Source organism: Camellia sinensis, chromosome 14, assembly GCF_055761805.1.
Source record: "Camellia sinensis isolate YWXY chromosome 14, ASM5576180v1, whole genome shotgun sequence".
Classification (NCBI taxonomy): Eukaryota; Viridiplantae; Streptophyta; class Magnoliopsida; order Ericales; family Theaceae; genus Camellia; species Camellia sinensis.
In genome coordinates, this window is record NC_138974.1 from 95,472,496 (window position 1) to 95,616,674 (window position 144,179).

Below are 144,179 nucleotides of genomic sequence, written 5' to 3' on the forward strand. Positions count from 1 at the left end.
CTCAGTTTTTTGGTTTTTGTGTTTTTTTGTTTTTAGTGAATATTTTTAAAATTTTAAACATTTTTTTTACTTTTTTAGATGCACCTTAAATGTATCTAAAAAGTAAAAAAATTGTAAAAAAATATTTTAAAAATTTAATAAATACATAAAAATACAAAAAATATACTAAATTTTCGTATTTTTTTGTATTTTTGATATTTCGTGAATTTTTAAAAGGTTTTTTTTACAATTTTTTTACTTTTTAGGTATATTTATGTTAGGTATGTCTAAAAAGTAAAAAAAAAAATTGCTTAAACTATTAAAAAAATTCAGTAAAAACAAAAAAACACGAAAAGTAAGAAAGTAGAATTTTCTGAAAAGTGATTTGAAAAAACACAACCAAGCAAAATACCGTTGCTAAAAAAGTTTTGGCGATGGCAACTAACATTGTCACTAAAAGTGGAGCTTTTTCTATTTTTTTTGTGTTATGTTAAACCGTCGCAAAAACCATTGATTAGCTATAGCTACAAGAAAGCGACGGGTTGTAATTGTCGCAAATACTTTTTGTCACGCCCCCTTCTGCTACCCTCCATTTCTCGTTGCTACTCCGTCGTTAAAGCCTTTTGCGGCGATATGTGAACCTTTTGCGACGTTTAAGACCGTTGCAAAAGCTCCAATTTTTAGTAGTGTATATGGTGAATGCATTTGCACTGCTATTACCAAAACATACGTTTTTCCTTTTTTGAAACAATATTATGCCAGAGTTCAAATCACAATTTTATATCTTTGTTTCAAGAAAGAAAACAAGGCAATAAATACATACATTGAGACACTCTAAGTACGTGTCTGCAAGTAGACTATAAAAACACTATCAAAGTCACTTCACCTACAACTAACCGGAAGGAAGGCATCCTAACAATATGGATTTCTAGACTTCCACCACAGACACAAGGACCATCTTAATTAACCACAACCACACTCCCTAACTAGATTTAACACAAAATTCACTCCTTTTTCGCAAAATGACGCTTTTCAATGCATAATTATGAAACATTTGAGTAAATGCAATGTATGAGTAAATTGGTTTCAATTAACTTAGTTGCCATGCAATTTCTTCAACAAACAGTGTTATCCTCCATCGATAGCCAAAATAATTCTCTATTCAATATATTCAAAAATGGACAATATATAAATCAAGAGCGTAGCTCACCATTTCCAACAATATTTTCATTAAAATATTATCTCATTTATTTTCATATGATTCAAAGTTGTGATTCCACAATAAATCCCTTCTAATCAAAGGGTTTTGATAAAATGCTCTCAATTTTATTTTATTTTTTTTTCCAAAACCAACTCCTCGAATTGTCAATCCTAATCACCGTTTCAAAATTTTCAATTTGGGTTTTAAGAAACCTTAAGGAAACCCTTCCTTTATGCATCAAAACATACTATGATTAAACCCAAATCCCTCAAGGTGTAAATAAAATGCAAATCATTAAAGAACTCCTTACCTCAAAGCAATAGAAAAGAAGAACCATAATTAAAAAATCATGGGTGACGGAAACTTGATCTTTTCATATTAAAATACCCTCAACTTGCTCTACCTTAAAGCCCCAAGCACTAGGGGTAGGAAATAGGTGTAACTAAATGAAAACCAAGATACCGTTTGGTAACACTTCGTTTTTAGTTTTCTGTTTATATTTACAAAAATTTAAAAAACTCAAATAAAAACTTGTTTGGTAAAATTTTTGATTTATAAATAAGTGGTTTCAGTTTATAAATTTGGCTAAAAAATGAAAACACAAAAAACGTGTTTCCGTTTTGAGTTTTCAACTTTTTTTTTTTACCACCCAACACTAGTCACCACCCGCCACATTTTCCACCACTGTCTTTCGCCACCACTACTCACCACCCACACCGCCATCACCACCACCACCACCACCCACCTGCCACCCACTCGCCATCACCACCCACCCCTCGCCGCCGCCGCCGTCGCCACCACTGCCACTGCCGCCACCACCACCACCACCACTACCCACCACCCACCTGTCATCCAACCACCACCACCCACCACCCGCCACTACCATCCACCGCCCGCCACCACCCACTCGCTACCACCCACCACCAGCCACCGTCACCCACCATCACCACCCGCCACCACCCACCACTACCCGCCATCTGCCACCCACCCGCCATTGTCACCCACTCACCCACCACGACCACCTGCCACCACTACCCATCCGCCACCACCCACCACCCACCGCCCACCTGCTACCACCACCCGCCACCACCACCACCCATTAGCTACCACCCACCACCCGCCACCGTCACCCACCCATCCACCACCACCACCACTACCAGCCACCACCCGCCACCATCACCCACCCACCCATCACCACCAGTTACCCACCACCCACCGTCACCACTTTCCACCACCGTCTTCCGCCGCCACTTGCTACCATTTGCCATTTCTCACTCTTTTTTATATTTTTAAATTTTTTAAAACATTTTGTCAATTACCAAACGCGTTTGTAGTTTATGTTTTTCTAAAAATAAACAAAAACCAGTTTATAAAATTTTTGTAAATATAAACTGAAAACGTAAACGTTACCAAACATAAGTGTTTAGAGAGTTCAAAAGTTGAAAATGGCTATTTGAGAGAGAAAATGAGAAGATGAGCTCAAAGAAATAAATATTTTCAACCTTTTGGTGATATATATAGCTAGACGCTTTGCAGGCGCGAGAGACACAATCGCAGGTGCAAACAACAACATCGCGAGTGCGATTCCAAATCATTACCTACCCTCGCAGCCCCTCGTGGGCCACATAACTTCTCCATATTAAGGACCTGAAGGTATGTATGTATTGGTCATGGGCATGACTTGCCCATCGTGGCCTCCTTTGTGAGCCACCGCGGGCCACGCAATTCTGCTAGGCCAACAAACCTAAAGGTCATAATTGGTCATGGCTCTTGTCCCGTCCTCTCACGGGAGCGACCTAGCACCCTCGCGGGTGTGATACGAATGGTCGTGGGTGTGACCTTGCAAACAGTGGAAAAAAATGTTGCCAATGTGTTAAGTACAACCCAAGGTTCCCTGTGACAATTAAACTTACGGAAGAGACAATACATTCCAAAGCAACCACATTACCGAGAGTATGAAAGGATGGGTCTTAACTCGAGCCGCTATAGGCTTGACCAATCAATCATCACTCTAAATTTAAGGGGGAGAAATTACTCATTTAGTTCTTCATAAATTGCATTGCAATCAAGGTTCTGAAAAGCAGTTGCGGCCGCCGTAACGATGGCGGTGGCGCGGTTGCGGGGTGTAAAGGCCATAGCGTAACGATTGCGGTAACCAGAACCATGAATTTTTTTATTTTTCGCACAATTTGAAAAAAATTTACGGATAACATATTTTTTTCTGTGATCATATTCATTGGGTTTAAAATAAATATTGATCAATTTTTGTAAATTTTTAAGAATGATCCAATATATTTCATATTTTTAAATCATTATAAACTGAGTTTTTTTCATTTTGTTTTATTAATTAATGACTTTATATTATACAAAAAATCAATCACTAACTATTATATATAAGATAAACAATGACAAAAGTAAGAGAATAAATAAGACCTTAAATATATATATATATATAAATATTTTAACCAAGTCAAATAGATAATGACCACACTTATTATTAGTATTATTATTGTTATTATTATTATTATTATTATTATTAAATGATATATAGATAGACACGCACAAACAAAATGATTGAGTGATAGAAGCTGAATAGAATAACATAGGTCTTACAGTTTCAACAAATTAATTACATGTTTTTCATCTTCCCTCTTCTCTCTCTCTATCTCTATCTCTATCTCTTGCTCCTCCATTTTCTCTCTTTATCTTCCCCCTTCTCTCTATCCCTCTTCTCCCATTTTCAGCTTTTTTTTGTGTGTGTTTTTTCGAAAGAAGCAGTTCGGAATTGTTACGTAGCAGTGTGTAACAGGCCGTTACGGCTGTTACGACACCATTACGACCGCTACGGCAGCTGCTACGGCCGACACACCTGTGAATCTCAATCACACTGTAAAAGCAGTCATAACGGGTAGCGGTAACCACCACAACCGTTACGTAACGGCGTTAGGTAACGGTTGCGGCCGCTTTTCAAAACCTTGATTGCAATGAAAGATTTTTCACGGTTGTAGCTGTCATTTGTAAAATAAGAATAACAATTCTCTATTGTTTCTTTAAGAATATCTCCAATCTTTAATTTTTTTGATGATAAAATACTCAAAATTATATTTAATTATTTCATCAAATGGTTATTAAAAAAAATTAAATAAATAAATCATTTTATTAATTGCTTATCAAATTAAGGCGAGAAATATTTTTTTTCCATTAAATTGAGAATTTATCAAATCTTTAATCAAATTCGAATTTGAGAATTTATTTTTTCATTAGTTTTAACTTGTAAAATCCCAAACATTTTGGATAAATTTTTACATTTACTTGAAAAGAAATTCAAGATTGAGTGACACAACTATTGATACCGTTGTTCCGCCCACGCTTGCGAGTAGTATTCAACTTCAAGCCAGGTTCGAAAGCCTTGTGCAGCTTTTCCATGATTAAAAAGGGCTTGGATCACCCGTCCCCTTTTTCTGTGCCAATCACCAGTTCCATAACTCATATAACTCTGATTTCGCCACGTGTCTATTATGTAAAAATGGAAAAAAAACTTTATCAAAAACAAATCCTCCTGCTCCATTAACCTACCGTCAACTCTCATCTCACATAATACTCTCTCCTCTACTCCTCCCCTTCTATGCATCACCTCTCTGCCATCATCAACAACTCCCATCACATCTTCTCCATTTCCAACGTCAATTTTACTATTAATCACACTCATCATACTCTCTATTCTCTCTATAGGTAAAAATTAGCTGAATCAAATAAATTTCTAACAATAAATTGCGAAAAAGGCTGAAGGTGTTTCAATATGGACTATGAGAGTTTTTCTTTAAAACCAAAATCAACAAAAAAATAATAAATAAATAAAAGATTGCGCCTTCAATAAAAGAATTTTGGGTTTGGAGATTTTACCTTGCTGCTTTCACTTTATCTCCTTGATTGTATAATTTATATGTATGTATGTATTTGTATATATATATATATAAATATATTTGTATATATCTGCAGATATTGATTTGTTGCAGTGGCAGAAAAAGTGAATCCGAATACCTACTTAATCCGAATCTGATCCAAACTTATGAACCCTTTTCAATTATACTTATTTAAAATTCATATTAACCCATCCAAATCAATAAATGAGTTTAAATGGATTCCTCATTGTCAATCCAATTAAAATTGATAGGTTGGATCGACAATTGAAATTGGATTTACATAGATTGGATATGGATACCTATTTATTAAATGGGTAGTGTTGGATTGAATTACTTTAAATGTATAATTTATTTTGAATCGTTCAAACTTGCCCAATTGTTACCTATACCCATGTGAGTGCTCAATAATTGTGTCTCCAATATTGCTCTTGATATTTTGACGCCTGATCTGAAGTTGCAGTATCCAATATAGGGTATTTTTTTTAATATATATTTTTTGAGAAAATATTAACCGTACTTATGAGGCTACAATCATAATATATATTATGCAACCTCAGGGCTTCTGACATCTGATTTTTTATTTTATTTATTTATTTATTTATTAAGACACTTGTTAAAAATGTATTAAATGATTCTACTTACTCCCACTATTATAGAATGTCGTAAAGATTATTATTGTATTGTATTAAAGATTTTTTCTTTTCTGATGGAACCAAAATACCATTTTATTTATCTTTCTTTCCTCCTCCTCATTTTTTTTTTTTTTTTGGTAATTACCTCAGTGTTACTTTTTTTATTTTATTATTATCTACTTTTCTTATTCTTTCATTATTAATCACCATAAAAATATAGTACTATTTCATGAATTATAGTTAAGAAAATTTCAATTAAAAGATATGAAAAAAAATTGATATGAATACATAATTCATTTATTGAATTAGACAAATAATACATATGAATGAGTAAAATTTTACAAATTTTGTAAGTAGGGTCCACTTAAATTTTTTTTATTTGTTCATATATATATAATATGTTTGTTTTTATGATCGAATTCTGTGTTTTTTTTTAACTTGTTAATAAAAAAGGAGTCGTTATTCCTGCTTTACTTTACTCTAAATATATTTCCTTCTTTCTCTTTATAATACATAGAAAGTATGGTATTTGGAGCAAAGTGGCACGGGAATACTAATTATATGTAATAAGGATAAAGAAGGGAGTGCATTTAAAGTAAAGTGGAATGGAAATAGCAGCTCCCATAAAAACATATAATGGCAAGCCTTTAAACTGTCAATAATCTACTACTATTATAAAAGTGTAAAGAGCCTGTAATGTTTTTTACTCTTTTTTTTTTTTTTTTTTAAATCTCAATTTTATCCTCTCAATTCTACTATATTTTCTACAGGTCATAAAGAGTCTTATATAAACTAACTATCTCTTTATTTTTAGAGTTGAACACTTAAAAACGATATATCTACTCCCAAGAGTCCTAAATAAATATAAACAAACCATCTCCTTTTTTTATTAAAAAAAGAAAGCCGTCTCCCTCTTTTTTACGTTGATGATGATTGAAGAACAAAAAATAATTATTTTTCTCATTTTCTATGTCTTCTTCTATATTGATATACATAATATTTACAATTGTCCATTATGGATCAAATCATTGTGAATAATTTTGGTTGAATCTTAAAGTTGTATGCATTCGTTTGAATCTAAACAGAGGAAAACACTTGTGTTTTTAAAACAGAGATGTGTTGCATCTAAAAATTCACAAGTTATCTTCATAAACTTCCTAATTATATTTTATGAATTGTAATATTTTACATGGTACATTAATAACCAAGGTAAAAATTATGTGAGTTGCAAGAGAGAGAAAGAAATGTAGAGAGAGAAATATTTTTCAAACTTTTTGCTCCACAATTTTTCGAACCTCATATCATAAGAGAGGGTCCTCTATATATAGAAATATATAAAAGACTCTCGGAAATATCCAAACAAATACAGTTGGTATGGTGCATGCATCTGTGGAGACGGCTAGCCAAAAATATCTAGTTTTTGCATAAGTGGCTGGCCGACCACTAATAGGGGCTAACTGTACACCATTAGTAGCTGGCCGGCCACTGGTGGGCCTGCAGGTCTCAGATGGTCAAGCTTGAAAAGCTGCTGTTTTGGTCTAAAAAAAATGGTGCAAAGTTGGCATGTTTCTGAGGCTCAAAGTTGAGGCTTCCTGCTGAGGAATTCGAGCATTTGACATGCATATACAAATTCATCATCGGGTGATCACTCCGTGGCGCCCAAGTCGTAAGGGCAGTAAAAAATGGAGTGTCTACAACTACAAGAATAGATCATGTCCTTAAACCCCAACCAATCCATCTCTTCTACAAAGAACCAGTTCATAAAAATATTTACAATGTCAATGAACTAGTTACATCCTTTTCCCTTCTGGATGGCATTTCATTCCTTCTCATCCAGAAAAGTCAATTATTTTTTATAAAGACATCTTCTTTCATCACTAGTCCATCTATGATCGAGCCAATGCTAGTAAAATCATTTACCATTCTTTATACATACACAATATTGTATCCATGGATGAATGAGGTCTCCATTTTCTCCTTCGTGACTTTCCCAATCACAAGATACGATATAGTTACTATGATTATATTGATGCCTGGTTTTAGATCATTCTCCACCAAAATGAGTCATACAGTCACTCCTAGTTCTTCCCTTTTGACCATAAATTCAAGTCAGAATTTCCTTCATGGTTTCTGAGATGGTGGTCTCAACATGGTGCCATCCCAGAAATTATTCCTATTAATTTAATGGAACAATTCAATTATTTCTCTTCATTTTATAAATTAAGTCAACATAAAAGTCAATTCCCTATATTGCTCCATTTTATGTCCAAATATAAAGTCCCTTGGCTATTTAAATGGCAATACAATATTTCCAACAAGCTAGTCAGTCGCTAGCGTTTTGTTAAATGGTGGGATGCTGATACATATATATTGGATGAGGTTGAGAAAGGCTGAAGCTGATGTAGACATCCAATATTTCCAAGATGCTCAGGACCCATATGCCTAAAACAGTCATTGGATGTCTACATCAGCTTCAGTCACTACTCTTACTTTGAGAAAGGCTGCTGATATATATATATTGATTCCACATCAGTCAACTGTGCAGACACGAGTTATTGATTCCCCATCAGTCAACTATGTAGTCACGAGAGAGAGAGAGGAAAAAAAGAGTTAAAAGTAGACAGCTTTCCATCAATCATCGAAAGTTGCCCACAGGACTCATGTGCCTCCTACTTCCCAACTTTTGAAGTCATAAGCCTCACATTGTGCCTCTTACTCTCCAACTGTTGAAGTCACAAGCCTCACAGTCATCTGCTTGGCATATAAAAGAGCTTCTCTAGTCAGGGAGAAGGAAGAATTTTCAGGAATTGAGAATCCACCTGCTTTTCACTCTTGATCTTCACTCTCAAAAAATTGCATTCGAGTTGTATTTTGAAGTTATGTATTTTGAAGCTAGGCTTTCAAGTTATTTTCAGTGAACAATTTACGATTGTAAGTTAGTCTTATTTCAGTTATCTGTCTTTTAAATCTATCTTTTAATTATTCTATTTCATTTATCTGTCTTTTAATTATTGTTATTGTTTTAATTTTATATCTATCTTTTAATGTCTTGCTTCCACCCTAATTGGTATATATATATATATATATATTATGATTGTAAGAGTTGTATGAATAGAAACAAGCCATATCGTTAATGCAATTTCTATATAATTTGTTGATTGACCATTTCGATTGTACATCTCATTTTGCATAATTGAAGTTGTATGGAAGTTTACTACCAAATATTTTATTTTTCTTTTTTGACTTTTTTTTTTAGGTGGATAGGCGTTTTTTTTTTTTCCCTATTTCTTTGAGACTCATAAGGATTCATTTGGGATATAGGTTGACTTTTTGGCTTTTTGGCTATTTTAGTCTGGGGCTAAAAAGCCTTATTTGGGATGGACTTTTTGACTTTTTTTACTTTTGTGAGAGAAAAGATAAAACGATTATGGTTTGGATGTGACATTTTATCTTATTAGGCTAAAAAGTCTATTTTGTCTTTTTGTGGCTATTTTAGCCAAAAACCCCCATTTTAGCTTATGCCAAATGTTAATCATATTGTTTAATTTTGATGATGTTTAAAATATTATTTGAAAAGTTTGGATTTTTTTAATATACATATTCTATATTATTTGACACAAAATAATATCTGTTTAAAATTGATTAGTTGTATTATTTCGACAAAATTCATTGATTGGTTGGCTGGCTGGTCACTATTCACTTTTTGACAAAATTAAAATTGATTAGTTGTATCATTTTGACAAATGTGATTTTAGTGGGTTGTCATCTTTTGACAAATTTAATATACTCACATGAGATGGTTGGTAGATTTAAAATCTATCTAGCAATCACAAAAATATTTGATTTGTGTAACATACACAAGTGGTATTTGATAGCAAATCAGACTTTTTATTCAAATATATGTATACATTACTTGTATGTTGTTTATAATATATTAATTATAAGTATGGGGTGCAGACCGTGCCATGGGATGCACTTTTTACATGCATATATATATATATATATATTGATATAATAAAAAAGAAAAAGTAATCAAGTTCAAATTTGTGTGGTGTATCAGTAATATATATATATATATAGTCAAAGTCTTGAAAGTAATATAATATAATGATTACAGGTGAAAACTTATTTAATTTTTCTTTGTAAACAAATCCTTGAAGATGTTTTGCCTGCATAATGAAAAAGAAAAAGTTGCAAATTTGTTTGAATTTGCTTGCAAAAAGAAAAAGAAAAAGTTGCAAAATAGACACAATTTTCATGATGCTTTTGACTTCAAGGAACCCATAATGATGGAGCTTTGTGTTGATTTCTCATGATCCGAAGGAGCGTTTGTCTCTCTAACGGGTAGATTTTTTTGTATAAATAGAAGTGTTTTGTGTAGAGAAAAATCAAGAACTTAAAGAGAAAAAAAATCTGTGTGCTCTAAAAAATTTTGAGTATATTATATTCTGCTCTTTTACTTTCAGATCTAAGTGTAACATTTGTTCTTATACTTTCATATCTACTATTTGTGAGAGAATTATTGTAAAAGAGGGATTAAGTACCTCTTATTTTTATTCAATATTTTGTGAGAGATTTTTGTAAGGGTAAGGCATTTATAAGTTTTGTGCAAAATCCACAAGCTTGGTGAAGACTTGGTGGTGTATTAATTCATTTTGATAGTAAAGAAATTCTCAAGGAGGTTTCTTGGGGAGCGGACGTAGGATTGGCGTGCCGAACCACTATAAATTTCAATGTTTGATTTTTTTCTCCCTATCTTTCTTACTTTTATATTGATAATTATTATTCTGTTTTTTATTTGTTAAAATTTTGAATATTGTGTTTATAAATTTTAATATTGTAAAAATTTTGAATAACTTAATTCACCCCTCCCTCTTGGGCTGCCTACTTGGGATAACACAAACGAAGGCTAAATGTTGAAAAGATCATATTTTTTTAAATGATTTATTCAGGAAGTTTGACTCATATTTCTTGGGATTTTTTTTTTATTTATTTTTTTTTTTGTGTGTGTATGTGCGAGCGATGAATTTGACGTGTATATATATATATATTCTAATTTTTTTCCTATTTCAGGTTGTACATTTTAAATGTAAAGTGATAAAAAAATAATAAAATGAAATAGCTTTATTATTTTTCTTTGGGTTTATGTTTGGTTTTTTGCAATGCATTTTTAGATGTGTTTGCAATGCACGTCTTTCACTTTGCATAAAGGTCTCATGTATTTCTCTATAAGAGACAGAGCTTAGAGATGATGAATTGAAAATTCTTCACATTCAAGGAAAATGCATGAGATGTTTAAAAAAATAAATAAGAGAATCTATATTTACTTATTTTTTGCAATGCACTCCTTTCACTTGGTGTGTGTGTATATATATATATATATTTATAATATCACATAAAAGTCTCATGTCTCACTCTCTAAGAGACAAAGCTTGAAGAAATTCAATGATCTTTACATTCAAGGTAAATGCATGAGATATTTTGAAAAAAATAAATTACAAAATCTATATTGAAACTTTTTTTTATATATATTATAACTAGTATAATTACCCGTGCTATGCACGGGTATAAATAAATAATCAAAAATTAATTTTTAAAATTAAATAATAATCTAAAAAATTTATCTTCAATATTTAGCAAAAATGATTTAAAATTAATTAAATTTTATTCATTTTTATCACAGTTACATATAAGAGAATTTTTGTTTATTCTTATATCATTAATTGTGTGCTCTTAATAACAAATATATGTCATAATTTAAGTGGTAAAATTTTTAAAATAAATCACAAAAATTATATTTATGATAAAATATAAATACATTTCGTCTTATGAGTTTCGTAAATTTAATTTATCATATGATAGTGGTAAATTACATTTGTCAATATAGTAATTTTTTCATGTTTTGTGAAATCTAAAAATTATAATTTTTCTTATGTTATACGATTTACGTAAAAATGAATTAGGATTCATTTGTGATATTAAATTTGGGCTTAACATTAGATTTACACCAACTTGTCATTCACCAAATTATTAAAAATTGTCTTGTTCTGTTTCCAACTTATATGAATCGTTTGACCTATCTATTTATTAAATTAGTAAATTTATAATAAAAATAAGAAATACGGACTTATTTTATGCATACTTATTAAAAAGTTTGAATAATAGTTAATATATATATATATATATATATTTATGTTTAAAACAATTAAATGAATAGTTATATATATATTTATGTATAAAAAAAATTATTCAAGATAAAGCCACCCTAAGTTGTAGGTCATATTCTAGTCCTAATAAATTTAAATTTTATATTTAAATTATATCATAGTTTATCAGTTGGTTACTGATATGAACTAATTTGGGAGTTCTAATATTAGATTAAACACTAAAAAGTAACAAAGAAAATTTAGTTCAAGTCAATTTTTTTGTCAATAATTCTTGATTTAAGCCTAGTTCTTAGATAATCGTTTAGTTCATGTCCCATAGTAGACCTACTTATTTATTTAATTTTTAATTAGTAAATATATTTTTCTAAAAACTTTACAACAAAAATAGGAAATATGTACATATTTGTTTGGTATATTTATTAACAATTTCAAAATTAATTAAAAAATTATGTGCTTATTCTTAAAAGGATAAATTACATTGGTAATCCTTATATTTTAACTCGGGTTATTTTTGTCCTTGCAATTTTAATTTGCTATATTTTGACCCTAAATTTATAATTTTGTCTCAATTTGGTTCAATTATTATAATTGCTAGTGTTTTTTTTTATTTTTTTATTTTTTAAAATACACACATGAATAGCATCCGTTATACTTTTATAGACAAAATTATAAACGTGTTCAACTCAATAAGTTAATCTCAAACAACTCAATAATTATTTTCTTTTACAAATCTTAATCGGCATTATCAATTAGACCAAATTAATACAGAATCTAAAATTAGGGCTAAAAATCAAACTAATTGAAATTACAAAGACCAAATTGACATAAGAGACAAAATGCGGTACTATCGATGTAATTTACCCTTCTTAAAATATGTCTAATGTTGATTGTATCAATATTAAGATATATTTACATTTGAAAAACTATTTAACACCAGATTAGGCTAGAATCTGAATAAAAAATTAATGGCTTATTAAAAATATTTAATAATTATAAATTCAAATTTGATCAATTTTTCATTTAAAATTTTTCATAGAATTAGGTTGTTTGATAATTTTAATTTATAGTTCCAATTTTTCCTTGTATTTTTTTTTAAAAATATTTTAAAATTATATATAATTATAATTTCTTTTGAAATTCCTTTTCAATCTCAAATTAGTTATAACTTGAATTTAGTTAAAATTTATTTTTGACTTCTCATCTACAAAAACTAACAATAAACATAAATTAATTTTTTAAACACTGTAAAAAGGTAAATAAAGAAATATATTATCAATAATAATAATAACAAAACATATTTTAATTTATCATGTGACGTCTCACCACTGCATTGATAATAGAAACTAATAATAAAATTTATTACGATAATACAACAATAATATATCAAATGATAAGTAACATGTAATCACAATAATTTTTGATAGTTATACAAAAGTATCGAAAATTATATATAAAAAAACAATATATGATCCATATTCAATTTTTATATGGTAAAATTTACACTTAATCTCAACCACACATTAGTTTTCTAAATTAATTCATCATCCAAACTATTTACTATTCTTCTAATATTCAACTTTTCAAAATCTACCCAAACAATGCTCTGGCCAAGCTCATCATCACTCTTGTTGTTGCCATGCTTACCACCTCCACTAACCATTATGCAACTCTAGTCTAGTTTTTTTATTTTTGTAAATATAAAAAGACAATGTTGTGGAAATAAAAGGTAGCATTAGAGTTTGAAAGAGTTAAAAATGAAAAATAAAAAAAAAAATGCATGATTTTTTGTTTTCTTATTCCATATATGGGTGTTGATTTTTTTTTTTTAAATCCATAAATTATGGAAGTGTTCATTATTTAAAATTTTATTTATTGATGGGCAAGTCAATTAAATGTTTTTAATTTTTTACAAATAAAAAATTTTAAAATTTTGTTTAAGAAATTTAAAAAATGGCCAAATCATAAAGAACAATATAAGACGCCTTATTCTATATATATAAAAAACTCATAACTATATTATCAATTCACATATATCAAAAGAAATAATAACAACAATATAAAAAATACACAAACATTCACCCAAAAAAAAAAAAAACTTGAAATCAACTCCCAAAACAAAGATAGTTAACATATATATATTTATTATCAATTTAGTTGGGAAAAAAAATACATTGGAAAAAAAAGTCATAGAGGGGAAAAAAAATACTCACACGAAAATATAAATTTACAAAAAAAAAAAAAAAATCACAAACAACCAAACAAACAAACTTGAAATAAGTTTGGACTATTGACAAAGAGAGAGAATAACCATTGTATCATTACATTTGGGGAGGAGTTGGCCGGGTAAGAAAAAAGATCAAATATTGATTATTTTAAAAAGAGAATTATATTGAATTTTTTAATTTGATTGGGTTTTTAAAATTTTAGATTTATATTATTTTCGAAAAAGGTGAGAGTGGGATGAAGGAGGCTAACCATATTATTTTGAATTTTGAAATTCAAAATCATAAATAATTAGCGTCTTTATTTTTTTTTATTTGAATTGTTTTGATCAACATTATTTTTGGAAAGAGTGAGGGTGACTTATCATATTGTTTTGAATTTTTAAAATTCAAAATTGTACATAATTAAAACTTTTTTTGTTTTTGGATTTTTGACTTAAGGAAGTAACCAATAGATTTTTTCTTTTAATTTCTTTAAAAATTAACAAATTAATAAAAGTAGTTTGGAGTGTGGAACTTCCACAATCGTTGTTCTTAAAAAGACCATTTTCCTTGTATATATGTAGATTGATGTTAGTTTTGTAAGGCGAATATAAAGTACACGCTACTGTCCAGATCTATAGGGATGATTTAAGAAGTTGGTTAAAAACTGACTTTCTGATTTTTTTAATTTTTTTGCCTTTTTTATGTGAAAAGTAATGTGATCAAAATGAGTTAAAAACTGACTTTTAACTTTTTGAGCTTGTTCCCAAATGGCCCCCATAGTGACAAGAAAAATGCTTGGGAGCACTAAAAGAGGATCACTAAAGGGAGCACTAATGATGTGGCAGTGAGCCCCGCCCACTTTCTATGCCTTGTTTTTATTTTTTTATTATTTTTTTTGTCATTTCCAATGTATTAGTGTTATTAGTGATGTATTTTTTAGTGGTCTAAATCATTGTTGTAGTGACAATGTGAAAGTAATGGTAGAAAATAATTGAACATTATTTTAGTTAAATATTCTTTTTACTCTTACATTGATATGATATATGACATTTTTCACAATATATACATATATATATTATTTTATTTGTGTAAGGGAATGCCAAATCATCAAAATTATTGACTATTAAATAATAACTAAACTAATTTTTTTGAATTTTCATTTAAAAAAAATAAAAACACCAAATTAATAATTAAATTTGCTTTGGGTGAGATGAGAGAAAATTAAGTTATGAATTTTATAAAATTAAAAAATCACATGATATTAAATTCTATTTTTTAAAACTTTATACAACACTAATTTACAAATAAAATTTGTATTTACGAGGGACAATAATATTATTTAATTTTTTTGTCTTTTTTTTTACCTACAATGAAATTTTATTTATGCTGATTGCCATAATGAGAATTAAATCTAACTATTAAAACCTCTTAGTAGTTATATTTTTATCATCAATATATGTTATTGCTTTTGACATGAAATGTACATTAATGTCTTGTTTGTTAACTATACATTTTAATCAAAAAGCCAAAAAATAACTATAAATTATCACATTACTCTCTTTACTTTTCTGTACATCTTTTCATAAAAAAAATTAAAAAATTAATTTTCAGCCAAAAAGAAAAACAAATAAATAAATCAAACACGGGCTTCAGTTGCAATATATATTCCTATTTCGAAAGTAATAATAACCTTCCAGCCATATTCACAGAGGCATTCATAATGTATCAAACAGCATATACACAGGAAGCCAGACCAGCCCACACAAGGGAAGGTAATAATTCTACCCCCGAATAGCGTTCAACTTCAAGCCAGACTGCAAAGCCTTGTGCAGCTCATCCATGATAGAAAAGCCACATAATGCCGGTCTACCAAAAGACAAACAATCTTCAGGTAGCAATGATCTGAAAGAATCACTGTCATTGAAGCTTGCAAAATCACACTCATCCCTGTATCTTAAATCTGTGGAGAGGGAAGATTGCAAAAGGCAAAAATAAGCACAGGAAGTCAATTGAATAAAACTCCATTTACAGATATATATATATATATATTATATAAATATCTAAACAGTTGTGTGTATCATATAAACAATGAATGGATATTTGATTCTTACATTTCAAGAGGTAACCATCCCATTTCTTCTCATCGAAGAACAAAGAACTGCAATCATCCTGTGCAGCCTTCAAGAAAAATAAAATAATAATTATGGAAAAGTCACTCGTAATTGACATAATAGCAAGCTCAAGACCCCATGTTGCCAAGCAAAATATGCTGGAAAAAAGTAACACGGATAACTAACCAATATTTGTGTGCCAGTGGACATTTCCGTTTTGGTCAGTTATCCATAACAATGAAGATGGGAAGACCTAACAAAAAGGATACCCATATAAATATAGACCTTACCGTCCCTGTACGATCATTTTCTTGCTTTCCATAGAAAATTGCCAGAACCAAGTGCTCAAGTCCAACATTCTTATCACCTGCGAAATATATGCTCAGGTGTGAGGGGGGAACATGAATATGCATAAACCTACTGCATCCACCAACTGGACAAATCCAGTTTCCTCAACCGAACCCAAAGCAACATTAAGGCTGAACTAGCAATTTAATGCCTTAAATATTTCCAGAACAGCCCAACTTACCTCCATTTCAAAATAAAAAGATTCATAATATCCAGCGGCAAATTTATAATGAGTAAATTCAATAGGATGTTGAGGTCATTACAAAAATAGAAATCTAACCAAGAATGGTAGCTCTATCGCGCGATAACTTGTAAATGCTAAACGATGAGATCTTCGAAGCTAATTGACCCATATAATCTAGCATTCTACCATGGAGCATCATCTCAACACATCTACGAACACTTGAAAGTGAAAGGCCAAACAAAAGATGCTTTACACTGATGAAACGATCACCTTGCATTCTTCTCTCATGGTCAGCAATTTTAATCACTTCAATGAACTCATCTGTAAAAGGTCCAAAGCAACCATCTGATAAAGGAAAAATTACAGCTTCCTGGAAGTACAGCAACTGTAAAAAAACAAAAAATCAAAAAACAAAAAACACAAAACAAAACAAACGACATCATGAAAGGAGACATAAAATAGAAACCATAGAGAGAGCATTGCGAATGGGATTCAAGGCACCACGATCCAATTACCAATTTCATGTACACATTCTTACCAACAAAAATTACATGACCAAACAATGCAAGATAGGGCTGTCAAACAAAAACTGACTAATCCATAAACCAGTCTGAACTGGTTTTTTCTTTCAAAAACCAGTCCCCTGTCCAGGTCCAATTTATTTTTATTTTTTATAAACGTATTAAATCATTTAGACATGCGGTTTATTGCTCCCAGATTGGTGTGCAGTTCCTGGTTTTCCCCAAAATCGAACCAAACTAATCCATGTACACCCCTAATGCAAGAAGCTAAGGAATTCGATGAGACCAACAGAACCCCCACCCAGGATGCACTACAGTAACTGAAAACAGCCGAAATGAAGGCAGGAAAAATGATTAATCAAAAGTACACCACAAAAATATATGAACCACTTGAACATGCAGGGCATAGAACACATAAAATTAGGAAAACCTATGAAACAACAAGAACTAGTTTGTGGAGCTAGTGATAGGGGACGAGAACAAATTTTGTCGAAGCATAAACTGAAGATTAATTCAACAGTAACTTTATTTAGGAATTTGTATTCTATTTTTCCTTTTGTTCCCTTGCTGGTAGGGGTGAGAATTTGACATCCAACCCGTTAACACAACTCAAAATTTACACATAATTAGAGAGTTAGGGTTGGTCATTTATTTGACACAAACACAAACATTACACAACACGACACGACAACACGAATATTAAATTGGTTGATTTTGGGTTGAACACGCGTAAACTGAGCAAGATCCATACAATAATTCATGTCAGCATGTGGACATGAAGGAACCCACTATAAACCCAAACGCAACCTGTAGTAGCCATAGAATTTCAAATGTTTTATTCTTAGCCATTGAATTATATTTTGGTAAGGGAATATAACTTGTTTTAGCAGTTTTGGTAGATGTTTGGATATTACTGTGCGACAATCTATTAAGCACTGACACTTCAAAACAAGTGTCATAGAGGTATTGAACACAGGGACACGCCATCTGGTGTGCCGGTTTATTTAATTAATTTTTTTCAAGGGGCACGTCAGGTCCACATCAAGGACACTTTGGATTGTTTGTAAAATATTGAATTACTTGTTTGTGGATGTAGAATTAATTTACGTAGTAAATAAAATATAATATATCGTCGTGTCCATGCTGTGTCCGTATCCGCATTTAAACGCAAAGTACCTAAAGGTAATACAGAAATTCCATCACCTTCATTAAAACAGTTACAACTATCATTACCATACGGGAGGTCGATAAAAGTTCCTCAAACTGCATCATTACTCGGGGAAAATCAATATAATTTACCCAAATAACAACTCTATTCATTTTTACTTTAAAAATAAATTTTTATTTTATTTTAGTATAAGAAATCATTTCACACATTCTATAAATGAGAAAAGAAGTGAGAACAAAAAGTCCAACATCAATTTTAGAAAGTCAAACATCTAAATAAATTTTCAAAAATTGTTCTTAAAATTAAGAATTCCATGCTTGCATAAGCAAAAAACATGTATAACCCCAACTGTGCAAAGTTAGTCCAGTTATACAAACAATTTTAAAAATAATAATAGCAAAAGTTAGGATGTGTGTTATACACATGTCAAGAAGTGTCCAACATGAACATGCCAAAATCTTAATAGTGTATGTGCAACTTAGGAACTCAAGAAAGGCCATTTCAAATATGGAACAGAAAACCACCAAAAAAAAGAGTATAAAGAGAGAAAAATGCATAAAACAAGCACTTTGATTCATCCATTTACATAAAGTTGTAACATTTCCACACACACAAGACAAATTAAGTGAAAGGGGGTGGGCGGAAAGAGCAGAGAGAGGGTGATACTGCTGATGCTTTCATAGCAGCCAATTAATAGAGCCCAACGAATAAGCCATCAGCTAAAACTGAGCATGCAAAAGTAACATCCTCAGCGAGAAACACATCATCTGCTGTATTAGGTAAACAATTACGTAGCAATTGAATGTCAACGCCCCCCAAAGCCTCTAAAACCAAAGAATCAAGAATACGATAACTTTTCTCAGTTGTCAACTCCAAGGTAAGCTGCATTTTACAATCTTCCTGGTTTTCAATGGACAACATATCAGACATATGATTAAAATTGATCACTTAAATTTTAAGAAAGTAAAAATAATATAGAACCTTACCAAAAAAATAAAAAAACTGACAAAGAAACCAAAGCGAAACAGAAAAATGTGCTCCAACTACTAAATTAACAAACAATGAGTGTTTAGAACACGTCGTGCTGAAGCTGCAACTCATGTCAGCAGAAGATTTGGACAGCAGCACCAGATTCTATAGAATAGAACTTGAAGTACTAATTACGATGTTAATTTAGCGTAACTCTTTTGGTAATTTTCATATTTGCTATCATGGGCTGTAAGGGTCGCCCATGGGTCGTCATGTGGGTCAAGTTAATAAATTAATTTTTAGTTATGTTTCTTATTTGGTCTTAAATAGGTTTTGAAAGTCAAAGTTTTAGTCGTTTACTTTTTTTGTTCTAGTTGGTCTAGGAAATCTTCGAATTTTATATTAAGTCATGTAATGCTTTTGATTCAATGGAATTGATATTTTAGGCTCCGTTTTTGTTTAGAAAGAAACGAATGATAGAAAATGAAAATGGTAAAAAGTGAAGTGAAAGAGAGGGAAAAAAATGAAATTTTATTTTCTTGCATGCATTTGAATAGATAAAAAAAAATAATAAATAAATAAATTGCAAGAAAAGGATGGAAACAAATGTAATCACCGCATAACAGGGGGTTGTTAAGAGAAGTATGGACAAAGAGGGAAACAAAATACTCTTCGTCAAGTTTTGTGGGAAAATGTATATTTTGCAAAAAAAATTGTAAGCTTAACTAACAAGCTAATTTGAGTTGTACAGGAAACTTAGTTTCCATTACTTTCGAGAACTCTTTACCTAAAGAGATACAAAATTATTTTTCTCTTTTTTCTTTGACTTTCATGTATTCTCTGTCTAACCTAATTGGGCCTTAGAGAATTTGAAGCTTTCTTATGGATTGTGTAATGCAATCAAACCTTAAGTGTGATGCCTAAGGCCTCAATGAGTGATTCCTAGGAACTATCTTCTCCTTTCTCTCATTTATTTTCTGCACTTCAACAGCCCAAATACTGTTTTATGGGTACCTGTTCACAGCCCTAAAACAGCCCCAAAAAATCTCATCTTTTCATGCTTAAACTCTTACCATTTATTATACCCTAAACAAACCTTACCTGTCCGTACTCTTATTGCAATTTCAGCTATAACACCCAATTAAAATCAGCCCCAAAGCTAACTGTTGTTGCTATCCGTACTTCTAAATTGGTAAATTAAACTTTGCCCCCTTAAGTTAGACCATTTTCCCACTTTGGCCGGCCCTATGGTTTTTTTTTTCACTTTAGCCCTTCACGTTTCAAAATTTTCCCAATTTACTCCTGAAGCTAACTTCCTTCCAAATTCAGGCGGAAACTGTCACGTGGGGCCACAAATACACAAGTTAGATCCAAAACCTCAAACCCAAAACCCAACCCCAGCCCACCCAACCTTCCAAACCCACAGCTCCCCACTAAATAGCCTCCCACCATCTCCCCCTTAGCATCTGAACCCTCCACCGCCCCAACCTCAATCTCTCCCTTCTGTCCCCAACCACCAACAACATCGAAATCAAGGCTAACACCACCAGATCTACAGCCATAGCAATCACCATTAACACCGCACACTGCCCATAACCTCCATCCTCATCTCTGTCTTTAACTTGCAGTGACGAACAGTGAGATCAGCAAGTAACTCTAACGTAAAGACCTGCAACCACATCGAGATCGAGATAGGGGAGGGGTTGGAGGTTAAAGAACAGAAAGAGAGATAGGGCAATAGACGTTAAGGGAGGTGGAGTAAGGAATGGTGGCAGTGGAAGCAAGGGTGGTTAGGAACAATTTCCAACTTCAACCTGAATTCTCAGCTCATTAGTGCATACAAAAGAATGAAAAGAATTATTTGGCTTTTCCCATACTAGCATATCACCTGTGCTATGCACGGATTGTATTTACAATTATCCATATATGTGAATTGTGATTTTTAAATGTTTTTTTTTTTTTTTTTAAATGTCTTCTTTTTTTTTTCTTTTTTATATTATATTAAAGTTTAATATTTTGATAATAATCATATGTGTTAAGACTTTTCAAGGAATTAAATGTCTTTTTTTTTATTATATTATATTAAAGTTTAATATTTTGATAATAATCATATGTATTGGACTTTTCAAGAAAAATTTTTTATACTTGTTTTTAATACATTAAAATGCTATTATGAGGGATAATAATCATATGTGTTGGGACTTTTCAAGGAATTCATGTGTTGGATTTCAAATAATTTTTTTTATGCTTATTCTTAATGCACTAAAGTGTTATTATGAGGGTAAGACTTGGGGGTTGGGAGAAATTAACAAATGCTAAGGTTTTTTTTTTTTTTTAAATCAAAAAATCAGGAAATTTAGATTGGGAGATTGGAGCTCTCACAAGGCTTGGGGTTAAAAACCCCCTTTTGCTTTATATATAGTATAGATGTATATATAATAGATTCATGATACAATTTAAGAAATGATATAAATAAGAAATAATACTAAATTAATGATTGACACAATCACAGATTATATACATAGGCGGTTTTTGGGAAGGAGATTGAGAGGCTATTTTAGCCTCATTCAAATAGCCAAAAAGTTGTACTGTAGCTAAGTTTTTTCTTTTTTAATCAAAAACTGACGCAGACAAATTCATGACTGTGCAGGGCAGATTTGAAATTATGTTTTTGCCCTTATAATTTTTGACTAACCCACCAACTTAGCATTTCAACACATAGGGGCAATTTAGTCATTTCATATCCCAACAAATCAATCATCACGTCAGGCACAACTTTTTGGCAATAATTTAATTATTTTTTATCTCAATATCATTTCAAACACATTTTTCAATACAACAATCAAGCAAAAAATTCAATCCATCTTCCCAAACACAAAAACTAAAATAACATACTAACATAGCCAAAAAGCCTAAAAGATAGCCACTTCCCAAACACCCACATAATACTAAAAATAAAAAGATTTTATATACTCTAATTTCTATATTCAACACTCCCCCTCAAGCTGGTGTGAAGATATTCAACAATCGCAGCTTGCCAATGGATGACTGGAAGAAGCCAAAAAAAACTCAACAGCTAGTCTAAATAAATGCTACCGAACAAATCTGGTAGTTCACTAAATAAAAAAAAGTCAAAAAGTGCTACCACACCCTAAAAAAGGGGGGGGGGGAGGGGGAAGAACTACCCTAGAAAAAGCTGACCAAAATCAATGTTAGGACAGTTTAAAGAGGTCATGTCGGACCATTGTAGGAACTGACCGAAATCAATGTCGGGACAGTTTAAGAGGTCATGTCGGACCATTGTAGAGACTAACTGGATGTTGAACCAGCAAGTATGATACATACGTAACTTATGATGTGGTGCTAAACGATGATGGCAATAGATGACTCTGTGCGCCAAGGGGCGGCTTATTAGAAAACACACCAGGGGGCGGCTTAGGTGGTGCACTAAGGGAGTAACTTGGGTTGTGTGCCAGAGGGGGTGACTTGGATTGTGCGCCAGATAGGGCACCTTAGGTGATTCACATGGTATATCACCATGCTCACCATGATATAGGTATAATACCCCTCAAACTCAAATAGGTTTGAAGATGGAAACCTATTTGAGGTTGAAATAGAGGGAAAGACAAAGTGAAACAGAAACACACCAGAAAATGGATTGCGAGTAAAAAAATATATGATTGAGATATTTGAGATAGGAATAAACTAGTGGATAAATGAAGAGATCACCACGAAGTGATACTGAAAGAAAATATGGCAGTGGAATGGGTTGAGATCTGGCGAGCAGCCAAGGCAAGTCTGTCGCCTGCTGGTGAAACAAAATTACTAGGTACTTGACCTAGCTCTAGCACCAAATGCTACCTGAGACCAAATTCCCAATTTGATAGTATCTAAATGCCGTCGAAACAAGCCTCAAGAAAATTTATAATAAATTGATGGTATGCTTATCTAGTTTCCATAGGGTTAGGGAGATACTATAAAATATTAAATCCAAACAATGCATTAAAAATTGGCTTGACAACTATCATACTTCAAAAATATCTTAGAAGTCAATCAACCAGCAGAACCAAAATGAATTACCACAATGAACATTCAAGAATGCATTTATTTCACAACCTAGAAACCAAAATAAAATAAAAAATTACCTCGACTTCTTTTTTGGCACTACATGGATATAGCTGCATCAAGACAAATATTTAAATGAGAAACATACAAACTAACAATAATTATTAAAGCCAGAGCAATTGCTAGGAATGAGGAAGAAAGATTCTTACCTGTGTTCTGTCATCATAAATATCATGTTCCCGCAGTTTGGAAAATTGATCAGCTTTCACCTTTCTTTCGGCACTACATTTATGTTGCTGCATAAAGACAATATTGATTTTTTTTTTTTCATAATAAACAACAATGAAATATTTCTAAACTTAAATATTATAAGTCCATTTGGATAAACATGAATTTCAAATTAAGGGATTTAAGGTTAAATTTTATAAAAATATTGGAGAATAACTATTATAAGTAGATTGGAAAATTATAAAAGAAAATAAGTCGAAATAGAAATGATATATTTATTAGGAAAATTCTATAAAAACTTATTGCAAAAAAGTGTGTATTGCATGTCGTAGTTACGATCTTTATAGTCTTTGGTTATGACACATTATGGTATTAATTATGACTCATTGTAGTATTGGTTATAACTTAGTTATAATTTCTTATGACTGTTATTTTGGTTATGACTCATTGTGATGTTAGTTATGACCTATTGGGATTATTTTTAGGTTATGACCGAAGATGTGGTGTTTGGTTATTATTTATTATGGTCCTTTTAGTTATAACCAAAAACGATTTAGTTCTAACACTTTATGGTATTAACACCACGAAATATCATAACTTGTATATGATATACCCTTTTGTGGAGTGTATGGTAGAAGGACTCATGTTAGTAGAATCTTTGTAATTAGAAAGAAAATCCTTAATAGAAGGGACATCATCACCATTTTAAGGAGGGCACTGTTACAATTTTATGAAGGATATATATAATTTATATATGTTAGGGTACTAACAGAATTATCAAAAATCCGGGGGATGGAATATTCTTACCCCTAGTCCTACTGTAGATCCGTCCCTGATACATTCTAACAATTATTAAAGCCAAAGCAATTGCTAGGAATGAAAAAGAAAGATTCTTACTCATATAGCGTCACAAAGATCATGTTCCCTTAGCGTGGAAAATTGATCAACTTTCACCTTCCCCTCAGCAATAGCTACAAGAGGATTACATTTACACTGCACATGGAAAAAGGTGTTTTCACATATGAGAAAAAGAGAACAGGTAAACAACCAGAAAAGAAAAAAAATTCTTGTATATAAAAATTCTTACAGAGTCAAGAATTTCACATAATTTTGAGTACTCATCCTCAACCACACTCAGATCAAATATTCTCTCAAAATCTTCCTGGAATATAAAAGTAAATGAAAATGAGAGCAATGGAACCAACATTCCTTAACAATTCACTAGGGGTGAGCATGGTCCGGATTGGACCGGATTGGGGTAAAACCAGGATCAATCCGTTATTTACGATTCCTGAAAAATTGGAACCAATCCAATCCGTTTAAATCATTGAACCAATCCATTTAAATACGGATTGGATCGGTTTAGGACTACGGATTCACATAATTAAATAATAAAAATATATATATATATAACACTTTAATTTTATAAAAATATAAATATAGCGTTATATTAGTTCCACACTAGCAACATGTTTTTCTACAATAGCGACATACTATTCTAGAATTTAAACAACCCTAAGAAAACTGGTTTCACCATAAGTATTTAGACCATTACAAATTAAAACTAAAAACTATCAAACAAAAATAATAAAAGAAGATATTATACGGTTTTAGGTTTGAGTTTAGATTTTATATAGAATAAGAGAAGATACTATGAGGGAGGATGTATAATAAAAATATAGACTATTTGTATACGGTCCGGATCGGTTCCAATCCGGAACCGTGGGGTTCAATCCGAAACTAATCCGTGGACTACGGATTTTTAATTCTTCAATTCGGAACCGAACCACGGATTCAAAAAATCAATCCAAACCTATCGGATTGGACTGGACTGAATCGGATTACGAATTCCTTGCTCAGCCCTACAATTCACCCTATAAACACTTGTGTAAATTCAAACATATTATGAGAAACACCACAGCTATAGCAAAAAAACAAAAATTATGTTAATTAAATATATCAGAAGAAGATACATCAATAATGACACAAGACAAAAGTGATACATTTACAACAGCAAAATCACATACCGGCAACAGCCAATGTGTATCATTTTATATATTCAATGTAAGTGCACTATGAAAGAGACCTTCCAAACCATAAAAACCCATGCAACAAAGACATTCATACTATAATATTATAATCTACCACCATTATAACAAAAACAACAACAATGATAACAAGAAAAATAGTTCAAATAAAAACAAGACAAGACGCACATCATGAAATGATCAAGAACAATATAATTTATTGACCTAAGAAGCACTTGTGTGAGAATCAAGTAGCCGTCAACTAGTTCAAACTACAAAACTCGCCTTTTAAAAAGTAGAGCAATATAAAATTAAAAAAAGGATAAGATGAACCCTAAAGCAATTGTGAGGGTTCCATGATTCATATAGTCCCTAACCCATCAAAACAAAAGGAACACCAATACATAAGATGAACACTACTTGAGCAAAAATGATTTGATATTTAAAATCCTTGCGTTAGTCAATTGACAACGGACACAACACAACCATTATTAACCCACCATAGTAGCACAATGGAGAATCACATATAACTACTTCACTATTTTCATTCGGCACACATCAAGTTAAAATGACTCATCCACTCTGAATTCCTATCAGCACTCATTCATAATCAAGCTCAGCCATATCCACCTAGTGAAATTTAGATCTAGTCATCTAAATCTTACTTGACAAACATATAATGAATCACCATCAAATCCATGAGTTGTTCAAACACAACAAAACATCAAATAATTTTTTTAGTTACACGAGACTAAAGCAAATATTAAACCACAGAAAATTGATGAAAGCTTTGCGAGACTACTACCAAAAACAATATCCACAAAAAATTGGCCACAGGCACATTAAGGCAGAATTTAGAATTTACCATATCAAAAACACTCAAGACAAACTTAAAAATACTTTTAAACACACTTTCGCCAACAGTATTGTAATCCTTGTCTTTGATTAGCTCCTTGAAGGAACAGAACATAACATAACACATCGCTCCATGCGCTAATACCACAATAGCCTTACCAATCTTGATGTATTGTTCTTCTCTGATTGGCCCAGACCACGAGGCATCATGGACTACCTAAAAATATAAATTTGGTAAAATTCAGGGATTGATGGGCAATGCACAATAAGTGAAGTAAAAACGAAAAAAAAAAAGGGTTAAATATATCTTTAGATAAATCAAAAGTAATATCATTCCATATTTTTATACTTCAATTTCCACACCCACCAATGCAGGTTTTAGTGTTGGACAAAAGGGACTTAAGGCAAACTAAGACACAACATCAGTTAACATCCTTTTGGTACAAATTAACTATTATTATGTTAATTTTTAATGGACACACAGCACAAATCACCCAAAATTACATGTTTTGGCTAAGCTAGTGTGCTTAATAAACTATGCCCATTTGCCCTTTTGCAAAGGCAATTTCTGAGAATGGATCATGAAAATTATGCTGGCCTTGATAATCAATCTAGTGTTCAAATAATGTTTTCCAAAGCGCAATTAGTTATCAAAAGTGATTATCAACCAAGATGGTTGTGCTGCAGTGAAAGTAATAATAATAATTGAATCATCTTATGACAATACATACATACACGCGAAGGGACATCATGATTTAGCATTTCGTAATGTCAAGATGAAAAAAGAGAGTAAGAAATGAAACCATTATATGCTCCAGGATCATACATTAAACAGAAAATAAATTTCTTATTCATCAATGTTTCATAATATGCCCCATAATCACACAATCAATAGACCATAAAGTTTCTCATCAAAATAAAATTTAAAGAAAAAAAAAAAAGAAAAAGAAAAAGAAAAAGATTCATATTCCTTGAATACAATAGAATTCAAAACAAACAAAAATTTCCATTGCTACCAAAACCAAATTTTCCATTCTCTGTGTCGACCCATGTTACTTGGATCGTTATGCTATATGGAATGGGAACTAAAACAAGAACATAAAACACCACATGCACTAAAATGTGAAACGATAGGGGTAGACTTGTATAAATTACAATATTAAAATTTAAGGTACTCCTAGAGCAATTTACTTTCAAAGATTAGACATCCAATAAAAAAAATAGTACATTTTTTTCAATTGATCATGAAAAAGCACATTTTCATAAGCATTATGAGCATTTTTTCCCATTTTGTCCTTCCAAAACTACAATCCTCCTTAGATTTTAGTTCATTATATTTAATTTTTCCCCTAAGAAAAACGAAGGAAAAAATTTTTGGAATCACTTTGGATAGATAATTAATTGCTTTGGAACAAAAGTGTACCATATTTCAAAACGTGCATCCAAAATGTATTAGCAGTTCTAGTAACACTTGGTCAAGATTATATTTCTTATTAGGCTTGTCCTTCCTAAAATGCTCTAGTAGCAATTCAAAAATTCAAAAACTCCATGAATAAAAAAAGTATGTCGCTAAAAAAATCAAGAACACAGATAAAATAAACAAATAATTTATAGACCTCCAACAAAAGGTTGTTTTCTACCTTTCCCAAATAAGGATAAAACAACCAAGAAACCTTTCTGGTGGCTAGGCCACTCCCTTCAAGCTCCAATGTTTGCCTAACATTGCTTTTTCCAAAATGGGTCTCATATGGTTCAAGTGTCAACACCTAAAAAGTTGATAGCAAAAGAGGGAGGGAGTTAAGATCAAATTCTCATACAGGCAAGTACATTCAGCATTCTACAATAAGCAAATACCTTTCTGCTGTCTTCTTTTTCTGAACTGCTTTTAACATAATAATCTGCCAGCATTCGTTTAGACACAATTAGAGCAGCTTCCCTGTTTAAGAATGAGTAATCAAATACAGGTGAACAAGAATGAGACTTGATAATCTAAAAAGAAAAAAAGGCATAGTGGTGCTTACAAAAAGATGCACCATAATTATAATTTATAAACAAGAGTCTAGGTGCATCTACATTACTAAGAAGTAAGGACTCTCAAAAAGTCAATTCCCTTGGTCTGAATTATGATGGACCCATTTTGTTGGTTTGAAGCTATATACGTACATTCCTTTATCGACAAAACATATAGTTATACCAACACATCCATGAACGAGGAAGGAAGAAATTAAAATTCCAAGGTATTAGTTCAGTAGGTAGTTGTTTAACTAAGAACTACTAAAGCACGAATGACAAAGCATATATAGGAAACCAGTTGGGTAAAAAAAATTGGGATAACTGGGAACGTAAACAAATATTGTTTTAAGACATAAAACAACAATGTAGGGACTACAAAGACGCACCATCCAACTTAATTTCCCATAACTTGCATAGACCACACTATGCTTATCAATTGAAAATATTGATATAAAATACATTAAAACTAGAAAAGATGTACAATTAATTGTTGCTAAAGATAAGGTAGTAACAATTACAAGAATTGGAGGCAGAACATAATCATGTTAATTAAACTTGTAATGGGAGAAATTATAATTAATGTGATTAGCACCTATGAATCCCAAATAGGATTGGAGGAACAAATTAAAAACACAATTTTGGGATTAACTGGATGAGTTAATGCAACAAATATCTATTTTATTTTATAGGAAATAAAAATAATTATGTGGATATTTCAACGGTTATGTAGAAAAAGATAAGTAAGGAACAAGAGAATACATAGTGGATATGATTTTGGGAACCGAAAACAGGGCCACAGACTTACATTTCTCAGTAACATTTGATCTTATAGTAAACAATACCTTCATTAAAAAGAGAAGGGGAGAGAGAGAGAGAGAGATTTCAATAACTTTTAAAAATGTGTTAAATAAGAGTCAAATAGATTATTTTCTAGTAAGAAAAGCATGTTACTTAATATGTAAAATTACAAGTGTATCCCCGAAAGAGAGTTCCACATCACAAGATAAGCATACATAAAGGAAAACTCTACCCATACATAGCAGTAATATGATCGTCGTAAATAGAAATGTTAGAGGAAGGAGAAGAGCTAAATTGACATGGATTGTGGTAGTAAGAAATTATATGAATTATTTAATTAATTGAACATATAACTCTTGACAGAGCAAAATGGCTAAAAGAATCATGTGGCCAACCCTATTTGATGAGGACAGAAGCCCTATTTTGATTTGGTTTGGTTTGGTTCAATTATCCATAGTAGGTGCATCAAGTCAAATTGACTCTCATACTGTTAGTAAATTTATATTTTGACACAATAAATTGAGTGAGGCCTTCATAGACCGAAAACCTCTCAGCCATTGAATGAATTATGAACCACCAAAAAACTAGTCAAACGAAGCATCTCTCACTATGACAGCCAACAAACCATCCTACTACCAAACTCCTAAGGATTCACTGTAAAGAAACAAACCCAAAAAAAAAATTATAGATTGTGCCACGTAATGTGAAAGAAAATAAACCTTTTCCACAAAATAAAGATTGACAAAAATGGGGAAGAGGAGTAGGAGCAAGAGGAAAAAATAAAATGTACACCAACCATTGAATGGAGGGAGAAATGAAAACTGGATTTCAATCTAAAATCAATGTTAGTTACAATTTTAACAATTATCATTAATAATTACTATTAGTAAATACTACTCCCTCTGCCCCATTTTGTTAGTCCATAATTCCATTCTTGGACGTCCCAACCACAATGCGCATGTCCACATTTGAAAAGTCAATGCACAAAAGTTTTATGTTGCCAAAGAATATATTTAAAGTAAGAAATAAAGGGGCAACGATGGGAATCAACACCTTTGAATTTGAATTTGAGCATATTAATTGCTTTTGTGTTGGGACAAGGGGAGCATATCTATTCTAATATATAAAGTGAATGCTATTATTGGTGTTGACAATTTTTGTCTCATATTTTGAATTTTTCCAAAACACCTCTATATTTGGAGTTATATTTGGAGTTTTTGTAAAAATTATGCAAAAAAGAGGATGAGTCTCGAACCCATAACCTTGGATTTAATAATGAAAGTCCTTCCCACTTGAGCAACCTACATTATATATGTTTTTTTTTTTTTTTTTTGAATTGCACATGCAAATGCGTGTAGTTAACAATTTATTGTAGCATAAAAGATGTATTATATCAAATTTATCATTATCCAAAAGGTAGGTTTCCAATTTTAACAACCTCGACACAAATCAACCATGAACAAATTTATTGAGTAAAAGTAAAGGCAACTGAAACTTGTATGTGATAAAAAGAAAGAGTAACTACTACTAAAACTCACCATCCATCCCAAACAAAATTGATCTCCTTGGTTTCATACCGAAAGCCGTCATCGTCGCTATAAGGACCGTAATGAAGTCCCGCAATTTCAAATTCAGTCGAATCCGAGTCAATGTTACTAATTCAGCCCACAAAGCATAATAATAAGCATGAATTCCTATGGAAAAATTAAACAAAAAGCCAATAAATAAATAAAAAAAAACATAATGATATGAAGAGAAGTGCAGATAAAGCTTACTCTGAGTTGCAAAAATCACCCCTCCAGTTCTCACTTTCAAGTGTATTGCTCTCACCTTCGCTACCAGAAACAAGAGAAGAACTACTATTAATCAAGGTGTTTTCCTCCATCACTGCCTTGTTTTTCAATCTTCGATTGGATTGGACCTCTTTTATTTCTCCCTCCTCGTGATATTCCTCGTCCCTGAGACACCACACCACCACACAGCCAAACCATTACATCGTGAAAAAACAATTAAAATCAAAAAACTGATTGTATTCCCATCAAATAACAAAACAATCAATCAAAACGTAATTATAAATAACATTCAGAATGATGTGAGAAAGAACAATAATGTTAGACCCAAAAATTCTACCAAAATTTTACCGAGGTGTGCGAGACCTGGGTCGCACACTTATGTTTTGGTCAAAATTTTAGTCGAATTTTTGAAAACTCTAACATTAATCGAGAAATAAAACTTGGCATCGCAAACATCAGTATTCTGACCTAACGAACTAAACATTGCTAGCCCAACCCTGGTGAAGAGAAACCCTCTACTCTACTCTAAGGTTCGCCTATTGAGTCCCCAATTCTTCTGATTGTTTTGTTCACAACAAATATCGAAGCTGTACCGCCTTAAACATGCAGTGTGCGTTTGGTTAAATTTTTTAATCAATTTTTCAAAATCCAAAACCTATTTGGCTTCCGATTTTTAAAAACTCATTTTAAAATCTAAAATCTCACTAGAGACTTAAGCTTCGTTTGGAAAGTGAGTTGACTTTTTAATTTTTTGATTTTTTTAATTATTTTAGCCTTAAATTAAAAAGTCTAATTTGAGAAGGACTTTTGATTTTTTTGACTTTTTGTAAGAAAAAAAATGTAATGATTATGGATTGGATGTGATATTTTATCTTATTAGACTAAAAAACCTATTTCATTTTTTATGGCTATTTTAGCCAAAAAAAAAACCCTCAATAACCACTTCCCAAACATAGGCTTATAGGGTATATTTGGCTTGGCTTTGTAGAGTGATTTTAGGAAAAAAAAATTTTAAAACTTGTTTAGTTTGTAATTTTTCCAAAACAATTTTCAAAATTACTTTTTCTCTCTTACACATCAATCAATCACTTTTTCTCTCTCCTCTCTCCTCTCTCCTCTCTCTTTCTCAATCACTTTTTTCCTCACATATATCTACTCAATTACAACAAAATATCAAATCATTCAAAACTCTCAAATTTCAAAACTACTTTCAAAATACACAACCAAACAAACCAAAACAATTTCTAAAGTCTCTCCCCAAAACAATTTTTAAAAAATACTCTCTCAAAACCAAACCAAACATACCCATAAATCCCATGTATTTATCATCCAATAAATTATATAATAATTAATAATATTTTTTATCAAATATTATTAAAAAATATCATTAATAGTTAATTTTTAATGACAATTTAAAAATTTTATCATAAAAAATATGAATAATTATAAATTTTAATGACAGTTTAAAAAAATCATCACAAAAAAATGTTACTAATTTTTAATTTTTAGAGATAGTTTGAAATTTTTGTCATCGAAAAATATTACTAATTGTAAGTTTTAGCGATAATTTATAAAATTCGTGACAAAAAAAAGTTGCTAATTATCAATTTTTAGCGACAAATGCAAAAAATGTTACAAAAAATTATTTTTAGCGATGATTTTACTAGAACTTAATTTTAATAGGACTTGATGGGAATTAAATCTAACTATTAGGACCTATTGATGATTTAATTTTTTTAATTTAATTTTTGTAAAAATTAAGGTAGTGTTTGGTAGAATTTTAGAATTATGATTTGAGAATAAAATTGTATTTTGAGTTTGTGAGTTTTGGAATTACGATTTGAGTGTGGAAAATTTGTTTAATTATGAGTTTTGAAAAGAGTTTTAAATTGAGTTTGAATTGGGTGATGTGACATATGATATTTGATACAAAAACTTACAACTCATAACCAAACACACAACCCAAAATTTTATTCAAAACTCATAAAAAAAATTTAAAAAATTCACAAATATTTTTTTTAATATAAAAATAACATGCAAAAAAATAAATAAATAAATAAAAATAACACCGAACACTATTCCGGTCAACCGGCTGGACGATCGATGAGACGTCCGGTAGGACGACCGGTTAGCCCAAATTTTTTGCTTAGAAAGAGTTTTCGAAAGTGAGTGTAGAATTAATTTTTGAAAACGCTAAACAAACACCACACTCAAAAGTGAGTGTGAAACTATATTTTGAAAGCTCCACCAAACAGCAGTTTTTTTTGTATTTTTTTATTTTTAATAATTATTTTTAATATTTTAAGTAATTTTTTTACTTTTTAATGCATCTAAATAAACTTAAAAGTAAAATATTTATAAAAAATAATTTTCAAACAATTAATAAATATATAAGAATAAGAAAATATATTGAATTTTTGTGTTTTTTATATTTTTGGTATTTAATGAAATTTTTTTTAAACAAAATTCATAAATGTTATACTTTTTAATTGTGTATCTAAAAAGTATATAAAAAAATACTTAAAATATTTTTAAAAAATTCACTAAAAATAAAAAAAAATGTGAAAAATAAAAAATTAAATTTTTCAAAAAATTTAATTCAGAAAGTTAGAATCAAAAGGTTTTTCAAAACTCATTCCAAAACCCAAAATCTATTTGGCTTAAGATTTTCACAAAATTGATTTGTTTGGTTTTCAAGTATTGGCCAAATAATTTTTTGTGCTTTAGATCTATATGATCTAGATAGACTTAAACAGTAAATAAAAGGGAAAATTACTGAAACATCCCTCTCCAACTTTGTATAGTAAGAGAGGTCCAACTTTGTGTAATAAAAAAGGTCCAGGATTTTGTTTGGTTTTCAAGTATTGGCCAAATAATTTTTTATGTTTTAGATCCATAGGATCTAGATAGACCTAAACAGTAAATAAAAGGGAAATTCACTGAAACATCCCTCTCCAACTTTGTGTAATAAAAGAGGTCCAAGATTTTATTTTTCTTATTAACTAAGGTTTCTCAACATTTTCAAAAAAAAAAATTCAACTCAAAGAAATTTTACCTAACTCAGAGAAATTTTGGCCCGACTCAAAAAAATTTTAAAATTTCTTTGGTATGATCTCAGAGAAATTTTGAAATTTCTTTGTAAAATCAAAGAAATTTCTCTGTAAAAATTGAAAATTCTCTAAGTCGGGGTGAAATTTCTCTGAGTCGGACAAAATTTCTCTGGGTCGAATTTTCTCTGTAGAAACGTTAAAGGATCTTAACTACTATGAAAATATTTTATGTCATTTACTTATAAAATCTTAATATGAAGGACTTTAACTAAATAAAATGTGAAGAACTCAAAAAAAAATTAATAAATCTATAAAACATTAATACTATATTAATTTTTAAATTGTGTCATTTTTTTTTTGTATATTTCTCATTATTCAGTAATTTTATAAAAAATTTATATTTAAGTGTGAAACGTTTTAAATGTGTGTAGATTGAGTGGATATAAAATCAGAAAAGAAGTGTTAAAAATTTTAAAACATTCATAAAAAATAAAAAATATGGTGTGAAACTTTGCCCTATAAATTAAATTAGATACTTCTAAAACATAAATTTAGATTAGGTATATAAAAATAAAAAATAAAAAAAAGTAAACAAATTTGACTATAATATTGCCAAAAAAAAAAATTGACTACAAGATAAAAAAGAAAACACCCAAACAAAAAACTCAAAAATTAGTTTTGAAAACTCATAACCAAACAAGCTTTGAATTTTCAAAAGTCTTTTCACAAAATTATCTTTCAAAATTAAATCAAACGTAGTCATAAATGCTAATGTGGTATGTTGGAGAAGTTATTAGTTGGTCTTGGGGTAACGCCACGTATTGTTCCAACGGTATTGTGATTAGTAAAAGAGGTAGGGGCCAACGAATTTGTGTTGGATGATTGGGAAACATGAGAGAGTATGGTAAATTGTAATTGGTGAGGGATACAACTATGTATCGCCCTAGACCAACCAATAATTTTTCAATATGTCGGGCTTTTAAGCCCCAAAACTCCACAATCTCGGATGCCCAGCCTTTAAGACTGCCTAATAAATAAAATAAAATAAATTACACTAATTTTCCTTAAAATTTAAAAAACAGGGTAAATTTTACTTTACCTCCCTGTGATTTTGATTTAGGTCATGTGCAATTTATTTCCTAACATTTAGAAATGATCATATAACCCTCTTTATGGTTTGTAGACTGAAGTGCACCATTAGGCCCATTAACGATTTAATTAAAAAGACTAAGGGCTTGTTTGGTTTGTTTTTGTTTTTGGGAGAGTTGTTTTTGAAAAAAATTTGGAGAGTTGTTTTAGAATTTTTTTTGGTTTGTTTGGTTATATATTTTGAAAGTAGTTTTGGAGTTTGGGAGTTTGGGATGATTTGATATTTTGTTGTAATTGAGTAGATGTGTGAGAGAAAAAAAATGATTGAGAATGAGAGAGGAGAGAGAAAAAGTGATTCATTGATGTGTAAGTGAGAAAAAGTGATTTTGGAAATTTTTTGAGAAAAATCTCAAACCAAACAATTTTTTGAATTTTTTTTTCTAAAACTCATCTCTAAAACTCAAACCAAACATACCCTAAAGTACCCCCGTATTTCGTCATTAAAGTGCACCCCTTGTGTTTTATTTCATATGCGATTTACCTCCTTGAAATTTAAAAATGGGCATATAACCCCCTTATCTTTGCTACGAATTTCACATTTGCTGTTAAGTTGGACAGAATGTTTAATAGTGCACTTCAGTCTACAAACCATGTGAGGGTTACATAGTCATTTTCAAATATTTGAAGGTAAACCGCACATGACTCAAACCACAAAAAGCAAAGTGCAATTTGTCCTAAAAAATACAATTAATTATAGAGAAAATTCTTCATAAATCCATATTCCTACCCCTATAACAAAAAGCCCATTAACAGATTTTGTTACATAAATACCACTTATCTGTTGAAATTTTTGTATTTAACCTATTTGTTCAAAATTTTATTTTACCTGTTTGATTTTTTGAATCAATTTGTTCAAATTTTTATATATATGTCAAAATTATTTTAATATTTTTTATCTATCTATTTAAATTATTTTAATATTTTTAATTAATCTATTGAACCTATCTGTTCAAATTTTTATTTTATCTATTCACTTTTTTGAACTTGTCTATCAAATTATTTTAAAAAATTTGTTCAAATTTTTATTTTATCTGTTGGATTTTTGAACCTATCTATCCAAATTATTTTAACCTATCTGTCATAATATTTTTTTATTTATCTATACTGGTATTTTTTTTATCTGTACAAATTCAATCTATTATGTACAGATAGAGTCACTCTCTCTATATCCCTCTTCACAAACCTATTTATTGATTTTTTGGTCTGCTTATAAATTTCTTCATATATATATATATAGAGAGAGATGGGAGATGGAGAAGAAGAAAGAGAAGGCAGTGGAGAAAGAAAAGGAAATATGGAATTGGAAGAAGGAAGCCCTAATTGAGGAAGTGTCTGAGAAGCTCATCAATGACTTTTTCTTCTTTTTTTCTTTTTCATTTCTTGCAAAAAAGACTAACCCATCATCCACGGCGCAAGTTAGCTTCTACACTAAGACCTTACGCCGATCTAATCCACTCTCTCAAATCATGACAAACCTAGGTAGCGTTTGGTAGAGTTTTGTAAATGTGATTTGAGAGTATGAGTTGTATTTTGAGTTTGTGTGTTGTGGAATTATGATTTGAGTGTAGAAAAGTTGTTTGGTTATGGTTTTTAAATAGAGTGTTGAAATGTGTTTCGAAGATGTATTTTGAATTAAGTTTTGAAAGTTTGATGTAACATGTGAAATAAGAAAATTTGTTTGGTGATGTGTTTTCAAAATAGTTTTCAAAACTTAATTCAATCAATAATTTATAATCAAACACACAACTCATATATCGATATCCGTATCTTTTATCAACAATAATAACCAAACTATTTTTAAAATATTGAAATTAAAAATTGATTTTTTTTCAATTAATTTTTTTTCAGTAATTTTTGTTGAATAATTTTTTTTAAAATTATTTTTTCATTTTAAAATAAATCTATGTCAATTATTTTGTGTCAATTAATTTTTCTATCAATTCATTTTTTACGTTTGTACAAACATCTTGTACAATACGTTTTTTTATTTTTTTTTTAAATTTTGTTAAAGTCAACAACTTTTGAGAATACATATTAATAAAAATTAACATAAATACACTAAGTTTAATATGTTAAAATAAAAATCATACCGTAAACCTTACAAAACATTATCAATTTTTTTTCTCATTTATTACACGTTATTAATTTACTAATAAAGGAGTAACAGATTGACCATGCATTATTGTACTTCCACGATCCGCATGCTCATACAATTGGGGTGAATTGGCCTGCAAAATTACTATTTTGTCCCTTTTCATTTAAATGGGAAGTTGTTACATAAGAACAAAATTAAAAGGGTAATTTAGTAACTTCACTTATCTACTACCTATACATCATAGCTGTGTGTTCAATACTGAGCCAAAGAAAAAGGGACACGATGCATATCATAGTTGTGTATATCATAGCTGTGTGTTCAGTATACAGATGTACTATTATTAAAAAATTATTAATATTATAAAAAAATAATAGATAAGAAATAAAAAGTAAAAAAAAAATTAAAAAACAAGCTGAACCTTCTGAACCTCAGCCTTCCTATAAAATCTGAATTCTCATTCCTTTAACCACACCATCGTCACCATCTCAGCTCCATCAAGAACATTAATTAAATTCAGTGTATCTGTGTGAAAGAAGATTTCAATTACAGGTTAGTTTCATTCGAGTTCATATTAGCTTCACATCTCATATTTTATTCAGAGTAGCTTCAGATAGTCGAAGAGTCAGAGGACAGAATGTCCGACAAGGACAACCGGCTGGTCATCCCATCTCACACCAATTATCTATTGCCGATCAGTTTTCTATCTGTTTCCGATCTGTTCCTTTTTTTCATATCTGTTCCATTTTTTTACACCAACATCATACAAATACATTTTTCTTAACTCATATGTTTTAATATATATTTTTCATACATTTTTCTTTCACTGTTGCAGTCATCATGCCAAGAACAAAACGAACCAGACCCAAACGTGGTGAATCCTCAAACCCTATACAACATTAACCACAGCAACAACATCATGACAATCCAAATAATGATTTTTTAACGTATCATCATGAACAAGCCTATTCACATTTTATTAATCGACCAATTGTTACGGGGAGAAATGTAAGACTACCTTCTCAATATGATCCGCTCTTAGTTGGTAAATTAGATACAATGGGATGGTTACCTTTAACTAATTTACCAAATAAGGTATACCCCAGTCTTGTACGATTATTTTATGTTCACTTGACAGCTGGTGACCAACAAAATGAACCGTTCAGTCTGACCTCCTATGTAAAGGGAAAAAATATCACACTCAGTCTCCGTGCTTTCGCACAAATTATTGGACTTGAAACAAGAGATTTACAATGCTATTTTCAAAATGAGTCTGCCTTAGAAAAAATGTTTGGTGATGTCACTCAGATTTATACCACAATTTGTGACAACCGATTCAGCGGCACTAATTTACTAGCCAGACATTTAAAACCCCACCTTCGTATTCTTCATCGATGGATAGTTAAAAATGTCACTCCAAAAAAAGGCCATTATGATATTGTTTCATGTTTTAATGTTTATTTGTTATATTGTTTTGAAATTGGACAAAAATTAGATTTATGCTTCATATTACTCAAAGAAATGATGATTGCAAAACTCGATACTCTGTCTGGCCGGTCACTACCTTTTGGAGCTTTGTTAACCATAATTTTCAAAGTGCATGATGTCAACCTTGAAGGTGAAGGATATGTCAGAATCACTTCACCAATTTCTGAGTACACACTGACCCGAGGTGGTGGTGCTGACACCTTGATAGGCTCTATTAATATTGAAAATGAACCAATACCTGATAAGGAAGAACCCAATGACAATGCCATGCCACCAAATGAACAACCCCATTACTGGACTGATTATTTAGCCTTGGAACAAGAACGGTACAATCAGTGCCTACAATGGGAACAACAAATGGCTAATCAGCTCAATACATTGGGTACTCGGTTCGATGAATTTGCCGTCACTCAGAACTCACTAATTCAACAATTTAGTGAGTTTCGTGTAGACTCAGGGAGACATGATGAAGTGACAAGGAACCGCATTGATTAGATCGACCATCGAGTCACTCAGCTGTACCATCACTATTACCCTCCACCTCCAACACCACCTGACAATGATGCTTAACTTGTTCAAAAATCAGTTTAAATAGTGAAACAGATGTAGTGGTTACATGTTTTTTTTTTTCAGTTTTTTTTTTTTGGTTATTTGTTTTCTTATTTTGTTGTGCTTGTTTTATTTTGTTAATTTGTTTTGAACTTCTGTATTCACGTCATGAATAACAAATAGTGTTTTTTTTTTGAAGCATTCTAAAACAAGTTACAATGTTATAACAATATGTACGAAAAGATTTTGCATTGGAAAAATTATTTGTACAAAAATTAATAAATAGAACTTAATAAATATCTAACAAATCCTTCATTTCAATAAAATGAATAAAAATTAAACAATTAAAAAATAATTTGTCTGTATCAATTAATACAAAAAATTAAATTAATGTTCTAAAATGAAATAAAACAAGTTAGAAATTAATAATAAACATTCTTTTTTTTTTAATGAAAAGTTAAAAAAAAGTTAATATGAACAAAAATTTTAAAAAAAATAAGGTGTAAAAAGAAAAAAAAAATTAAATTGATAAACCGAATTTATAACAAAACCTTCAAATTGTTTACAATTTAACAAAAAGTCAAAAACACGGATATATCATGTATAAATATTTTTTCACAAAATTTAAAATAATAAATTGTAATTATTTTACTAATTTCAGTCATTATGACACCTTTATTACATTACTTCACCCACCACCTAGGACCCACCACCCACCACCCACTCACTACCACCCGCCTGCCACCACCCAGGACCCACCACCTACCACCACCCATCACCTATCTGCCACCACCACCCACCACCCACCTACCACCACCCACCCACCCACCACCCACCTGCCACCACCACCCACCCACCCACCACCCACCTTCCACTACCCACCCACCACCCACCACCACCCATCTGCCACCACCACCCACTACCCGCCTACCACTACTGTCACGACCCAAACCCGGCCCTATGGGTTTAGCACCGTAACCGGCTAGTAATCCGAGATTACCAAAGGCCTGCAGAACAGTAATACAGTAATACAGAGTACAGGGCCTGGCGGAAGCCAAAACAGTAAATAAACAATGCCCAATGAGCTGTGACAGTCTGTATGCAAAAAGACTTCTCATACATTTATACATAAACAGTACAGAACAGTATACACAATATTTACAATCATTCAGAACAGGGACTCAATCCCTGCATAACAGTACAGTAAACATTCAGTCTATACAGAACAGTAAGACAGTACAGAAGGGGGGAATTGTAAAACACCCTTAAGCCTTAGCATGATAGGCTCGGAACCTCGCAGTGAGGCACATAGGCTGGCTTGACAAAACTGGAGTTAGCCTTGACGCTCCTAGCTGCGGTCTGGTGCCTGGACACCTACATATATATATGAGCAGTGAACTAAAGCCCAGTGAATAACATAATGCGTAAAGGGGTTAAGAATGAATGTCCTTACAGTAATAAAAACAGTTCATTAAATCAGTATTTCAGTCGTTCAGTCAGTACAGTCGTATGTGGTACATCCATTAGCATAACAGTACAGTAAACAGTAGGTCTTAAAAGACCAAGCAGTAAATGATGGCCATCAGTCAGTAACAGTAGTGGTTCCAACGAGGGAACCGACAGAGATCTCTGTAATAGTAACAGTAAACAGTAGGTGTTAAGGATGCCACAATACAGTTCAGAATATAGGACATACATCCATTCAATTAACAATATTCAATTCAGAAATAGTACAGTTCAGTTGTTTAGAAAATAATCATTTTTGAACATATCTTTACACAATCGTTACTTACAGAGTTTGGGCTACAGTAAGCTAGAGTATGCCTCCCCAATCGCCAACCCTACACAGTTAACAGATTGAACACACTAAACTACACAGCTGGGAAAGATAATAACTTAACCCCTAATGCCTCGGTGTGTTCTACATCTATATCCTCAATAAGATGTCTTAAACTAGGCCTAAGAATGCCTAGAATGGGATGATGATGCAAAGATGCACTTTTAAAAGCATTTTCAGAATTTTCAGAAAACAGAGTTCCGCTCGAGCGCAGGTTTCCCCGCTCGAGCAGACATGCAACAAAGGTACACGCTCGAGCGTACAAATCTTCCGCTCGAGCGTACTGTAAAAGTACTGGATGGGTGAAATCTCCGCTCGACGCCCGCTCGAGCTTGAGACACACGACTCCGCTCGAGCGCCCAATCCTCCGCTCGAGCGGACTGTAAAACAGTGCAGAGAAATACTGGATTCTCAGATTCTCCGCTCGAGGGCCCATTTCCCCGCTCGAGCGGGAGTGCAAAATCTGGAAAACCCAGATTGCACCTCCAAGCTCAAACCAAGTTTTAACAACTCAAAACTCGACCTCTTGGGCTGAATTTCCAGGAAACATTTGTAAACACATAGAATAACATGGTTCAAAGCTCAATTTTGAGAAATCAAAGCCCAAGGGTGTTTAATTCAAACCCAATTTCAAACCATTTTCATGAACATGGAGAACATGCAAACATGCATGAATTCAAATCAATTCAAAGCTTCAATTTGATGCTCTAAGGAGCCAATTGTTTCCAAAACATGATGAAATCATGGACTACACTCAAGACATGAACATGCATGGGACAATTTGCCATGAACTCAACTCAAAGTCCAACAATACTAACATGCATGCATGAATTATGCTCTATTTCAACATGCTAGAACCAATCCATGGCTCAATTCACTAAATTTGACATGAATCATGCAAGAATGAACTTAAATTCCATAATCAAAAGGTTGAATTCCTTACCTAAAGCTTGAAAGGCAAGTCTAGAACTTCAATTATGCAAGGGTCCTTCCAATCTACTCAATCTCCAAGTAAACCAAGCCAAATGAGATGAAACTAACTCTCTCTCTCTCTCAAGGTCGGTTGTGCACAAGAAATGGGAGAAGAAATGTTGAATCAATGTATAAACGCAAGTCTCAAATGTTGCCTAAGTGATCCACTAGGGATGGCAAGATTGTAATTAAGCCAACTATTGCAATTAGACGCATTTCAATCTAATTTACTCATACCTAATCAGTTTTCAGATAAATATACCATAAAATCATATTAATTATGAGGATCATAAAACATCAATCAATTCCCTGTTCGGCCGCCGATAAGGCCTTCAATTAGCAGTTTAAACGTAAAACGTGAACAGATCAAGTAAACAATCAAACAGATAGAATACAGATTAACATACACACTCAGTCAATTCAGTTCCAGATTTCGGTCAGTCAGTTCAGTGCTTTAATCAGTTCAATTATCAGTCATGATCAGTTCAGTTTAACGGTAATCAATGTTTATTGGTAAGCAGCGATGAGGGTTATTACAACTACCCACCTACAACCACTACCCACCACCCACCTGCCACCACCACCCACTACCCACCTGCCACCACCACCCACCCACCACCACCCACCACCCATCTATGACCACCACATTTAAGTTAATAACAACATATTTATTTGTGAAAGTTACTCAGAAACACATTGCATATTAAATAGAACATATTTAATTGTCTTTGGTAGACTATACATAAAATTGCATATTACACATTGCATGAACAACATATTTAATTGTCTTTGGTAGACTATACATAAAATTGCATATTACACATTGCATGAACAACATATTTAATTGTCTGCGTTACTAAGAAAACCATTATCTTGATTGCCCATGTGATGATCTTTGTGTTTTCTTTCGTTTCATTGCCATTTAGCCCAATCATTGTCCTCAGTATTAGTTATCCTACAAGAAGATAAAAGAAGTCAGTAAATCACAGTTACATGAAGTGGGCGAAGTTATGTAGTAACGGTGTCATAATGGCTAAAATTAGTAAAATAATTACACATTTAAAACCAGTAGTCAGTACAATATTCACTTGCCTTGTTGACATCCCTTTTCTATCCATCGCCAACATGATTTTGCCATATAGCAGTAGCAATTGCGTCCCTAACGTTCGATTGGTATGTTAACCCATGTTGTGACATGTCAACATACTCAGCTTGGTCTCCAGCAAGCCCGTCTGCTTCTACTTCTGCGGCCATTTCATTATCAGCTTCCATAAAGAATGGGTCCATAGCTGCATGCAAACGGATCCAATTGTGCACTACACAACATGTAATCACGAGAGGCCCTTGTCTTGTAGACTTGTAATTTGGCATGGACCGCAATATTGGGAAGCGCTTATTCAGAACACCAAATGTTCTTTCTATGACATTGCGTAACGACGAATGTCGATGGTTAAGCAATTCCTTAGGTCCTGCATAACGACGACCACGAAACTCTTGCAAGTGATACCGTTGAGACCGAAATAGGGCAAGAAATCCAGGCATGTTCATGAAACCAACATCAACTAAATAGTACTTACCTACATGTAAATAATGAATACACAGTTCTGTCAATTGATATGTACAAAAAAAGACAAGGAAAAAAATGTACCGTATGTTATTTAGGGACAGTCAACATTGGGTGGGTGTGGGAACTGTAGATCAGCTCGTGTAATAGAGTCAACCAAAATAGCGTTGTTGTGAGCGCTACCTTCCCATCCAGAATTAATAAATGTGAACAACATATCGAAGTCGCAAGCTGCGAGTACATTTTGCGATACCGTTGCTTTCCGACCGCGGAATGTATTTTGTCTTGAAGTAGGGACACATGCATCCACCAATGTGCCATCGATAGCACCGACACAATCCTAATTGACAGATATTTGTTTGACATTAAAAGCGAAACAAACTTGGATATTACTTTTATAATTAAATATATATATATATATATTTATTAACCCTTATTGATATGTACAACTTACAGGACAGTCATATTGTTCGTACCTTGAACAAGGGAAAAAATCTCCTGTCATTTAAAATTTTTGCCGGTATGTCGTCTTGGTTACGTGGTTTGATAACCGATGATGCAAGCTTACACAACGCTCGCATAACAATTTTTATGTGCCGACAAATTGTTTCCGTGGAGTGTTGAAATCTATCTGCCATTATTCGATGACGATCATTTTGTGCAAAAGTGTATAAAAAAATTCCAAGCGATTCCTCCACACTGATATGCATATGTTCAGTATCGATAAAGCCATTATGGAGTAAAGTGTCTTTCAATAAAATGAATGTTTGTGCATCCATTCACATAACGTTCATCATTGTTTCTGGATGGTCATTTAATAGGCCGAAGGTGTAATCATCACCTTCGAACGGACACGTTCGCTGCGGTCGGCGACTACTTGCCGCGTTGATATGGTCATTCATGAAACAATCATCAAAAAATCCATAAAATCATCAATAACCTCATCCTCCTCTGATGAGATCTCCATTGTATTGTTTTCTCTGTCGGATGACATATGGTTTTGTCTACATCACAGTAAAGGCATAATTATAAAATATGTTATTCATACTGTAACAGTTAGCATTATTGGTGAAACATAATTAAAAAGTTAGTACATGAATAGTCGACCGTAGTCATTTATCAGTGTACAGTAAAATTCATAGGAGAAGAAAATTTATTTAATACGTGGTGATATTGTAATAACAGAACATAATTTGAATATAACAGAAAATACTTAAAAGTTCAACAAAAAAAAAAACATACGAAGATAGAAAAGGAAAGAGGATATCATGGAATGAAAAAAAACAGAATAAAAACCAAATCAGGAATAATCAAATCATCAAACAGTTCAGCCAAGGAGATTTGTTAACACAAGCAAAACAGAACTTCTCACTTCACTGCAAAGTGAGGATCATGGCTAGGCGCAAATGGGTAGGAGTGCGCATAAAAAACCTTCGCCATTCCTTATCCTTGAATAGTGTCAGTGCCCTAACGTACTGCAACGGTGGTATGTCTCCAAGCTCTAGCAATGCATCTTGACATGCATCAAGGGAATAATCATCACCACCTGCACTTACAGTCTCTGTCTCATTTTCTCGTGCACGTGAATGTCCTGTTTTTGCTTGTACATAAGATGTGAAAGCTGCGCACACATCATCAAACCCACTTGACCGTGACTTTTTGGAACGATCACTGTCAGTCTGGCAGGTTATACGGTCCCTCTTGTGACTTTTGCCCTTTGCTGGATCTATGTACTCATCCCCGAATAAGTCAACAGGAATGGCCTCAGTAGCATTACTCCCACCAGCATCAGGGTTCCAAAATTTATTTAACATGTCATCTTCTTCTTCTGAGTCAAGGGCTCCTTGTGTGGATGCACGAGACAACGCCCCTGTGGCACAACAATTTTCCACAATTTCTGCCATTTCTTGAAAATATTCAAATCCTTTTGTCCTAAACTTCTTCACATTTCTTCTAGCCTACAACAATTACAATTAAAGAATTAAGCACTGTATGTATCATGAAATGTTTAAAATAATATTCCAAAATAGTACAGATTAATGAAAAACCTTATCCCAAAATTCATCGGGTGCAACAACAGTGCCTATAATGGGATCCCATCCCAGACCAGTCTCTGCCTGGAGTCGCTTAAATGTCTGGTAATCAACTTTCAATCGTTGATATTTTTGGCACACTTGCTTTCCTGTATACCGAAATCCATACATGTTGTGCAACTGATTTGCATAATGATTCCAATGCCTAATTGTCCACGAAGTAGTACGGCCCGTTGTTTGATTGTTTCTAATCTCATCTCTCAACATATTTATTAATTTCGTTTCAATTCTGGGCGTCCACATTTTTGTCTCTTGATTGTCATCAGAATTATTTTCATCCATCTATAAACATACAAATTATATTTAAACTAGTCTGGGGTGGATATACAAGAATAACAAAGCATTTTAAACTAGTTTGGGGTGGATATACAAGAATAACAGAGCAAAATGGTTTGAAGGAGAACACAGATAAGGAAAAAAAAAGCAAATGCTTTTATTTGAAGGGAACAAATACGTAACAGATTAGTTAAATTTAAATAGCATAAATATAACCACAAATAATAAAAAAAATCAGGTAATGTTGTCTTTAAATTGTACAAAAAAAAAAATCAGTAAAAGAAGAAGTAAGAAGAAATAAAGGAGGAAAAGGAAAAGGAGAAGGAACGAAAGGGAGAATGGGTAGGTCGACCGGCCGGATGACCCGTGGGACGACCGGCCGGGTGTCCGAGGTACTTTTCGCTCAAGTTCTCTTCGTGCAAAGGTTCAAACAGTTCAGAATTTCAAATACAAACAGATCTGAAATGAAAAATACTCGTCTACAAATTCTCAGAAATCATTTCGGAACTGATTTCCACTTCTCTGAAATCATTTATACATAACAGATGAAGATTTATTTACCAGATTAAAGGTTGAAACAGTTAAGGAAAATCACAAAACATCTGAAACTAAAAAAAATTGTCGGCTACCCTTCTCACAAACGATTTGAGAACTAATTTCCACTTGTCTAAAATAATTTGCACATAACAGATAAAGGAATTATTTACCAGATTAGTGGGAGTTGAATAGTTATCGCCGGTGATGGAATGTTTATACTGATTGAATGTGCCACTTTTTGCTCGTCGGATTCGACAGTAGATTTGGTAAATTTGACCTGAAAAAAAAAATTAAATTAGGGATGAATTTTTCAAATCATTTCCCTATAACAAAATTCAATCAATAAATTTGTGAGTTATTTCACCTCGCACTCGTCGTTGTTTGGTTGCCCGTAATAAGAATCTTCCGCAAGGCACAAATTATAAGTCAGTTGATTTGTGGAAGATGATACCAGTAGGGAGCGGGTTGGGTGGATTCATTATTTATAAAATGAGTCTGACTTCTCTGTGAAGCCTACCCGTGATGAATGTTAAGTAATGATGTTTGATACAGAGAAAGAAAGATAAGGTTCACGTGAAATTTTCAGAGACGATGGAGAAGGACGATGGAAGCTTTTCAGATCAAAAGAGGAAGAAGACAGAAGCGTTGAAAGTGGAGATACAAGCTGCCAAACGGGTTTTCAAACTGTAATTTGAATTAACACGCGGAATTGTATTTTGAACTACCTATCCAAACGTGAAGCGGGAGTTCACATGTTGAAAGTTAATTTTTAAATACAAACAAACAGAGCCTATAATTTCCCCCTATATTGATTCTCTTCTAGTTTTCTTTGGTATTTTTAGCAAAATTTGAAGTAAAAATAGTGATGGGGTATGAAAACGAAAAAACCCACATTTACCGAAAAAGATGAAAGAGTCTTAATGATGGAGTTTCTTTCTCCTCCGACTCTTAGTGTCTCCACCACCACCCTCTATCTCCATCATCTCTACCCTTCGCTGAGATTGCTACCGATGATGATCCCCCATACTCCATCGCTCTTTCACCATCAAAACCCCTAGTTTCGCTTTCAACTCCATCATCCAACCCTTTTCCTACGCCAACACCATCTTCAGATCCTTTGACGGAGACTAGACCAACAACAGCAAGATCAACGACCACGATAGCTCCGAAAAACCTTCGTCTTCATCACCGTTTGAAGTGAGAGATGGGTTGTTGGGCACAATTTGTACAGATAATGTGCTATTCTTATGGACCAAGTAAATTATTTGCTTGTCCTTACGGACCCAAACAAAAAGGCCCTAGGATCTATGCCCTTAAAAGTCTATAAAATGGACCTATGGCCGAAGCACACTTAATTCTATACTTTTGACATAATTATACTGATTTTCTTTAAAGTTTTAATTTGCATAACACTAAATTTATGGTTAAAATTGAATCAATTGAAATGAAAGAAATCCAAAATCGCACAATACACAAACTATAAACTATAAAGACTAATTTTCCCTTAGTTTTATTTTGTTTTATTAGAACTTTTCTATTACCATTTAAACTGATTCATTTTTTTATTTTTATTAAAAATAATAGTAATGTAGGTAAAAACTGATTGGGGCAAAAAAAAAGTGAAGTGCATATCATATGCACCCTATCATAAAATATGTAAGTTTATCACAAAATTTCATAATATCAACTACAAAATATGTAAACTCATCACAAATTGACATAACAAAAAATATCGTAATCAAGGCACAAACTTTTGCAACATCAATCATAAACCTTTAGACATTTTGTTATGCCAATTTATAACAATATTACGCATTTTGTTATTAATATTGCAAAAATTTATGATAACATTATATATTTTTGTGGTAAGGTACACATGGGCATAAGACTTCCCAAAAAACATGTTTGATTACAAGATGTCAAAAGTAATTAACCATCTTTTGTGAATAAAAAAATTCAATTCAATTCTGATAATAACTTATGTTTCGTTTAGGACAAACTTTTTTAGCCTCAATTTTTTATTTTTTGACTATTTTAACCTAATTAAAAAGATTCTGTTTAGGATAAACTTTTGATTTTTTTTTTGTAATTGATTTGATAGTTGTAAGAGAAAAAATAATGATTATGATTTGGATGTGACATTTTGTGTTATTGGCTAAATTAGCCTATTTTGTCTTTTTGTAGGCTAATTTAGCCCACCCCATTTGGCAAACAAAGCCTAAATTTTGTTTTGTTTTGTTTTTGTTTTTGTTTTGTTTTTTTTTTTTATCAATAATTCGCTAGTCATGTGAATGAAAAATATAATATTATCATTTTTTCTGCTAAAATATATATTTTATCTTTATTTATTTTAGTGTTTGTTCACCATTTGCATTAGTTTCAATTGCTTTAACAAAGAAAGGGAAGTTAGTACAGTTATTGAAAAAATGTGGGTTTAACTGTTTTTTTTTTTTTTTAAACTTCAAGGGTAATGTAATTTAACTTGAAAAAGTGATAAATTACAAGTTAGTCCTATAAGATTGACTTAAATATCTATAATATTGTATATTTTTTAAGGGGTAATTATCAATTAGTCCCATTAAGTAGACTTAATTATCATTTAGTCCTATTGCCTTTTTTTTTCTTTTTTTTATCGGCGAAAATCATTTGTTGGTTAATGCTTATGGAAGTTAACCTCCTCACGCTTTGCAAAGTACCAAGTGCTTGTCCCCTTAATTCAACTCTCCCTAAGGAGAGTTGAATCCATGACCTCCCTCTAGGGACTAAGCCCTTAGGAAAGTCCTATTGGCTTTTTGGATGCACCAATAACTCTTGCCCTCATTAAATACTTAGCAAAATCTTCCATTTTCTCCCATCTTCTTTCTCTATCTCTTTGTCTTTTTCCATAAAATTTTTCAAAAGTTTCACACCACCATTGTTTACCACCGCTATCGTCTACCCACCACCACCACCACCATCATCACCATCCACCCGCCACCACCACTGTTATTGTCTTTTTCCAAATTTAGGTTTATTTTTCAGTGCTAAATTTATCAATCTATCTTTGTTGTTTATGTATGTGGAAGATGATGGTAGATTCTTATAAGTGAGTGAGTGAATATGAGTAAGGATGGTGAATATTAATGAATAAATTTACAGTGACAAATTTATTAATCTGGTCAATAAATTTATAGTGAAGAATTCATAGGTAAATAAGTCTAATTAATAAGATAGGCTAGTAAGTAGCCGTTTTTTTTAATGCACCAATAGATTCTAAAATACTTGTTTTGTCCAATCATCATATCATATCATGTCATATAGGGAACAATTACATCCCAAAAAAAAAAACAAAAAAAACCAAAGTTTGAATTCATAAAGATGGGGCGATTCCTTACTCTTTGCCCGACTCAATTTAAGTAATTAAAGAATTCAAGTCTAGATCGTACACCTCCAGTCCAAGATTCGAACTTCTCCTAAAATAGTTTTCGGTGTGAAATGAAATTCATAGGATATATATATGAGTAATTCAAAGGAAATATAGAAATATTTGATAGGATGAGCTTATATTGGTCATGGGTTGAGAAAGGGAATTGAACTCTATGAGATCTAATCTCCCGTTGTTCCTCAGTGGGCTAATAATAAATTAAAAGTTGCTCCTGCTACTCAGCCTAGAGCCTTGAGCATTGTACAAAGACGTGCTGTAGGAGTAACTCATTACCTTCTTATGGGGGTTCGTGGCAGAATTGGGTTCAACTCCCATAACCCCAATGTGGCGAAATAGAATGATTCGGTCTAGGCCAGGCTGGATCATGTGAGTTTTAGTTAACTTAACCGAAGGAGTTAAGGGATTCTTGCTTTAATCCATCCCGCCATTTTGGAAGGACCCTCCATTCTGATTGGTATATCATGAAAAAAGAAAGCCATCTGCACCAGGCGAGCTTCCCAGTATGAACTCCTAACTATGAGCCTATCCACACGACCTTACTTTGATAATGATTCTTCTTCTAATAAATCTTGAATTTTCAATTTTGTCAATTTAAATCATAATTTTTTTTTATTTGTTTCCAATCTAAACCATTCGCCTATTTTTGTTAAATAAACCAATAAAAGAAAGAGTATTTCAATTATTAAACTCAATGTAATTATATATAAAATGTTCAAAACACGTTTTTTTTATTGGGTTTAATGACTAAAATATCATTTTTTTTGATCGGTTTTGCATAACAAAAATAAGTAAATGGTTTAAATTGAAAACAAATCAAAAGTTTAGAGTTTCAATTGACAAAATTAAAGTTCAAGATTTATTTTGTTATATAGGTCAAACTTTGATTTTTAAATTTTTTTTTTTATAATTTCCCCTATCATATATTATTAAAAGTAGTGTTTATCTTTATTTTTTTTTCTCTTTCCTATGTAACTTATTTATCATCTTTTCTTTTTTTTTCTCTTCTATGTGGCATATCTATCTTCTTTTCTTTTTTCCTTTCTTTTTTATTTTGTTATTTAGGATATCCTGAGTTAGCTTACGCGAACCAGACTAAGTGCTTATAGTCTGAACAAGCCTTCCGAAACAAGGCTTACATCCTACGATCCGTGGCCCTAAGGCATGCGTTTGCTGGCTACGGGGATTTAGACCTGAGACCTAAGAGGGAGCAAATCTCCATGCCCCAATCGTCACCCACTAGGCCAACCACCCTGTGGTTACTTTTTTTTTTTTTTTTTTTCTCTCTCTCCTATGTGGTGTATTACTCTTCTTTTCTATTTTTTAAAAATGCCACAATAATATACCCTTACACCTAATTAGTTATAAATCTAATATATAAAAGAATTCTACTTAATCTTAACTACATATAGAATTAATACTTAATGAATTAATTTTCTTCTAATAAATATTAATTTTTTCTTCGTCTACCTTATTAATATTTTAATGTTAATTTAAATTAAGTTTTCTATTAACATGAAATTCTTTATTACGAAACATTTATATTTAATTTGAATTTTATATATCTATATACAACATGTATGAATAATTCAAAAAAAATATTAAAAAAAGTAAAAAAATTTACTCATAAATCCCATCTTGAGGAATGATGATTCGTTTAGTCCTAAAGATTTTCTTATAAACTAATTAGTCCCATTTATTTTGGAAATGTGGATTTAATATATATTTTTTGAAAATTGGGTTGACAATTATACCTTTATTTTAAACTAATTAGTCCCATTTATTTTGGAAATGTGGATTTAATATATATTTTTTGAAAATTGGGTTATACTATCCTTTCGACACAAATAGGATTGTTGGGTTCATTAGATTATTTGGAGGATTTATTGGTTACAAAGATATGGAAATTGGATTTATTGGTGCTTTTCCCACAAAAAATAATACTTTACATAATTAGTACATGCATTTTCTTCTTAATCCAACTACACAATATTTATATTTACTTGTTTAAATAGAATTTTTATAACTTCTATTTCTACATATTTTTTATTTTCCAAATGAATATGAAAGAAAATTAAATAATTAGAATTACTTTTAATTTTATATTAATTCTCCATCCAATTTAACTATTATTTTTAATATCAAAATGAGTGTTTTTCTCCCACAGATTGAGATATTGGAACTCCCACAAAACTTGTGAATTAAAAATCTCATTTTCCTTATATAATATACTAGCATATTATTCGTGCTATGCACAGATTGTGTTTACAATTATCTATATATGTGAATTGTGATTTTTAATTTTTTTTTTAAATGTCTTCTTTTTTTTCCTTTTTTATATTATATTAAAATTTAATATTTTGATAATAATCATATGTGTTGGACTTTTCAAAGAATTAAATGTCTTCTTTTTTTATTATATTATATTTAATGTTTAAAATTTTGATAATAATCATATGTGTTGGACTTTTCAAGAAATTTTTTTATGATTGTTCTTAATGCATTAAAGTGTTATTATGAGGGATAATAATCATATGTGTTGGGACTTTTCAAAGAATTCATGTGTTGGATTTCAAAGAATTATTTTTATGCTTATTGTTAATGCATTAAAGTGTTATTATGATAGTAAGACTTGGGAGTTGGGAGAAGTTAATAAATGCTAAGATTTTTTTAAAAAAAAATCAAAAAATCAGGAAATTTAGATTGAGAGATTGGAGCTCTCACAAGGCTTGGGGTTAAAAACTCTCCTTTTGCTTAATATATAGTATAGAAGTATAGATTCTCTTAATTGGAATTATAATGAAATAACATGTTGAAATAGTCAAAATTTGAGTATGTGGTTGGTTGAAATGTATAATTTAATTAATTCTCTTCTCATATTTGTATAAAAATTGACACTTATGACTACATCATTATAAGTCAGATTATGGGAAGAAAAAAAAAATTGAGATCCATTTGTAAATATCCTACATATTAGAAAAAGAAAAAGAAAAAAGAAGAATAAAGAAAAATGTGTAGGCTTGGATATGTATTTATCAGTTTTATTTTATGGATATAAACAATTGATATTTCAATTTAAAAAATTAAAAAGTAAAAAAAAAGTAGATTAGGCTTTTTAGAGATAAAAGAAGGCATCTAACTCTTATATATACTATTTAAGATGGACTATTTAATTACATAAAAAAAATAAAAAATTATATTTAGAGATTATCGCTATATATTATGTTATTATATACAACTATACCGCTAACAAATTAACTATAATATATATGAAAAGTTATATTAAGCTTTCATTTTCAATTAATTAAGTTATAATTAACAAAGTAACAAATATAAGTAATGGTATAATGGGATAAAAGAGGATAAAAATAAAGAACACAGTGATATTTAAAAGTTTTAAATTTACCTAGTTATGCAAAAATCTAATGTTATAGTAAAATCTTGAATTCTCAATAAATTTTCACATTTTCCATGAAACAAAAAATAAAAAAATTGATAACCATTTTTTTTTACTTCAATTTTATGATATTCATCGAAGAAAACAAAATCCGATCAAAATCCTTGACATAGAACTGATATAGATACTTCAATTACAACCATAATCACCAATAATTCTTCTCCACCAGGCAAACCTGTAAATAAACACATAAACCTCACTAAAACTGAAACCAAAACCAAACCAACAGTACAGAAAGATAATCACAAATGAAAAAAAATATATTAAAAAATAAATAAATTTATGGAATGAAAGAATGTTACCTCAAACAACTTAAACATCACTTAACCCAATTCGTTAGCTCATCCGCCAATGCCTGCAAAGTATAGGAGTTGGGATGACTAATCAGATTATTCTTTAAATAAAACTTGAAAATTGATTAATTTGTCTTATTAAGTGATTTAAAGTTTTGATAGATACATTTCAAAAAAATAGATATTTTTGTGCGCTTCTATTTATTTATTTTTTCAATTTATTTAAGATGGAGTTGTGGGTTTCTATTTTTTTAAGCTAATTTATTTGTGGTTTTCTATTTGTTTTTAATTATTATTATTTAGGTAAGTTATGATGTGAGTTAGACATGTGACAGACATGTAAGTTTTATTTATTTAAAGTGTGATGGTGGGAGATATTTTCAAATTAGATTTGTTTAGATAAACTTTAAAGATTTTTAAATTTAAAATTGGATATTGAGATCCAAAAGAAATATTTTAACTGAATAAATAAAAATCAAATTTATTAATTTTATCTATTTATATGTCACGCCCTCAAAATAAACCATAAATATACATTCGTGATACGAGAAAAAGATATCATATTCCCAACATCAGAGTATTCTTACAAGAGATATTAGATGTTGACAACAAAATTAAATACCCTATAGGCTTACAACTTTCCAAGTCAACACTTGGGTCCAACAAAAGTAGAGTTCTAACTCTTTACACAAAAATAAGCCCTTGGCTTGATATACATGTAATACAAAAAGATAATCACAAAAAAAGATCTCCCAGCCTCTAAGCCTCCCAAGCTACATCCTTGGAGGTGGCATATCACCTGCACCTGAAAATGATGTCCCATATAGGGTGAGCCAACGCTTAGTAGAGATATGCTAAACATAATATGAGCAATAACTAAAACATGAGCATTTGATAAATGTTTAACTCATATAAACCAACTTATAACATATTCCAGTTCCATGAAAAATATGTCCATATTTCATTCCATTTTCCTTTACTTAACCAATTCAATTCATAAACATGACTCAGAACCTGGCCAAACAATTCAATGAGACTATAACTCATATTAAAATACTTCCATACTTCACATTTCACATGAGACTACAACTCATATTAAAACACTTCCAATACTTCAATTAATACACATATTTGTTGTATTAATGGAGCCCATTCCCTATCTCCTCCCAAACATCCGGTTTAGGAGTCCATCCTCTATCTCCTCCCAAATCGTGGAGTACATCCCCTATCTCCTCTCAAACAACATACATATACGATGTATTAAACACTTATCATATAAAATGATCAAGCAAAGCACATATTCAATGTGTTATTTCATCCATCATATTCAATGACATATCCAATTGATTAGTTTTAATTCACCTAATCATCATACAGTGTCTACAACAATCAAGACTATCCTCCACTGATAGCCCAAAGCAATTATTTCTAAACAGATAATAATTTCTTCCAACAGATAAATTATCAATATTTTCAAAGGTGGGTGATTAATAAATCCAACTTCACCATTCAACCACATAATAAGCCAATTTCATTATTTCCAACCCAATTCCGTATTTCCATAACTTTCCCAAATTAATTATACAAATTAATTCATAATAATAAATTAAGGCTTTTCTCCCCCTTTCTCAACATTGATCCCAAATGTTCAAATATTAACAATAAATACCAATAGCCTCTTTTAAGACCCAAAACACACATGTATTGGTCAAAAGAACAAAACCCCTCTTTATACATTTTGAAACCCTAACACCCAAACTTTTCCAAATTCAACATTAAATCAAAATGACCACAAGTTTATGTCAAAGACCATAAATATGAGTAGTAATTCCTACCTCAAATGGAGAGACCAAATGGAGAAGATGATGAAACTCGAAATGCTCCAAACCCAAAGATTTTCGGATTGAAATGTAGCCCACACCAAGCTCTACACTTTATGCAAAGGAACTATGGTAGAAGATCACTCAGACTAGATGATTTCTTAGAGAGAAGTTGAAGTCTAGAGTGAGAAGCTCTCAAGTTTGGGTATTGAAAAGTTAGAGAGAGAGAATGGCCCGAAAAAGTGATCTAAAAAGCTATTTTTCGGACTAATATACAAACATGTTCGCTCGAGCGTGGAACGCCCCGCTCGAACGTCAGACACAGACTCACGCACAAGCGTGAAAAGCGCCGCTCGAGCGTCAAATGCACACTTCCAGAAGTTTTGCAGACGAAGGTCCTCGCTCGAGCGTAAAAGTGGACGCTCGAGCGTCCGATGACCTGCAGAACAAAATACTGAGAGATGAATAATCTTGCTCGAACGGAGAAGCAAAAGCAAAGGGCCCACTCGAGCGTCAAAAGCCTCGCTCAAGCGTGAAGGCCAAAATCTGGGCATCGACTCTTGGTTTCTAAACACAACCAACCTGTTCCAAACCTACCCAACATAACCTAAAACTCAAATACAAAGAGTAAAGGATGGAAATGCGATAAAGACAACAACAATAATCCACGGAACCGAGTCCGGGTTACAGTAAACAATGAAGGGCAAACCATGATCACTATATTATATGTATGATTTTTAGCTTTTTTTTGTTATGTTAAATATAATATATAAGATGTAAATAGATATCCACAACTTTCATGAAAAATATTATCTGATTTTTTAGGAAAGAGAAAAGGGAGGCTATTTTTAATATTTTTTTTGAAAATCGGTGAGAGAGATTAGGATGAATAGATTATGAAATATATTTGTTATCTTCCCATTTGAAGTCCATAAATTAATGAATAATTATTATTTCTAAAATAATTAAATAAATAAATCAACCAATAGATTTTTTTAATCTATTTTATAAATTGAAAAATAAATAATTTTAGAATGAGAGTTTGGAACTCTTAGGAGGTTTCTCATTAGAAATCTCATTTTCCTTATATAATATATAGATATAGATATTTATATTTGTCTTAGATATTTACAAATTATTTTTAATTTTTTTATAAAAATAATTTAACAATCCCATCACTAACCATAGTGTATGGGAGAAGTTGAAAAGGGTGCTGCAATAACTATAAAAGAAGTCAAAAAGACTTGTGGGTTGGGAGAACTCAATAAATGCTGAGGTTATTTTTTTTAAATAAAAAAATTAGAAAATTAAGATTGAGATATTGAAACTCCTACAAAACTTGTGAATTAAAAATCTCATTTTCCTTATATAATATACTAGCATATTACCCGTGCTATGCACGGATTGTGTTTACAATTATCTATATATGTGAATTGTGATTTTTAATTTTTTTTAAATGTCTTCTTTTTTTTCCTTTTTTATATTATATTAAAATTTAATATTTTGATAATAACCATATGTGTTGGACTTTTCAAAGAATTAAATGTCTTCTTTTTTTATTATATTATATTTAAAGTTTAAATTTTTGATAATAATCATATGTGTTGGACTTTTCAAGAAATTTTTTTTATGCTTGTTCTTAATGCATTAAAGTGTTATTATGAGGGACAATAATCATATGTGTTGGGACTTTTCAAGGAATTCATGTGTTGGATTTCAAAGAATTATTTTTATGCTTGTTGTTAATGCATTAAAGTGTTATTATGATAGTAAGACTTGGGAGTAAGGAGAAGTTAATAAATGCTAAGATTTTTTTTTTAAAATAAAAAAATCAGAAAATTTAGATTGGGAGATTGGAGCTCTCACAAGGCTTGGGGTTAAAAACCCCTTTTTGCTTAATAGATAGTATAGATTGGTGTATGATGATGTTTGATGAGGTTGAAGATGTAGTTGATGTTTGATGATGTTCACAATGATGGTGATGTTGATGATGTATGATGATGTAGTTGATGTTTTATGATGTTGGTGATGTTGATGATGTTTGATGATGTTCACAATATTGGTGATGTTGGTGATGTTGTAGTTGATGTTTGATGATGTCGATGATGTTTTATGATGTTGGTGATGTTGATGATGTTTGATGATGTAGTTGATGTTTGATGATGTTTTATGATGTTGGTGATGTTGATGATGTTTGATGATGTAGTTGATGTTGATGATGTTGTTGGTGTAGTTAATGTTGCTGATGTTTGGAAAAGAGGAAAATCTAAAAAAAGGCCTACAGTGAGCTTTTAACATTCGAATAGGACTTATTAGTCTACAAAATAAAAGACAGGACCAAATGGTTTAACAAATTAAAATTTGGGATATATTGATGTTTTGCCCTTTTATAAAACGATATAGTTTAGATTATTAAAATAAATAACTAGAAGGAAAATTTATTAGAAAATCCTCTTTCAAGTACTTGTATTTCAATTAGTTCAATTTGTGGTGAGATTACATATTTTGTGATTGGTGTTACGGAATTTTGTAGTAAAGTGGTATGCATCCTTAAAAGGGTTCACACCATAGGATTTTCCATGTTTGTAACATCAAGTCATTAAGTTCGAAATGTAAAGTAGACCATGAAGCCGATCTCACTCGATCATGACACAAAGTTTGGTTTGGTTTGGTTTGCAAAGAACCCAACTCTCTAGCTTGAACAGTTGCAACAATTTAGTGCAAAAAGGCAAAAGGTTGGCAAGCTATCAACAGAAGTAAGCAAATAGCATAACATGAAATATAACTACTTTGGGACAACCAAAAAATGGTAGAAGAGAAAACTAAATAGAATCATTGAAAAAAAAAAAAGACTGTATAATTACTTCATGATATCGTTATATTATTCACTACCGCCATACATACATTTTATCTAAAACAATAATCTATCACTAAAACATTTGCAACCGTCACATTATTATAAGACAAACAAATTTGTCTATTTGATGGTTTTTTTTTTTAAAAAAAAAAAAAAAAAAAAAACTCTTCAATTCCCTGTGAGATATGGCTACAAAATATGGTTCTTCCATACACTCGTTGCCACTATCCTTCTTGGGTTGGAAAATTGAGAGAGGAGTATCTATATGGTAGTATCGATATTTCATGATTTGATCATAGAGTATTTGCGCTTCTTCCTTTGTATCAAAACAATTGAGCCAATACCTCTCACTGATAGCAGGTGGTTAATGAAGTGATTAATGTGAGAATTGTAATAGTAATGTGAATATGATGAATTGTTGTTTTGTTTGGGAAGGAAGATAGTAGAATTATATCAAGGGGCATTTATGTCTTTTGAGTTAATTCTCATGGTTTAATAAGTTTTCACAATTTTGGAGAAATTTTATTTCCACACACCTATTTATCTCTGTGTACATATTTAATGAAATATTATTTTAATGACAATTTTACCCTGAAGTAAAATGACCATAATAGGCATCAAAACACACCATTAACATTGAATAATAGTTTTTTTTGTACACATTATTTAAAAATAAAAAAATCTCAGCGCACATCTTTGAAGTTAAAAAAAAAAACAAACTAAAACCTAATTTCTCTATTGATTCTCATTTCCTCCATTGTTGTTCACTTATTCTATTGACCATTGTTTGCTACACACTCTATAGTTATCTATTGCTTGTAAAACAATACTCTCATATTGTTTTACTATCTAAGTTTATACTCCATTGATTATATCATTTTGTCATTAGAATCTACCATATTTCTTGATTTTTGTGATGAAAGAGTTGCAAATCAATGGAAATTCAAATTCAAATAACAATATGCCTGGTTACAACAAAAGCAGTAATGAAAATTATAAGTTTTTTTCGTGCAAATTTTTTTTCACGATTTTAATTCGGTAAACCATTGCCGAAACATGTTACTTTTTTTGGATATCAACTGCCGAAATTATTAATTCTAGTCGAAAATCAAGTTCTGAATTTGGATATCGGAACTCAACTTTCGAATTTAAGAATTAATTTCGGAAACCAAGTTCTGAATTTTTTTTACATGTTTCGGAAGTTAAAAATCGAATAAACCTTTTTCATTCAAATAATAAGTACCGAATAAACAAAATCGAATTGCTTCTAGAAAAAACAAGAGTTTATGAAAAATAAGAGATAGATAGAGTTGTACGTCTTCAATGGAGTTTGATACAAAACGATGTTGTTTCAAGATCTATGTTGATACAAGTCGATGTCAATTAATGACTTTTTCGATGTTGACTAGATTGTTGATTGAAAGAATCAGTTTGATGATGTAACTGGAAATCAAAGGAGCTAGTTTGTTGTATAATCTGAAGATTCATGGAGCGATTTGCTGAGGGACTTCTTGTGAAAGATGTTGTTGTGTTTTCAAGGTGGGTGGAATAAAAAATAGGTCTATACAATTGATTCTCTGTGGAACAAATGGTTGAGTGGTGTGTGTACAAAAATGTTAGTTTAGGGTATAATTGTAACATGTGAGGGATGGACTGTGAACAAAAATATAAAATTAATTTCATAAAGGTGTGTATTGAGAATTATATATACAGAAATAAAAAAATTGTGTGAAAATAGAATTTGCCAAAATTTTGGCATGGACGCATGCATATTGTTTTGGAGAGACAGAGACCGACTTTTAGTTCGGGCTTATTTAAAGGAGTCTCTTGTTTTCAGGGAGAGAGAGCGAGAGTTTTTTTTATAAGTGAAACTGAGAAGCATATATATATATATATATATAGAGAGAGAGAGAGAGAGAGAGAGAGAGAGAGAGTGAAACTTACGGAGAGACATAGACCGACTTAGGGCTTATTTAAAGGAGTCGAGTTTTGTTAGAGAGAGTGAAACTGAGGAGAAGATAGGAAGCGAAAAAAATAAAATTGAGATTAAAAGAGTGGAGAAGGAAGGGCAGAGAATGGTTACATTCTCCAAGAGACGTCATGGTCTCTTCAACAAAGCCCGACAACTCCGATCCCTTACCGGTACCGACATCGCAATCCTCACCTTTTCTCCACATTTTATTTCCAAGTTTGGCTAACCTAAAAAAGTGCACTTATTTCATCTTTTTATCTTTTTTGGGTCACAACAATCAACATCTCCTCTCTACTTTTTCTACACATAATACAAAAAAAGTCAAAAAGTACACTTATTTAGTCTTCCCAAACTTGGCCTTAAAATGTCTAGTCGCAATAAGGAATAGTAAGAGCTTGGTCATTCTTTTTGTCAGCCACAACTACACTACATATCGGATATGCTAACTTTTTACAACTTTTGTCATAAAACAAATATTTTAACCCAATTTTTTAACTGCACTAATAGAGATGCTCTAACACAGAGAGAGAGAGAGAGAGAGAGAGAGAGAGAGAGAGATAGGGACTAGGCATAACACACAAATTAACTGAGAGAATGCTTGCATTTTCACTATAGAGAGAACTCTTACATGTTGGATGGATGTGAGGCAAATGAGCTCTCACTCCTTATATAGACAACCTAGTATTCCTAGGAACATTCTAGAGCCCTTATTAATTGGGGTGTGTAGAAACTTCATGGAGGCTTCAACCACATTACAAGAATATTTCCTACTTTGGAACTATCTATGTACATTCTAGAATTATGTACAACATTATCATATTTTTTCAAGTCTTCTAGGAGCTTCCGTAATCTTCCATTAGGCTCCATTTCTTAAGTCTTCCTCTTGGTAAACAATTTTGTCTAGGTAATTCAATTTTGTCTAGGCAATTCGGTGGGATGTGACAATGTAACTATGTCCCTGACCAATCACAAATTATCATGTCATCTACTATTTTCCAATCATCCAATATAAAATTATAAGTCCCCTCCTTTCCACCAATTATAACATGTCTGAAACATCATATGCACGTGGACCAATTATAAGTGCACCTTTCTGTTGGGGGTGGCAATGTAAATTTGCTTTGTTGTGCGTGTGTAAGAGATTTCTCTCTTTATATCCTTACTTTTATTCATTTTACTTATGATATGGAGATATCTTCATCACCGCTCAATATTGAAATTGTTTTTAAGCAAGTGTAAAAATTAACCTAAAATGTTTGGGATTTTACAAGTTTTATTATTTATTTATTATTATTATTTTTGAATTGGGATTTTACCAGTTGAACCTAATGAAATTATAACATATTCAATTTTTTACTATTATTTTATTTAATTTGATTTTAAATTTAAATAAAAAATTTAATTTGATATGAATTATTCTAATTTTTTTTTATCAAAATGATTTTAAAAATCCCCCTTCTATCCTAAATTTTCACTTTTATTAAATTTGATGAAAAAAATTGATCTCCAATGCTTTCACTCCATTTGGTTTTAATTTTCAAATCAGTTTTGGGTTTTGAATTTTCAAAAATAGTTTTGACAATTGAAAATAAAAAACTTGTTTAGTTATAAGTTTTGAAAATAATTTTTAAAAATTGAATTCAAAACTTGTTTGGTTATGAGTTTTTAAAACTAGTTTTTTTGAGGAATTTTTTTTTGAGAAAAACTAGGGATCGTGAAAATTTTTTCATGAAAATGATCATGAAAAATTTATGACTCTTGGATTACCTTGATTAGTTTGTGGTGTTTTATTTTAAGTGTAATCCAAAGGTCATGAATCTTTCATGATCATTTTCATGAAATTTTTTTCATGATACCTAGCATTGCTCTTTTTTTTTTTTCTTCAAGAGTGGGTTTGGGTATTTTGTTTTTGTATTTTTTGGCTCTGGTGTGTTTGTTGGCTTACCGTTAGATTCATTTGTTCCCATTCTTTCTTTCCCTTTACCATGGAGACTTTTTCCTTAACTCTTGAAGGCCTAGACTCTGTGGATCTTGCGAAGTGATCTGATGAGAATGTTGATGTGTCCAACCTTTGCTTGATAGGGAAGATTTTGGCCCTGAAAACTTTGAATCGACAAGCCATCTCTAATATCATTCAAGGGGCTTGGAAGCCTAGGGCCAAATTGGTTATCTAGCCACGGCCAAAGAATACTTTTTGTTCCAGTTTGATCATGTGGAAGACCAACACCAAGTCCTCTTGGAGGCTTCTTGGTCGGTGATAGGGAATTTGCTGGTCCTCCAAAAAATTTCGATGGGGAAATCTGCTGCAGAGATGGAGTTTCAGTGGTGTCCATTTTGGGTACAAGTTCATGGGATTCCGGTTGCCAAGATGACAAAACAGATTCGGGAGATCATAGGACGAAGGATTGGGAGGCTCATTGGTGTTGAAGCTGTGCATGATGGTCTTCTGTTCTATCGAAGTTTTCTTCGAATCCGGGTGGATGTGGATGTAAGTAAACCTCTTCCACTTGGAATTATCTTGCAGCAGAAGGGCCCTGAGAACAAAGAAACTTGGATCTCCTATAGCTATGAGAAGTTGTTGGATTTCTGTTACGATTGTGGGAGAGTGGGTCATGAGAAATCTGCTTGTAAATTTGTGTCTCGTGAAGAGGGAGCTAAGTCGGGTTATGGACCAGAGTTGAGGACAAGTCGGGCACCCAAGCTAGACATGACATCCCAGAAGCTCAAATTCGTCGTTGGGTGGACATGGCGGAGGAACGAGTGCGTTTTTTGGCTTAACAAAGGTCGGCGGTGCCACGTACGGAGGACGCACCGAGGTTGGGTACACAAAGTCTAGCTAATACAACAAGGACGAGCGTGGTTGTACTGAAGTCAGTATATCTACCCAGAGGCAAAACATGTCCCAAGTGACGACGGTTAGGGTGGTTGGTGGCGTGCTCAATCAGAAGGGAGATGACGCCAAAACAAAGAGTGGGGCTGGACTGCTTAGGCCTGGATAATACAAGAATGCTGTCAACGCCCTCGGCCTAATCTAGTGGGGGGAATTGGGCCTCAATATTTTGTTACTGAGCCCACTGAGCTAGGTTCAAATATGTTGGTTAACCAAACAAGTGGTAGTAGCATTGGGCCTAATTCTGATTTTCTAATTGAAAAGTTAAGCCCCAACTCCATCCCATCCCATCCCATCAATCTTTCTTGGCTAGGGTAGTTGAAAAGAGCATGGCCCAAAATTTTCAAGATTTGTCTATCAAAAGAAAATCTCAGGATGAAAGCTAGAGAGAGATTGAAAGCTACTAATGCAAATACAACTAGGGCGTGCAAGAGTATGACCCTGTTTGGTAGGGCTTATTTTTAGCTTTTAGCTTAATTTAAGCTATTTTGATGTGTTTGGTTCAACTTAACAATACAGTTTATAGCTTTTTGTAAGTTAAAAATCAACTTATTCTTTGAGTGGGGGAGGAGAAACTTAATTTATAAGTAAAAAATCAGCTTATGTTCACAGCTATAAGTTATAAGCTGTTAGGCTATAAGTTATAATCACTTTCCCACAGCTCCACCAAACGGGCCTTATATATCCAGCAAAGAAGGAGAGGAAATTACTCCATGATAGTTCGAAGAGCTACTTGCGTAGAAGACGGTTGGGAGGGATTCCCAGTCAATTGTTGTTTGAGGTTCGAATTGCTAACTCTGTAGATGTGGTGGACGATGAATCTCTGGTGCAGATTTTGGTTGATACGGTTCATGAGGAGGTCGATGATTATGCTTCTTAGGTATCGAGCACTTTTCCCTCAGAGAATAAGGACACTAATGCATGGCCTTTGGTGGCTGGCCCTTCATAGCCACTAGCTTCATGTTAATGCTCAGCTGGAACTGTCAAGGATTGGGACGACTGTTGACAGTCCGGATCCTCTGAGGGTTGATCACAACCCATCTTCCCTTCTTGGTATTCTTAATGGAAACCAAGAATAAAGTCTCTAAGCTTGATTGTATTCATAGGCGACTTTAGTTTCCTAACAAATATTATGTTAATCCTGAGGGTTTGTCTGGTGGTCTGGTGCTTTGGTGGATGGACGATGCTTCTGTGGATGTTAGGTTCAAATCTCATCATTTGATTCGCTGTATTATTGGTATCCCTAGCGTTGAGGGGAGTTGGGTGGTGTCTTTTGTACATGCTCTTTCAAATCGTGCCAATCGAAGGGAGTTCTGGAAGTTTCTGACCTCTCAAGCCAAGGTCAATCACTACCTCTGGCTATGTATAGGAGACTTCAATCAAGTTAGTTCTATGTGGGAAAATATTGGAGGTTTAGAATGTAGCCGATCTCAGATTACAGGTTTTCAACAGTTTATATCCAAATGTGAATTAATGGATCTAGAATTCAAGCGCCACGTGTACACTTGGTCAAATAACCAGGTTGGAAAAGCCAATATTCGGGAGAGACTTGACAAAGCCTACACAAATGTGGAGTGGCGTGAGCGGTTCCCCTATGCTCAACTCAGGTACTTCATGATTGCTTTATTGGGTTGGACCACTGTCCATTAATTGTTTATTGTTGCATTCCCCCCAAACCAATCCCACTGCTTTTTAAGTTTGAAACAATGTGATCTATGAGTCCAGATTGTGGGGAAGTTATCAAGAGTGCATGGGCCACTTAGGTTCATAGGTCTCTCATGTTTCAATTAACTAATTGTCTAAAGGCTTGTCAGAATGGTTTGGTTTCGTGGAGCAAAGCTAAATTTGGCAATAATAAAAATTGCTTATGGAGTGGAAGCACAAAGTAAACATCATTCAAGGCCAAGAGCCTACTGAGGAGAACTTTTGCCAGCAACAAGTCATCAAATCCCATATTGATGAGCTATTGAAAATGGAGGAGATGCTCTTTCCCCAAAGATCACGCGTCGATTGGCTTTCTTATGGGGATCAAAACTCAGCGTTTTTCCATGCTACGCTTACCTAAAGGCGTCAAAGGAATCAACTAGTGAGGCTTAAATCTGAGAACGGGATTTGGATGGAGTCTGATGATGAACTTAATTCCTATATGCATCTTTATTTTTCTGAGCTGTTTACATCAGTGGGTACTCGGAATCTGCAAGAAGCTTTAGCAGTGGTGCATCCGGTGATAACAGTGGGTACTCGAAATTTGCACGAAGCTTTGGCAATGATGCATCCGGTGATAACGGTAGACATGAATTGGCTCCTAATTCGGGGGGTACTGAAGGATGAAACCAAGACAACAGCTTTCCAATTGGGCTTATTAAGGTCCCAGGGCCTGATGGGTATCTGAGGCTCTTTTATCAGAAATATTGGTCAGATATTGGGGCAGATGTTTCCAACACTGTAAAAAGTTTTTTCGAGAGGGAATTTCTCTTGAAGGAGATGTATCAAACAAATTTAGTTCTCCAGAGAGGCTTTTGCAGTTCAAGCCAATTAAACTTTGTAACTTTAACCTCAAGATAATAACCAAAATTCTGGTAGACCGGTTGAAAGAGGTGTTGGGTAAGATTATTACTCCTAATCGACATTTGTGTCGGGTTGGATGATCCAAGATGACATCCTTGTAGCACATGAGACTTTCCATTCCTTAAAGTTACAAAAGAAGGGCAATGCATGGGATATGGCCATCAAGTTGGATTTTAACAAGGCGTACGACCAGGTTCAATGGGACTTTTTGCAAGCGATGTACAACAGACGGGCTTTCATGATAGGTGGACACATTTAAGAGGATTTGCATTTAGATCCTCATAGTCATATTTATTATTTAATAAATTCTATAATAACTAATGACATTTTTTATCAAACACTATTAAAAAACGTCAATAATTAATTTTTAAATATAGTTTAAAAATTTTATCACAATGAATATCACTAATTATAAATTTTAATAACAATTTAAAAAAATTATCACAAAAAAAGTACTTAATTTTTAACTTTCAGAGGCAATTTAAAAAGTTCTCACAAAAAGACATCATTAATTATAAATTTTAGCAACAATTTATAAAAAAACGTAACAAACAAAAGTCACTAATCAATTTTTAACGACATGCAAAAAATCATCACAAAAAATTATGTTTAGCGACGATTTTACTAAGACTTATTTACAATAAAACTTAATGAAAATTAAATCTAACTATTAAGACCTATTAATAGTTATTTTTTTATTATCAATATATGTTATTGCTTTTGACATGAAATGTACATTAAGGCCTAGTTTGTCAACTATACATTTTAGCCAAAAAAATAAAAAGTTACTATAAATTGTCACATCACTCTCTATTTTTCTGCATATTTTTTCGTAAAAAGTCAAAAACTTACTAAAATAACATCTTCCCAAACAAGGCCTAAGTTAATTTTTAGCCAAAAAGATAAATAAATAAATAAATCAAACACGGGCTTGAGTTGCGATATATATTCCTACTTTGAAAGTAATAATAACCTTCCAGCCATGGTCACAGGGGCATTCATAATGTATCAAACAGCATATACGGTGGAAGCCAGACCAGCCCACAGAAGGGAAGGTAATAATTCTACCCCCGAATAGCGTTCAACTTGAAGCCAGACTGCAAAGCCTTGTGCAGCTCATCCATGATAGAAAAGCCACATAATGCCGGTGTACCAAAAGACAAACAATCTTCAGGTAGCAATGATCTGAAAGAATCACTGTCATTGAAGCTTGCAAAATCACACTCATCCCTGTATCTTAAATCTGGGGAGAGGGAAGATTGCAAAAGGCAAAAATAAGCACAGGAAGTCAATTGAATAAAACTCCATTTACAGATAGATATATATATATGTATATATATATTATATAAATATCTAAACAGTTGTGTATATCATATAAACAATGAATGGATATTTGATTCTTACATTTCAAGAGGTAATCATCCCATTTCTTCTCATCGAAGAACAAAGAACTGCAATCATCCTGTGCAGCCTTTAAGAGAAATAAAATAATAATTATGGAAAAGTCACTCGTAATTGACATAATAGCAAGCTCAAGACCCCATGTTGCCAAGCAAAATATGCTGGAAAAAAGTAACACGGATAGCTAACCAAAATTTGTGTTCCAGTGGACCCGTTTTGGTCAGTTATCCATAACAATGAAGATGGGAAGACCTAACAAAAAGGATACCCAAATACATATAGGCCATGTTTGTTTGGGTGGACATGAGCTTGGGATTGGACTAATAGTCCAATAAAATTATTAATCCAATGTTTGGTTAAACAATTGAAGTAGGGAATAATTATTTTAAACTTGATTATTAGTTAAGATAGGATATATAATCCAACGAATTCGTAATCTTAGGACTATTAGTCATGGGAATGCTAATCCAGTCCGCCCAAACAAACATGGCCATAGACCTTACCATCCCTGTACGATCATTTTTTTGCTTTCCATAGAAAATTGCCAGAACCAAGTGCTCAAGTTCAACATTCTTATCACCTGCGAAATATATGCTCAGGTGTGAGGGGGGAACATGAATATGCATAAACCTACTGCATCCACCAATTGGACAAATCCAGTTTCCTCAACCGAACCCAAAGCAACATTAAGGCTGAACTAGCAATTTAATGCCTTAACTATTTCCAGAACAGCCCAACTTACCTCCATTTTAAAATAAAAAGATTCATAATATCCAGCGGCAATATAAATTTATAATGAGTAAATTCAATAGGATGTTGAGGTCATTACAAAAATAGAAATCTAACCAAGAATGGTAGCTGCATCACGCGATAACTTGTAAATGCTAAACGATGAGAGCTTCGAAGCTAATTGACCTACATAATCTAGCATTCTACCATGGAGCATCATCTCAACACATCTATGAACACTTGAAAGTGAAAGGCCAAACAAAAGATGCTTTACACTGATGAAACGATCACCTTGCATTCTTCTCTCATGGTCAGCAATTTTAATCACTTCAATGAACTCATCTGTAAAAGGTCCAAAGCGACCATCTGATAAAGGAAAAATTACAGCTTCCTGGAAGTACAGCAACTGTTAAAAAACAAAAAATAAAAAAACAAAAAACACAAAACAAAACAAACGACATCATGAAAGGAGACATAAAATAGAAACCATAGAGAGAGCATTGCGAATGGGATTCAAGGCACCATGATCCAATTACCAATTTCATGTACACATTCTTACCAACAAAAATTACATGACCAAACATTGCAAGATAGGGCTGTCAAACAAAAACTGACTAATCCGCAAATCAGTCTGAACTGCTTCTTTTTCTTTCAAAAACCAGTCCCCTGTCCAGGTCCAATTTATTTTTATTTTTTATAAACGTATTAAATCATTTAGACATGCAGTTTATTGCTCCCAGATTGGTGTGCAGTTCCTGGTTTTCCCCAAAATCGAACCAAACTAATCCATTTACACCCCTAATGCAAGAAGCTAAGGAATTCGGTGAGACCAACAGAACACCCACCCAGGATGCACTACAGTAACTGAAAACAGCCGAAATGAAGGCAGGAAAAATGAAAAATCAAAAGTACACCACAAAAATATATGAACCACTTGAACATGCAGGGCATAGAACACATAAAATTAGGAAAACCTATGAAACAACAAGAACTAGCTTGTGGAGCTAGTGATAGGGGACGGGAACAAATTTTGTTGAAGCATAAACTGAAGATTAATTCAACAGTAACTATATTTAGGAATTTGTATTCTATTTTTCCTTTTGTTCCCTTGCTGGTAGGGGTGAGAGTTTGACATCCAACCCGTTAACACAACTCAAAATTTACACAGAATTAGAGAGTTAGGGTTGGTCATTTATTTGACACAAACACAAACATTAAACATTACATGACACGACAACACGAATATTAAATTGGTTGATTTAGGGTTGAACACGCGTAAACTGAGCAGGATCCATACAATAATTCATGTCAGCATGTGGACATGAAGGAACCCACTATAAACCCAAATGCAACCTTTAGTAGCCATAGAATTTCGAATGTTTTATTCTTAGCCATTGAATTATATTTTGGTAAGGGAATATAACTTGTTTTAGCAGTTTTGGTAGATGTTTGGATATTAATGTGTGACAATCTATTAAGCACTGACACTTCAAAACAAGTGTCATAGAGGTATTGAACATAGGGACACGCCATCCGGTGTGCAGGTTTATTTAATTAATTTTTTTCAAGGGACACGTCGGGGCCACATCAAGGACACTTCCGATTGTTTGTAAAATATCGAATTACTTGTTTGTGGATGTAGAATTAATTTACGTAGTAAATAAAATATAATATATCGTCGTGTGCACGCTATGTCTGTGTCCGCATTTAAACGCAAAGTACCTAAAGGTAATACAGAAATTCCATCACCTTCATTAAAACAATTACAACTATCATTACCATACGGGAGGTCGATAAAAGTTCCTCAAACTGCATCATTACTCAGGGAAAATCAATATAATTTACCCAAATAACAACTCTATTCATTTTTACTTTAAAAATAAAATTTTATTTTATTTTAGTATAAGAAATCATTTCACACATTCTATAAATGAGAAAAGAAGTGAGAACAAGAAGTCCAACATCAATTTTAGAAGTCAAACATCTAAATAAATTTTCAAAAATTGTTCCTAAAATTCAGAATTTCATGCTTGCGTAAGCAAAAAACATGTATAACCCCAACTGTGCAAAGTTAGTCCAGTTATACAAACAATTTTAAAAATAATAATAGCAAAAGTTAGGATGTGTGTTATACACATGTCAAGAAGTGTCCAACATGAACATGCCAAAATCTTAATAGTGTATGTGCAACTTAGGAACTCAAGAAAGGCCATTTCAAATATGGAACAGAAAACCACCAAAAAAAAAAAAGAGTATAAAGAGAGAAAAATGCATAAAACAAGCACTTTGATTCATCCATTTACATAAAGTTGTAACATTTCCACACACACAAGACAAATTAAGTGAAAGGGGGTGGGCGGAAAGAGCAGAGAGAGGGTGATACTGCAGATGCTTTCATAGCAGCCAATTCATAGAGCCCAATGAATAAGCCATCAGCTAAAACTGAGCATGCAAAAGTAACATCCTCAGCGAGAAACACATCATCTGCTGTATTAGGTAAACAATTACGTAGCAATTGAATGTCAACGCCCCCCAAAGCCTCTAAAACCAAAGAATCAAGAATACGATAACTTTTCTCAGTTGTCAACTCCAAGGTAAGCTGCATTTTACAATCTTCTTGCTTCTCAATGGACAACATATCAGACTTATGATTAAGATTGATCACTTAAATTTTAAGAAAGTAAAAATAATATAGAACCTTACCAAAAAAAAAAAAAAACTGGTAAAGAAACCAAAGCGAAACAGAAAAATGTGCTCCAACTACTAAATTAACAAACAATGAGTGTTTAGAACACACGATGCTGAAGCTGCAACTCATGTCAGCAGAAGATTTGGACAGCAGCACCAGATTTTATAGAATAGAACTTGAAGTACTAATTATGATGTTAATTTAGCATAACTCTTTTGAATGTTAAGAAAAATTACTCTAAAAAGAGGACAAACAATAGTGACAAATTTCTAAGAGTTCAACAAAGAAGTCAAGAACACAAAAACTGCCAAGTTCATACCTTCAGAGGCTCATAATTCCTAAGCATCTCTAATGCAATTGCTACTTCGTTTGGGCTAATATCATTCCACTACATCCATAAAATTAATAATCAACATAGCAAGATTCAGTAAATTATGTTTGGAAATAAGTTAATATAACCTTGTGAAATAATCCTGTCTAGAATAATTGGACAAGATTATCATATATACACTGGAGAAAATAATACCTCGGGACCAAAAATAGGAAAAACCCATGGACGAAGAACCTATAACAAAAAGTATGAACAAAAAATTGAACTTCCTAAAACAATTTATATCTGAAAAATAAATAGACAAATGAAGAAAAATAGGAAAAACAAATAAAGAAAGTCATACAGGCAGTCATGACTACCAAGGTACTTACAACGAAGGAAAGACAACAGCCAAAAAAAAATATCTTTGTCCACAAAAGGGTGAAATAAATCCCAATTTCAGTCCCGATTCTTAGGAAGTTAGCTGATGCAATCCACAAGAAGAGCAAAAAAGAGTTTAAGAAGTGGCAATATTTGGAAATTGCCATGGATTCAAGTTTTTTTTATTAAAGTCTTATTTTCTGTTTTTTTAGAGTTTTTAGGTCATGGGTATTTTGGCAATTTTCATATTTGCTATCATGGGCTGTAGGGGTCGCCCATGGGTCGTCAAGTGGGTCAAGTTAATAAATTAATTTTTAGTTATGTTTCTTATTTGATCTTAGATAGGTTTTGAAAGTCAACGTTTTACTCGTTTACTTTTTTTGTTCTAGTTGGTCTAGGAAATCTTTGAATTTTATATTAAGTCATGTAATGCTTTTGATTCAATGGAATTGATATTTTAGGCTCCGTTTTTGTTTAGAAAGAAACGAATGATAGAAAATGAAAATGGTAAAAATTGAAGTGAAAGAGAGGGAAAAAAATGAAAATTTATTTTCTTGCATGCATTTGAATAGATAAAAAAAAAAATTTGCAAGAAAAGGATGGAAACAAATGTAATCACCGCATAACAGGGGGTTGTTAAGAGAAGTATGGACAAAGAGGGAAACAAAATACTCTTCGTCAAGTTTTGTGGGAAAATGTATATTTTGCAAAAAAAATTGTAAGCTTAACTAACAAGCGAATTTGAGTTGTACAGGAAACTTTAGTTTCCATTACTTTCGAGAACTCTTTATCTAAAGAAACACAAAAAATTATTTTTCTCTTTTTTCTTTGACTTTCATGTATTCTCTGTCTAACCTAATTGGGCCTTAGAGGATTTTAACAACTTTGGAGCTTTCTTATGAATTGTGTAATGCAATCAAACCTTAAGTGTGATGCCTAAGGCCTCAATGAGTGATTCCTAGGAACTACCTTCTTCTCCTTCTTTCTCTCATTTATTTTCTGCACTTCAACAGCCCAAATACTGTTTTATGGGTACCTGTTCACAGCCCTAAAACAGCCCCAAAAAATCTCATCTTTTCATGCTTATACTCTTACCATTTATTACCCTAAACAAACCCTACCTGTCCCCTACTCTTATTGCAATTTCAGCTATAACACCCCATTAAAATCAGCCCCAAAGCTAACTGTTGTTGCTATCCGTACTTCTAAATTGGTAAATTAAACTTTGCCCCCTTAAGTTTGACCGTTTTCCCACTTTGGCCGGCCCTATGGTTTTTTTTTTCACTTCGGCCCTTCACGTTTCAAAATTTTCCCAATTTACTCCTGAAGCTAACTTCCTTCCAAATTCAGGCGGAAATTCGTGGGCCCACAAATACACAAGTTAGATCCAAAACCTCAAACCCGAAACCCAACCCCAGCCCACCCAACCTTCCAAACCCACAGCTCCCCACTAAATAGCCTCCCACCATCTCCCCCTTAGCATCTGAACCCTCCACCGCCCCAACCTCAATCTCTCCCTTCTGTCCCCAACCACCAACAACATCGAAACCAAGGCCAACACCACCAGATCTACAGCCAATCACCATTAACACCGCACACTGCCCATAACCTCCATCCTCATCTCTGTCTTTAACTTGCAGTGACGAACAGTGAGATCAGCAAGTAACTCTTAACATAAAGACCTGCAACCACATCGAGATCGAGATCGAGATAGGGGAGGGATTGGAGGTTAAAGAACAGAAAGAGAGATAGGGCAATAGACGTTAAGGAAGGTGGAGTAAGGAATGGTGGCAGTGGAAGCAAGGGTGGTTAGGAACAATTTCCAACTTCAACCTGAATTCTCAGCTCATTAGTGCATACAAAAGAATGAAAAGAATTATTTGGCTTTTCCCATCAATAAGGTAAATGCCATGTATATATAATAGATTCATGACACAATTTAAGAAAAGATATATATAAGAAACAATATTAAATTAATGATTGACACAATCACAGATTATATACATAGGCAGGTTTTGGGAAGGAGATTGAGAGGCTATTTTAGCCTCATTCAAATAGCCAAAAAGTTGTACCGTAGCTGAGTTTTTTCTTTTTTAATCAAAAACTGATGCGGACAAATTCATGACTGTACAGGGCAGATTTGAAATTACATTTTTGCCCTTTTAATTTTTGACTAACGCACCAACTTAGCATTCAACACATAGGGGCAATTTAGTCATTTCATATCCCAACAAATCAATCATCACGTCAGGCACAACTTTTTGGGAATAATTTAATTATTTTTTTTATCTCAATATCATTTCAACCACATTTTTCAATACAACAATCAAACAAAAAATTCAATTTATCTTCCTAAACACAAAAACTAAAATAGCATACTAAAATAGTCAAAAAGCCAAAAAGCCTAAAAGATAGCCACTTCCCAAACACCCACATAATACTAAAAATAAAAAGATTCTATGTACTCTAATTTCTATATTCAACACTCCCCCTCAAGCTAATGTGAAGATATTCAACAATTGCAGCTTGCCAATGGATGACTGGAAGAAACCGGAAAAAACTCAACAGCTAGTCCAAATAAATGCTACCGAACAAATCTGGTAGTCCACTAAATAAAAAAAAAAAGTCAAAAAGTGCTTAATACATCAACACCACTCCCTAAAAAGGGGAAAAAAAGAAGAAGAACTGCCCTAGAAGAAGCTGACCAAAATCAATGTTGGGACCAGTGTTTTAAAAAGCTCTAGGCGCATCGAGGCGCCAAGGTCACCTGGAGCCTAAGCGCCGAGGCGCGAGGCAAGGCGTGCGCCTCACCAAAGCGAGACGTAAGTTATGAAAGTTAAGCAAAATATTAATATAACACAATTTTCAACATAGAAAGTATTTAATATGTATATTATTAATTTTTTTAATAAGAAGATTAGAGAAGAAGAAAAAATATAATTAATTTTTTTAATATATATTATTTTATTTATTTATTATATTTTTTACATAATGTGTTTTAATTAATTTTTTTTATTTTATTTTACATACATGTTTATTTTTTTTTATCACTATAAGTATATATTATATTTTATATATTATATAAGCATATTAGATATTATATATTATATAATAGATATTATACGTATTATATAATATTATATATATATATGAATCAATTATATATTATATATAAGTATATTATATATTATATAATAGGTATAATATAATGTATTATATATATATATATATATATGAATCAAAAGACAGAAGCGAGAGAGAGAGAGAGATCGCGAACGGCGAGAGAGATCGCGATCGTGAGCCAGACAGAAGCGAGAGAGAAGACGACGAAAGAAGAGAAGAGAAGAGAAACGAAGAGAGGAGAAGAGAAGACGAGGCAGAAGAGAAGAAGCGGAGAGAGAAGAGAAGAAGCAGAGACGAACCTGAAGAAGCTCAGATCAGTCGATTTCGAAGCTCAGATCAATCGATTCGAAGAAGCTCACCAACAGATTTGTATTGTATAAGAGTTTTAATCCTATGTGGCTAGTACACAAACACAAAACAGGTCAGCCCTAGCCTAGGTGAAAGGTGCGTGCCTCAGCGCTTTACGTGCGCTTTTTGCAATGCGCCTCGCTTCGTCTACTTCGAGCGCTAACGTTGCGCCTCGCCTCGCTTAGCACCTAGGCGCGCTTTTTAAAACACTGGTTGGGACAGTTTAAAGAGGTCATGCCGGACCATTGTAGGAACTGACCGGAATCAATGTCGGGACAGTTTAAGAGGTTATGTCGGACCGTTGTAGAGACTAACTGGATGTTGAACCAGCAAGTATGATACATACGTAACTTATGATGTGGTTCTAAACGATGATGGCAATAGATGACTGTGTGTGCCAAGGGGCGGCTTATTAGAAAATACACCAAGAAGCGGCTTAGGTGGTGCACCAAGAGGGCAACTTGGGTTGTGTGCCAGAGGGGGTGACTTGGATTGTGCGTCAGATGGGGCGCCTTAGGTGGTTCACATGGTATATCACCATGCTCACCACGATATAGGTATAATACCCCTCAAACTCAAATAGGTTTGAAGATGGAAACTTATTTGAGGTTGAAATAGAGGGAAAGACAAAGTGAAATAGAAACACACCAAAAAATGGATTGCGAGTAAAAAAAAAATATGATAGAGATATTTGAGATAGGAATAAACTAGTGGATAAAGGAAAAGATCACCACGAAGTGATACTGAAAGAAAATATGGCAATGGAATGGGTTGAGATCCGGAGGGCAGCCAAGGCAAGGCTGTCGCCTGCTGGTGAAGCAAAATTACTAGATACTTGACCTAGCTTTGATACCAAATGCTACCTGAGACCAAATTCCCAATTTGATAGTATCTAAATGCCGTCGAAACAAACCTCAAGAAAATTTATAATAAATTGATGGTATGCTTATCTAGTTTCCATAGGGTCAGGGAGATACTATAAAATATTAAATCCAAACAATGCATTAAAAATTGGCTTGACAACTATCACACTTCAAAAATATCTTAGAAGCCAATCAACCAACATAACCAAAATGAATTACCACAATGAACATTCAAGAATGCATTTATTTCACAACCTAGAAAACAAAATAAAATAAAAAATTACCTTGACTTCTTTTTTGGCACTACATGGATATAGCTGCATAAAGACAAATATTTAAATGAGAAACATACAAACTAACAATAATTATTAAAGCCAGAGCAATTGCTAGGAATGAGGAAGAAAGATTCTTACCTGTGTTCTGTCATCATAAATATCATGTTCCCGCAATTTGGAAAATTGATCAGCTTTCACCTTTCTTTCGGCACTACATTTATGTTGCTGCATAAAGACAATATTGATTTTTTTTTTTTCATAATAAACAACAATGAAATATTTCTAAACTTAATTATTATAAGTCCATTTGGATAAATATGAATTTCAAATTAAGGGATTTAAGGTTAAATTTTATAAAAATATTGGAGAATAACTATTACAAGTAGATTGGAAAATTATAAAAGAAAATAAGTCGACATACAAATGATATATTTATTAGGAAAATTCTATAAAAACTAATCGTAAAAAAGTGTGTATTGCATGTCGTAGTTATGATCTTTATAGTCTTTGGTTATGACACATTATGGTATTAATTATGACTCATTGTAGTATTGGTTATAACTTAGTTATAATTTCTTGCGACTGTTATTTTGGTTATGACTCATTGTGATGTTAGTTATGACCTATTGGGATTATTTTTAGGTTATGACCGAAGATGTGGTGTTTGGTTATTATTTATTATGGTCCTTTTAGTTGTAATAAAAAATGATTTAGTTCTAACACTTTATGGTATTAACACCACGAAATATCATAACTTGTATATGGTATACCCTTTTGTGGAGTGTATGGTAGAAGGACTCATGCTAGTAGAATCTTTGTAATTAGAAAGAAAATACTTAATAGAAGGGACATCATCACCATTTTAAGGAGGGCACTATTACAATTTTATGAAGGATATATATAATTTATATATGTTAGGGTACTAACAGAATTATCAAAAATCCGGGGGAAGAAAGATTCTTACCCTTGGTCCTACTGTAGATCCGTCCCTGATACATTCCAACAATTATTAAAGCCAAAGCAATTGCTAGGAATGAAAAAGAAAGATTCTTACCCGTATAGTGTCACAAAGATCATGTTCCCTTAGCGTGGAAAATTGATCAACTTTCACCTTCCCCTCAGCAATAGCTACAAGAGGATCACATTTACACTGCACATGGAAAAAGGTGTTTTCACATATGAGAAAAAGAGAACAGGTAAACAACCAGAAAAGAAAAAAATTTCTTTTATATAAAAATTCTTACAGAGTCAAGAATTTCACATAATTTTGAGTACTCATCCTCAACCACACTCTAATCAAATATTCTCTCCAAATCTTCCTGGAATATAAAAGTAAATGAAAATGAGAGCAATGGAACCAACATTCCTTAACAATTCACCCTATAAACACTTGTGTAAATTCAAACATATTATGAGAAACACCACAGCTATAGCAAAAAAACAAAAATTATGTTAATTAAATATATCAGAAGAAGATACATCAATAATGACACAAGACAAAAGTGATACATTTGCAACAGCAAAATCACATACCGGCAACCGCCAATGTGTATCATTTTATATATTCAATGTAAGTGCACTATGAAAGAGACCTTCCAAACCATAAAAACCCATGCAACAAAGACATTCATACTATAATATTATAATCTACCACCATTATAACAAAAACAACAACAATGATAACAGAAAAATAGTTCAAATAAAAACAACACAAGACGCACATCATGAAATGATCAAGTCCAATATAATTTATTGACCTAAGAAGCACTTGTGTGAGAATCAAGTAGCAGTCAACTAGTTCAAACTACAAAACTCGCCTTTTAAAAAGTAGAGCAATATAAAATTAAAAAAAGGATAAGATGAACACTAAAGCAATTGTGAGGGTTCCATGATTCATATAGTCCCTAACCCATCAAAACAAAAGGAACACCAATATATAAGATGAACACTACTTGAGCAAAAATGATTTGATATTTAAAATCCTTGCGTTAGTCAATTGACAATGGACACAACACAACCATTCTTAACCCACCATAGTAGCACAATGGAGAATCACATATAACTACTTCACTATTTTCATTCGGCACACATCAAGTTAAAATGACTCATCCACTCTGAATTCCTATCAGCACTCGTTCATCATCAAGCTCGGCCATATCCACCTAGTGAAATTTAGATCTAGTCATCTAAATCTTACTTGACAAACATATAATGAATCACCATCAAATCCATGAGTTGTTCAAACACAACAAAATAGAAATCTAATGTAATTTTTTTAGTTACACGAGACTCAAGCAAATATTAAACCACAGAAAATTGATGAAAGCTCTGTGAGACTACTACCAAAAACAATATCCACGAAAATTTGGCCACGGGCACATTAAGGCGGAATTTAGAATTTACCATATCAAAAACACTCAAGACAAACTTAACAATACTTTTAAACACACTTTCGCCAACAGTATTGTAATCCTTGTCTTTGATTAGCACCTTGAAGGAACAGAACATAACATAACACATCGTTCCATGCGCTAATACCGCAATAGCCTTACCAATCTTGATGTATTGTTCTTCTTTGATTGGCCCAGACCACGAGGCATCATGGACTACCTAAAAATATAAATTTGGTAAAATTCAGGGATTGATGGGCAATGCACAATAAGTGAAGTAAAAACGAAAAAAAAAAGGGTTAAATATATCTTTAGATAAATCAAAAGTAATATCATTCCATATTTTTATACTTCAATTTCCACACCTACCAATGCAGGGTTTTAGTGTTGGACAAAAGGGACTTAAGGCAAACTAAGACACAACATCAGTTAGCATCCTTTTAGTACAAATTAACTATTATTATGTTGATTTTTAATGGACACGCAGCACAAATCACCCAAAAATACATGTTTTGGCTAAAGCTAGTGTGCTTAATAAACTATGCCCATTTGCCCTTTTGCAAAGGCAATTTCTGACAATGGATCATGAAAATTATGCTGGCCTTGATAATCAATCTAGTGTTCAAATAACGTTTTCCAAAGCGCAATTAGTTATCAAAAGTGATTATCAACCAAGATGGTTGTGCTGCAGTGAAAGTAATAATAATTGAATCACCTTATGACAATACATACATACACGCCAAGGGACATCATGATTTAGCATTTCGCAATGTCAAGATGAAAAAAGAGAGTAAGAAATAAAACCATAATATGCTCCACGATCATACATTAAACAGAAAATAAATTTCTTATTCATCAATGTTTCATAATATGCCCCATAATCACACAATCAATAGACCATAAAGTTTCTCATCAAAATAAAATTTAAAGAAAAAAAAAAAAGAAAAAAGAAAAAGATTCATATTCCTTGAATACAATAGAATTCAAAACAAACAAAAAATTTCCATTACTACCAAAACCAAATTTTCCATTCTCTGTCTCAACCCATGTTACTTGGATCGTTATGCAATATGGAATGGGAACTAAAACAAGAACATAAAACACCACATGCACTAAAATGTGAAACGATAGGGGTAGACTTGTATAAATTACAATATTAAAATTTAAGGTACTCCTAGAGCAATTTACTTTCAAAGATTAGACATCCAATAAAAAAAATAGTACATTTTTTTCAATTGATCATGAAAAAGCACATTTTCATAAGCATTATGAGCATTTTTTCCCATTTAGTCCTTCCAAAACTACAGTCCTCCTTAGATTTTAGTTCATTATATTTAATTTTTCCCCTAAGAAAAACAAAGGAAAAAATTTTTGGAATCACTTTGGATAGATAATTAATTGCTTTGGAACAAAAGTGTACCATATTTCAAAACGTGCTAGTAACACTTGGTCAAGATTATATTTCTTATTAGGCTTGTCCTTCCTAAAATGCTCTAGTAGCAATTAAAAAATTCAAAAACTCCATGAATAAAAAAAGTACGTCGCTAAAAAAATCAAGAACACAGATAAAATAAACAAATAATTTATAGACCTCCAACAAAAGGTTGTTTTCTACCTTTCCCAAATAAGGATAAAACAACCAAGAAACCTTTCTGGTGGCTAGGCCACTCCCTTCAAGCTCCAATGTTTGCCTAACATTGCTTTTTCCAAAATGGGTCTCATATGGTTCAAGTGTCAACACCTAAAAAAGTGACAGCAAAAGAGGGAGGGAGTTAAGATCAAATTCTCGTACAGGCAAGTACATTCAGCATTCTACAATGAGCAAATACCTTTCTGCTGTCTTCTTTTTCTGAACTGCTTTTAACATAATAATCTGCCAGCATTCGTTTAGACACAATTAGAGCAGCTTCCCTGTTTAAGAATGAGTAATCAAATACAGGTGAACAAGAATGAGACTTGATAATCTACAAAAGAAAAAAAGGCATAGTGGTGCTTACAAAAAGATGCACCATAATTATAATTTATAAACAAGAGTCTAGGTGCATCTACATTACTAAGAAGTAAGGACTCTCAAAAAGTCAATTCCCTTGGTCTGAATCATGATGGACCCATTTTGTTGGTTTGAAGCTATATATGTACATTCCTTTATTGACAAAACATATAGTTATACCAACACATCCATGAACGAGGAAGGAAGAAATTAAAATTCCAAGGTATTAGTTCAGTAGGTAGTTGTTTAACTAAGAACTACTAAAGCACGAATGACAAAGCATATATAGGAAACCAATTGGGTAAAAAAAATTGGGATAACTGGGAACGTAAGCAAATATTGTTTTAAGACATAAAACAACAATGTAGGGACTACAAAGACGCACCATCCAACTTAATTTCCCATAACTTGCATAGACCACACTACGCTTATCAATTGAAAATATTGATATAAAATACATTAAAACTAGGAAAGATGTACAATTAATTGTTGCTAAAGATAAGGTAGTAACAGTTACAAGAATTGGAGGCAGAACATAATCGTGTTAATTAAACTTGTAATGGGAGAAATTATAATTAATGTGATTAGCACCTATGAATCCCAAATAGGTTTGGAGGAACAAATTAAAAACACAATTTTGGGATTAACTGGATGAGTTAATGCAACAAATATCTATTTTATTTTATAGGAAATAAAAATAATTATGTGGATATTTCGACGGTTATGTAGAAAAAGATAAGCAAGGAACAAGAGAATACATAGTGGATATGATTTTGGGAACCGAAAACAGGGCCACAGACTTACATTTCTCAGTAACATTTGATCTTATAGTAAACATTACCTTCATTAAAAAGAGACGGGGGAGAGAGAGAGAGAGAGAGAGAGAGAGAGAGAGAGATTTCAATAACTTTTAAAAATGTGTTAAATAAGAGACAAATAGATTATTTTCTGGTAAGAAAAACATGTTACTTAATATGTAAAATTACAAGTGTATCCCCGAACATCACAAGATAAGCATACATAAAGGAAAACTCTATCCATACATAGCAGTAATATGATCGTCGTAAATAGAAATGTTAGAGGAAGGAGAAGAGCTAAATTGACATGGATTGTGGTAGTAAGAAATTATATGAATTATTTAATTAAACTAAACTTTGCTACCCCAACCCTAGTGAAGAGAAAGAAAACTTGGCATCGCAAACATCAATATTCTCACCTAACGAACTAAACTTTGCTACCCCAACCTTGGTGAAGAGAAACCCTCTACTCTAAGGTTCGCCTAATGAGTCCCCAATTCTTCTGATTGTTTTGCACCCAACAAATATCGAAGCTGTACCGCCTTAATATATACACACTGCGTTTGGTTAAATTTTTTAATCAATTTTTCAAAATCCAAAACCTATTTGGCTTCCGATTTTTGAATACTCATTTTAAAATCCAAAATGTCACGGGAGACCTATAAATCCTATATATTTAAAGGTTGTTTGCGAGGTTCCAAATAAGTGTATTTTTTGATTTTTTATGAAATATAGGTTGAGGTTGAAGTGATGTTGTAGAGAGGTGATGTGACTTAAATAAGATGATGTGACTTAAATAGAATAGTGACTTTTTGACTTTTTAATTATTTTAGTATATGCCAAACAAAGCCTATAAATTTTATAAAAATTAATAATATTTTTTTATCAAATATTATTAAAAAATATCATTAATAGTTAATTTTCAACGAAAGTTTAAAAATTTTATCATAAAAAATATTATTAATTATAAATTTTAGCAACAGTTTAAAAAAAATCATCACAAAAAAATGTCACTGATTTTTAATTTTTAGAAACATTGAAAAATTTTTAGAGACAGTTGAAAAATTTGTCATAGATGATGAGAATAATGGGAGTCGAGGAATATTTCCTAAAGTAGTTTGTGAGTATCCCGATGTCTTCCCTAAAGACCTCACGACATTACCACCTCATTGTGAGATAGAATTTTCCATCGACTTAGTGCCCAGGACCACACCTATTTCTATGCCTCCCTACAGATTTGCCCCGGCGAAGTTACTTGTCTTAAAGGAGTAGTTGCAAGAATTGTTAGACAAAGGTTTTACACGCCCTAGTACTTCGCCATGGGGAGCACCGGCGCTATTTGCGAAGAAGAAAGATGGTTCATTACGGTTATGTATCGATTATCATAAACTCAATAGAGCCACAGTTAAGAACAAATACCATTTACCCTGGATAGATGACCTTTTTGACCAACTTAAGGATTCTCGATGTTTCTCGAAAATAGACTTAAGATCGGGCTATCATCAGTTGTGAGTGAATGAGGAGGACATTCGCAAGATAGCCTTCTGTACCCAATATGGCCACTATGAATTTCTAGTAATGCCGTTTGGCTTAACCAATGCTCCTGCAACTTTTATGGACTTGATGAATCTAATTTTTCGAGAATTTTTTGATAAGTTTGTGGTGGTTTTTGTTGATGACATACTTATTTACTCGCCCTTCAAAGAGAAGCATGAGAAACACCTTCAAATCGTCTTACAACTTCTTAGAGAACACCGACTCTATGCTAAATACAAGAAGTGTGAGTTTTGGCTCTCAAAGGTGAAGTTTTTGGGTCATGTGGTCTCAAAGGATGAAGTGACAGTAGATGCATCGAAAATTGAAGCCATACAGAAATGGGAATGACCTAGAAATGTGTTTCAGATATGTAGTTTTTTGGGGCTTACTGGGTATTATAGGCGTTTTGTAAAGGATTTTTCCTCTTTAGCGGCACCATTGACCAAACTAACCGGGAATGGGGTGAAATTTATATGGAACGATGCCAGTGAGAAATCTTTTCTAGAATTAAAGGCCAGATTAACTACCGCGCTGGTTTTGATTATTCTTGAGAGAGGAAGAGGTTGTAATGCATCAAAAGAAGGGCTGTGGTGTGTCTTAATGCAGGAAGGCAAGGTTGTAGCGTATGGTTCTCACCAACTGAAAACTCATGAGAGAAACTACCTTACTCATGATCTTGAATTAGCTGCAGTCATTTTTGCTTTAACATCCTGGAGACATTACCTATACGGAGAGAAATTTGATATATTTTTCTGATTATAAGAGCCTTAAGTACTTATTCTCGCAGAAAGATTTGAACCTACATCAGAGAAGATGCATGGAATATATGGAGGGCTACGATTTTGAATTACATTACCATCCGGGAAAGGCGAATGTTGTCGTAGATGCTTTAAGTAGAAAATCTATGAGCACGATTGCCAGCCTTGCCATGAGAGAATGGAAGATGTTGGGGGATTTAAATGAATTCGAGGTACAACTCGGTGAATTGCCTAATCAAGCTACGTTGTTTTCGATTTCAATTCAACCATCGTTAGTCACTCAAGTTTTAGAAGCACAATAGAATGATCTGGAAGTGCGGATTATGAGAGAGAAGATCTCACAAGGACAAGGGGATAAGGGATTAAGGGTGCTTTCCGATTCAGGCATTCGATATGTAAATTGCCTTTTTGTTCCACAATCTTGTAGAGAGGATGTATTGCAAGAATTCCACCACTCCCGTTTAACCGTTCATTCCAGAGGTACAAAGATGTATCAAGACTTGTGTCGTCAATTTTGGTGGAAGGGTATGAAGAGGGATGTAGCTCTATTTGTGGCTAAATGCTTAACGTGTCAATAAGTCAAAGCGGAACACCAAAAACCAGCCAGATTATTACAACCCATGCCGGTAGCTAAATGGAAGTAGGAACACATCACCATGGACTTTGTCTCCGGCCTCCTTAGAACTCAAAGGGGTAATGATGCTATTTGGGTGGTAGTGGACCGACTAACTAAATCGGCACATTTTCTTGCGATGTGTATGAGTGACTCCGTTGACTACTTAGCAGAGTTGTATGTTAAAGAGGTTATTCGGCTTCATGGGGTTCCCATAAGTACAGTTTTGGATAGAGATCCTCGCTTCACCGTACGATTATGGCAAAGCTTGCAAACTGCCATGGGGACTCAATTGAACTTTAGTACCGCTTATCACCCCCAAACTGATGGCCAATCGGAATGTACCATCCAAATTTTAAAAGATATGTTAAGGGTCTGTGCACTAGACTTCAAGGGGACGTGGGAGAAATATCTTCCATTAGCCGAGTTTTCCTATAACAACAGTTTTCAGGCTAGCATTGGGATGGCACCTTTTGAGGCATTATACGGGCGTCCATGTAGGTCTCATGTGTGTTGGATTGAGGTAGGAGATTCACCCATGCTTGCCCCGGACTTAGTTCGTGAGACTACGGAAAAGGTAGTCGTTATCCGAAAGAGACTAATCAGGGCGCAAAGTCGGCAAAAGAGTTACGCGGATCGAAGGAGGGGCATTAATCTTTGAAGTGGGCGACCACGCATTTTTGAAAGTATCACCAAAGAAGGGTTTGATGAGATTGGCCGAAGTGGAAAACTATCACCTAGATACATTGGCCCATTTGATGTTATTGAACGGGTGGGAGAAGTTGCTTACCGTCTTGCCCTTCCTCCACAGATGTCTGAAATTCATGACGTGTTTCATGTCTCCATGCTTCGCAAATATGAACCCGATCCCTCACATGTATTTGATTGGGCCGAAATCAAAATAGATAAGAATGTTACTCATGAAGAAAGACCCATAAGGATTTTAGACACCCGGGAGCAAGTACTAAGAGGCAAAACCATCTCCCTAGTTAAGGTACTTTGGCGTCACCATGGAGTGGAAGAAGCTACTTCGGAAAGGGAAGTGGAAGTTTGAGAAAAGTACCCAGAATTGTTTAGAGATATGTAATATTATTGACTTTTGTGATGTTAATATTTGTATTATGGCTAATTAAATGGGAATGAGTTTTGGTGAATGTATTATATTGAAATTGTGTAAGATGTGTCAATTTTGATCATTGAAAAGCCAAATTTTTGTATATTATACAGCTATGGTGATGAATGGGAGCATTATAGAATTGGTATTGGTTTTCTTGGGAGTTGTTTAATTTGCTTTTGGCAGGAATTACTGAAATTTTGGGGGCGAAATTCTTTAAGGAGGGTAAGTTGTGACACCTGAGTTTTTCGATGCGCTCGAGCGAAGCTTTTCTTGCTCGAGTGTAGATTGCATGCTCCCAGTAGTTTCATTGTAGCTCTGCAAAACTTTTGGGACGTGTTATTTTCCGCTCAAGCGAAAGAAGCTACGCTCGAGTGAGATCACTTATTCGTGCCTAATGCTCAAGCGATAGAACTTGAGCTCGAGCAACCTATTGGGGATAGCAGATTTTAAATAGCAACTTCAAGTCATTTTCTTTACACTTTTTCTTCCTCTCACCCTCCAACTCACTTTTTTCTCAAAAACCTAACTCACAATGTAAAAAATATCCATAAAGTGGCCCATATGCCACATGTTTGTTTTATTTATTTATTTATATTATATATATATTTATTATATATATTTAATTAGTTTAATGGTTAATGGGTAATTGACGTCTGTTTACTATCCCATATGATGGTTTCATGGGACCTTACAACTTTCCTAATGGTGGGAAGTTATAAGGAGTTACACTTGGATATGGGTCAAAGCCTATCTATATATATGCCTGTGATAGGCATCAAACACAAACGTCGTTTTGTGAATAGAATAGGCTTGAAACTCTGTTCCTTCCACTTTTCCCATATGGCTCTGTAAAAGTGTTCAGTGAGTGGGTTCTGTTTATACATTTAATATTTGACCATTCAAGAACAAGATTCAAAGACTTGAACATCATGGGAGGAGGTATTCTTTTTTCTAAATTAATATTATTTTAATTCTCACAATTGGTATCAGAGCCACCTTCTGTCCTTGTTTAGCGTTATTGTATGTCATGGAGACCAAATCTTATTGCGTTCTCTTTTATACACTTGCTGGGCCTCTGTTTCGTTATGATTTCGACATGATAATTTTCTTCATGTGTTTAATTTGTTTTGTTGGCTATAATATATTATTTTGGTTTACGCTTCCTAATATTTTGATTAGTCTGAGTACACCACGTCTCTGCTTTTAGCCCTTTGTTTATTTTCTTCTATCAAGGAGGTTTTGGAACTTGCATGCCATTCTAATACTTCATAGTGAAGTTTCAGCCAACATGGTGCCACCATTATACATGACTTGTGATTGTGCCATATAGTTTAACGTTATTTAAAGTTTGAATTATCAGAATAAATATTCATTGTTTGATTCATCTTAGTATATATATATATATATATATGAAACTTGATGAATTAAAATATTAATTTGATGTCTATCAAAGATGAATTATTGCATGATGAATTACGTAGAGGGATTAGTAGAATTCATTCTGTTATGTGATTGTAGTATTTGCATCTAAAATTACTCATATTTTGAATCTATTTCATCTTGGAAAACAATTGTATGTTATTAAGTATTGATTTTTATTTATTGACAAAACAATTTTTTTTTAAAAGGCATGAATGACTTGAATTTATTTCTAGTATTTTCATAAAAAATTTTTAACATGCTGTTAAGGATGTTTTGTTTATTATAGTTGCATGTTTAAATAGTAAGCAAATTCAATTGAATTTCATACAGTGAATTACAACATGTTCTTTTAGTTTTTATAATTTTTGAGATTCATTGACATGTTATCTAAAATAATGTAATATTATATTACATGCATTAAGGTAATTATTTATGCATTGAAAATTCATGTGAAATAAGAGCATGAATACACTATGTGTTGGGCTTATGGAATTTATTTTGGTTCAATTTTTAAGCAAAATCTAGTATAAGGTTGAATTACATGTGTTTGGTCTTGAGATTTTTCATGTGATATTACTCTGATTGTATGTATTATACATTATGTGCATTAAAAGGTTATGTATTTGTTGTGACTATAAGGATTTGCTCACATTAATAAATTATGCCATATTTAAAAATTTTACTCTGTTTTAAGAGTAGTCACAACATCTTAAGACATAAAGATGTGATTCTCAGTATTTTGATCACAAAAAATTAAAAATTAATTTGGCATTTTTACATTGCAATTATGTTTTATAAATAATTTCTTGGTCCCACAGGAAAGTAGTTATTTATGAAATTTAATTGGAATAAGATAATGGATTGGGTATTAAAGGGATTGAACACTCTAAACCCACAGGTATGAGTTTTCTTTTCCTTAAATATTTTGGGACCCATTAGTCTTATTATAAAGTAATAGCAAATCTAATACAGTTTAGTGACCTCTACCCATAGGAAGGTTTAGATTTGTTACTGAATTTGACATTGGTTGATTCAGACTATAGTTATTGTTTTAAAGCATTAATGATGTTCTTAGTAATTGCAGTGATTTCTACCTCTGTACTGTCTAATGAGTCTTCTCGTATTCCATTCTTGAACGGTGATAATTTTTCAGACTGGAAGGACAAAATCCTTCTAACATTAGGGTGCATGGACCTCGATCTAGCACTCCGTGTGGATGAACCTCCTGAACCTAGGGTCGAGAGTTCTGCTGCAGAAAAGAGTTATTATGATAAATGGGAGCGATCTAATCGCTTAAGCCTAATGCTCATAAAGTCACATATCAGCCAGAGAATTAGGGCTCAATCCCACCATCTGATAAGGTCAAGAACTACATGAGGGCTATTGAAGAGCAATTTGTTAGTTCTGACAAAGCATTGACAAGTACCCTAGCGAACAAACTATCAGGAATGAAGCATAACAATTCTAGGAGTGTGCGTGAGAACATTATGGAAATGAGGGACATTGCAACTCGTCTTAAGTCCTTAGAGATTGAGATTTCTGAGTCATTCCTTGTCAATTTCATACTCAATTCTCTTTCTGTGGAATATGGAGCATTCCAAATTTCTTACAACACACAGAAAGAAAAATGGTCTATCAATGAACTTTTGACAATGTGTGTTCAAGAGGAGGAGAGATTAAAGCATGGAAAAGTGGAAAGTGCTTATTTAGCAACATATAAAGGAGGGCAATGGAAAAAGGGCAAAGGTGATCAGAAATGGAAGAAGCTTGGTAAAGTGCCATTTAAAAATCATGGCAATAAGGATGCATGCTTCTTCTACAAGAAAAAGGGTCACATGAAGAAAGACTGCCCCAAGTATAAGAAATGGCTTGAGAAGAAAGGTAATCTCATATCTCTTGTGTGTTATGAATCTAATTTTGTTAATACTCATCAATATGATTGGTGGATTGATTCGGGTTCTACAATTCACATTGCTAATACCATGTAGGGCTTCCTCAGCCTAAGGAAACCGACGGGAAGTGAACAAGGCATCTATTCGGGCAATGGGATACGTTCGCACGTCGAAGTTGTTGGAACTTTCAGACATGTTTTAAAAAATGACTTTGTTTTGGATCTTGAAAACTCATTTTACATTCCATCTTTTTCAAAAAACTTAATTTCTGTTTCTAGACTAGTACCGTTTGGATTTGAATTTTAGTTTGTTAGTGCAAATTTTAGTTTGTTTAAAGGCTCTATTTCTGTAGGATTTGGTACTTTAATTAATGGTTTGAACAAAATCTTTTAACCTTGCATGGTGATATTGGCATTAAGCGTAATATTGTTGATGAGTCCTTCTCTGTTCTTTGGCATAGGAGATTGGGACATATCTCCATTGAGAGAATAAAGAGGTTGGTTAATGATGAAGTCCTTCCGACTCTTGATTTTACCAAATTTGGTACTTGTGTGGACTGCATAAAAGGAAAGCAGACCAACAAGACTAGTAAAGGTGCCAAAAGGAGTGAGGAAATTCTTGGAATCATACACATTGACATTTGTGGACTATTTACTCCACCTTGTCTGAATGGTCAGAGATATTTTATCTCATTTATTGATGACTGCACACGATACATGTATCTCTACCTCTTGCTTGATAAGGCCGGGGCACTTGATGCCTTTAAAGTTTATAAAGCAGAGGTAGAGAAACAAACAGAAAAGAAAATTAAAATTGTGAGCTCAGACAGTGGTGGAGAATATTATGGGAGGTACACAGAATTGGGACAATTACCATGTCCATTTGCTAAGTTCCTTAAGGAATAAGGCATTATTGCACAATATTCAATGCCTGGCACACCACAACAAAATGGTGTTGTTGAAAGAAGGAACCAAACACTTATGGACATGGTAAGGAGCATGCTTAGTTATTCTAATGTGTCTATAAATTTATGGAGTGAAGCTTTGAAAACCGCTATGTATATCTTAAACAGGGTTCCATCCAAGGTTGTTTCCAAAACACCATTTGAGTTATGGAAAGGATGGAAGCCAAGTTTAAGACACTTACACGTTTGGGGTTGTCCAGTTGAAGTGAGGGTGTATAACCCACATTTAAAGAAATTGGACCCCAGAACAGTTAGTGGTTTTTTCATAGGCTATGCGGAAAATTCCAGGGCTACAGATTTTATTGTCTTTCAAATTCAGAAATGCTAAGTTTATTGAGGAAGTTGACCCTAGTGGGAGTTACCCTCGAAAGATAGAGTGGAAGGAATCACGGGATCCGGATACAACACCCATGAATATAGGTGAATTGGTTGTCTTTCAAGATAATCAACCCGATAGTCTTGAAAATCAACAAATTCAAAAACTTCCACCACAAGAGGAACAAGTCAACATAGAGCTTGTAGCTCAAGTCCCAATTGAAACTACAGAATTACGAAGATCCTCACGAGCTAGAAAGTCAGCAATTTTTGGTGATTATTTTGTATACTCAATGGAGTCTGATTTTGACATCAGACCTAAAGATGATCCTATTTCATTTTCCAATGCCATGAATAGGGATGATTCTAAATTATGGTATGATGCTATGAAAGAAGAGTTGGAATCTATGGCTAAGAATCAAGTTTGGAAAATTGTCGAGTTGTCTAAAGGAGTTAAAGCTGTTGGCTGTAAATGGGTCTATAAGACCAAGAAAGACTCAAATGGTAATGTCGAACGATATAAGGCCAGACTTGTAGCCAAGGATTTTGCTCAAAGAGAAGGCATCGATTATCATAATACATTTTCTCTGGTTTCTAAAAAGGATTCATTTCAAATTGTCATGGCATTAGTAGCTCATTTTGATTTAGAGCTACATCAAATGGATGTGAAAACAGCATTTTTAAATGGGGATCTTGAGGAAGAAGTATGCATGAACCAACCTGAAGGTTTTTGTTCTGATAAAGATAGTCACTTAGTTTGCAAGCTTAAGAAATCCATATATGGACTAAAACAAGCTTCCCGACAGTGGTATTTAAAGTTCCACAATGTTATTACTTCATATGGTTTTACGGAGAATGTTGTGGACAACTATATGTACCTTAAGGTTAGTGGGAACAAATACATTTTTCTAGTTCTATATGTGGATGACATTTTACTTGCATCTAATGATTTGGGATTGTTGCATGATACTAAACAATTTCTTTCCCAAAATTTTGAAATGAAGGATATGGGTGAAGCTTCTTATGTCATTGATATAGAGATTCACAGAGATAGGTCCAAAAGGACATTAGGACTGTCGCATAAAGCCTACATTGAAAGAGTTTTGGAGAAATTCAAGATGAGTGATTGCACTCCTAATGCAGCGCCCATTTTAAAGGGTGACAAATTCGGTTTAATTCAATGTCCGAAAAATAATTTGGAAAAGGAACAAATGGTTAGCATTCCCTATGCATCTGCCGTAGGCAGTTTAATGCATGCTCTGGTTTGTACACGGCCTGACATTGCATTTGCAGTTGGGATGCTTGGAAGATACCAAAGTAATCCAAGAATGGAACATTGGAAGGCTGCAAAGAAAATCACGAGGTGCTTAAAGGGAACCAAGGACTACATGCGTACTTACAAGCATGTTGACTGTCTTGAGGTGGTTGGATATTCAGACTCGGATTTTGCGAGTTGTCAAGATTCCAGAAAATCCACTTTAGGATATGTCTATCTGCTAGCAGGCGGTGCAATTTCATGGAAGAGCGCCAAAGAGACGATAATTACATCGTCAACAATGGAAGCAGAGTTTATAGCATGCTTTGAAGTAGCCTCACAGGCTATTTGGTTAAGTAATTTTATCACAGGGCTTCGAATTATGGATTCACTTTCTAGGCCATTAAACGTTTACTATGATAATTCGGCTGCTGTTTTCTTCTCTAACAACAACAACAAAAATGGTAGCCGAAACAAGCATATTGACATAAAGTATCTTGTTGTTCGAGACCGTGTTAAGAAGCAAGTAGTCAGCATTGAGCATATTAGTACCGATATGATGGTTGCAGATCCCATGACCAAAGGTCTTTCTGTAAAGGTGTTTTCAAAACACGTTAAGGGCATGAGACTGATTGATTAGCTCAATAATTTTTCTAGTTGTTTTATTTTGTTTTGTCATGACATTTTGATTATTAAGCATCATTTTGTGCACCTAAAGTATTTGTGATGCTATGCTATGCAGTCCATTGGGACTATTGATCCATAGGGATCATTGGACCCAGAATAACTTATTAGAAGTTATTCATAAAGAATGACACCACATAAAGTTGAGAGTGTGATTCAATGTAATACATGGAAGGAAATACTTAATTGATAGAGTATAACCGCCATGATTCGTGTATTATAACTCTAAGGTTTGGGTATTTTTATTTAATGGCCATGATCAGTTTGTTGGTTACCCGACAGTCAACAACATGTGTTCTATGTGTCAAGTGGGAGAATGTAAGAATATCCATAAAGTGGTCCATATGCCACAAGTTTGTTTTATTTATTTATTTATATTATGTATATATATTTATTATATATATTTAATTAGTTTAATAGTTAATGGGTAACTACGTCTGTTCACTATCCCATATGGTGGTTTCATGGGACCTAATAACTTCCCTGATGGTGGGAAGTTATAAGGAGTTACACTTGGATATGGGTCCAAAGCCTATTTATATATATGCCTGTGATATCCATCAAACACAGACGTTGTTTTGTGAATAGAATAGGCTTGAAACTCTGTTCCTTCCACTTTTCCCATATGGTTCTGTAAAAGTGTTTAGTGAGTGGGTTATGTTTATACATTTAAGATTTGACCATTCAAGAACAAGATTCAAAGACTTGAACATCATGGAAGGAGGTATTCTTCTTTCTGAATTAATATTAGTTCATTATATTTAATTTTTCCCCTAAGAAAAACAAAGGAAAAAAATTTTGGAATCACTTTGGATAGATAATTAATTGCTTTGGAACAAAATTATACCATATTTCAAAACGTGCATCCAAAATGTATTATAGCGATCCTGGTTCTTCCTTCTTTGATTGTTGTACCCAGACTTAGGTTCCGTGGAGTTGGTTGTTGTATATGTCTTGTTGTCATCCTTTAATTCCATATATTTGAGTTTTAAGATGTATTGGGCGTGTTTTGAACAGGTTGGTTGAGCTTTTGTCCCAACTCTTGTTGCCCAGATTTTTAGTGATCCGCTCGAGCGGGTCTTCTTGCGCTCGAGTGGGTCTTCTTGCGCTCGAGCGGAGTTTGCACACCTTCAGTAGTTTGTCCGTCTGCAAGAGTTCTGCAGATGTGTTTTTCACGCTCGAGCGGATTTCCTTACGCTCGAGCGGGTAGCCTTGCACTCGAGCGGGTGTTCAATGTCTGTAAAAATACTGGAAGAGTGTAATCTACGCTCGAGCAGGTTTCCCTTTGCGCTCGAGCGGGTGTGTTTTGCAGTTGTGTCTTGACGCTCGAGCGAGTTCAGTTTTTTGTACTTGACGCTCGAGCGTACTAGCCGTATATCAGATGGCAGCTGGGTGATTTTGAATCACTTTTCACATTTCCTTTCTCTCTCTTACTTTTCTAAACCCTCTTTTGAGAGCTCTTCTCTAAAATATACCTTCTCTCTAGGGATTGATCTAGCTTGAGTGATCTACTCCCTTAGTGTCTTTGCAAAGAGTGTAGAGCTTAGCTTGAGCTTCCTATCAATTCGAAAATCTTGGGTTTTGGAGCATTTCGAGATTTCTTCATCATCTCCTTTGAGTTTCATCTCTTGGGGTAGGGATAACTACTCATTTTATGAGCTTTAACATAGATGTTGAGTTTTTTGTATAAATGGTTTGATTTGGGAAGTTAGGGTTTGTGATGTGTTATATTGGAAAGAGAGGTTTTGTTCTTTTGATTCAAACATATGTGTTTTGAGTCTAAGAAGGAGGAAGGAGGAAGGAGAAGAGCTAAATTGACATGGATTGCGGTAGTAAGAAATTATATGAATTATTTAATTAATTGAACATATAACTCTTGACAGAGCAAAATGGCTAAAAGAATCATGTGGCCAACCCTATTTGATGAGGACAGAAGCCCTATTTTGGTTTGGTTTGGTTTGGTTCGGTTTGGTTCGATTATCCATAGTAGGTGCATCAAGTCAAATTGACTCTCATACTGTTAGTAAATTTATATTTTGACACAATAAATTGAGTGAGGCCTTCATAGACCGAAAACCTCTCAGCCATTGAATGAATTATGAACCATCAAAAAACTAGTCAAATGAAGCATCTCTCGCTATGACAGCCAACAAACCATCCTACTACCAAACTCCTAAGGATTCACTGTAAAGAAACAAACCCAAAAGAAAAAATTATAGATTGTGCCACGTAATGTGAAAGAAAATAAACCTTTTCCACAAAATAAAGATTGACAAAAATGGGGAAGAGGAGTTGGAGCAAGAGGAAAAAATAAAATGTACACCAACCATTGAATGGAGGGAGAAATGAAAACTGGATTTCAATCTAAAAGCAATGTTAGTTACAATTTTAACAATTATCATTAATAATTACTATTAGTAAATACTACTCCCTCTGCCCCATTTTGTTAGTCCATAATTCCATTTTTGGACGTCCCAACCACAATGCGCATGTCCACTTTTGAAAAGTCAATGCACAAAAGTTTTATGTTGCCAAAGAATATATTTAAAGTAAGAAATAAAGGGGCAACGATGGGAATCAACACCTTTGAATTTGAATTTGAGCATATTAATTGCTTTTGTGTTGGGACAAGGGGAGCATATCTATTCTAATATATAAAGTGAATGCTGCTATTGGTGTTGACAATTTTTGTCTCATATTTTGAATTTTTCCAAAACACCTCTATATTTGGAGTTATATTTGGAGTTTTTGTAAAAATTATGCAAAAAAGAGGATGAGCCTCGAACCCATAACCTTGGATTTAATAATGAAAGTCCTTCCCACTTGAGCAACCTACATTATATATGTTTTTTTTTTTTTTTTTTGAATTGCACATGCAAATGCGTGTAGTTAACAATTTATTGTAGCATAAAAGATGTATTATATCAAATTTATCATTATCCAAAAGGTAGGTTTCCAATTTTAACAACCTCGACACAAATCAACCATGAACAAATTTATTGAGTAAAAGTAAAGGCAACTGAAACTGGTATGTGATAAAAAGAAAGAGTAACTACTACTAAAACTCACCATCCATCCCAAACAAAATTGATCTCCTTGGTTTCATACCGAAAGCCGTCATCGTCGCTATAAGGACCGTAATGAAGTCCCGCAATTTCAAATTCAGTCGAATCGGAGTCAATGTTACTAATTCAGCCCACAAAGCATAATAATAAGCATGAATTCCTATGGAAAAATTAAACAAAAAGCCAATAAATAAAAAAAAAAAAAAACATAATGATATGAAGAGAAGTGCAGATAAAGCTTACTCTGAGTTGCAAAAATCACCCCTCCAGTTCTCACTTTCAAGTGTATTGCTCTCACCTTCGCTACCAGAAACAAGAGAAGAACTACTATTAATCAAGGTGTTTTCCTCCATCACTGCCTTGTTTTTCAATCTTCGATTGGATTGGACCTCTTTTATTTCTCCCTCCTCGTGATATTCCTTGTCTCTGAGACACCACACCACCACACAGCCAAACCATTACATCGTGAAAAAACAATTAAAATCAAAAAACTGATTGTATTCCCATCAAATAACAAAACAATCAATCAAAACGTAATTATAAATAACATTCAGAATGATGTGAGAATGAACAATAATGTTAGACCCAAAAATTCTACCAAAATTTTTCCAAGGTGTGTGAGACCTGGGTCGCACACTTATGTTTTGGTCAAAATTTTAGTCGAATTTTTGAAAACTCTAACATTAATCGAGAAATAAAACTTGGCATCGCAAACATCAGTATTCTGACCCAACGAACTAAACATTGCTAGCCCAACCCTGGTGAAGAGAAACCCTCTACTCTACTCTAAGGTTCGCCTATTGAGTCCCCAATTCTTCTGATTGTTTTGTTCACAACAAATATCGAAGCTGTACCGCCTTAAACATGCAGTGTGCGTTTGGTTAAATTTTTTAATCAATTTTTCAAATTCCAAAACCTTTTGGCTTCCGATTTTTGAAAACTCATTTTAATCAATTTTTCAAAATCCGATTTTTGAAAACTCATTTTAAAATCCAAAATCTCACTAGAGATTAGGCTTCGTTGGGAAAGTAGGTTGGCGTTTTGATTTTTTAGCTTTTTTAATTATTTTAGTCTAAGACTAAAAACTCTGGTTTAAGAAGGACTTTTGACATTTTTGATTTTTTTGATTTTTTTGTGAGAGAAAGAATGTAATGATTATGGATTAGATGTGATATTTTGTCTTATTGAGTTAAAAAATCTATTTCGTTTTTTATGGCTATTTTAGCAAAAAAAGCCTCAAAAACCACTTCCCAAACATAGGCTTATAGGGTATATTTGGCTTGGCATTGTAGAGTGATTTTGGGAAAAAAAAAAAAAAATTAAAACCTTGTTTGGTTTGTAATTTTTCCAAAACAATTTTCAAAATTACTTTCTCTCTCTTACACATCAATCAATCACTTTTTCTCTCTCATCTCTCATTCTCAATCACTTTTTCTCTCACATACATCTACTCAATTACAACAAAATATCAAATCATTCCAAACTCCCAAACTCCAAAACTACTTTCAAAATACACAACTAAACAAACCAAAAAAATTTCTAAACTTTCTTCCCAAAACAATTTTTAAAAAGTACTCTCTCAAAACCAAACCAAACATACCCATAAATCCCATGTATTTATTATCCAATAAATCTTATAATAATTAATAATATTTTTTTATCAAATATTATTAAAAATATCATTAATAGTTGATTTTTAATAACAGTTTAAAAAAATCATCACAAAAAAAATGTCACTAATTTATAATTTTTAGAGATAGTTTGAAATTTTTGTCATAGAAAAATATCACTAATGGTAAGTTTTAGTGATTATTTATAAAATTCGTGACAAAAAAGTCACTAATTATCAATTTTTAGCGACAAATGCAAAAATGTTACAAAAAATTATTTTTAGCGATGATTTTACTAGAACTTAATTTTAATAGGACTTGATGGGAATTAAATCTAACTATTAGGACCTATTGATAGTTTAATTTTTTGAATTTAATTTTGTAAAAATTAAGATAGTGTTTGGTAGAGTTTTAGAATTATGATTTGAGAATAAAATTGTATTTTGAATTTGTGAGTTTTGGAATCACGATTTGAGTGTGAAAAATTTGTTTAGTTTTGAGTTTTAAAAAGAGTTTTAAATTGAGTTTGAATTTGGTGATGTGACATATGATATTTGATACAAAAACTTATAATTCATAACTAAACACACAACACACAACACAAAATTTTATTCAAAGCTCATAAAAAAAAATTAAAAAAATTCACAAATATATTTTTTTAATATAAAAATAACATGCAATAAATAAATAAATAAATAAAAATAACACCGAACACTGTTCCGGTCAACCAACCGAATGATCGATGGGACATCCGGTGGGACAACTGGTTAGCCCAAATTTTTCGCTTGGAAAGAGTTTTTGAAAGTGAGTGTAGAATTAATTTTTGAAAACGCTACACAAACACCACACTCAAAAGTGAGTGTGAAACTATATTTTGAAAGCTCCACCAAACAGAGCCTAAGTTTTTTTTGTATTTTTTTTATTTTTAATATTTCTTTTTTCATATTTTAAGTAATTTTTTTACTTTTTAATGCATCTAAATAAACTTAAAAGTAAAATATTTAAAAAAATAATTTTCAAACAATTAATAAATATATAAGAATAAGAAAATATATTGAATTTTTGTGTTTTTTATATTTTTGGTATTTAATGAAATTTTTTTAAACAAAATTCATAAATGTTATACTTTTTCATTGTATTTATATTAAGTGTATCTAAAAATTATACGAAAAAATACTTAAAATATTTTTAAAAAATTCACTAAAAATAAAAAATGCAAAAAATAAAAAATTTAATTTTCAAAAAATTGAATTCAGAAAATTAGAATCAAAAGGTTTTTCAAAACTCATTCCAAAACCCAAAATCTATTTGGCTTAAGATTTTCACAAAATTGATTTTGTTTGGTTTTCAAGTATTGGCCAAATAATTTTTTATGTTTTAGATCTATATGATCTAGGTAGACTTAAACAGTAAATAAAAGGAAAAATTACTGAAACATCCCTCTCCAATTTTGTGTAGTAAGAGAGGTCCAAGATTTTATTTTTTTTTATTAGCTAAGGTTTCTCAACATTTTCAACTCAAAGAAATTTTACCCAACTCAGAGAAATTTTGGCCCGACTCAAAAAAATTTCGAAATTTCTTTGGTATGATCTCAAAGAAATTTTGAAATTTCTTTGTGAAAGATTTCTCTGTAAAAATTGAAATTCTCTAAGTCGGGGCAAAATTTCTCTGAGTCGGACAAAATTTCTCTGGTTCGAATTTTCTCTGTAGAAACGTTAAAGGATCTTAACTACTATGAAAATATTTTATGTTATTTACTTACAAAATCTTAATATGAAGGACTTTAAAAAAACTCCCCTAAATAAAATGTGAAGAACTCAAAAAAAAATAAAAACAAATATATAAAACATTAAAACTATATTAATTTTTAAATTGTGTCAATTTTTTTTTTTTTTGTATATTTCTCATTATTCAGTAATTTTATAAAAAGTTGTATTTAAGTGTGAAACGTTTTAAATGTGTGTAGATTGAGTGGATATAAAATTAGAAAAGAAGTGCTAAAAATTTTAAAACGTTCATAAAAAATAAAAAATATGGTGTGAAACTTTGCCCTATAAATTAAATTAGATACTTCTAAAACATAAATTTAGATTAGGTATATAAAAATAAAAAATAAAAAAAAAGTAAACAAATTTGACTATAATATTGCCCAAAAAAAAAAAAAATTGACTACAAGATAAAAAATAAAACACCCAAAAAAAAAAAAAGAACTCAAAAAATTAGTTTTGAAAACTCGTAACCAAACAAGTTTTGAATTTTCAAAAGTCTTTTCACAAAATTATCTTTCAAAACTAAATCAAGCGTAGTCATAAATGCTAATGTGGTATGTTGGAGAAGTTATTAGTTGGTCTTGGGGTAACGCCATGTATTGTTCCAACGGTATTGTGATTAGTAAAAGAGGTAGAGACCAACGAATTTGTATTGGATGATTGGGAAACATGAGGGAGCATGGTAAATTGTGATTGGTGAGGGATACAACTATGTATCGCCCTAGACCAACCATTAATTTTTCAATATGTTGGGCTTTTAAGCCCCAAAACTCCACAATCTCGGATGCCCAGCCTTTTAGACTCCCTAATAAATAAAATAAAATAAATTACACTAATTTTCCTTAAAGTTTAAAAAACAGGATAAATTTTACTTTACCTCCCTGTGATTTAGGTCGTGTGTAATTTATTTCCTAACATTTAGAAATGATCATATAGCCCTCCTTATGGTTTGTAGACTGAAGTGCACCATTAGGCCCATTAACGATTTAATTAAAAAGACTAAAGTACCCCTGTATTTCGTCATTAAAGTACACTCCTTGTGTTTTATTTCATATGCAATTTACCTCCTTGAAATTTAAAAATGGGCATATAACCCCCTTATCTTTGCTACGAATTTCACATTTGCTGTTAAGTTGGACAGAATGTTTAATAGTGCACTTCAGTCTACAAACCATGTGAGGGTTACGTGGTCATTTTCAAATATTTGAAGGTAAACCGCACATGACTCAAACCACAAAAACTAAAGTGCAATTTGTCCTAAAAAATACAATTAATTATAGAGAAAATTCTTCATAAATCCATATTCCTACCCCTATAACAAAAAGTCCATTAACAGATTTTGTTACATAAACACCACTTATCTGTTGAAATTTTTGTATTTAACCTATTTGTTCAAAATTTTATTTTATCTGTTTGATTTTTTGAATCAATTTGTTGAAATTTTTATATATATGTCAAAATTATTTTAATATTTTTTTATCTATCTATTTAAATTATTTTAATATTTTTAATTAATCTATTGAACCTATCTATTCAAATTTTTATTTTATCTATTCACTTTTTTGAACTTATCTATCAAATTATTTTAAACTATTTGTTCAAATTTTTATTTTATCTGTTGGATTTTTGAACCTATCTATCCAAATTATTTTAACCTATCTGTTATAATATTTTTTTTATTTATCTATACTAGTATTTTTTTTTATCTGTACAAATTAAATCTATTATGTACAGATAGAGTCACTCTCTATATCTCTCTTCACAAACCCATTTATTGATTTTTTGGTCTGCTTATAAATTTCTTCATATATATATATATATATATATGTAGGGGAGATGGGGAATAAGGAAGAGAAGGCAGTGGAGAAAGAAGAGGAAATATGGAATTAGAAGAAGGAAGCCCTAATTGAGGAAGTGTCTGAGAAGCTCATCAATGGCTTTTTCTTCTTTTTTTCTTCTTCATTTCTTGCAAAGAAGACTAACCCATCATCCACGGCGCAAGTTAGCTTTTACGCTAAGACCTTACTCCGATCTAATCCACTCTCCCAAATCATGACAAACCTAATTTCCCCTTATATTGATTCTCTTCTAGTTTTCTTTGGTATTTTTAGCAAAATTTGAAGTAAAAATAATGATGGGGTATGAAAACTAAAAAACCCACCTTTACTGAAAGAGATGAAGAGTCTTAATGATGGAGTTTCTTTCTCCTCCGACTCTTAGTGTCTCCACCACCACCCTCTATCTCCATCATCTATACCATTCGCTGAGATTGCTACCGATGATGATCCCCCATACTCCATCGCTCTTTCACCATCAAAATCCCTAGTTTTGCTTTCAACTCCATCATCCAACCCTTGTCCTACGCCAACACCATTTTCAGATCCTTTGACGGAGACTAGACCAACAACAGCGAGATCAACGACCACGATAGGTCCGAAAAACTTTCGTCTTCATCACCGTTTGAAGTGAGAGATGGGTTGTTGGGCACAATTTGTACAGATAATTTGCTATTCTTATGGACCAAGTAAATTATCCGCTTGTCCTTACAGACCTAAACAAAAAGGCCCTAGGATCTATGCCCTTAAAAGTCTATAAAATGGACCTATGGCCGAAGCACACTCAATTCTATACTTTTGACATAATTATACTGATTTTCTTTAAAGTTTTGATTTGCATAACACTAAATTTATGGTTAAAATTGAATCAATTGAAATGAAAGAAATCAAAATGGCACAATACACAAACTATAAACTATAAAGACTAATTTGCCCTTAGTTTTATTTTGTTTTATATTAGAACTTTTCTATTACCATTTAAACTGATTCGTTTTTTTATTTTTATTTAAAAAATAATAGTAATGTAGGTAAAAACTGATTGGAGCAAAAAAAAGTGAAGTGCATATCATATGCACCCTATCATAAAATATGTAAGTTTATCACAAAATTTCATAATATCAACTACAAAATATGTAAACTCATCACAAATTGACATAACAAAAAATATCGTAATCATTGCAAAAATTTATGATAAAATTATATATTTTTGTGGTAAGGTACACATGGTATAAGACTTCCCAAAAAACGTGTTTGATTACAAGATGTCAAAAGTAATTAACCATCTTTTGTGAATAAAAAAATTCAATTAAATTCTGATAATAACTTACGTTTCGTTTAGGACAAACTTTTTTAGCCTCGATTTTTTATTTTTTGACTATTTTAACCTAATTAAAAAGATTCTGTTTAGGATAAATTTTTTATTTTTTTTGTAATTGATTTGATGGTTGTGAGAAAAAAATGATGATTATGATTTGGATATGACATTTTGTGTTATTGGCTAAATTAGCCTATTTTGTCTTTTTGTAGGCTAATTTAGCCCACCCCATTTGGCAAACAAAGCTGACAATTTGTTTTGTTTTTTTTTTGTTTTTTTTATCCATAATTCGCTAGTCATGTGAATGAAAAATATAATATTATCATTTTTTCTGCTAAAATATATATTTATCTTTATTTATTTTAGTGTTTGTTCACCATTTGCATTAGTTTCAATTGCTTTAACAAAGAAAGGGAAGTTAGTATAGTTATTGAAAAAATGTGGGTTTAACTATTTTTTTTTTTTTTTTAAACTTCAAGGGTAATGTAGTTTAACTTGAAAAAGTGAATAATTCCAAGCTAGTCCTATAAGATTGACTTAAATACCTATAAATATTGTATATTTTTTAAAGGGTAATTATCAATTAGTCCCATTAAGTAGACTTAATTATCATTTAGTCCTATTGCCTTTTTTTTTCTTTTTTTATCAGCGAAAATCATTTGCTGGTTAATACTTATGGAAGTTAACCTCCTCATGCTTTGCAAAGTACCAAGTGCTTGTCCCCTTAATTCAACTCTCCCTAAGGAGAGTTGAATCCATGACCTCCCTCTAGGGACTAAGCCCTTAGGAAAGTCCTATTGACTTTTTGGATGCACCAATAACTCTTGCCCTCATTAAATACTTAGCAAAATCTTCCATTTTCTCCCATCTTCTTTCTTTATCTCTTTGTCTTTTTCCCTAAAATTTTTCAAAAGTTTCACATCACCATTGTTTACCACCGCTATCGTCTACCCACCACCACCACCACCATCATCACTATCCACCCGCCACCACCACTGTTATTGTCTTTTTCCAAATTTAGGTTTATTTTTCAGTGCTAAATTTATCAATCTATCTTTGTTGTTTGTGTATGTGGAAGATGATGATGGATTCTTATAAGTGAGTGAGTGAATATGAGTAAGGATGGTGAATATTAATGAATAAATTTATAGTGACAAATTTATTAATCTGGTCAATAAATTTATAGTGAAGAATTCATAGGTAAATAAGTCTAATTAATAAGATAGGCTAGTAAGTAGCCGTTTTTTTTAATGCACCAATAGATTCTAAAATACTTGTTTTGTCCAATCATCATATCATATCATGTCATATAGGGAACAATTACAACCCAAAAAAAAAAAAAAAAAAACCGAAGTTTGAATTTATAAAGATAGGGCAATTCCTTACTCTTTGCCCGACTCAATTTATGTAACGCCCCCAAAAAAATGACAAGAACTACCCACAAGTGATCAACATTCACTCAACAATAACAACAATTCGCCCGTCTTTACATAATTAAATTTGAGTCCTTACAAAGGTTTTACATGCGGGTATACATTCATCAATACAAAACATATGAATCTATATCATGTAAAGCATCCATTCTCAAAACAATACAATGCCCTTAAGGGCTTACATCTTCCAAGGTATAAGCCTGGTTACACAAAAGTGGTCACTCAGACCCAAACCAAAATAGCCCTTGGCTTTACAATTAATCACAACAAAATAAGAGTGCACTACTCTTCTCAAAATACTTCCACGCCCTCAATTCGGTGGGATCACCACATCTTTACCTGCACCAAAACCCATAGGAATGAGCATATAGCCCAGTAGAGAAACCTTAACAAAGTATGTACATTTATGCAAGATTCACAATATTTTATGTAAATGGGTATGTTATGCCATGCCATTTGAAGGAAAACTCATACTATGCCTTTCTTGAAAACCACCATGCTTTCAGTCAACATTTATACAACCTCATTAATTTCCCCACACTTCCAATTTTAAATAAAAAGGGGACGGTAAATACATCACTGGTAATCCCTAGGCTGGTGTCTGCAAGTAGGCTCCACAAGCACTACCAAACTGTCATTTTTACCGGTGCTAACCGGAAGGCTCGACACCTATCCGTGCGATTTTCTGGTCTTTCACCAAGGACACTCAGGCCATCTTATCAAATACAACTACACCCTCTATCCGGACTTACCACGTATTTACCCCTTTAACATTCTCATAGTTCTTATTACAATATAACTTTTCTCAATGTAGATGTTTTCCAAAACTCATGCCATGATGTATAGAAATGACAAAATTTACATGAAGACACGATGCAACAATGACACTCCATAGCCTTTCTTTCTTTACCTTCCTCCAATACCATGACACAATTAATCACATGTTCCACCGGTGTCAATTAACACGTAGCAATAGCCCATTATTATACATATTTCATAACATTCTAGTCATTCCATGATTATGCGAGACTTTCGATATCAACCTCCAAGTTTTTAATTCTCAAAGTCAATAGTGTTCAATAACTATCTTCTCACAATAAATTATTTTTTTCCATGCCACTAGCAACAATCTTAAAAGTAAATTCCTCATTCTCATATATCAAGGAAATTATCATTTTTCTTACCAAAATATAAACTCCATACTCACACACCCATTTAAACACAAGAAAGGATAATTTACTCCATGGAATTCCATGTTTTCACAAAAAGCCCCAAATTTCTAGATTTACACAAAATCTAAACATTTTTCATCTTCTTTATGAACTCTCTCCATACATGTCAATCTCAATCTATAAGGTTCCACACTTCTCAAATATTCTTTAAAAGAAGATGAGATGAGTTTTTCTTTAAACAAAAATCAACAATTTCTTGAGCCCTAGGCTCCATTTTCGAAATACATAGAGGGTTTCACAAAATCAACAAGAAACTTGCATAAATACACATATAACTCAAAGGAAACCCTACCTCAAGGGCTTGAGAAGGAGCAAGATGAAACCCTAGAGTTTGAAGATGAGAGAGAGCCTTGGATTTGCTTCCACCAAATGAAACCCTAGCTTAGATTCTTCAAGATCTTGAAGGAGATGATGACATTCATAACCCAAGATGGGCAAAATCAAAGAGGTGTAGATGTTTGAGAGGTTTTTCTAGAGAGAAGGAGGAGAAATATATATTTTAGAGTGAGAGGGAGATGAGTATAATGAGAGATATATTTGGATCAAAATGATACAAAAAACAGAGTTTCGGACTGCCCAGTTGGCCGCTCGTGCGGCCATTTTCTCCGCTCGTGCGCTCTTAGACAGTAGCCAAATTCTGGGAGTCAAGCTTGGCCGCTCGTGCGGCCACTCCCACCGCTCGTGTGGTACAATACAACACGTGCGGCCTAGGGCTCCGCTCGTGCGGCCCTGGCCCAGCAGCTCAAAGTTTCAACTTTTTCCCCGGCACCCCGAACTCACCCGTGCACCCTCTGGGACAAACAAAATTTCAACACTGGAAGAAAAGTATTTGGAAACACTTTCTGGACACTTCAATTCAACAAGAATAAAAGGAGAACGAAGCGAAGGAAATAAAGAATAAAGAGAAAAAGGAAGCCAGTCATCACAATTTAAGTAATTAAAGAATTCAAGTCTAGATCGTACACCTCCAGTCCAAGATTCGAACTTCTCCTAGAATAGTTTTTAGTGCGAAATGAAATTCATAGGATACATATATGAGCAATTCAAAGGAAATATAGAAATATTTGATAGGATGAGCTCATATTGGTCATGGGTTGAGAAAGGGAATTGAACTCTATGAGATCTAATCTCTCGTTGTTCCTCAGTGGGCTCATAATAAATTAAAAGTTGCTCCTGCTACTCAGCCTAGAGACTTGAGCATTGTACAAGGACGTGCTGTAGGAGTAACTCATTACCTTCTTATAGGGGTTCGTGGCAGAATTGGGTTCAACTCCCATAACCCAATGTGGTGAAATAGAATGATTCGGTCTAGGCCAGGCTGGATCATGTGAATTTTAGTTAACTTAACCGAAGGAGTTAAGGGATTCTTGCTTTAATCCATCCCGCCATTTTGGAAGGACCCTCCATTCTGATTGGTATATCATGAATAAAGAAAGCCATCTGCACCAGGCGAGCTTCCCAGTATGAACTGCTAACTATGAGCCTATCCACACGACCTTGCTTTGATAATGATTCTTCTTCTAATAAATCTTGAATTTTCAATTTTATCAATTTAAATCCTAATTTTTTTTTATTTGTTTCCAATCTAAACTAGTCGCCTATTTTTGTTAAATAAACCAATAAAAGAAAGTGTATTTTAATTATTAAACTCAATGTAATTATATATAAAATGTCCAAAACACATTTTTTTTATTGGGTTTAATGACTAAAATATCATTTTTTGATCGATTTTGCATAACAAAAATAAGTAAATGGTTTAAATTGAAAATAAATCAAAAGTTTAGAGTTTCAGTTGACAAAATTAAAGTTCAAGATTTATTTTGTTATATGGGTCAAACTTTGATTTTTTTTTTTTTTTTTTTTTTTTATAATTTCCCCTATCATATATTATTAAAAGTAGTGTTTATCTTTAATTTTTTTTCTCTTTCCTATGTAACTTATTTATCATCTTTTCTTTTTTGCTCTCTTCTATGTGGCATATCTATCTTCTTTTCTTTTTTTCCTTTCTTTTTTATTTTGTTATTTAGGGTATCCTGAGCTTGCTTACGCGCACCAGACTAAGTCCCTACAGCCTGAACAAGCTTTTCGAAACAAGGCTTACACCCTACGGTCCGTGGCCCTAAGGTATGCGTTTGCTGGCTACGAGGATTCGGACCTGAGACCTAAGAGGGAGCAAATCTCCATGCCCCAGTCGTCACCCACTAGGCCAACCACCCTGTGGTTACTTTTTTTTTTTTTTTTTCTCTCTCTCCTATGTGGTGTATTACTCTTCTTTTCTATTTTTAAAAAAATGCCACAATAATATACCCTTACACCTAATTAGTTATAAATCTAATATATAAAAGAATTCTACTTAATCTTAACTACATATAGAATTAATACTTAATGAATTAATTTTCTTCTAATAAATATTAATTTTTCTTCGTCTACCTTATTAATATTTTAATGTTAATTTAAATTAAGTTTTCTATTAACATGAAATTCTTTATTACGAAACATTTATATTTAATTTGAATTTTATATATCTATATACAATGTGTATGAATAATTCAAAAAAAATATTAAAAAAAATAAAAAATTTACTCATAAATCCCATCTTGAGGAATGATGATCCGTTTAGTCCTAAAGATTTTCTTATAAACTAATTAGTCCCATTTATTTTGGAAATGTGGATTTAATATATATATTCTTTGAAAATTGGGTTGACAATTATACCTTTATTTTCATTATGTTTCCTTTTTTTTTTAAAAAAAAAAATTAATTTTTTTTTAAGTGTGTGTTGAAAAGATAAGATACACAATTTATGGGAATCAAATTCGGGGTGGATTTTGATATGTGAATCTTTTTAATTTGGGATAGCTTGAAATGAGAGATTTTTCAAACATTTCAAAAGAAATACAAAAATAGTTTGAAGTGTGGGATTCTTTAAAAATCCCTTAGTAAACTTTGGATAAATGTGTAATTTAAAACATGTCAAACGTTCCAAAAGGAGTACAAAAATCCTTTAGTAAGCTTTTGGCAAATGTGTACATCCAAACTATGGAATTTTGATTGAAATGATTTGAAATGTGAGATTTTTTAAACATTGCAAAAGGATTATAAATGTAACGCCCTCAAAATAAACCCATAAATCATGCATTCATTACATCCATAACTTAAGAGAGTACAACATAATGCCATTCATTAGAGTATTCTTACAAAAGATATTACATGCTGACAACAAAAGTAAATGCCCTATAGACTTACGACTTTCCAAGTCAACACTTGGGTTCAACAAAAGTAGAGCTCTAACTATTTACACAAAATAAGCCCATGGCTTGATATACATGTAATATACAAAAGAGACAGCAAAAAGAGCTATCAGCCTCAAGCCTCCCAAGCTACTTCCTTGGAGGTGGCATATCACTTGCACCTGAAAATGATGTCCCATATAGGGTGAGCCAACGCCCAGTAGAGATATGCTAAACATAATATGAGCAATAACTAAAACATTAGCATTTGATAAAGGTTTAACTCCTATAAACCAACGTACAACACAATCCAATTCCAAGACAAATATGTCCATATTTCATTTCACATTCCTTTACTTAACCAATTTCCAATTTATGAACATGGCTCAGAACCTAGCCAAACAATTTAATGAGACTACAACTCATATCAACAATACTTCAATTTCAAATGAAATAATAACTCATAAATAAACATTTTCATACTTTACAATAGATACACATATTTGCTGTATCAATGTCATATTAAAATACTTTCATACTTCATAAATGATACACAGATTTGCTGTATCAATGGAGTCCATCCCCTATCTCCTCCCAAATAACATCCGGTTTAGAAGTCCATCCCCTATCTCCTCCCACACAATACAATGTATATAAACAATTATCATATATACGATCAATCGATACACAGATTCGATGTATTATTCCAACGTCATATTCGATGACATATTCAACCGATTAGTTTTAATTCACCTAATCATCATGCAGTGTCTACAACAATCAAGACTATCTTTCATCGATAGCCCAAAGCAATTATTTCTAAACAGATAATAAATGCATCAACAGATAATTTATCAACAATTTCAAAAGTGAGCGATTAATAAATCCGACTCCAACATTCCATCTCATTTTAAGCTAATTTCATCATTTCCAACTTAATTTCATATTCCCATAACATTCCCAAATTAATTATTTAAATTAATTCATAACAAAAATTAGGACTTTTCTCCCTCCTTCTTACCAAAAGGCTCAACTATCAACAACAAACAACAATAACCTCATTTGAGACCCAAAATACACATGTATTGGCCCAAAGAACAAAACCCCTCTTTATACCATTGAAACCCTAACACCCAAAATTACCAAACTTCAACATTAAATCAAAATGACAAAAAGTTTATGTCAAAGATCATAAAAATGAGTAGTTATCCCTACCTCAAAAGATGAGATCAAATGGAGAAGATGAAGAATTTTGAAATGCTCCAAAATCCAAGATTTTCGGATGGAAATGTAGCCCAAGCCAAGCTCTACGCTTTGCACAAAGACACTAAGGTAGAAGATCACTCAAACTAGATCAAACCCTAGAGAGAAGTTGAAGTTTAGAGTGAGGAGCTCTCCAATGGAGGTTTTGAAAAGTTAGAGAGAGAAAAGGTACCGAAAAAGTGATCCAAAAAGTCAAAATTCGGATTGATATACAAACAGGTCCGCTCGAGCGTGGGATTCCCCGTCGAGCGTCAGACACAGACTCACGCTCGAGCGTCAAAAGCGCCGCTCGAGCGCCGGATGCACACTTCCAGAAGTTTTGCAGTCGATGGTCCCCGCTCGAGCGTGAAAGTGGACGCTCGAGCATTCGACGACCTGCAGAACAAAATGTTGAGAGATGAATAATCACGCTCGAGCGTCAAAACGCCCGCTCGAGCGGAGAAGCAACAACAAAGGGCCCGCTCGAGCGTGAAGGCCAAAATCTAGGCATCAACTTTAGGTTTCTAAACACAACCAGCCTGTTTCAAACCTGCCCAACACAACCCAAGACTCACATATAAAAGGGTAAAGGATAGAAATGAGAATATGACAACCACACACTCACGGAACCAAGTCTGGAGCAAAGAAAGGGAAAACCGGGATTGCTATAATAAAAACCCCTTAGTATGCTTTGGATGAATGTATAATTTTAAACTGTGCAGTTTTGATTTTGAATGATTTGAAATGTGAGATTTTTCAAACATTTCAAAATGAGTTGAAAAATCTCTTAGTAAGCTTTTGGCAAATGTGTAATTTTAAACTGTAAGATTTTGATTTCCAGTGGTTTGAAATTTGGGATTCTTCAAACATTCCAAAAGGAGTACAAAAACCCCATAGTAAACTTTGGGCAAATGTGTAATTTCAAACAGTGGGGATTTCGATCATTTATAGGTATTAACTAGCATCCACAAGAACAAACTATAGGGTTATACTATCATTTTGACACAAATAGGATTGTTGGGTTCATTAGATTATTTGGAGGATTTATTGGTTACTAACATATGGAAATTGGATTTATTGGTGCTTTTCCCACAAAAGATAATACTTTACATAATTAGTATATGCATTTTCTTCTTAATCCAACTACACGATATTTATATTTACTTGTTTAAGTAGAATTTTTATAACTTCTATTTCTACATATTTTTTATTTTCCAAATGAATATGAAAGAAAATTAAATAAATAGAATTACTTTTAATTTTATATTAATTCTCCATCCAATTTAATAATTACATTTTTATAGCACGATAAGACTAAAATTATCAAAATATACAAATGATTCAACTAAAATTATAATATATAAATATTCAAGTAACAATTTTATAAAACGATATAGTTTAGATTATTAAAATAAATAACTAGAAGGGAAATTTATTAGAAAATCCTCTTTCAAGTACTTGTATTTGAATTAGTTCAATTTTTGGTGAGATTACATATTTTGTGGTTGGTGTTATAGAATTTTGTAGTAAAGTGGTATGCATCCCTGAAAAGGTTCACACCATAGGATTTTCCATGTTTGTAACATCAAGTCATTGAGTTCGAAAGGTAAAGCAGACCACGAAGCCGATCTCACTCGATCATGACACAAAGTTTGGTTTGGTTTGGTTTGCAAAGAACCCAACTCTGTAGCTTGAACAGTTGCAACAATTTAGTGCAAAAAGGCAAAAGGTTGGCAAGCTATCAACAAAAGTAAGCAAATAGCATAACATGAAATATAACTACTTTGGGACAACCGAAAAATGGTAGAAGAGAAAACTAAATAGAATCATTGAAAAAAAAAGACTGTATAATTACTTCATGATATCGTTATATTATTCACCACCGCCATACATACATTTTATCTAAAACAATAATCTATCACTAAAACATTTGCAACTGTCACATTATTATAAGACAAACAAATTTGTCTATCTGATGGCTTTTTTTTTTTTTTAAAAAAAAAAAAAAACTCTTCAATTCCCTTTGAGATATGGCTACAAAATACGGTTCTTCCATACACTCGTTGCCACTATCCTTCTTGGGTTAGAAAATTGGGAGAGGAGTATCTATATGGCAGTTCTGATATTTCATGATTTGATCATAGAGTATTTGCGCTTCTTCATTTGTATCAAAACAATTGAGCCGATACCTCTCACTGATAGCAGGTGGTTAATGAAGTGATTAATGTGAGACTTGTAATAGTAATGTGAATATGATGAGTTGTTGTTTTGTTTGGGAAGAAAGACAGTAGAATTATATCAAGGGGCATTTATGTCTTTTGAGTTAATTCTCATGGTTTAATAAGTTTTCACAATTTTGGAGAAATTTTATTTCCACACACATATTTATCTTTGTTTACATATTTAATGAAATATTATTTTAATGACAATTTTACCCTGAAGTAAAATGACCATAATAGACATCAAAACACACCATTAACATTGAATAATAGTTTTTTTTTGTACACATTATTTAAAAATAAAAAAATCTCAACGCACATCTTTGAAGTTATAAAAAAAAAAACAAAAAAAAACAAAACTAAACCCTAATTTCTCTATTGATTCTCACTTCCTCCATTGTTGTTCACTTATTCTATTGACCATTGTTTGCTACACACCCTATAGTTATCTATTGCTTGTAAAACAATACTCTCATATTATTTTACAGTTTAAGTTTATACTCCATTGATTATATCATTTTGTCATTAGAATCTACCATAATTCTTGATTTTTGTGATGAAAGAGTTGCAAATCAATGAAAATTCAAATTCAAATAACAATATGCCTGGTTACAACAAAAGTAGTAATGAAAATATAAGTTTTTTTCATGCAATTTTTTTTTTCACAATTTTAATTCTGTAAACCAGTGCCGAAACATGTTACTTTTTTTGGATATCAACTGCCAAAATTATTAATTCTAGTCGAAAATCAAGTTATGAATTTGGATATTGGAACTCAACTTTCGAATTTAAGAATTAATTTCGGAAACCAAGTTCTAAATTTTTTTTAGCTGTTTCAGAAGTTAAAAATCGAATAAACCATTTTCATTCAAATAATAAGTACCAAATAAACAAAATCGAATTGCTTCTAGAAAAAACAAGAGTTTATGAAAAATAAGAGATAGATAGAGTTGTACGTCTTCAATGGAGTTTGATACAAAACGATATTGTTTCAAGATCTATGTTGATACAAGTCGTTGTCAATTAATGACTTTTTTTATGTTGACTAGATTGTTGATTGAAAGAATTAGTTTGATGATGTAACTGGAAATCAAAGGAGCTAGTTTGTTGTATAATCTGAAGATTCATGGAGCGATTTGCCGAGGGATTCCTTGTGAAAGATGTTGTTGTGTTTTCAAGGTGGGTGGAATAAAAAATAGGTCTATACAATTGCTTCTCTGTGGAACAAATGGTTAAGTGGTGTGTATACAAAAATGTTAGTTTAGGGTATAATTGTAGCATGTAAGGGATGGACTGAGAACAAAAATATAAAACTAATTTCATAAAGGTATGTATTGAGAAATTATATATACAGAAATAAAAAATTGTGTGAAAATAGAATTTGCCAAAATTTTGGCATGGACGCATGCATATTGTTTTGGAGAGACAGAGACCGACTTTTAGTTCGAGTTAATTTAAAGGAGTCTTTTGTTTTCAGGGAGAGAGAACGAGAGTTTTTTTTATAAGTGAAACTGAGAAGCATATATATATATAGAGAGAGAGAGAGAGAGAGAGAGAGAGAGAGAGTGTGTGTGTGTGTGTGTGTGTGAGTGAGAGTGAAACTTACGGAGAGACATAGACCGACTTAGGGCTTATTAAAAGGAGTCGAGTTTTGTTAGAGAGAGAGTGAAACTGAGGAGAAGATGTGAAGTGGAAAAAAGAAAATTGAGATTAAAAGAGTAGGGAAGGAAGGACAGAGAATGGTTACATTCTCCAAGAGACGTCATTGTCTCTTTAACAAAGCCCGACATGTAACACCCGAAAAATAATACAATAAAGATACCTCATATGCGACATAAATATGAGAAATAATATACTTTCATACATCAGAGTCTACTGTTTAACAACCAGTTAAATGCCATGTAGGTTTACATTTTTCCAAGTCATTGCTTGGTTACACAAATTGATATAATTTTTTTCTCACCACAAAATATAATATTTTGATCACTACGAAATATATACATTTTCATTCTTTATAAAATATATAATTTTTCGTCATATGGTACACACCATAAAATCAATTATCAAATATTTATTATAATCCTATATAATAAATAATAACAACTCCTAAGGTGGTTACTACTAATCACCTAATTAAAAGGACCAAACAGTTAAACATGAGTCATTAAACAAACTCAAATTAAATTAAATCTAAATCATGGGTTTCACCTATAAGTCAAACATGGTCCAATTATATACCAAAATAATCCCAACAAATTTATCTCAAATCCTGGTACGAACACCCAAAACTCAAATTTCAAATTTCAAATTCTGCTATAAATTAAACTGAACACCAATCAGTCCGTGAATTTTCATAAACTAAATACTCAGCATTTAATTCTAAAATTTTTATCCAATATGCTAGACTCATATGGGAACGACATATAAAAACTTCATAACTTTCTAAGATCGGTAACTGTTTTTAAAAAAATACGAAACCGAAATGTTTTCGCATAGAATTTACACAGCACTCAAATTCGAAAATTTGCTCAATTAAATTATGCACTAACTATTTTAAAAAAAAAATTCGGGGTTACTACAACCTACCCTCCTTAAAGAAATTTCATCCTCAAAATTAAACTCAAGTAATGTAATACATTCTACAGTCACCCACAAACTCACTCAGGTACTTACTAATGCATCAACAAAATTTTTTTGACTACTACATGAGCCTCAAAAAGTCACATCGGTAACGAACCAAACCATCATAATCGCACAATAATTTGTTATAAAAACCCTTACCAGCACAAATCATTAAGTGGTTCTTCTATCCACATTGATAACCCAAATGACAATAAAAGAGGATCTAATTCTTCAAGCCTAATAAAAAATTTTTTGGCAAAACGAGTCCTTAAAATACCAAGACACCATACCTTATTAGTGATAACCCAACTTCAATGAACTATCTCTATCGCCTAATGCACAGCGCATTCCAAGGCCAAAACAATTATTATTACTCTGAAACCTTGACAAAACGAAACAATACATCTTTAAAAGAAATAACCTCCAACTCAAAAAGGTGACCGCCAACCGTCATAGGACGAAAAACACTTTGCCAACGCTACGGTGATGCTGCACCCCATAACCCAAACGAAATAAAATAAATTCGGACAATGAGTTAGGATGTCCATCGACGAAGACTACAAATCAACATTAACGGTTCCACTCCGATGTGGGGTTTACAAAATGGTTTTAATAACATACCCTCAGTCAAAGCAAAACTCAACACAACTAGGTAAACACCCAAGCTATACATGGCCTTCAAACTAAAAGTTAATTCAACTCAACCTTTAAGACATTTACTCCAAGTTACAATACAAACTCTACATATTGTTTTGGAGAGGCAGAGACCGACTTTTAGTTCGGGCTTATTTAAAGGAGTCTTTTTTTTTTTAAGGGAGAGAGAGCAAGAGTTTTTTTTATAAGTGAAACTGAGAAGCATATATATATATATAGAGAGAGAGAGTGTGTAAGTGAGAGTGAAACTTACGGAGAGACACAGACCGACTTAGGGCTTATTTAAAGGAGTCGAGTTTTGTTAGAGAGAGAGTGAAACTGAGGAGAAGATGGGAAGCGGAAAAAACAAAATTGAGATTAAAAGAGTAGAGAATGAAGGGCAGAGAATGGTTACATTCTCCAAGAGACGTCATGGTCTCTTTAACAAAGCCCGAAATGTAACACTCCCAAAATAATACAATAAAGATAACTCAGATGCGACAAAAATATGAGAACTAACATACTTTCATACATCAAAGTCTACTATTTAACAACCAATTAAATGCCATGTAGGCTTACATCTTTCCAAGTCATTACTTGGTTACACAAATTAATATAATTTTTTTCTCACCACAAAATGTAATATTTTGATCACTACGAAATATACACATTTTCATTCTTTATAAAAATATATAATTTTTCATCATATGGTACACACCATAAAATCAATTATCAAGTATTTATTATAATCCTATATAATAAATAACAACAACTCCTAAGGTGGTTATTTCTAATCACCTAATTAAAAGGACCAAACAGTTAAAAATGAGTCATTAAACAAATTCAAATGAAATTAAATCTAAATCATGGGTCTCACCTATAAGTCAAATATGGTCTAATTATATACCAAAATAATCCCAACAAATTTATCTCAAATCCTGGTCCGAACACCCAAACCTCAAATTTTAAATTTCAAATTCAGCTATAAGTTAAACTGAACACCAATAAGTCCGTGAATTTTCATAAAATAAATACTCATCATTTAATTTTAAAATTTTTATCCAATGTGCTAGATTCATATGGGAACGACATATAAAAATTTCATAATTTTCTGAAATCGGTAACTATTTTTAAAAAAATACGAAACAGAACTGTTTTCGCACAGAATTTGCAGAGCACTCAAATTCAAAAATTTGCTCAATTAAATTATGCACTAGCTATCTTAAAACAAAATTTCCGGGTCACTACAACCTACCCTCCTTAAAGAAATTTTATCCTCGAAATTAAACTCAAGTAATGTAATACATTCTACAGTCATCCACAAACTCACTTAGGTACTTAGTAATGCGTCAACAAAATTTCTTTGACTACTACATGAGCCTCAAAGAGTCACATTGGTAACGAACCAAACCATTATAATCGCACAATAATTTGTTATAAAAACCTTTACTAGTATAAATCATTAAGTGATTCTTCTATCCACATTGATAACCCAAATGACAATAAAAGAGGATCTAATTCTTCAAGCATGACAAAAAAAAAAAAAAAATGGCAAAACGAGTCCTCAAAATACCAAGACACCATACCTTCTTAGTGATAACCCAACTTCAATGAACTATATCTATCGCCTAATGCACAACGCATCCCAAGGCAAAAACAATTATTATTACTCCGAAACCTTAACAAAACGAAACAATAGATCTTTCAAAGACTAACCTCAAACTCATAAAGGTGACCGCCAACCGTCCCAAGACGAACAACACTTAGCCAATGCTAGGGTGATGTTGCACCTCGTAACCCAAACGAAATAAAATAAATTCGGACAATGAGTTAGGATGTCCATCAACAAAGACTTCAAATAAACATTAACGGTTCCACTCCGATGTGGGGTTTACAAAATGGTTTCAATAATATACCATCAGTCTAAGCAAAACTCAACACAACTAGGTAAACACCCAAGCTATACATGGCCTTCAAGCTAAAAGTTAATTCAACTCAACCTTTAAGACATTTACTCCAAGTTACAACACAAACTCTACATATTGTTTTGGAGAGATAGAAACCGACTTTTAGTTCGGGCTTATTTAAAGGGGTCTTTTTTTTCAGGGGAAGAGAGCGAGAGTTTTTTTTTATAAGTGAAACTGAGAAGCATATATATATATATATAGAGAGAGAGAGTGTGTGAGTGAAAGTGAAACTTACGGAGAGACATAGACCGACTTAGGGCTTATTTAAAGGAGTCGAGTTTTGTTAGAGAGAGAGTGAAACTGAGGAGAAGATAGGAAGCGGAAAAAAGAAAATTGAGATTAAAAAGTAGAGAAGGAAGAGCAGAGAATGGTTACATTCTCCAAGAGACGTCATGGTCTCTTTAACAAAGCCCGAAATGTAACACTCCCAAAATAATACAATAAAAATACCTCATATGGGGCATAAATATGAGAAATAACATACTTTCATACATCAGAGTCTACTGTTTAACAACCAATTAAATGCCATGTAGGCTTACATCTTTCCAAGTCATTACCTGGTTACACAAATTGATATAATTTTTTTCTCACCACAAAATGTAATATTTTGATCTATAGCGATCCCGGTTTCCCCTTTTCTTTTACTGTTGTACCCGAACTTAGGTTCCGTGGAGTTGGTTGTTGTATATGTCTTGTTTACATCCTTTACTCCTTGCATTCGAGTCTTGGGTTGTGTTGGGCGAGTTTGAAACAAGTTGGTTGGACTTAGAAACCAAGAGTAGTTGCCCAGATTTTGGCCTTCACGCTCGAGCGAGGATTTTGACGCTCGAGCGGGCTCTTCGTTGTTGTCAGTCCGCTCGAGCGGGGTTTCCAACGCTCTAGCATAGTTTTCCATCTTCCAGTATCTCCTCTGCAGTGTTGTGCGCTCGAGCGGGAGTTTTGGCGCTTGAGCGGGATGTTGTGTGTGACGCTCGAGCGGAGAGAGGGTTGACGCTCGAGCGGAGGTATGGTTTTATAAAAGTTCTGGAGGTGTGTATCCGCCGCTCGAGCGGGATTGTTGACGCTCGAGCGGGAGTCTGTGATTGACGCTCGAGCGGGGCGACTTTTATATAAATCCGAGATCCGACTTTTAGATCACTTTTTCAACTTCTTTTCTCTCTCTTACTTTTCAAAACCTCCATTTGAGAGCTCCTCTCACTAGAACCTCAACTTCTCTCTAGGTATTGATCTAGCTAGGGTGTATTCCTCACCTTTGGTCTTTACAAAAGTTGGGTTGATCGTCGAGGGCTTTACATTGATCCGAAAATTTCGAGTTTTGGAGCATGTTGAGTTTCTTCATCTTCACCCCTTGAACTCCGAATTTGAGGTAGGGATATCCTACTCCTCTTTATGAGTTATGTCTTTAAATTTTGGCATTTCGATATGTTGGGAGTTGTTGGGGAATTTTGGGAAAGTTCGGGCCTTTGTGTAATTTTACAAAAGTCGGGGTTTTAATCATATAAAACCTAAATGCATGTTTGGCATGGAAAAGTGAAATTAATGTTAAAACATTAATGAAAATGGAACCTAAGGGTTGTGATGTTAATTATGGAATATGCCCTAATTACATTGGTTAATTAATTTGTATAATTAATTGTTGGAAATGAGGAATTGAATTGAGAATGTTGAAATCGGGAATGTATGGGACTAAAGAGTGTGGTTGGATCATTTATTGCTCACCTAATTGAAATGTCGATTTAATATCCATTTTGTGCATTTATTTCCTATTTAGAAATAACTGTTTTGGGCTATCGGTGAAGGATAATCTTGATTGTTGTAGACAATGCATGATGATTAGGCAAACTAAAACTAATCGAGTGATTGTGTCACAGAGTATGACGGTGAATTGAATACATTAATTCTATGTATTGATTGATTGTGTATAGAACCCTTGTGTTTATATGCATTGTGTGTAGAGGAGGAGATGGGGGATGTACTCCGCGGTTTAGGGGAAGATGGGGGATGTACCTCTAAACCGGATAGGATTGGAGAAGATGGGGGATGAACTCCGTAGACACAGCTCATATGCTTGTCTAGAGAAGTGAAGATACAGCTCATAGGCTTATCTTTGAGAAGTGTAGATACAGCTCATATGCTTGTTTAGTGAAGTGTGGATACAGCTCATATGCTTGTCTAGTGAAGTGTGGATACAGCTTATATGTTTATCTGTTGATGTGTTGATATAGCTAATATGCTTATCTATTAAATAAGGATGGAAAATGGAAAGTGACATAGACTCGTATGTTATGAAATTGTGACGTGATATATGCGGATGTATCGGTGTTGGCCATCTATCAATTGCTAATCTTTTAGTCATTACTCATAGTTGGTTTAGTATATCTCTTCTGGGCTGTGGCTCACCCTATATGGGAACATCATTTTCAGGTACAGGTAGCATGCCACCTCCAAGGACGTAGCTTGGGAGGCTAGAGGCGGGCAGACTTTTGTTGTCTTTTCCCTTTTGATGTATTACATGTATATTCAAGCCAAGGGCTTAATGTGTAAATGAGTTAGTGCTCTTTTGTTGTAACCAAGTGTTAGCTTGGAAAGCTGTAAGCCTTTAGGGCATTTGCTTTTGTTGTTAACATGTAATACTTTTTGTAATGAAACTCTGTTGAATAGAAGAATGTGGAACTTTTATATATATCAATGTATGTCTATATTGATGGGTTTAATGTTATTATTTTGAGGGCGTTACAACTTAGTATCAGAGCGTACCGGGTTCGAATACTTTGGGTACGTGGGAAGTGATTAGTATCACAATGGGTTTGTCTCGCTTGATAGAGACTTCGGAATAGTGTTGCATGCTATGTGTTTAATTGATAACATGCTTATGTGACTATGTGGGTATGGGATTTAGTTTCTAGGATGTTGATTGGATCCTTGGGTTTCTGTGAGTCTTGTTGGAAAGGCACTTGATCAATGCTGTTTCTAACCGGAACTCTAGCAACGCCTCGGGACTATCATTATTCGAAAATGAAATTCGTAAGTGCTTATGTGTTTATATGCTTACGTGGAATGAATTACAGTTGTCTATGCATTAGGACGCGAGTGTTATACCTTCGGCACATTTGTGAATGTGCTAATAGTCTTGGTTATCTTTATTAGGATGTCAGGACGAGGAAGAGGTGCTAGGCGTGGTAGGCCTGCGAGGCAGGAAGTACCTTTACCGGATGATATTCCGGCAGTGCAGGAGGGAGTTGGTCAGGCCAACGTGGCCGAGCCAGCGGGTCAGTAGGCTATGGGCGCCTTGGCCTGAGAGATAGCGGGAGCTTTGGGTATTCTCAGAGCTGAAAATCAAGTTACTGAGGCTGGACCTTCTTTCTTGAAGAGGGAGTTCTTCCGGTCTAACCCGGACGAATTTGTTGGGGATCCGAAGGAGCCACTTAAGGCTGACGAGTGGTTGGAACAAATGGAGAAGACGTTCGAGATGCTTGGCATCGAGGACGGGGCTCTTAAGGTGACCTTGGCATCCTTCCAACTGAAGGGAGATGCGGGTCAATGGTGGAAGTACGAGAAGGGCAGTGTTGGTGGTGCATGGGAGGCATTTGTGAATGCTTTCCAGGAGAAGTTTTTATCTTCAGCTGCAAGGGAGAAGCTGAGGGATCAGTTTTGCCAGCTTAAGCAGCAGAGCCTGTCAGTGGCCGAGTTTGAGGCTACTTTTACTACTTTATCCAGGTTTGCGCCTGAACTAGTGGCGTCCGAGGAACGTCGTTGCTTTGAGTTTGAGCGGAAGCTGAGGCGAGGCCTCAAGATGAGGGTTGGTGGATCTTTCATCCGAGAGTATAGACGGTTGGTGGATGCTGCAGCTCATATGGAACTCTTGATGCAGGAGGAGGATGAGGGGCAGAGAGGCTCCAAGAGGAGCCAAGATGGTCAGGGCGATGGTAGGAGACAGAGGGGTCCCAACCCTCAGCAGTCTCAGGGTGGTCTGGCTAGGTCGACCTTTCCAGTGCCGAGTACAGGCTCCGGGAGAGGTAGTCAGGGGGGTTTCACCTGTTACAAGTGTGGCCAGCTGGGTCACAAGGTTTCGGTTTGCCCGCAGAAGGGAGGGGGTCAACGAGCTGCTTCTTCTTCAGCTAGACCTCAGGGCCAGAGTCAGGGCAGGGGCCAGTCCTTGTCTTGTTATCAGTGTGGTCAGCCTGGGCACCTGAAGAGGTTTTGCCCACAGTTGAGTGCTACTTCAGGGGCGTCTGGTTCTAGGCAGACGCAGAGTTTTCAGCCAGCTCAGTCTGCGCAGGCCTCGAGGGCCAACCCGGGAGCTTCGTCATCCCAGTCTGTGCAGTAGTCGTTTGCTCCTAGAGGTGAGCAGGTGGATCAGGGGCCTACAGGGCGCGTGTATGCTGTTACAGCGCAGGACCTAGTACCGGCTCCATCAGTAGTGAGAGGTACTTTTCTGTTTTGCAACTCGATTGGTAGTGTGTTGATTGACATGGGAGCATCTCATTCTTTTGTATCTGCTGCATTTGCATCTGTTTTGGAATTAGAGTTGGCACAGTTAGCATCTCCCATTTGTGTAGTATCGCCTATTGGTGGTGAGTTGATCTTGAAACAGGGAGTTAGAGGTTATGATATATAGGTCGCCGACCATAGGCTTCCTTTTCCATTTGTGGTCATGCCCATGAAGGGCTTTGATGTTATTTTGGGTATGGACTGGCTATCGTCATACCGGGCTGTTATTAATTGCTACCGCCAGAGGGTCACGTTATGTACCTTGAGCGGGGAGTGGTTCCATTTCTTGGGAGACCGGGTTGGTAGTGTTTTGCCACCGGGGTATGATTCGCGAGGACGGAGTGAGCTTAGTGGTCTACTTGCTAGCTTTGAGAGTGGTGAGTGTGATGGGACCCAGCTTGTGTTGCCGAGGGTGGTTTGTGAATATTCGGATGTTTTTCCCGAGGACCTTGTTAGTTTGCCACCTCACCGAGAGATAGAGTTCTCTATTGATCTAGTGCCCGGCACGGCGCCGATTTCTATGGCACCTTATCGTTTTGCCCCAGCCGAGTTGAGTGAGTTGAAGATTCAGCTCCAGGAGTTGCTAGATAAAGGTTTTGTTCGCCCTAGTGTTTCACCGTGGGGAGCACCGGCCCTCTTTGCTAAGAAGAAAGATGGTGCCTTGAGATTGTGTATCGACTACCGAAAGTTGAATCGGGCTACGGTCAAGAATAAGTACCCTATGCCCCGTATAGATGATTTGTTTGACTAGTTGAAGGGTTCCCGTTGTTTCTCTAAGATAGACTTGAGATCGGGTTACCACCAGTTGAGGGTCAGGGAAGAGGATATCTTGAAGACGGCATTCCGTACACGGTATGGCCATTATGAGTTTCTGGTGATGCCATTTGGGCTTACCAATGCACCGGCAGTCTTTATGGACTTGATGAACCGGATCTTCCGGGAATTCTTAGATCGATTTGTGGTCGTTTTCGTGGACGACATTCTTATCTATTCGCCTTCTGAGGAGGAGCACGAGGCACACTTGAGAGTAGTGCTTGAGTTACTTAGAGCCCATAGGCTGTACGCCAAGTTTGGGAAGTGTGAGTTCTGGCTGGGAGAAGTCAAGTTCTTAGGCCATGTAGCATCCGGAGAAGTGGTGTCTGTTGATGCGTCTAAGGTAGAGGCAGTGCAAGATTGGGCACAGCCTAAGAGTGTGTTTGAGATCCGCAGTTTTCTAGGATTAGCTGGGTATTACCGCCGGTTCGTGAAAGATTTCTCCAGACTAGCTTCGCCGTTGACTAGATTGACACGGAAAGGGGTCAAGTTTGTGTGGAATGAGACTTGTGAGAAGTCGTTCCAAGAGTTGAAGGTTAGATTGACCACCGCTCCGGTTTTGATTATTCCGGAGAGAGGGTTGGGTTATGCGGTTTATTGTGATGCCTCACGAGAGGGTTTGGGTTGTGTGTTGATGCAAGAGGAGAAAGTGGTAGCTTATGGCTCACGTCAGTTGAAAATACACGAGAAGAATTACCCTACACACGACTTAGAGTTAGCCGCAGTGATCTTTGCCTTGAAAATTTGGAGGCACTACCTGTATGGTGAGAGGTTTGAGGTGTTCTCGGACCACAAGAGTTTGAAGTACCTGTTTACCCAGAGGGACTTGAATTTGAGGCAGAGGAGATGGATGGAGTTCATTGAGGACTACGATTTTGAGTTGCACTATCACCCGGGAAAGGCCAATGTTGTGGCCGATGCCCTTAGTAGGAAATCCATTAGTGATGTAGCTTGTATAGCCATCCGGGAATGGGAGATGTTGGGTACACTTGGCGAGTTTGATTTGCATCTGGGCGAATCTGTTGAGGCTGCGGCCTTGTTTTCAGTTGTTGCGCAGCCTACACTTGTGACTAGGGTGTTAGAGGCACAGAGAGGTGACCTTGAGGTAGAATCCCTCCGAGAGAAGATCTCAAGTGGGAAGGTGGAGAAGGGTTTGACGGTGTATCCCGACCAGAGTGTGAGATACCGAGACCGTTTGTTTGTGCCGGAGTCTTGCCGAGGGGAGGTACTCCGAGAGTTCCACCATTCACGCCTTGCGGTGCATCCGGGAGGCACTAAAATGTATCATGACTTGGGTCGCCAGTTTTGGTGGCGAGGTATGAAGAGGGATGTGGCAGTTTTCGTGTCGAAATGCCTTACTTGTCAGCAAGTGAAGGCCGAGCATCAGAGGCCAGCGGGTTTGTTGCAACCCTTGCCTATTGCCGAGTGGAAGTGGGAGCATGTCACCATGGACTTCGTTGTAGGTCTTCCGAGGACTCAGCGGGGTAGTGATGCTATTTGGGTGGTTGTAGACCGGTTGACTAAGTCGGCGCACTTTACTCCCATGCGTGTGAGAGATTCGGTAGATCATCTCGCCGACTTGTATATTCGGGACATAGTGAGATTGCACGGGGTCCCAGTGACGATCGTCTCAGATAGAGACCCTCGTTTTACTGCTAGGTTGTGGCAGAGTTTGCAAAGTGCCTTGGGCACTAAGTTGACCTTTAGCACGGCTTACCATCCTCAGACTGACGGGCAGTCCGAGCGTACTATTCATATCCTTGAGGATATGCTTCGAGGTTGTGTCCTTGACTTTAGTGGGACGTGGGAGAGGCACTTGCCCTTGGTGGAGTTTGCCTACAACAACAGTTTTCAGTCGAGTATCGGTATGGCACCGTTTGAGGCCTTGTATGGTCGACCGTGTAGGTCTCCAGTTTGTTGGGCCGAGGTGGGTGATACACCTTTGTTGGGTCCGGAGTTGGTTAGGGAGACGACGGAGAAAGTTGAGCTTATCCGTAGGCGGCTTATTACAGCCCAGAGTCGCCAAAAGAGTTATGCCGACCGTAGGAGGAGACCCTTGATGTTTGAGATAGGTGATCATGTCTTTTTGAAGATATCACCTAGGCGGGGGTTGATGAGGTTTGGGAAGAGTGGGAAGTTATCCCCTCGGTTTATTGGTCCCTATGAGATCCTCGAGAGGATTGGGGAAGTCGCTTACCGTTTGGCTTTACCGCCGCAGTTGTCCGGGGTGCATGATGTCTTTCATGTTAGTATGCTTCGGAAGTATGAGCCGGATCCATCGCATGTGTTAGATTGGACTGACTTAGAGGTAGATGAGGACGCCTCGTATGAGGAGAGACCGGTTCGGGTCTTGGATAGGCGGGATCAAGTCCTGCGTGGCAAGACCATCCCTTTGGTAAAGGTTTTGTGGAAACATCACGGAGTGGAGGAAGCCACTTGGGAACGTGAGTTGGAAGTCCGCGAGAAATATCCGGACTTGTTTATTGGTGAGTAATCTTGTATTTAGATTTTGTAATATTGCTGGACTTAAGAGCTTTATATATGTCTTAAGTTGTAAAACATTGGTAATGTTTTGGTTTAATGGAAGTATGTTGTAGAACTTACCTTGATATGGGAGTTGATTATGATATTGCATATGTTGGCTATATTATAAAATTGGAGTTGTATCATGTATATTGATTATGATATGAACTGTGAACCATGTATGTTGAAAATGGTTGGAAGTGGAAGAAAATTGCATGTTGATAATGCGCTTGTAATATATGTTGTGAAATGCCTCTTAAAAAGAGATGGAATTGGCCGGCAATGGGTCGAAATGCTTAATATTATGTCGTAATGTTGTTGGGCATGGGGAAAGCCTATTTTTAAACCTGTGTTTAATTTCGGGGATGAAATTCTTTAAGGGGGGGAGGTTATAGCGATCCCGGTTTCCCCTTTTCTTTTACTGTTGTACCCGGACTTAGGTTCCGTGGAGTTGGTTGTTGTATATGTCTTGTTTACATCCTTTACTCCTTGCATTCGAGTCTTGGGTTATGTTGGGCGAGTTTGAAACAGGTTGGTTGGACTTAGAAACCAAGAGTAGTTGCCCAGATTTTGGCCTTCACGCTCGAGCGAGGATTTTGACGCTCGAGCGGGCTCTTCGTTGTTGTCTGTCTGCTCGAGCGGGGTTTCCGACGCTCGAGCGTAGTTTTCCATCTTCCAGTATCTCCTCTGCAGTGTTATGCGCTCGAGCGGGAGTTTTGGCGCTCGAGCGGGATGTTGTGTGTGACGCTCGAGCAGAGAGGGTTGACGCTCGAGCAGAGGTATGGTTCTGTAAAAGTTATGGAGGTGTGTATCTGCCGCTCGAGTGGGATTGTTAACGCTCGAGCGGGAGTCTGTGACTGACGCTCGAGCGGGGGTTTGGACGCTCGAGCGGGGCGACTTTTATATAAATCCGAGATCCGACTTTTGGATCACTTTTTCAACTCCTTTTCTCTCTCTTACTTTTCAAAACCTCCATTTGAGAGCTCCTCTCACTAGAACCTCAACTTCTCTCTAGGTATTGATTTAGCTAGGGTGCATTCCTCACCTTTGGTCTTTACAAAAGTTGGGTTGATCGTCGAGGGCTTTACATTGATCCGAAAATTTCGAGTTTTGGAGCACGTTGAGTTTCTTCATCTTCATCCCTTGAACTCCGAATTTGAGGTAGGGATATCCTACTCCTCTTTATGAGTTATGTCTTTAAATTTTGGCATTTCGATACGTTGGGAGTTGTTGGGGAATTTTGGGAAAGTTCGCGCCTTTGTGTAATTTTACAAAAGTCGGGGTTTTAATCATATAAAACCTAAATGCATGTTTGGCATGGAAAAGTGAAATTAATGTTAAAACATTAATGAAAATGGAACCTAAGGGTTGTGATGTTAATTATGGAATATGTCCTAATTACATTGATTAATTAATTTGTATAATTAATTGTTGGAAATGAGGAATTGAATTGAGAATGTTGAAATCGGGAATGTATGGGACTAAAGAGTGTGGTTGGATCATTTATTGCTCACCTAATTGAAATGTCGATTTAATATCCATTTTGTGCATTTATTTCCTATTTAGAAATAACTGCTTTGGGCTATCGGTGGAGGATAATCTTGATTGTTGTAATCAATGCATGATGATTAGGCAAACTAAAACTAATCGAGTGATTGTGTCACAGAGTATGACGGTGAATTGAATACATTAATTCTATGTATTGATTGATTGTGTATAGAACCCTTGTGTTTATATGCATTGTGTGTAGAGGAGGAGATGGGGGATGTACTCCGCGGTTTAGGGGAAGATGGGGGATGTACCTCTAAATCGGATAGGATTGGAGGAGATGGGGGATGAACTCTGTAGACACAGCTCATATGCTTGTCTAGAGAAGTGAAGATACAGCTCATAGGTTTATCTTTGAGAAGTGTAAATACAGCTCATATGCTTGTCTAGTGAAGTGTGGATACAGCTCATATGCTTGTCTAGTGAAGTGTGGATACCGCTTATATGTTTATCTGTTGATGTGTTGATATAGCTAATATGCTTATCTATTAAATAAGGATGGAAAATGGAAAGTGACATAGACTCGTATGTTATGAAATTGTGACGTGATATATGCGGATGTATCGGTGTTGGCCATCTATCAATTGCTAATCTTTTAGTCATTACTCATAGTTGGTTTGGTATATCTCTGCTGGGCTGTGGCTCACCCTATATGGGAACATCATTTTCAGGTACAGGTAGCATGCCACTTCCAAGGACGTAACTTGGGAGGCTAGAGGCGGGCAGACTTTTGTTGTCTTTTCCCTTTTGATGTATTACATGTATATTCAAGCCAATGGCTTAATGTGTAAATGAGTTAGTACTCTTTTGTTGTAACCAAGTGTTAGCTTGGAAAGCTGTAAGCCTTTAGGGCATTTGCTTTTGTTGTTAACATGTAATACTTTTTGTAATGAAACTCTGTTGAATAGAAGAATGTGGAACTTTTATATATATCAATGTATGTCTATATTGATGGGTTTAATGTTATTATTTTGAGGGCGTTACATGATCACTACGAAATATACACATTTTCATTCTTTATAAAAATATATAATTTTTCGTAATATGTACACACCATAAAATCAATTATCAAATATTTATTATAATCCTATAAAATAAATAATAACAACTCCTAAGGTTGTTATTACTAATCACCTATTTAAAAGGACCAAACAGTTAAACATGAGTCATTAAAAAACTCAAATGAAATTAAATCTAAATCATGAGTCTCACCTATAAGTCAAATATGGTCCAATTATATACCAAAATAATCCCAACAAATTTATCTCAAATCCTGGTCCGAACACCCAAAACTCAAATTTCAAATTTCAAATTCAGCTATAAATTAAACGGAACACCAATCAGTCCGTGAATTTTCATAAAATAAATACTGATCATTTAATTTTAAAATTTTTATCCAATCTGCTAGACTCATATGGGAACGACATATAAAAATTTCATAATTTTCTGAGATCGGTAACTATTTTTAAAAAAATATGAAACTGAATTGTTTTCGCACAGAATTTGCACAGCACTCAAATTCGAAAATTTGCTCAATTAAATTATGCACTAGCTATCTTAAAACAAAATTTCTGGGTCACTAAAACCTACCCTCCTTAAAGAAATTTTATCCTCAAAATTAAACTTAAGTAATGTAATACATTCTACAGTCATCCACAAACTCACTCAGGTACTTATTAATGCATCAACAAAATTTTTTTGACTACTACATGAGACTCAAAGAGTCACATCGGTAACGAACCAAACCATTATAATCGCACAATAATTTGTTATAAAAACCCTTACTAGTATAAATCATTAAGTGGTTCTTCTATCCACATTGATAACCCAAATGACAATAAAAGAGGATCTAATTCTTCAAGCATAACAAAAAAAAAAAAAAAAAAAAAAATTCGGCAAAACGAGTCCTCAAAATAACAAGACACCATACCTTATTTGTGATAACCCAACTTTAATGAACTATCTCTATCGCCTAATGCACAACGCATCCCAAGGCCAAAACAATTATTATTACTCTGAAACCTTGACAAAACGAAACAATACATCTATAAAAGAACTAACCTCCAACTCAAAAAGGTGACCACCAACCGTCACAGGACGAAAAACACTTAGCCAATGCTAGGGTGATGCTGCACCCCATAACCAAAACGAAATAAAATAAATTCAGACAATGAGTTAGGATGTCCATCAACAAAGACTACAAATCAACATTAACGGTTCCACTCCGATGTGGGGTTTACAAAATGGTTTCAACAACATACCCCAAGTCTAAGGAAGACTCAACACAACTAAGTAAACACCCAAGCTATACATGGCCTTCAAGCTAAAAGTTAATTCAACTCAACCTTTAAGACATTTACTCCAAGTTAAAACACAAACTCTACATATTGTTTTGGAGAGACAGAGATCGACTTTTAGTCCGGGCTTATTTAAAGGAGTCTTTTGTTTTCAGGGAGAGAGAGCGAGAGTTTTTTTTATAAGTGAAACTGAGAAGCATATATATATATATAGAGAGAGTGTGTGAGTGAGAGTGAAACTTACGGAGAGACATAGACCAACTTAGGGCTTATTTAAAGGAGTCGAGTTTTGTTAGAGAGAGAGTGAAACTGAGGAGAAGATATGAAGCGGAAAAAAGAAAATTGAGATTAAAAGAGTAGAGAAGGAAGGGCAGAGAATGGTTACATTCTCCAAGACACGTCATGGTCTCTTTAACAAAGCCCAAAATGTAACACCCCCAAAATAATATAATAAAGATACCTCATATGCGGCATAAATATGAGAAATAACATATTTTCATAAATCAGAGTCTACTATTTAACAACCAGTTAAATGCCATGTAAGCTTACATCTTTCCAAGTCATTACCTGGCTACACAAATTGATATAATTTTTTTCTCACCACAAAATGTAATATTTTGATCACTACGAAATATACACATTTTCAAGCATAATAAAAAAAAAAAAAAATGGCAAAACCAGTCCTCAAAAACCAAGACACCATACCTTATTAGTGATAACCCAATTTCAATGAACTATCTCTATCGCCTAATGCACAACGCATCCCAAGGCCAAAACAATTATTATTACTCCAAAACCTTAACAAAATGAAACAATACATCTTTAAAAGCACTAACCTCCAACTCAAAAAGGTGACCGCCAACCGTCATAGGACGAAAAACACTTAGCCAATGCTAGGGTGATGCTGCACCCCATAACCCAAACGAAATAAAATAAATTCGGACAATGAGTTAGGATGTCCATCAACAAAGACTACAAATCAACATTAACGGTTCCACTTCGATGTGGGGTTTACAAAATGGTTTCAATAACATACCCTAAGTCTAAGCAAGACTCAACACAACTAGGTAAACACCCAAGCTATACATGGCCTTCAAGCTAAAAGTTAATTCAACTCAACCTTTAAGACATTTACTCCAAGTTAAAACACAAACTCTACATATTGTTTTGGAGAGACAGAGACCGACTTTTAGTTCGGGCTTATTTAAAGAAGTCTTTTGTTTTCAGGAAGAGAGAGCGAGAGTTTTTTTTATAAGTGAAACTGAGAAGCATATATATATATATATAGAGAGAGAGAGAGAGTGAGTAAGAGTGAAACTTACGGAGAGACATAGACCGACTTAGGGCTTATTTAAAGTAGTCGAGTTTTGTTAGAGAGAGAGTGAAGTTGAGGAGAAGATGGGAAGCGGAAAAAATAAAATTGAGATTAAAAGAGTAGAGAAGGAAGGGCAGAGAATGGTTACATTCTCCAAGAGACGTCATGGTCTCTTTAACAAAGCCCGAAATGTAACACTCCCAAAATAATACAATAAAGATACCTCATATGCGGCATAAATATGAGAAATAACATACTTTCATACATCAGAGTCTACTGTTTAACAACTTGTTAAATGCCATGTAGGCTTACATTTTTCCAAGTCATTGCTTGGTTACACAAATTGAGTCTCGCTCATTACATCTTAAGCCCTTGACTTTACAAATACCAACATACACACAACAAAACATAATTAAGAAGCTGTTGCTTCCCGAAAGTCCATCCATGCTATTGCCTAGCATTCGGCCAAACAACAAATGAAGTAGTACAATCCATCACTACATTACACTTATGAAATGCTAAAACCCATTGTTTGATCTTCAAATCCGAAAACCGAACAATCTCATATTAAAACATTAAAAGATATGCAGGGACAAAGATACTTATACGTATACGTGAAATCATATCATGTCAAAACCATATGATTTATTACATAATCTCTTATGTCCAAGGCCTGCATATTCATATGCCACTAAGACCAATCTTATTCTATTTTCCTTCACCTCATATCCAGTTCATATATGCTACTCAATTCATGAGTTTAATTCATTATCTTTCAACAACCAAAATGAAACTACAACTCAATGATTTTCCAATTATGCACAACACACATAAACACTTCAAACTTTGCCATTTTACGGATATTTCGTCCGAAGGAACTGGCACCCATTTATATATAGATTTTTGGGTCTTTCACCCAGGACACTCTGGCTAACTTGCTTTAAATGGAGTCCATCCCTTTTCTCCTCCCAAATATACATATGCAATGTATTTATAAACATAATCATATATGGAGTACATCCCCTTTCTCCTCTCAAAAAAACATACATATACAATGTATTTATAACATGATCATATATGGAGTTCATCCCATTTCTCCTCCCAATAAACATACATATGCAATGTATTTATAACATGATCATATTCAATGACAACCAACAATAGATTAGCATTATATCGCCTAATCCTTATACAATTTCTACAACAATCATAGCTATCCTCCGCCGATAGCCCAATACAATTATTTCCAAGAGATGTTCAATATCGGAATAAATAGTTTATTCAAAACTTCCGTAGGTGAGATAATACATATCCAATATCACCATCTATATCAATAACCATTCAATTTAACATATTCAATGTTAATTCCAATTATTTATATAAAATAATCATTTTATCAAATTAGGGCAAAAATCTCCCTTTTTCCATTATCGACCCAAACACCCAAAATCAATTATTTTGATACACCAAGATCTTATATTCAAACCCCACACTCATTTATCTCTTATACATCAAAACCCCCTTTTTTCATTTCACACCAAAATCTTAGATTTGTCCAAACCACAACCAAATCTCATCATCTATACACAATAGCAAATAACTAAGTTAAAAACCATATTAGAGTGTAGAAAATCCCTACTTATTAAATATTACCATTTTGATCAAAATTCTCATTTCTCATTTCAATATAATTTCTAATACAATTCCAAGAGATAATACAACCATATCCATATTCATATAGTCTCCACATGTTAATCAACATTCCCAATTTAGTCATTTCAAGACAATTTATAACATATTATATATCAAACTTCCAAACTTCCAAACTTCCATCATTTCTCATCCTTCCAAGAAATCCCTCATTTAAATGCAACATGGTAAATTTTTACCGATAGCCAAAATAGTTATCTCTAACATATTAATTAAAAGATAACAACATGGACATACAATCCAACATATAACTATAACTATAACTTGGAATCTCCCATGATTCCCAACATTTAGAAACAAATCATATTCCACATTTTGTCAAATATGAACAACTACACTAGTTTTCATATCACAATCACGTTCGGTAACCTCTCAAGGTCCATTTCTAACCGTGCCGGTTTTATTCCAACAAATACATTAAGTAAAATAATACCATTAATGCCAAAGAAAACATCATTTTCTTTCCAAACTCATTCTTCAAGCATTATTCAACTATGACATCCTATTTTGATTGAAAGCCCCAAAAGTTAAACGTAATTCCTTTGTTTTCTATAAAAATGCTCTTTTGGCCACAAACCGGTAAAAATTTCAAAACCAATTGAATCGAAGTCCGTTTTTGTTCAAATTTAAAACATAACTCTTACATAATCTTACTAACATATTCCAAGTTCACACTTTCGCAATTTGGGCATCAACTTTTTATTTTTCTCAAAATTTCTCTTTTAAGCAAATAAAACACAAAATTTTCAAAAATTCTAATTAAATTATATACAACTCTAAACTCCATATAATTAAGCAAAAGTGCATAAAGAAGTGTAGGAAAAATCTCTACTTAACAATTTACACAATATTCCTCAATATCAATTTATTTTTCTTAAAAATAAATTCCAAAACTCAAGGATGAGATAAATATTTCAACATTAATTTCTCAAAATAAATTATCTAACCATATATGATGTAGATATAATCCATACAACTATTAAATCCTATTTTCAGATTTCTTTTACAAAATTAACAACACAAAGTGATTTTTCCAAAATCAATCTCAAAATACCAACATTCTTAACATTTCAACATAATTTTTCTTCCAAAATTTACCAAACAAAAATCTGAAAATATATCTATAAGCAATACCTCTTATAATGATATATTTTCTCAAATATAACCCTAACATAGTTTTAATGTAAAAATATGAAGAAAGTCTCTACCTCAAATAATGAAGCAGAGCAGATCTGGAAGGCAAATCTTGCCCGATCATGAATCCGATACTACTATTGGGAAGATTACGATGAGCTCTCCGACTTTCATTTACAGCACTTTTGAAAAATCTCACTTTAAAGACTCTCACTTTAAGCTCAAAGCTTGAGTAACCATGGAAAATAAAGAAAGAGAGAGAGAGAGAGAGAGAGAGAGAGAGAGAGAGAGATGAGCTCTAAAAGCAAAGGAGGGGAAATGATGGCAAGACAAAAATGGGGGCCACCCACGTGGGTGTGTCTCTCAAAGCTTGATTTTTCTCAAAAAATATAATTTTTTCCAAAAAATATAATTTTTGTAATAATACTTCAAAATTTTATAATATAAATTATGAAATGATATAATTTTTTTCTCACCACAAAATATAATATTTTGATCACTACGAAATATACACATTTTCATTATTTATAAAAATATATAATTTTTCGCCATATGGTACACACCATAAATTGAACTATCAAATATTTATTATAATCTTATATAATAAATAATAATAACTCCTAAGGTGGTTACTACTAATCACCTAATTAAAAGGACCAAACAGTTAAACATGAGTCATTAAACAAACTCAAATTAAATTAAATCTAAATCATGGGTCTCACCTATAAGTCAAACATGGTCCAATTATATACCAAAATAATCCCAACAAATTTATCTCAAATCCTGATCCGAACACCCAAAACTCAAATTTCAAATTCTGCTATAAATTAAACTGAACACCAATCAGTCCGTGAATTTTTATAAAATAAATACTTATCATTTAATTCTAAAAGTTTTATCCAACGTGCTAGACTCATATGGGAACGACATATAAAAATTTCATAATTTTATGAGATCGGTAACTATTTTTAAAAAAATATGAAACCGAACTGTTTTCGCACAGAATTTACATAGCACTCAAATTCAAAAATTTGCTCAATTAAATTATGCACTAGCTATTTAAAAAAAAATTTCTGGGTCACTACAACCTACCCTCCTTCAAGAAATTTAATTGAATTATATGATGTAATTAAGCATTTTTTTTATATTAGGTATATATAGCTTATAAGCTGTTTGACAAATTGACTCACTCAAATTTTGTTTAGGATTATGTATGTAAGTATGTTCCACCATTGATTATCAGAAGAGTTGAATTTATTCATTGCATTATATGGGAAAAACCATTTGCCCTCCTATTTTTTCAATGTTCTTCACTTTTCTTGTGTGACAAGTAATTAAGAAATTAATTAAGTACATGTTCTTGTGTTCTTCAATGCAATTTGCTCCAAATCAATTGATCTGTGATTGACACGAAGGATTGCTTCATGAACAAGTAAAATTTTTCAACACATAAGAATTGTTTTCGCACATTTGGTGAGAATCATGATACCATCAATCTCAAAAACACTTACAACACCATCGTAAAGGCTATCTCGTGTCTTTATTAAAAATGAAGACTATTTAAAAAAAAAAAAACAACACAAAACAAAAGAAGTTATGAGTTACCAAAAAAAAAAGTGACTAAAACTAAAATTAAAACTAACTTATAATCATTTTATTTGAAACGTCTAGTCGCAATAGGGAATAGTAAGAGCTTGGTCATTCTTTTTGTCAGCCACAACTACACTACATATCGGATATGCTAACTTTTTACAACTTTTGTCATATAACAAATATTTTAACCCACTTTTTTAACTACACTACTAGAGATGCTCTAACAGAGAGAGAGAGAGAGAGAGAGAGAGAGAGAGAGAGAGAGAGAGAGAGAGAGGGACTAGGCATAACACACAAATTAACTGAGAGAATACTTGTATTTTCACTATAGAGAGAACTCTTACATGTTGGATGGATGTGAGGCAAATGAGCTCTCACTCCTTATATAGACAACCTAACATTCCTAGGAACATTCTCGAGCCCTTATTAATTAGGGTGTGTAGAAACTTCATGGAGGCTTCAACAACATTACAAGAATATTTCCTACTCTGGAACTATCTATGTACATTCTAGAATTATGTACAACATTATCATATTTTTTCAAGTCTTCTAGGAGCTTCCATAATCTTCCATTAGACTCCCTTTCTTAAGTCTTCCTCTTAGTAAACAATTTTGTCTAGGAAAGTCAATTTTGTCTAGGCAATTCGGCGGGACGTGACAATGTAACTATGTCCCTGACCAATTACAAATTACCATGTCCTCTACTATTTTCAATCACCTAATACAAAATTATAAGTCCCCTCCTTTCCACCAATTATAACATGTCTGAAACATCATATGCATGTGGACCAATTATAAGTGCACCTTTCTGTTGGGGGTGGCAATGTAAATTTGCTTTGTTGTGCGTATGTAAGAGATTTCTCTCTATATCATTACTTTTATTCATTTTACTTATGATATGGAGATATCTTCATCACCACTCAATATTGAATTTGTTTTTAAGCAAGTGTAACAATTAACCTAAAATGTTTGGGATTTTACAAGTTTAATTTATTATTTATTATTATTTTTTTTGAACTGGGATTTTACAAGTTGAACCTAATGAAATTATGACATATTCAATTTTTTACTATTATTTTATTTAATTATATGAACTATTCTCATTTTTTTATCAAAATGATTTTAAAAATCCCCGTTCTATCCTAAATTTTCACTTTTATTAAATTTGATGAAAAAAATTGATCTCCAATGCTTTCACTCCGTTTGGTTTTAATTTTCAAATCAGTTTTGGGTTTTGAATTTTCAAAAATAGTTTTGACAATTGAAAATAAAAAACTTGTTTAGTTATAAGTTTTGAAAATAATTTTTAAAAATTAAATTCAAAAGTTGTTTGGTTATGAGTTTTTAAAACTAGTTTTTTTGGGGAATTTTTTTTTTCTTCAAGAGTGGGTTTGGGTATTTTGTTTTTGTATTTTTTGGCTCTGGCGTGTTTGTTGGCTTACTGTTAGATTCATTTGTTCCCATTCTTTCTTTCCCTTTACCATGGAGACTTTTTCCTTAACTTTTGAAGGCCTAGACTCTGTGGATCTTGCGAAGTGATCTGATGAGAATGTTGATGTGTCCAACCTTTGCTTGATAGGGAAGATTTTGGCCCTGAAAACTTTGAATCGACAAGCCATCTCTAATATCATTCAAGGGGCTTGGAAGCCTAGGGCCAAATTGGTTATCTAGCCACGGCCAGAGAATACTTTTTGTTCCAGTTTGATCTTGTGGAAGACCAATACCGAGTCCTCTTGGAGGATTCTTGGTCGGTGATGGGGAATTTGCCGGTCCTCCAAAAAATTTCGATAGGGAAATCTGCCGCAGAGATGGAGTTTCAGTGGTGTCCATTTTTTGGGTACAAGTTCATGGGATTCCAGTTGCCAAGATGACAAAACAGAATCGGGAGATCGTAGGACGAAGGATTGGGAGGCTCGTTGGTGTTGAGGCTATGCATGATGGTCTTCTGTTCTATCGAAGTTTTCTTCGAATCCGGGTGGATGTGGATGTAACTAAACCTCTTCCACTTGGATTTATCTTGCAGTAGAAGGGCCCTGAGAACAAAGAAATTTGGATCTCCTATAGATATTAGAAGTTGTTGGATTTCTGTTACGATTGTGGGAGAGTGGGTCATAAGAAATCTGCTTGTAAATTTGTGTCTCGTGAAGAGGGAGCTAAGTCGGGTTATGGACCAGAGTTGAGGAGGACAAGTTGGGCACCCAAGCTAGACATCCCAGAAAGAAACTCAAATTCGTTGTTGGGTGGACATGGCGGAGCAACGTGTGCGTTTTTTGGCTTAGCAAAGGTCGGCGGTGCCACGTAAGGAGGACGCACCGAGGTCGGGTACAAAAAGTCTAGCTAATACAACAAGTCAAGGCAGGGCCCCTGAATTTTTTAAATTGGACTCTTCCTATATCATTATCTAAAAAAAAAAATTGTTGAGATAAAAAAATAAAAATTTATTTTTATTGCATTACAATTTAACAAAATTTAGATAACAAATATATATATATATATATAATAGTTGAATTTCAATTAGTTGAATCAAATTTTTATTTTTTAGCTTATGAATGCTATAAGAACTAAAATTAATTGGGGTTAAGGATGCGAATTTTTTTACACAACTCAAGCAATATATAAAATTAGCAAGTTAAGATTGACTATTTTTCAACATGAATCCAAGTATGACACGACTCAATAATATGAATTATTAGTTATATATTTTAATGTTCACTAAGGGAAGCCATGATAATTTTTTAATCTTTTATTTAACTCCATCTAACTGAATAAAAAAAGTATGTAAAATAATAATTAAGGCTAATATCTTTTTTTCATTTAAGATATTTTTTTTTGTTACCTATTTTAAAGTCAATCTAGTAAAAAAATATAGTAATAAGGTACAATTTTTTTAATTAAAAAAATATAATTGAATTAAAATCAAACATTCTATGAATAATTTCATTTAGTAGAAATAAATTTTTATAAAATTCAACTTATGGGAAAAATTTTAATCTCTCCATACACTTGCTAAGTTAATTTTAACTAAAAGTGAAAGTTTTCACATTAAATATCAATCAGACACAAATCAAAATAACACCATACGATAACATGATAATAAATGAATTGAGCTAGTATTGAAATAATTATGAAATAATACAATATGATACACTCCCTTAATTGGAAGCTCTAAATTTTATTTGAAATTGGGAGTCCGAGGCGACCGTTTTAGTCGCCTCACCCCAGGCCGACCCTGAGTCAAGGATGAGCGTGGTTGTGCCTGAAGTCTGTATATCTACCCAGAGGCAAAACATGTCCCAAGTGACGACGGTTGGGGTGGTTGGAGGCGTGCTCAATCAGAAGGGAGATGGCGCCAAAACAAAAGAGTGGGGTTGGACTGCATGGGCCTGGATAATACAAGAATGCTGTCAACGCCCTCGGCCTAATATGGTGGGGAGAATTGGGCCTCAATATTTTGTTACTGAGCCCACTGAGCTAGGTTCAAATATGTTGGTTAACCAAACAAGTGGTAGTGGCATTGGGCCTAATTCCGATTTTCTGATTGAAAAATTGAGCCCCAACTCCAGCCCATCCCATCCCATCAATCTTTCTTGGATAGGGTAGTTGAAAAGAGCATGGCCCAAAATTTTCAAGATTTGTCTATCAAAAGAAAATCTCAGGATGATCTTGTTGACTTACTCCATCTACCCAAGAGATTGAAAGCTACTAATGCAAATACAACTTGGGCTCGCAAGAGTATATATCCAGCAAAGAAGGAAAGGAAATTACTCCATGATAGTTCGAAGAGCTACTTATATAGAAGACGGTTGGGAGGGATTCCCAGTCAATCGTTGTTTGAGGTTCGAATTGCTAACTCTGTAGATGTGGTGGACGATGAATCTCTGGTGCAGATTTCAGTTGATCTAGTTCATGGGCCTGTTTGGTAGGGTTTATTTCCAGCTTATTTCAGCTTTTAACTTAATTTAAGCTATTTTGATGTGTTTGGTTCAGTTTAACAATACAACTTATAACTTTTTCTAAGTCAAAAATCAACTTATTTTTTGAGTGGGGGAGGAGAAGTTTAATTTATAAGTAAAAAATCAGCTTATGTTCACAGCGCTATAAGCTGTTAGGTTATAAGTTATAATCATTTTTCCACAGCTCTACCAAACGGGGCATGAGGAGGTCGATGATTATGCTTCTCAGGTATTGAGCACTTTTCCCTCAGAGAATGAGGACACTAATGCATGGCCTTTGGTGGTTGGCCCTTTACAGCCATGAGCTTCACGTTAATGCTCAGTTGGAACTGTCAAGGGTTGGGACGACTGCTGATAGCCCGGATCCTTTGAGGGTTTATCACAACCCATCTTCCCTGATTGGTATTCTTAATGGAAACCAAGAATAAAGTCTCTAAGCTTGATTGTATTAGGAAATGACTTTAGTTTCCTAACAAATATTATGTTAATCCTGAGGGTTTGTCTGGTGGTTTGGCACTTTGGTGGATAGACAAGGTTTCTATGGATGTTAGGTTCAAATCTCATCATTTGATTTGCTATATTATTGGTACCCCTAGCGTTGAGGGGAGTTGGGTGGTGTCTTTGTACATGCTCTTTCAAATCGTGCCAATCGGAGGGAGTTCTGGAAGTTTTTAACCTCTCAAGCCAAAGCCAATCACTACCCTTGGCTATGTGTAGGAGACTTCAATCAAGTTGGTTCTATGTGGGAAAATATTGCAGGTTTTCATCTAGAATTCAAGCGCCACGCATACACTTGGTCAAATAACCAGGTTAGAGAAGCCAATATTCAGGAGAGACTTGACAAAGCCTACGCAAATGTGGAGTGGCGTGAGCGGTTCCCATATGCTCAGGTACTTCATGATTGCTTTATTGGGTTGGACCACTGTCCATTAATTTTCTATTGTTGCATTCCCCCCAAACCAATCCCACTGCTGTTTAAGTTTAAAACAATGTGATCTACGAGTCCAGATTGTGGGGAAGTTATCAAGAGTGCATGGGCCACTCAGGTTCATAGGTCTCTCATGTTTCAAATAACTAATTGTCTAAAGGCTTGTCGGAATAGTCTAGTTTTGTGGAACAAAGCTGAATTTGGCAATAATAAAAAATTACTTATGGAGTGGAAGCACAAAGTAAACATCATTCAAGGCCAAGAGCCTACTAAGGAGAACTTTCGCCAACAACAAGTCATCAAATCCCATATTGATGAGCTATTGAAAATGGAGGAGATGTTCTTTCACCAAAGATCACGAGTCAATTGGCTTTCTTCCGGGGATCAAAACTCAGCGTTTTTCCATGCTACACTTACCTAAAGGCGTCAAAGGAATCAACTAGTGAGGCTTAAATCTGAGAACGGGATTTGAATGGAGTCTGATGATGAACTTAATTCCTATATGCATCTTTATTTTTCTGAGCTGTTTACATAAGTGGGTACTTGGAATTTGCAAGAAGCTTTAGCAATGGTACATCCGGTGATAACGGTGGGTACTCAAAATTTGCACGAAGCTTTGGCAATGATGCATCCGGTGATAACGACAGACATGAATTGGCTCCTAATTCCGAGGGTGTTGGAGGAGAAAATCAAGACAGTAGCTTTCCAATTAGGCTTATTAAGGTCCCAGAGCCTAATGGGTATCCAAGGTTCTTTTATCAGAAATATTGGTCAGATATTGGGGCAGATGTTTGCAGCACTGTAAAAAGTTTTTTCGAGGGGGAATTTCTCTTGAAGGAGATGGATCAAACAAATTTAGTTCTCCAAAGAGGCTTTCACAGTTCAAGCCAATTAACCTTTGCAACTTTAACCTTAAGATAATAACCAAAATTCTAGCAGACCGATTGAAAGAGGTGTTGGGTAAGATTATTACTCCTAATCGGCATTTGTGTCGGGTCGGATGATCCAAGATAACATCCTTGTAGCATATGAGGTTTTCCATTCCTTAAAGTTACAAAAAAAAGGGCAATGCATCGGATATGGACATAAAGTTGGATTTCAACAAGGCGTAAGACCAAGTTCAATAGGACTTTTTGCAAGCGATATACAACAGATGGGCTTTTGTAATAAGTTGACACATTGGGTTATGCAATGTGTGACCACGGTCACTTTCTCTATCTTGGTCAATAGAGCTAAACGTATGTCATTCATACTATCTAGAGGTCTTAGGCAAGTAGACCCGTTGTCTTCTTATTTATTTCTTTTAGTGACAGATGTTTTATTGAAGCTCCTTTAACAAGATTTGTTGGCTAGAGAATTTTTGGGGATGAAAGTAAGGAGGGCTAGCCCCATTTTGTCCTACTTGCTGTTTGTGGATGATGTTTTGCTTTTCCTCGAGGTAGATGTTCTTTAATGCAAAAATCTGCTCCGAATTCTGAAAGTTTATAGGGATGCGTCTGGCCAATTAATCAACTTCCAGAAATCTGGTATTCAATTTTCCTCAAATGTTGGGCCAAGTTTAAAGCAACAAATTTGCTCCATTTTGGGTATCAAAATTCGTTAGAAGCCTGAAGTTACATAATATATATGATGATTGTAGCCTCATAAATACGGTTAATATTTTCTCAAAAAAAATTAATAATATTCATACGCACATATATATATATATATATATAAACAATAGCCTATTGGATACTGCAACTTCAGATTAGGCATCAAAATATTAAGAGTAATATTAGAGATACCAAAAAAATTATTGAGCACTCACATGAATTTGGAGTGTCTACTGTGCATCCATACACAGCAGGACGACAACGCATACTCTTTTTTGGATTTTGGAGCAGTTACTTGCAGCCAAAAAGGCTGCGTTTCTTTATGAACCCTCTACAAGGCCAAAAGTTATTTATAGCTTAGAGATATTATATACTATTTTCTTATAACTAAACATTAAGATTAAGTTTGGTTATGATGAAATGGTGAAAAGTGAGAAATGAAAAAATAAAAAAAATAAATATATATATTGTCACGCCCCAAATTTTAATTATTCGGAAACATTACCAAGAGTTTGAAATTTAGGTCCTTTTTTTATTTTTTTTTTATTTTAACAATTATCTATTACCCTTGAGTAATAGAAACATAATAGTACATGTCTCTCTCATGATGAATACAATAATAACAATAATACATGCCAAACTCTCGCTACGGAGTTACAATTAAATAATTACAAACATCAAAGTACAATGAGATTACACACAAGAGATACATGAATTTCCTAATCCTTCAACCAATCAATCCGAATTCGCTTCCTGTAAAAAAAAAAAAATGAAACAATAAGGGGTAAGAATAATTGCCCAGTAGGAATTTCATAGTTCTAAAACAATAACCATCCTATAGATAGAAATGATCATGCATATAGGGTGATACCATATAGTAGGTGATGTTTTATAATTTCAAAATATCATACGCAGAGTATCTTTTTCTCGAAATATATTTGAACATTTAGGAAAACCTTCGACCATCAAAACTATCATTTTTATCAGAAAACCATAAATCCTTTTTGAAAACAAATATGTTTAAGGAACCACATCATTTTATATTTATTAACCTATTCCAAAATATTCCTTATTAAATTCCCATCTTAACATTCCTCTTTTCATTCCCATTCTCCCCTTTTACTAGTTACATTAATTATAACTTCATAACCTCAAGTTCAAGTTCCCTTAATACTCCAAAACATCCCACATACATGCTATTTCCACCAATCTATTCATATTTGCTGTAACTCCTCAATGTAGAAATCCAAATCTCCTTTATATTCAATAATTGCTATCCTACACTCAACTCATACACATCTAACAACTACATCACATCTACATTTGCATTAGCAATTATAATTCAATATATCACAACTACATAATATCCATATGTGTGTTATCAATCATAATTCAACATATCACAAGGATAATAAACCATTTTTAATTCGATTTCTTCAAATAATTTCTATATGCATTCCCTTTTCATGCCAAATTACACATCAATTGTAATTTCATAAATTCATCTCAATTCACACATATTATCATCGACTCAACACATTTCTCAACACATTCCACCATTTGCCGACTTGATACGGCGGGACAGCGAGTACCCAATCCATAACACTTTCCACCTTTTGCCGGCTATTATACAGCGGGAAGTAAACTCCCAAAAACCATTTTCTCAAAAGCCATTTTCTTCCAAAAATCACATTTTTCCAAAAACCATTGCTCAGCTTTTTAAAACCATCTCCCACATTTGCCGGCTATTATACGGCAGGACGTGGGCACCCAAAATATTTTCAAAAACCATCCGTTTTTCCACTTTTGCCGGCTATTATATGGCAGGACTGTGTGGACACCCAAAAATATTTTTCCTACATTCGTCCAACGATAAACCTAGACAGGGCAATTAGGCACCTTGAATTCAAACCACCCCCATATTTACCGGCTATTATACAGATGGTCGTGGGCATGAAAAAACCATTTTTCAACTCCCCACGTGGGTACCAACCACAACACAACCCAACACAACACAACTCAACCCAACACAACTCCATATAACACAACTCAACCAACTCAACACACATAACCCAATACAATTCACATAACACACAGCAAAATTCAACACAACCATTTCAACAAAGCTCATATCATTTATACCATTAGTAATTCCCCCCCCCAAGTTTGGTTTCATATTATAACATAATTTAAAACATTTAAATATTGAGGGTTCAATCGCAACTTTTACATAAATTCGCAAACTCTTTAAAATTTCAATTAAACTTGTACATGTGTAATTTAACACCTCAATTTCATAATTCTACTATCAATTGAAGCAAAACCATTAACCATCTTCATGAGCCAAATTAGGATTTTTAAGAGAAGTTAAAGCTTTTCACAAAAACACATTTTATTCAAACCCTTCTATTACTTTTACACCCAAACTCATGACCCAAACCATAACCTAATAAGCAAACCCCAACTCTTCAAACCCTAACCCCCAATCTCAAGATTAATCACAATATGTAACGTCCCAAATTTCTAGCCTAAGACAACAATCATGGCTCTTTCAAGGAAAACCGAATATAAATCTCTAAACTTACATTACATGATACAATAGTTCTTCATGCAATAATATATTAATCCAACAACAAGTAAATAAACAAATAAATACCCCCAAGGGTTTACAAGTTTGCGCCTGGTTACACAAAACGGTTATTTAAATCCACACAAACACAGCCCTTGACTTACACACAGAGTCATAGCAAAATGAGAGCATTGTACTCCCAACACACATACTTTCACGCCCCTAGTTGGGTGGGGTCACCACATCTTTTCCTGCACAAAAATCCCGTAGGGTGAGCATAGAGCCCAGTAGGAAATTCTTAATAAAGTATATATATTTTATACAAGTCTCAAGAGACGAATTGCACATGCCATGCTATGTCCTTTTTGAAGATAAATCACATTTTCATCTTTTGCAAACCATCATGCTCAATGATATCATGCAATTTCAATTGTTCAAAACTTAACAATTTATTTCAAATGCGGTAAATACATCTCTGGTAATCCCTAGGTCGGTGCCTGCAAGTAGACTATACAAGTACTACCAAATTATCATTTTTACCGGTATTAACCGGAAGGCTCGACACCTATCCGCGCGGGTTTTTGGTCTTTCACCCCGGACTCTCAGGCCAACTTATTCAATATCATCTACACCACCTATCAAGACTTACCAATGTATTTACCCCAAAACCATTCCATGGAATTTTGTTTCTTAACATTCTTTTCTCAATGCAAGTTTTCAAATCAACTTTCAAAGTTAATGTAATCAAATGAATTGATATGCCAATTTCACAAGATGAATATAAATATTTTTATTCCAATTCATCATCCAAGGAATAACTCAATTCTCTCTTCTCAAGTATCTTCGATAATTAGTTATTTTAAGACTATTTCAACGTTTTGAACAATAATTTCTGAAATGAACAACAATTCTCACATTTCCTGAAATTCATCATTTATATAAATATAAATAATAAATTTTCTAAACATCTATTTATTTTGACATACAAAATAAATATAACAATATCATTCATGGATTTTCAGTCTCCTTTAAAAAAAAAAATCCCCAAATTCTAGGTTTTTTCACCAAAACTATACAACTCAAACCTTTTGAAAGAAAAAACTTTCCAAAATCATATTTTCTTCAATCAACGAAAATGAAAACCCATAAGATCATTTTAAAAGAATAAGAGACAAACCCACTTTCAAAATCGCTGAACTTCTTGAATCAACAATCAATTTTCAAAGCTATTGAAAGATGATTTCGAAAATCATATAGATCTTGCAAATATATATATATATATATAACTCTAAGAAAATCCCTATCTCAAGTTTTGAAGAAGAAATGAGATGAAACCCCCAAAATCAATGGTGTCGAAACTTGATCTTCACTGCACACAACGAAGCCTTAGAAAGTTAACCAACTTTGATGAAAAACTTATGGCAGAACTCTAATGGATCTTGAGAAATCAAGGTTTTGATTCAATTCGGCATAGGGAAATGTAGAAAGAAGGGAGAGGAAACGGTTTTGAGAGAGAGATATACAAAAGTGATCTGAAATATCATATTCACGAACTGATATAACGTTGTTCGCTTAAGTGTAGAAAGCCCCGCTCGAGCGTCAAATACACTTTCCC

General features: G+C 33.5%; 2 protein-coding genes across 2 annotated transcripts; both read right to left on the reverse strand.

Annotated features, from left to right (window-relative positions):
• Window positions 1–15,987: 15,987 nt before the first annotated feature.
• LOC114322277 (uncharacterized) lies at window positions 15,988–78,765 on the reverse strand. Its single transcript, XM_082906485.1, has 13 exons — window positions 78,746–78,765; window positions 31,172–31,354; window positions 30,935–31,051; window positions 28,440–28,521; window positions 28,226–28,351; window positions 26,596–26,802; window positions 24,791–24,865; window positions 24,601–24,696; window positions 23,685–23,771; window positions 23,556–23,588; window positions 17,023–17,137; window positions 16,221–16,587; window positions 15,988–16,069 (listed from the first exon to the last, which is right to left on the reverse strand). Exons 2-8 carry the CDS (start codon window positions 31,279–31,281, stop codon window positions 24,601–24,603), a joined length of 813 nt encoding a protein of 270 aa, XP_082762611.1. The 5' UTR covers window positions 31,282–31,354; window positions 78,746–78,765; the 3' UTR covers window positions 15,988–16,069; window positions 16,221–16,587; window positions 17,023–17,137; window positions 23,556–23,588; window positions 23,685–23,771.
• On the reverse strand, window positions 66,726–95,953 carry LOC114322278 (uncharacterized). Its single transcript, XM_082906484.1, has 11 exons — window positions 95,721–95,953; window positions 95,235–95,417; window positions 94,996–95,112; window positions 80,413–80,494; window positions 80,199–80,324; window positions 71,420–71,458; window positions 71,213–71,281; window positions 68,322–68,610; window positions 67,979–68,055; window positions 67,479–67,545; window positions 66,726–67,317 (listed from the first exon to the last, which is right to left on the reverse strand). The coding sequence occupies exons 2-11, from the start codon at window positions 95,342–95,344 to the stop codon at window positions 67,139–67,141; spliced, it is 1,155 nt and encodes a 384-aa protein (XP_082762610.1). The 5' UTR covers window positions 95,345–95,417; window positions 95,721–95,953; the 3' UTR covers window positions 66,726–67,138.
• Window positions 95,954–144,179: the final 48,226 nt, after the last annotated feature.

Bases quoted from the DNA above. Each gene is read 5' to 3' on its own strand.
- LOC114322277 (XM_082906485.1), bottom strand. From the start codon at position 31,281: ATGGAGGAAAACACCTTGATTAATAGTAGTTCTTCTCTTGTTTCTGGT. The intron at 28,522-30,934 runs GTGAGTTTTAGT...ATTCTTAAACAG, and splicing joins AATTTTGTTTGGGATGGATG to GGAAGCTGCTCTAATTGTGT. The intron at 24,866-26,595 runs GTAAATTCTAAA...TTTATATTCCAG, and splicing joins TCTTGAGTGTTTTTGATATG to GAAGATTTTGAGAGAATATT.
- LOC114322278 (XM_082906484.1), bottom strand. From the start codon at position 95,344: ATGGAGGAAAACACCTTGATTAATAGTAGTTCTTCTCTTGTTTCTGGT. The intron at 71,459-80,198 runs GTAGAAAACAAC...TTTTTGTTATAG, and splicing joins TTTATCCTTATTTGGGAAAG to GTTCTTCGTCCATGGGTTTT. The intron at 68,611-71,212 runs GTATGAACTTGG...GTTTTTTAACAG, and splicing joins GGAATTATGAGCCTCTGAAG to TTGCTGTACTTCCAGGAAGC.